The sequence below is a fragment of the Tachypleus tridentatus genome, chromosome 2 (assembly GCF_004210375.1).
Source record: "Tachypleus tridentatus isolate NWPU-2018 chromosome 2, ASM421037v1, whole genome shotgun sequence".
NCBI classification, from domain to species: Eukaryota; Metazoa; Arthropoda; class Merostomata; order Xiphosura; family Limulidae; genus Tachypleus; species Tachypleus tridentatus.
The window spans coordinates 106,176,220-106,320,398 of NC_134826.1; the positions used below are offsets into that span (position 1 = coordinate 106,176,220).

Here is a 144,179-nt window from a genome sequence, read left to right on the forward strand (position 1 = left end):
GATCGAAATCTGTATTGCACAAATGGTACAAAAACGCTGTGCGCGATTTTACACAGAGGTTTAGACAGAGCCGAGGAACTATGTCGTGACTATCTTCAGACTCTTTTTCTCTCGAGATTCGTTCCCCGATAGGACAGTGGTAAGTCACAGACTTACAACACAAACATCTAGAGGTCGATTTTCTGCGATGGACACACCAGGTAGTCCAATGTGGCTTTGCTTTGAAAGAAACATACGAATCTCTCGAGATTCATTGCTATATTGAAAGAAACATTTCAGCTTCCAAAAAAGTAACTCGACTCAAATGTTTGAGTTTCGGACACAAATCTCGTCACAGATCATACTTGCCCTTTCAGCCGTGGAAGCATTATTATGTGACATAAAACCACTATTCATTGGTAAAAGACAAGTAGTCAACGAGTTGGTAGAGGGCTTGTAGTCTATCACTTCTACATTAGAGAAGTGTAGCTGTTGAATAGCTTTTCGCGAAATTCCAAACACATAAACTAAAAAAATAAGTCCCCATCATCGGGGAACTAAGGAGGCTCCTCGAACCTAACATATAAACTTGCTTTCCTTTCATTGTGGCCCGGCATGGCCAGGTGGGTTAAGGCGTTCGACTCGTAATCTGAGGTTCGCGGGTTCGAATCCCGGTTTCACAAACATGCTCGCCCTTTCAGCCATGTGGGTGTTATAATGTTACGGTCAATCCCCAAGTTGGGAAGCCCAAGAGTTGGCGGTGGGTGGTGATGACTAGCTGCCTTTCCTCTAGTCTTACACTCCTAAATTAGGAACGGCTAGCATAGCTATCCCTTGAGTAGCTTTGTGCGAAATTAAAAACAAGCAAACAATACTCCTTTCATTGTCCAGTGGATGATGTCACTTTGTGAGCTTTGTTACCTAACAGCATTTGTCATCTTTCCACATTCAATCAGTATCAATAATCTTTCAGCAAAAAATATCCCAGTGCCAAGTCATTTAAATTGTTAGATTTTTAAAATACTGAAATATCCTAGAGAGAAGAGAATACATCACCTACTAAAGAGGAGAAATAAATTAAACTAGAGCAAGATAGTGTTAACTTTTGGACCATGTGATGCCACAATGGCATTGTAGAAATAACTAATCAAAAATTTTGAAAATTTTTACATTTCATCGTGCAGAAAGTAGTAATCAACATTAACTTTTTCTAGTTGTATAAAAAATAACACCATATGGTATGCTGACATACCACACTTTGCTCCCGTCTCAAGGGCCTTTCTACAGCCCAGCAATTAAACTTATCTCTAAATTCAATACACAGCAATTCATGGGATGTTAACTATATTTCTAATTATATTTAAAAGTCACTTGGTGAGTACAAACTCTTTAACAAAGAATGACACATAATAAAAATAAGATAAAACCTTTTAACTACAAGTTAATACAATAAAATAATTCGCATTTTAAAAAAGGAAACTCTTGAACTATGATTTCAAAAAATACGATATATACAAAATTAAAACCGTTTAACTAAGAAAAATCGTTCATATATCATAAAATAGTAAACCCTCGAATTAACATGTGTAATGGAAACAGGCCGGTTGGCTCGGCTTAGCCATTGGAGCCTCGACTAATACTATTAGTTACACTGTTATTTATTTTAATTAAGGAATGCACTGGACGAGTGGAGCACACAAGCACTAACTCGAGGGGTTTACAGTTAAAGTAAAGAATCCAATTTTGAGACTAAGATTCCAAAAATAAGCATTTTTAATATGCTTTTCAAATGTCATAAGTTTACAAACAATATTGCATACTTCGATTAATCTAACAAAACTCTTTTATTTCAAAACAGCAAAACATTCTTTTAAGCAAATACTTTCCATGCATCAACTTAACTGTATTTTAGTATGTTAACTGATGTTAAGAATAACGGCAATAAGTTTCTCACAAAGAGTTTAGGCGAGAAACGTTTGGAAAACTCATCATTGTGGTAGTCGTGGCTAGCTTCAAAACTTTCAGGAGAACTAGCTTGGAATTCAGATGACTTTCTTCTGAGTTCGGGAGAACTGATTTTTCCATTCGGAACACGAGTTTTTATTCATTTTTTCCTAATATTCTTACAATCATCCAAATAGTATACTCAACTTCCCGCAAGTAGTTCTGACATTTAATTAGTTATTTTGTCTCGATCGTTGTACAATATTCAACAATAAAAACAAAACTGCTTATTCATTGGTTGCAGATAAAGTCAGTAAATTGGCCATCTCTTGTCTTGTATCTTGTATTCTTGTTAGTAATACTTCTTAAAAACACCAACACACTTCATTTCGTGGCAGTTTTGTGCATAATAATCATCAACTTTCCGTAGTCTTAGCCCATACTGTGGCGTCTCCAAACTGTCATGGAACATTTGCAGTTCCGTCTTGTTAATGAAGCTTTCGTAACCCTTTTCTGACCTTGATAGCGTCAGCTTGTAGCAGTACAAACATACAAGCAGAAAGTTTCTAAACACGTTTTTCCTTTTAGGCAATCGTCGTTATATAATCATTTTTATACTTCTGTGAATATACATCACACTTCTGCTTAATATAAATAAACATCCAATAACATTTGAAGCATTAAAAATGCCCAGAATGTCTCAAAAACACTTCACCTGAAAAAGCAATGTTTAAAGCTTCTCTTCAATAGGTATATAAGACGTTTTCATTTTACGAAGATTAATTACATAAATTCTTATCTTTTTGTTCTTTTGTTTTTTAATAAAACCATTAAAAAGTGGTAATATACAAACATGCATACAAAAAATATCCGTGCTCTTCGACCTGTTCACATTAGTGCTAAAAAAACCAAGATTCATCCTTAATGGCTTAGTACAACCAGAAAAAAAAAAGAATCAAAACACATATTGAAATCCAATCATGTACAGTCTTAGCCAAAATATCTCCATACTGTTCTACACTGATGTTATTGTTTATATGCAAGGAGTAGTTATTGAGCAAATGCCCAAGTAATAACACATTAGGTGATGTGTGATCGGGGAAACACATAAGAATTCTTATACTGGTCTGTATAAAGAGTATTTTTTCGTCAAAACACAGATACACACGTGTTTTGTATAGAAAGGAGTGCTTTCGGTAAAAATCTTTTTCGGAACAAATCAGCGTTTTGTTCAATCAATTTCTCTGTACTTGCCTGGTCAAGTACCATAAGTTATAAAACATCAAACTGTTCGACATTCCAGAAAAGGTATGAAGCAAATAGACATTGCAGATACAATAGGATGCTCTCACTGTACTGTTCCAGAACCCTGAAACATTATTGGAATACAGGAACTACAATGAGCAAGAATCTGACACTTTCATCTCTGCAAGAACTTCACATCCCTTGCTATAAATGAATTCATGGTTGTCTTGAAGTGGCTGTGAAGTTTTGAAGCTGATAGTTTCCTTATTGCCTTATATAAAGAAAACTTAATATGACAGGAATAGGTCTGGCTTACTGGAACACTAATTTTAATCTTGAACCTGAATGGTTCGAAGAGAGATGAAAATTCGCTGAGGTCAAAACATGATGTTAAATACCATAAGATTGAGTTCAGTTGCAAACATGATCAAAGGTTCAGCAAAGTGTGTATGTTAGGGGAGATTTAACACCTATTTATAAGTCTGAACTAAATACCAGTAAAATGATATGTTAACTGACTTAACATTTGCTCATTTTTTCTCATCTGCATAATAGTTGTCCAAGGATTCATAGGACTTCCTGACATCATAACTTTACCTTTCTACTTGACGACCTACCAATTGTCACGCAGCTAACTTTTTTCCTATTGGTCAAATAGAACAAACAAATTTTCTTAGTTTTGATTAATTTTTTTTCGGATTACTATTGAGTTGACTCAAGTTAGGTACACTAATCTCAGTTTTGACTGTTAGCCATTGCCAATGCTTTTCTTATGTTGTAACAGTTATGGTGCAAGTTGCAAGATTTTACAGCACAGATTATACATTATGACTCACCTTATTACTCTTACAAACAACATTTTAAAACTTCAAATTTGTATTTTGTAAAAAGAATAATATTAGAAACTATTCAGTAAAATGGTTCACTTATTAACAATTACATAAATCTATCTGACTGAGAATATTTCTATTACAACCAAATAAAACATTGGATCCACCAATGATATGTAAGTGATGATTTGTTACTTTCATGTAAAATGGAGAATTTTATTCAGGGAAATTTTCATTTGATCAAGTTAAATTTTCTAAATTTTAACCCCTCGTCCACGTCTTGGGAGATAGTAACAGTATATAGTAGAAGTCTGCTGGGTTCTGGCAAAATATGACGTGGCTTTATGCCCTGAGCTACTACAGTAGCCATGAAGGTCGACTTGGCCACTCTGAAACGTTACTGGCTAATGGAGCTCTGGTGAAACCGTTACAGGCTTAGGAAGTCTGCAGTGTAGTTTTCTCGCTATAAAAAATTAAAGAAAATGCATACAGATTGACTTAAATGGAAAACAGCAGGACTGTCTGAATTGATTGGACATCAAATGCAAATAAGATTATATGAAAATAAGAACAAAAAAGACAAATGTAGTGTTTATGGAAAGTTTGTTTGTAATTAAACACAAAGCTAAATAACTGGTTATGTGTGCTATGCCCACCATGGGAATTGAAACACAGTTTCTAGTGTAGTAAATTCGCAGACATACTACTGTAACACTGGGATGTGTCTATTGGAAAACAAAGAGAATAAGTAAAACTTCGAGTGAATAATACTGACATCAAACAGACAGAATAATTTAAGTGTTTGGGAAGTATATTTATGGAAGAGGGTAAAATGGGCAGAAATATGGATACAAGACAAGGGATATGCCAAGAAATGTATATACATATATATACATATACATACATACACACATACATACACTGTATTGATCACTCTACTAGTTCATATGCTTAACTCACGTTAGGACCACGGACCCCATGGACAACTTCGGTAACTGATGTGTTACCTGTTGAAACTACACTTGGTAGCAATGATAATACTATCCAAAGGCCGTCAAACTAAACTAAGCTTTGTTTCAAGCTTCGATAAATAAATAATTACTGGAAATAATCGTGACTTTTGGACTACAAGTCTATTTACCTTTACCAAGACCAAAATTCATGCTGTCCCTGTTGTTCCTCAAAACACACTCAGAAAAAATGTATTTCCTTATTGAACACTGATCCAGCTTATCTGTTGTAAAAATTAATGCAAGTCCAACAAGTACTAGATGAGATATTCTACAGACTCCTCACCACCCACCATACAACTTGATTCTCTGGCTAAGCTTCTCAAAACATTGGACAATGTTTTGCAACAAAGGACTACTCAACGTCTTGGAACGTAATGAATCACAATGTTTATTCGATCATTGATTTTGAAATGCTATGCTAATCTTAATTGACAATAGTAGCCACCAGCTGTAATGCATACATGGTATTTTGCATTACTTTTGCAGCTCAGGAAGCAAGGGACCATTATGCCATTTTGGACAATAGCTTTCCATCTCACAATCCTTCGTTTGAGGTTCGAGTAGTAGTGGTTAAAATTTTATCCTTACATACTGTCAAACCTTCCTACATAATTGCTCAGAAAGCAGGGAATGGTATTTCTTTTCAATCATTGGTTGCCCAAATCTAAAACTGATTTAGCTGTGATGATCATTAATATCCATGTCAACTGACTGGCATTGGTATCTTGACTGTTGTTTGGAGTTAGCAGCATTTATCTCATCGTAAACTGCCAGGCATATATCGGGCATTTTTACTTCATTGACTGACATTTAAATAACCCGTTACAGTCTTCATTCTCCCTGACTCATTAATTTCTACTCCAGGCTCTTGACCAAATCGGTGTACCAAGGGCCTTATCTGTGAGATATGGATTCAGCCTATTATTGTATATGCCTTGTAGCCATCACACCTCCTATATTAAAGGACTAAGTTGTCATAATACTGGGCATGAACCAACCAAATCAAATTTAAGTTGCTTATGGGTGCATAGTACACACCAAAACTACACTTAGTCACTACGCTGGAACATTAACAGCTTCAATAAAGATGCTTTAATTGACCACTAAAGTATAGATATTTTCATTATACAAGGTTTTAGTTGACACAGGGAATTGTGTCATTCCTGTTTGCAGAACTGTCTGCTTCTCTATATCTTACTTACACCTTTATAAATGTGTACCTTAGCTATCATAATAATTTAACATATAAATATAATTTTTCTAATGTGTTGCCATTGACATAGGTAAAGCCTAATATTATTCACAAAATTTATAAAAAAATACTATAAAGGTGAAAAGTGTCACAGTGTACAACATTAAATGTGATTTGTTATTTGTATAATGTTCAATGTAGTCTTAATGAAGATCGTAGTACAAGAAATGCTATCTTCATGGTAGGAATGCTTTTGGAGAGCGAGATAGCAATAAAGAAGTACCTTTCATTGTGTTTTACTGATTATAACAAAGTCTTTGGTAGAGTTAAGTGTATCTATTTAATTAAAATTCTAAAATAACTGGATATTGGCAATAAAGACTTGAGAAATTTTAGAACAAGCTATTGTAAAACTGCTTGAGAAAGATTCCTGTATGTGGTTAGGGGACCTCCCAGGGAAAATTCTGTATCTCCAGTTTACGTCCTCTGGGATACAAACATTAACCCATGTGTTTTACGTACGTGGCATCTAATGAAAGAGAGAAGAGGATCCTGATAGTTGAGGGGTATCATTGAATGGTCAGTTTTGTCAGTGGCAATTTGACACATCACTTTCTTCTTGAATTCCTGCAGATAGGTAGCCTCAGAGTGGCTCCCCCTGGGTCATTCGACTGGATTTGTTGGGTTAGGGTCAGTTAAGTACCAGTGTTGAACGTTCTCAACAGGTGCTATGGACATTGTTTATCAATGGCTGTGTTTGGATATAGTTACTAAAAACCCTGATGTAGATACATTGTCAATGTATGACATTGTAGTATGGCCCGTCATAATAACCTGTGATGGGTGGGATCAATGGGCACTGAATAACGTTTTTTCTTATGGATCCATCAAATCCATAAAAAATAGTAAAAACCAATTAATAGGTAAGTCAACATGTATGGAGGACTCTGTTCCAAAGTAACCACCCAAGATGATTCACGTTCCTTGTTTTCTCCTTCTTCATTTTTTAAATAAGAAGTAAATTAGGCAAATGCCTCTCTTTTCATTCAGGAGGGGTTACAGGGTCTTTATAGGTCTCTAAAGTCAATCAAAAATCTACATGCCAGAAGCATTATGGTAGAAACATCTGCACCACACCATAGATAACTATTCCTGTAATGAAAGGCCATTGGGGAAAGGCCTATTGATGTTATTCCCTATGCTAATTTTAATTTTAATTCCTTACGAAGTAGTACATGGAGGTGGATTTAAAGAACATTCCCAAGTCAGAGATACTGACTTCTTTCTCCAGCGAAGAAGTTTCAGATGTGTGACACATCTCAACTCAAGAAGATAGAATAGTGCAATTTACTATCGTTATGATTTTTACATTCACATCACCACGTTTGCCTGCCACTGTTAAGGCACGTTATCTGAACTATAAAATATAACCTTATCCTTCTAACCTTCTCACGCGTTTCCAGTGTCATTGGTTCAAAAACTCTAAGGTACCTTTTGTGGTTATTGAACGCATATCTATTTTGGCAGCAAACGCCATGATACTTAACAGTAAACCCTTACTCTGTCAGCTTTCGTTCTTGCCGTAAATGAATGGAGGAAAAGAGATACTGTTCGTGAAAACTGTAAATAACATATCTTACATGTAGGCTCGGAAAGTGTTGTCCTTTCTCAGTGTCAGTCATATGCTGTTTCACTCTATTCTACTGCTACAGTGGGAATACAGACAGATCTTTCTGTGTCTCCATCAAAATCTTTCTCACATCATATATAGAGTCTTTGCCCTCTCTGGATGCAAGAGTTGACAAGTGTATACCCACTCTTGTATCTGTCTCCATCATATTTTCCCGTGACTGCTTGGGTCCCTCTACTTTGGCTCCGAGGTGCAAAACTTATTTGGTTACGTCCTCAATCAGTGGAAACTTCGTCTTCTGACAAATATCTACCAATTCATTCAAAGGTAGTAGGTTCAATGGAGGTTAATATACCCACCTATTCCCACCTATGTCCTTTCTTTGAGTCGCCTGGATAGATGGGCACTTCGGATTGGAAGCATCATTTTTTCTTTCCTAAACATCTTTTGAACCATTTTTCTGTTCCCGTTTCTATGAATGGTTCGAAATCAGGTTGCTCTGTGGTCTCTGCCATAGTTTGTTGTGGCTCGATGGACAAGATTTCCACTACAGTTTCTGTATTCACTGCTGAATTGTACAGTTAGGACAGAACGTGTTCGTACCCCTGCGTCCCGAGTGGTTTTTTGCTCATAACTTAAAAAGTATCACGAGTAGGTTAATAGAAATATGATATATTATAAATATTATACTAACACACATCTACATGGATTTCTATGTAAATTAACGACAAATAAACTGTTTATAAACAAATAACCCTACAGCAAAAGAAGAGCCATTAGTCTTGTTCCGTCACAAAGGTACGTTTCTCTTGCCCATTAGTATAACTTAATATTGTTGTTAGTTTACAAAAGTATAAAATTAAAATGTATAGACAACAATACTAAAAAAATGTTGGTTTGTTAATTTAGATTCCCCTTGATTAAAGAAACGATTTGAGTTTAAAAATTCTGAGTGTAATTTTTGTATCACAAATTATTATGTATATTTCCTCGCAATGATTTAATGCTTAGACGGTATGGCGGAAACCAACTAAATGTCCCTGCGTCATCGTGAATATCAGATAAATTGTTATTGCTTTCAGTTCTGGAAAGTATTATTTCCACTAGCAAGTGTGTTAGCTCGGCATATTAAATACCCTTTTCTCGAAGGAACACCTTCGCTTTCTCTAGACAGGTAGCAAACTGAGGGAAGACAAGAGGGAAGGCAGCTAGTCATCACCATCCACCGACAACTTTTGGGCTACTCTTTTACCAACGAATAGTGGAATTGACCGTCACATTAGGGACGGCTCAGGTTTCTCCTCCTGGTTGGGGGTTGTGCAGTAGGCTAACAATTTACTCACTTAAAAAACCAGCCTGTTAATGAATCCGCAAGCGATTGCGGCCCTATGTTCCTTCATGGAATCGAGAGGCATTAATAATAATAATAAGTTCAAATATTGATCATCTGTACACGTTATGACCTCTATAACCATCGAACCTTTATGAAAAATGAAAGTGCAAAGCAATTTTATTTGGACATATATATATACACACATATATACAGCGCGAGAGAGAGAGAGACTGTGAACAAATAATTTGTATGTTATCTCTTAGTTTACTACTAGCTCAGAATGGCCAGGTGATTATGGCACTGAACTCGTACTCTTATGGTCACGGGTTTGAATCCCTGTCACATTAAACGTACTCGGTTTTTTAACCGTGGAAATATTATAATGTGATGGTCAATCCCACTATTCGTTGGTAAAAGAGTAGCCCAAGAGTTGTTGGTGGATGGTGATGACTAGCTGCCTTCCCTGCTGTCTTAAACTATTAAACTAGGGACGGCTAACGCGGATAGCCCTCGTGTAGCTTTGCGTGAAATTCAAAACAAACAAACAAACAAACTAGTTTACTGCTATTACTGAATTAAACAGCTGTTAAGCAACGTCGTAAAAACTTTACGTATGAAGTTACACAACCCCCTTCAAACATGTGGTCAGCTATCGGTCAGTTACCTCTTTATTTCTTTGTGAACCTAATGATAACCGAAGAAGAACGAAACGTTGTTCGCTCCTCTACATAAAAATTTTCTCAACGCAAACGAGCCGTTTTTACATATATATTTTTTCTTGAATTAATTTAATGCGTTTTACTGTAGGTGGCGCGAGTAAGTCTGATTTTCTTTAGTAATTAAAGGTAGATTACGTTAACAATATAATTTTATTTGGTTTTATTGTTGATTGATATATTTGATAGCAACAGAAATGGGGAAGAAGCAACATCAGAAAGACAAAATGTAAGTCAAGTATTAATTATTATTGCGATTTAACTAACTGAAACATGAGGGTTATAGATATATAGGGACTCAAAGTTACTTATTTTGATTGTATAACGTTTGATTCTTCAACGTTGTCCCTGCATACCCATCCTCGAAAAAAAGAAATGTAAAGCTCACTCTTTATTTATAATGAAATCATCGGTACTTATGTTAATCACTTTCATCTTTAAAAGAATAAAGTGCTAAACTTCACTAATGCTAATAAGAACTCATTCTGCTGATCACTGAACCAGTTACCGTGATAGCAAAATAAAATTATATTAAAAAACAAACAAACTCGTAATTAGTACCTAATACTGTCTCTTTCTCCAAATCATAAATTTATGTTCTCTCTCCATTTTTGTCTTTTCAAAATACAGTACAAATAAATCAAAGACTTTTTTCATGTTAATAACATGGATAATCCTGTAAGCTTCAATATGAGAACCTTTTATCATTCTTTTCTTGAAAGAAAATAAGAGATATTAACCTATCTATGAAAAATAACTTATTCATAACTAAAATTATCTTAATGGTTCATTCTAAAACTTTTTCAAGTCATTTTTTAGATAAGGAGGCCAAAACTGAACACAATATTATGAGGCATGCCTAACTGGCAATATATATATAAAGATAATTACGTTTTGACTGGTTAATGAGTATGGTGATAAATATACAAAAGTATGCCAACTTTACTAAAAGTAGCAAAGCTGCTGTGCTAAGCTACTTCTTAACACTTTCAAGCTTAATTTTTTTCAGTCATGTTATTGAATGGGTACTCAGAGGATGAAAATATTAGGAACATTTGATGATATCTTGTTGAAATAATACTGCCCGCACTACTTAACCTGATGATATTATTACCCTGCTAAATGATGTAATGAAGGGAGTGCAACTTAATATTTTAAAATACAATTTACATTTATGAAATTAATGTTCATTGAGTTTAGAAGAAACCTAGGTAATGATAAAATCATTAAATGATTAATTAGACAAATGCATATAGGTCTACAATATATTTGAAAAATGAAAAAAAAAGTGTGGATTTTGTTTTTGTCCCCAAACAAAATTTTACATGTATGAAATGTGTGTTAAACATGTTTACAATTTTTTTATGCATTAAGACTTCTTGTCATCTCCATGTAGACAGTCAGTATAAAAATGAAAGGGATACTTTTTATGATCTTCATAATGTGTGTTTTTCATACTGGTACTACTTGTCACATGTAGCAAATGATAGCAGTAACTAAAGTTTATATTAGATTTAGATGCTTTACAGTGTTGATAATTTTATACAAGAAATTGACACACACTACTTTCTATGAAAATTTGATTATGTGCATACAAATAATGTGAAATTTATTGAGAGAGATATGAATGAAACAAACATGAAGCTTGCTATACCTGTAGCATAGGAAAATACCAGGTGACAGTATGTCACTTAGCCTTTTAAGGTTACTTAACATATAAGTCAGCCCAACTTGTATATAATCATCCAACTCAATAATGATTATTCAACAGAAGCTTTACTGAATTCAGACTTCTACTACTAGTTTTAGCCTTTCACATCATGGAAAACTATTCCAGAAGTTATAACTGTAACAGGGAAAAACATTTGCCCAATAATGAGCTTAGACTTGGGATTTTATAGTTTATGCATCTGTCTTGAATATTTTGGATTTATTGGAAAAAATATTGTTCTAGTCCAACAAACCTCTCATAGACAGATTAAGTCTATAATGTTTTTAAAGACTTAAATCAGGTGGCACACACATGCATACATATATATATGTATGTATGTATGTATGTATGAGTCACCTAGACACCTAATTATTCTATTCCTGGGAGAAAACAAGTTCAGATCTTTGGGTCTCTTTAGTTTAAGTGTTTCAAATTAGAAATCATTTTAGTAGCATATCTCTGAAGTTTTTCAAGTAAGTCAGTATCTTTTTTGTTATAAGAAAACCAGCATTAACCACACAACTTCAAATCTGAAAATCTGAATTTTTCACTTTACCACTAACAAGTAGTCAACTGATCAGTCATCTAATCCAAATCCTTATAACACGGCACAGATAGCCTAGTTGCTTTGAGCCATAAAACCCCAAACAGCCAAAACAACCAATCTTTATCACTCTCCAAAACTCTTAACATTTCTCCCACACAACAAATATATTTTCAAATATCCCCACTTTAAATGGACCACTGCACATTTTTAAATGTTGAAGCTAATTTTCAATAGATTAACCTACCCACCAAGACTGACTTTTTTTCCTTAACTCTTTTGCAGTGGGTCAAGGGTGAAAGGCCATGTCATTGCAATTGTTGATTTGCATTAAAAATTTTATTGAACTACTATTTTATAAATCTATTTCAATACATTTGGAATCAAATTGTAGATTATAATTCAAACTTTAATATGATGTATGATCTAGTTTCTTAATTTAAAAGTAAATATTAAAATAACACCAAAATATAATGTTAGTGAGTCATGTGAATGTTAAATACGGCACTGTTTAAAGTTAGATGTTTGTGATGTGAAAATACTAATTATATAATTTCTTGCAAATTAGGATCTCAAATTACTAATATTGATAAACTAGAATATAAAAGTTCCCCAGTGGCACAGTGGTATATCTGTGGACTCACATTGCTAAAAACCAGGTATGATGGTATCAATACCTGTGGTGGGCAGAGAACAAATAGCCCATTAGGTAGCTTTATGCTTAATTTCAAATAATCAGCTAGAGTATAAAATAAGAACCTTGTATCTTTTTATTTTGCTCAGATGTGGCTTATGTATTGTTCCAATTTTTAATGATTTTATTTATTTTATTGCTTTGCTTACATACCCAAAATCCATATTTTCCAGACCCAATTCTGTTTGATGTTTATGGTATTTGAATTTCTAGTTCAGTGAAACAAGCATACAACATTCTTCTAAATTGTAATGAATGGGATAAATGTTATGTTTTATAGAAAGGGAGAGAAGATAGTAAAACCAAACACTGTATTGTGTCTGGGACTTGTGATGTAGAAAGTTGTTTGGGAAGGTGACTGGGGAACAATTATTTTGAAATCCAAAGTACAATTTTCCATCCTTAAAGTGAAATATGGCAGTCTCTCATTATAAGTACCTGTGTGTGCAGGTTTGGTTTAAAGTGTATGAAATTTGGTGTAAAAAGATCAGAACTACTGGGGCTTTTGAACCTCTTCTGAAACTTGTAAATTAAAATATTGTACAATGGATATCTTGAATTAGTCAGCATAATTATACAAACTTCCTCAAAATGCATTTGAGTGGTTTTCAAGCTGCAAAGTGTAAATACTTTTATGCTTTCACTATATTAAAAAAAAAAATTTGCTCAAAAAATTTTGACAAAAACTGAAAAACTTGCTTACAACCTCATCATTTTTTGTCAAAAAAAACCTATGTATCAAGAATTTTATTGGTTATGGCTCATGTATTTTAGACAAACAAAAATATTTGACAGTTGTTCAGATTCTTAAACTGATTTTTATGTTTTCTTGTTAAACTCTTCCATAAAGTTTGTATCTTATGACACTGTAAATGTAGTCTTTCTTTTGATTCAATACACAATTACACTGTGTCTGTGGTCACTGACATAAAATAAGTTTTCTTCTTACCAAACCAAAATTATAACAAGCATACTTGTTTACTCAAATTTTTAACCAGAAGGTTTCATTGAGTGTATGGTTGTAACTTTAAATCCATTTTATAAATATTTGTGTATGTATACTGTTTATTGTATTTTATTGATTCAAAAAAGTTATTGCTGTAATAAATAACTATAAAAAAACAAAAAAACTATACATGATAATTATCTGTATGTTTAACTAAACAGAGTAACTAGTATATATATATATATACAACCAGGGCATTTTTATTTTAAATAACTTGGTACTGGGAGTTAACCAATCATCTAAAGGTATTTTATTTATAATTATCAAGGAAAATAATAAGAATAATTGGAGCACAAAGCAGAACTACCTCATGAACATGCATGTGCTCCTTTTCTCAAAAATGAATATAAACCTTCAGGTAGTTAACAAATTCAAATCAGGATTAAATATTGTAATTTCTTCTACAATATAAAGAATTAGTAAACACAGGAGTAATAAACTATTAAAACTACATTTTCTTTAAATATGCTGGCTTCAGGTGATTTTTATGGAAGACCAATCATTGGTCTTACAACTTTTTTTTTTGTTGTTGTTGTAATAACCAGATTGGTCTTAATGTATTGGAATTTGTATCCCATACATTTATATAATAATTCATTCGGCTTACTCAATTTGATAAAGTTCTCATTTTTGTTATTTGAAGTTATCCCATTTAAGGTTGTTTCAAATAACTCAAAAAATCCTAATTGAATCAATTCTGGATTTTGAATTTCTGTTCACTTTGAAATTAGCATTAATTTATTTCTTTAAAATAGTCATATATTGTAACTTATATATATTTAAAACTAGACAATTTTCAATAAGTCAAGTGGCAAAAGATAGTAGTTCATCAGTTGCTGTTTTGTGACACTTAGCAAGAGAATATGCTTCTATAAAAAGTCATATTGTCAGCATGAAAATAGTAATTATCTTTGAACATATAGATATTAAATTGTTAACATAAATAATATATAAGAGATGGCTAATGTTTGAACCTATAGGAACTCCACAATAAATATTACTGAAATTAAACTTTGTATCATTGACTGAAGTAAAGCATGGCCTATTTTTTAAATAAGGCTTTTAAGATGTCAGACATTTTTCCTTCTACACCACAGTGATAGCATTTAAAAAGTAAAACTGTGTGATTAATGCTATCAAATGTCTTGACAGTGCCAAGGGCACAAACTAAAACAGGTTTCTTGTCTTCATAAGCCTTGATAATCTTTGTTGTAATTGCCAATTGATTTGTATTTACTGAAACCAAATTATGGATTACTTAAAAAATAATTATTTTGTAAGAAAACAATAATTCTATTATAAAGTATTTGTTCAACAGCATGTGCAGATAAAATAGATATTGGCCAATACCTTTCCACTTTGTCTGGATCATCATCCCTGTAAATGGGTATGATTTTGGTAACTTAAATTATCTTTGAAAAATTTTCTGTACTACATGATTTATCTACAAATACAGTTAAAGGTACAGTTGCTGGTTTACTAGTAGATTTCATCTCCTAAGGTAGAACATCATCCCAGTCAGATGAAGTAGAATTTGAAAGTTCTCCAAATGCTGTACAAATTTCAGTTACTGTTGTAGGTCCAAGATACGTGGATTGAACTACTAATTTATCTTAAACTTAATGCCAGTTGGAATGACAACCTACATAGATAAATAATAAAGCTGTCAGCAATACTTTTAGGACCTATAACAAGATAATGAGCTTTATTGCAAATTCGTGAGATTTTGTGTTTAATTCCTTTACCTTTACCTTGTTCTTTATCAAGAAATAACCATATGCCACAAGATTCCTCACTTTGGAAACATCTATTAAAATATTTGGCATTACAGTCAGATATTAAATTCTGAATAAGCATATCAAGTTTCAAGTGTTTATTTTTACTTGATATATTACCTGTTTTGTTTTTTTAAATGATAATAAAGTATTTGCTTTCATTTTATGTAAGAATGTCATCATCATTCAAGTTAAATACTTGCATTATTAAATTTTACAACTTGAACAAATGGAAATGGTAAATTATACATGTTGAGATAATGTTTTCCAAATGAGGAGAAAGCTGAATTGACATTAGGTTCTTCATTTATAAGATAGTTCCAGTTAACAGAACTTAAATAATTTTATTTTTACTTTATTAGAGTGCCATCATTTAATTTTTTTTTTTTTTGAATGGCTATAAATTTAAGCTAATTTGACAAAGTAGTAAAAGATAAAGATAATGCATAGTGATCACAAATATCACAACAGATTACATCTGGAACTACATTGAAACAAGTTGTAAAAATATTATTGAGTGTTGATACTGCAGTCCCAAGAACTCTAGTAGGTTGGTGAATACAAGAGTGGGCATTAATTACAGACATTAAATTATTGAATTTCAAATTTTGGTTTGGGTATACTAAAATAAGTTCAAGTTAGTCATCCAAAAAATATACAGAATTGTTCAAATTAATAACATCAATGAGCAAACCAATGTATCTATAAATTTGCTCCATCTTTCAGAAGTTGGATGATAAATACAGTAAAAAGTGTGACATTTGTTAATAGTGAACCCACATAGTTCAATTTAGTTTGTAATAATAACTAAATAAAAAATAAATTTATATCTTAGTCCAGGGTGAGCATACACAACAATTCCACCACCATGCTCCAGGGCCTACTTTATAATTCAGTAAAGGGGAGGAGGCTTCTCTGTGCAACACCATGACTCAAGAAATATCATGTTTCAAATCACAGTAAACAAAATTGGGTTAAAATATCATCTGTCTTATGATTAATACTTGTAACATCTAAACAGATTGATCTTGGTACTTGGTATAGATTGTATTAGTTGACTCCTCTTTCTCATGGTTTGGGTTGAATCTGGGTTGAAAAAAATGCAACTTTTAGTTTTTCTGCCCAAATTTCAGGAGAAAAACTTCACATCTATTTCAGTTGAACTTTTTCAACAAAGAGTGAAGTTGATCTTATCACTCTTTTTGAAGCTAGCTGTTCATGAGTTTTTATACAGAAACCATTACTTTGAACAAAAGACTTTATATCTTTTGTTGTAATACTTGTATGTATATTTTTTTACATTATTGTTCTTGGTGATTTTCTTTACTTATTCAAACAGTTACTTAGGCCAACACCTAATGTAAACATGGATGAACAAACAGTGGTCTTGTTGGAAAACCAAAATTTGGTACAGCGATTATCCAGCTAACCCCCATCTCATCTTCTTCATTTTTTCCACAAAAAACATTTTTTGAACATACTGCAACATCATCATTAAAATGAAATAGGAAGAGAAAAGAAAAAAAATTGCTTTATTTAAACAAGAGGGAATCTTCAGTAGCCATGGTACTTGACAATCTTATATGCAGGATTAAAGTAAAATGATCTATGAGACCTTTTTTTTTCTTATTATTAGCTATGTTTTTGTGTGCCAGAAGCACCAAGTATGGGGTGCATATATACACACACTTCATTATATTTTATTTCTCATGAGGACCTCAATCAATTTTTTTTCAAATTGAAATTTTTGTAGGCAGGACTACAGTGAATTAATTTGTGAGAACTTGGGCGTGATCAAATACATAAATTGAAAGGGTTTGACTTCCTGAGTTCAAAATTGTAATTATATCTGAAATTAGTGATGAAATGATAAAACTATGAGATAATAGTTTGTACTCGAAAAAAAAAACAAAAACAAACTTGGAGCCATGGCTAAAAATTAAGACAAAAATTGTTGTGGCAGTTATTTAAACATTTCTTTTACCAACAGTGAACTTTCATCACTTTTTCAATTCCTACACCATTCTCCACTGAACTGAAAGCCATGTTACTTTGTACAGCTGAAAAAATAGAGAGCTTTCATTATATGTTTAGATTACTAGCCTATGACTTTTTAAATTTGACATGTTGACAATTGCACCACATCATGACAATGTAGGTTTAGTGAAAGTGATGGCCAAGAACTCAATAAAACTATATTTGTACTAAAAATTACGGGGTTACAATTGGTACTGTGTTATTCAAAACTATTTTCACTTTTCTCTAAGGGGGCTATGTATGAATGTCATTATGAACAAAAAGTTCAGGAAATTTGCAAATACTAATGTATTCACTTGGATTGTACTAAAATCAACTTTAAATAAAATGATAGTTTTAAATTTTGTTATTTATGAAATTAAATTAATTTTTTTTTTCATTGAATAAATTTTGATCCTAAAGTATTTGGTCTAAGAGAGATGTGTCAAAGATTGGTTAAAAGTTTATTTTCTGTAGTTTTATGATATAGTGTGCACTTTTTACCTTAAGTGTGGATATGCCCATCAAAATGACATAGAGTTAAGGAAGCATTTGTCAAAGAATCAGCTTCATTAAGCTTTGTACTATTAATAATGTCATTACACCACAATAAATAATATTAAATATTTTGCATCAAAAACTGATAAGTAAAAAGTGAATGTGTGATCCCTGGCTAATTGAGACCTGTACCTTACTACAATAATTACGATCATCATACTTTGCTGTGATAGTTACAAAGGTAAAATGATACAAGACTATCACAGACTTAATTAATTTCATTAGGAACCAGAACACCTTCATGAAAATTTGAATATATTTTCCAGAGGGATATTTAAAATGTTTCTGAAAGTGTAGAAATCATGATTATTTTGATTATTAAAACCTGTCCCACTCCCTTTTCTTGTTTCACATCTGAATAAAAGATATGTTCTAAACTAGTTATAAGAGGAGAAATTAATAACTATCATAGAAGGTTTCTGGTTAAATCCCACATCTTAATAACAATGTTTCTGCAGCAATTTCACTCTTATTATTTTCTGTTTGTTGTTAAAACCAGAAAACTCCTGATTGCTAGGCAATTCTTTAACACTTGAGCTAAAATTATTAAGCCCTTAACACTTCTAGTAACACAATTTTTATCAAACTGTTACAGGTCCCCACACAAAGCATTATCCTATTATTTAACCTAACCTGGACTACAGTCGTGTTTGTTAGATCCGCACACAAAGCAACATCCTTTTTGTTTAACCTAACCATGCCATGAATGCTTTTGTGTGTGTGTGTGTGTTGGTAAAAATATAAAAGTTTATCAATGTAATGAAATGTATAAGATAGTTTAGGATTGTACATTATCTTTTATAGGGACTCAATCACAATTTTGTGTAATAAAACATGGGAAATTACTGAAACTGATTCATAAGAAAGATTTAGAACTTGAAAGAACAGGTAATTAACATAACTGTGTTTTATCATATAAGTACTGTCATAAAAATATTTTACTGATCTACACATATTTCACTTCATAATGAGCTTGAAATATTAGCTTTTACAGTCACTGAGATTTATCACTGAAAGTGCATATTTAGTGTGTTTAATTAATATTAATTAACATGAAATCTTTCTGGCAACAGTTATCTACTTGTATTCCAAATGAATATATTTCCAAACCTTCACTCATGGTACTTTAAACACAGGATAAATGGCTTAACCTATTCAATTAAGAGGGAATATGACAGGGTTGACCATGATTTGTAGACCTTGACCAACACAGTTGGAGAACAGATTGATCTGCATCAGTGAACCATATTTAAAGGTCTTTAAATAAACCTTAAATTAATACTAACATCCCCCATGTTGATTATTTCTCTAACAGAGAACAAGCATTTTCACAATGTTCAAGAGTTTGTTAAAAATAGATAATTTTTCAACATTCAAGAGATGTATATTAAGCAGTTGTCCTGTATGTGCATATTTGCTAAATGGAACAGTTTTCTTGCATGCAATTTATCTTTCATTAATTCCTCACTATAAAGTGGAGGAGGAAGTTAAATTTTTGTTTTTCTGATTTCAAAAGTTACATTGAATGATAAGCCAAAGTGTCAGATTTGAAATATAGTTGTATAACAGTTGTTCTCTCAGTTTTGAGTTGCATCTGTACAGCTAATAAAGTTAGGATTTGACTCTGCCTCACTTTAAACATGTATGTCAGGTTAAAACCCATGGTCTCTTGAAAACTGTTACAACTAGATATTTGAACTTTTTAATTTATATGTGGTTTATCTGTTGGGCATTATCAATAATTTTGTTTATTATATTCTAAAGTATTTGAGTCACCATTTCTCAGATTTTTGGTCTACTTGAGCTAGAATCACTTCAGGTACTTGCCTTAATTTATTACTTAATTACATATTATATCTGGCTGAAAGGATTATTTAATTTCTATCTTTTTAACTTGATTTATTACTTTTTAACATGTTATATCTTACTGAAGAGATTATTGAATTTCCATCTGGTTGAGCTGGAATAACTCTAGATATTCAGTTTTGATTTATTAGTTTTATATATATACATACATACATGTATTACTGAAGAGATTTAACTTCCATTTTTACAGGTATCTCACATGTACAGAGTGGAGTACATTCTATGGAGGGAAAAAATCAGGTTGTACATATGTTTAATATTCTGCAGTATCTATATGTATAGTTATATAGGTGTATTCTTTTTGTTTAAAGTACATTTGAGATAAAGAGATTGTATGGAAACCATACTTGTTGTTTCTACTTTTTGTTTAGATTTATATTGTACAGAAAGAAGTGATGAGACTTTACATAGGTATGAAAATAATTGTGGTAACTTATGTTGAGAATAAAATAATTTTGACAACCAGAGGGTCACAATAAAATAATGGTGACAGAAAAATCATTGTGCTAACTAGTGGTAACAGTAAAGTCACTTTAACAAGTAGATGTAGTATTAGCAATCATTATGACAACAAGATGGTTAAAATAATTTCTTTCACTACTAGTAGTGACAGTAAAATCATTATGACAGTTAGAGGTCATAGTAAAACTTCCAAAACATACTTATCTGCTTACACTATAGCTATTTTTGATCTGTCCAGGGTTTCCACTTTTTGTTCCTCTGAGCATTGAGAACACTTGCTCCAGTTTTTTATACCCCAATCAAATGTCTTATGCAGAATCTAATTTGCAAATTTCTCCACCACCTTCAATGTGCTTTTTATCTTGGTATTGTACATAAGCATCTCATCCAGATAATGTAATCATTTTTTCTCAAGAAAGAATTTGGCCTATTTAGATTCTCAGCTAATAGATCCACTTTTGGACCTGTGAGGTCTGTATTGGTACCTTTGATCACTTTAACCAGATTACAGTTTTCTCATATTCATCTTACTCTTAAGACTGTCCTGAGGTATTTATCTTCATTCTAACTTTTGTCTGAAGCATATAAACATTCACCCTCAGCAATTTTAGAATGAGTTGGGGATTTTGTTGATGTCTTCTTCAGTCAGGTTGTCTTCTTCCATTCTTTCTTTGGTTTCCTGGCTGGTTTGTTGTTGGGATTGATTTGGTAGAGACACTTTGTTGTAAGGGGTTCATTTACCAACTTATGGTCACAGGGAATTGTGGAAAGCTCCTTTTCTGTGTTCCATGTTATTTCCTGGAGTTACAGAGATGTTATAATCCTAAATTGATACCTATCATTTTTATTCTTTTTATCATCCTTGACTTCTCTTCTTTCTGACTCTAATTTGAGAGTATTGGCCCTTGGTGTTTCTCAACCCTTTCTTCAGTGGTCAGGTCTATGGGTTCCCATAATAGGATCCATCCATATTCTTAAGGATGTTCAGTTCTGACAGATTGCCCCTTGATGTGGATTCCTGTACATGGTGAAGGACCTTCCAGATAAGGTTCTGTACTCTGGGATCTAAACATCCACTTGTGTGTTTGCCATGCATGGAGACCCATGAAGTGAAGAAAAGGATCTTGGTGGTTGATGGGTCCAACTCCAACACACCACTTTGGCCTTGAATTTCTGTAGGTGGGTGGTCTTGGTGGGCCCCATCAAGATCAATCAGCTAGTTTATTTGGGCCAGGGTCAACTGAGTGCCAGCATAAGACATCCTCAACAAGTGTAGTGGACATTGTCTGATACTTGTGTTCGGCTGTAGTACTCACAAAACCCTGGCATTACTGTAGTGCATCCCCTCATAGGGCTCCATGGTGGGTTGGATCAGTGGGCACCAAAATATTTTTTTTTTAATTATGGATACTTCTCAAATAAAAAAATGACAGCATAGAGAAAAATCTGACTACTGGCAAACGACCTCACATTGATGACTGTGTATGGTCAAATTCACAACTTGAATCTGTCCTGCGATTTTTAATTATACATTCTTTAACTGAAAAACCCTTAGCGCAGATGTCTCCATTTTTTTATTCAGAAGTGTCTAGAAGGGCTTGCTGGCTTACCTAAATTGGTAAAAAAATTACAGATTTTTAATTATACATTCTTTAACTGAAAAACCCTTAGGGCAGATGTCTCCATTTTTTATTCAGATGTGTCTAGAAGGGTTTGCTGGCTTACCTAAATTTGTAAATAATTACAGTCTGGGAACATTTTAGTGGAAATAGCTTCATCAGAACATTCCAAACTCTACTTGAAGTCGAAGGCCATTGGGGATATACCAATTGAGTTTACTCCTCATTCTACTTTGAATTCTTCCAGAGTAGTTATAGTTGAGAGGGATTTAAAGACCATTCCAGAGTCAGAAATCCTCGCAGGTTTTCTCAGCCAAGGTGTTACAACCGTATGCTGAATTTTTACTCATAGAGTCAGGATTATGAAGTTGACAAATGTTCTAATATTAACATTTATAACATTGCATCCTCCTACCACAATCAAGGCAGGATATCTGAATTGTAAGGTACTGCCTTATATTCCTAACCCTGTTAGATGTTTTCATTGTCAACGATTTGGTCACTTGAAAATATCTTGCCGTGGTTCCTTAACATGTGCCTATTGTGTTGGTAAAGACCATGATGCTTTTGAATGCCAATGAGAACTGCATTGTATTAACTGTAATGGTTCACATCCTTCCTGTTTTACTTCTTGTCCTAAACGGGTAGAAGAGAAAGAAGTACAACTTCTCAAGACAGTTCATAATATTACTTATTCAGAGGCTTGGAAATTACTATTCCCAATTTCATCTTGGACTCATGCTGCTGTAATCCATTCCACTACTACAGTAGGAGTCCAGACAGACTTTTCTGTGCCTCCTACAGAATCCTTAACAATGCATCTTAATTTAGTACCCTTCAAAATCAACAAAGTTAATGAATCAGTATCTTCTTCTATCTCTGTTCTTACCATATCTTCCAGTCATTGCCAAACTTCACCTTGTTCCAGCCCAGGTGCTTTCATGGGGTCTCCCTCTCTTGACACCCCAAAAATTAATCCATTTGTTCACATCCTCAGTCACAAGAATGTATGTTTACAAACTCTGACCTGCCTACTCGACCCAAAGCAGGATCACTAGAGAGTGACCGACCCACATCCAGTAAAGAAAAAAATTGTGGTCGCAAGCAGAAGGTCTGTGTGCCAATTTTTCCTCCAAAATAAATAAAAATGGCCATACTAATCCAATGGAACTGTCCAGGTTCTCAATCAAATGTGAATGACATCAAGGATTTGATTGACTTTTATCATCCCAAATGTCTTTCTTTACAGGAAACATTTTTAAAGCCTATTAATACAGTCAAAATTCAACAATACTCCTTATACTGAAATGGCAGGTTATGTGTAGGACAAGGACATGGGGGAGTGACACTGCTGGATAATCAACATGTGCCCATCTGGTTCTTGTCATTGAATATGCCCTTGGAGGCTGTAGCCATTCATATTTCCTTGGGTCGTACCATCACTGTTTGCTCTCTGTGCCTTATTCCTGAAAAAAATATCATGTGTTAGACTTTGATGCCCTCATTGAACAACTGCCATCCCCTTTTTAATTTTAGGGGTTCTTAATTGGCATAATCCCCTCTGGGGTGGTTCTCGTATTGATGTGAGGGGTTGTGCTAGAGAGCATATACATCTGAATCACAACCTGTCTCTCTTCAATACTGGTTCTTACACTTATTTTCATGTACTCAATCACTCATTTACTGCTATAGATCTTTCTATCTGCTCCCCTTTACTTTTCACTTGCTTTTCTTGGGAGGTTGACATCAATCCAAGAGGTAGTGATCATTTTCCTATCATGTTAAGAGAGATTGACAGTGGTCAGTGCCACCTTACCTGTGTGCCTCAATGGAAGCTGGACCAGGCCAACTGGCCCTTTTTCACTGCTTTCTTAGAACTTGATCCTGTCATCTTATGAAAATCATTGATATATGATTGTGTAGCAGCAGTAACTAACTGTATTGTCCAAGCAGCTGCTCAGTACATCCCTAAAGCCTCAACATCTTTCCCACGGCATCCTTGCCATTGGTGGAATTCTGCTTGTTCAATAACACGAAAAGCTCAGAAATGTGCTTGGGATAAATTTTGTAGATATCCCACGCTTACAAACCTCATTGCATTTCAGCAAGCCTGTGCACAGACTTGGTGAGTTAGATGTCAAAGCCAGAAGGAATCTTGGATTAAATATACCTCCAGCATTTCTTCAACCACCAGTTCAAAAGTCATGGGGGACAAGATCCAGAAGGTTAGTGGATGATAAACCTTTGCCCTCCTCTCTATCTTAATATTCAATGGCCATGAAGTTGCTGATGCTCAGAGCATTGCCAATACTTTTGGTGAATGTTTCTCACATGTATCTAGCTCTTCAAACTCATCCCCTTCCTTAGCTGTTACAATGCAAGTTGAACATCTGCCTCTTTCCTTTTTGCCTGATCATCCCTATGACTGCAATCACCCTCTTACACTGATGGAACTCAAACTTGCACTTCATTAGTCTGGCAATACATCAGTTGGACCTAAAGATATACATTATGAGATGCCACTCCACCTTTCTCTTGCCTCTCTCACTATTCTCCTGGCTGTCTTTAAACGGATATGGCAGGAGAACATCTTTCCTGATGCTTGGTACCAAGCTATTGTACTCCTTATTTTTAAACCTGGGAAGGATCCAAAGATTCCTTCAAATTACCATCTCATCGCTTTAACGAGTTATCTCAGTGAGACCTCATAGAGGATGATTAATGCTTGTCTTGTTTGGTCCCTTGAATCAAACAACCTTCTCTAACCCACTCAACGTGGGTTCCAAAGTTAATGCTCCACAATAGACCACTTGATTTGCTTTGAAACATCAGTCAGAGAAGCCTTTTTGAAGCAACAACATCTTGCTTCTATTTTTTTTATTTAGAGGAAGCTTATGATACAACATGGAGATCATGGCATTTTGTGAGACAGTTGCTTATATAGATTGCATGGCAATTTGCCACTTTTCATTAAGCATTTTCCACCAGTGTGGATTCCTGTACGTGGTGAGGGGACCTCCAAGGGAAGGTTCTGTTCTGTCTGGTGACCTTCTCTAGGATCTAAATATCCACCCACGTGTTTGCCGTGCATGGCGACCCGTGAAGGTGAGGAGAGGATCCTGGTGGTTGAGGGGTCCAACCCTAACACACCACTTTGGTCTGGAATTCCTGTAGATGGGCATCCTTTAGGTGGCTCCCCTTGTGCCAATTGGCTTGTCCACTTGGGCTAGAGTCAACCAAGTACCAGTGTTGGAAGTTCTCAACGGGTGTTGTGAACATTGTGCCTGATGCTGGTGTTTGGGTATAGTGCTCATGAAACCCTGGCATTGCTGCATTGTCCTTGCATGACATTGTAGTGCATCCCCTCATAGGGCTCCATGGTGGGTGGGGTCAGTGAGTACCAACATTTTTCTTTTTTCCTATGGATCCTTCAAAAAATTTAAATAAACTAGTGAAAAAACAGTCAATAGGTAAATGACCACGTCTTGAAGACTCTGAGCAGCAATCTTCGACATCTGTTACACACATACCTCATTTTCTTATATTACATTTTCTTTCAGAAAAACCTTTAGGGCAAATGTCCCCTTTTTTATTCAGAAGGGACTAGAGGGTCTTGTTGGCTCTCCAAAGTCAGTAAAGAAGCTTCGATCTGGAGACATAGTTGAAGCATCCACAACCCACCACAGTGAACTCCTCTTGAATTCAACGGCACTTGGAGATATACCTATTGAGGTTACTCCTCATGCTACCTTGAATTCATCACAAGGAGTTATTGTTGAGAGGGATTTGAAGAATGTCCTCGAGTCAGAGATTCTTGCTGGTCTCTCTGCTCAAGGAGTTTCTGCAGTGAGGCGCATCTCCACTCGCAAAGATGGAGTTACACTGCCAACAAATACCCTTGTTTTGACATTTACATCATCACGTGCACCTGCCACCATCAAGGCATGTTATCCTTTTTCAGAACAGATGATCTGCCATTGTTCCATTTGGCCTTTGCATCCAGGCCCAAATGGATGACTTGGGTCTGTCCTGGATAACATTGCAGATTCTACAGGTCAGCCCATCCCACCATGGCTTATTACAGCCCCCAAATGTGTCCTTTCTTTCAGTCATCTGAAAAAGGCAGATACCCCAGATTGGAAGTACCGTCATTTATTTAATGAACATCTTTCAAACAATCATTCCGTTCCCATTTATACAGATGGTTCCAAATCAGATAATTCAGTGGGCTCTGCTATGGTTTGCTGCGGTTCAGTGGTTGCGCGCAGAATCCCCTCTACAGCTTCTGTGTTCACTGCTGAACTGTATGCCATATCTCTTGCCCTGGATCATATTGAAGCAGTACTCCAACTGCACTATTTATACTGACTCGCTTAGTTCTATACTGGCCTTGGAATCGCTACACATTGGCTCACATCCTGTTCTCTCTGATATTCAAAACCGACTGGCCCATTTCTCATTAACTGCTACTTCTATCCAGTTTTTCTGGATACCAGACCATGTTGGTATTCGCAGGAACGAGCTTGCAGACACGGCAGCTAAATCTATCTGCTCCGGCACTATCACCACTGTGCCTATTCTGTACATGGATTATGGTCTTGTATTCAAGACTTGGCTCCGTGCCAGCTGGCAGTCCACTTGGAGTGAGCAACGCGACAACAAGCTTTTTCAAATAAAACCCTATATTGGGCTTTGGCCATCTAGCTTCCGTAAGGCCTGGAAGGAAGAAGTTGTTCTAACTAGACTATGCATTGGTCACAGTTTTTAACTCATTGTTTTCTTTTATCTGGAACTGATGCACCAGTGTGTAGTTTGTGTAACACTCAAATCACTATCAGCCACATTTTACTTTCTTGCCATCGTTACGATTCCCAACGACGGCAATATTTTGAACATGTTTTTTCCCAGGGTTTATCTGTAACATTGGACAGTGTTATTGGTGATGGTGACTCTGTCCACCTTGATAAGGTTTTAGTTTTATAATGGCCATTAATCTTTTTAACCTCATTTAAGTGTTAGATATTTATTCATTACACCTTTTTAATTGTGATTCCCTTTTCACAGTTTCATTCTCTCTAATTCAATTTGACATTGAAAAATGGCCAGAACATTAAATAACTTGACACCAGGACTGGAAAGGCCAACTTCATGTGACTAACGGTGGTTCTTGAACTTACCTGTTGCTAGAGTAAGTACTTTACAACTTCTTTTACTCTGCTTTCTCTCTCACCATTGTAAACTAGGTTTCAACATTGGTCTTATGCTTTTTCTGTTTTTCAATGATGTTTTGTTTTACCTTCATTTCCTGTTCTGTATCTTACTACATTTAATTTATTTTTACCTTTTTACCGGACGTTTGGTGCAGATATCCTAGCTGCTTTGTGCCATAAAACACTCAATCAATCAATTAAGCATTTTTTAACAAATTGCCAATTCCATGTCAGTGTGGACTTAACACTTTCCTGTTTTTCCCACAGGAACTTGAAGTCCCTCAGGGTTGTGTTCTGAGGGTTGCACTTTTCATTATAAAAATTAATGCCATCAGTGAACAGCTACCTCATACAGTTGCAAATGGCCTTTTCGTTGATGATTTTCACATCTCATGTCAGTCATCAAGTATGAGGTTCATTGAGTGGCAGCAACAAACTGCAATCAATCATATACTTAAGTGGACCACAGCAAATGGTTTTCAACTTTCCCTAAAACTGTTTGTGTACATTTCTGCTGCCGACAGGGTATTCATCCAAATCCAGAACTTTGTATTGATGATGATGTACTTCCTGTTGTCCCTGAGGCAAAGTTCTTAGGTCTTACCTTTGACTGTAGATTAAACTTTATTTCCCATATCAAGCACCTTCACGTCAAATGTGTAAGAGCACTGATCATCCTCCATGTCCTCTCTTCCCCCTCTTGGGGAGCAGATCAATACTCCATGCTTAAAATTTATCGTGCCCTTATTCAATCCAAACTTGACTATGGGTCTATGGTTTATGGTTCTGCCATAACCTCAGCACTGAAAATGCTGGATTCTATCCACCATCAGGGGCTTCAGCTTTGCACTGGGGCCTTTTGTACTTCTCCAGTCCAAAGTTTGTACGTAGAGTCCCATGAACCCCCTCTGTATATTTACCATTTGCAACTGTCTCTTATGTATGCTTCCAAAGTTCACTCTTTACCACAGCATCCTACTTTGGGTTGTGTGGGTCACACTTTTCAATAATAGAAAATCTGCCATTGTTTCTTTTAGCCTTTTTATTCAGGCACAATCAAAAGAATTGAATATATCTTTGAATAGCATAGCAGTATCAACAGTTCGGCCTCTTCCACCATAGCTAATTACTATCTCCAACTGTGATCTATCTTTGAATCATCTGAGGAAGGTCAGTACTCCTGATTGGAAATATTACTCTTTATTTGCTGAACATTTTCAAATGATCCATCCATTCCCAAATATAGAGATGGTTCAAAATCAGGTGACTCTGTAGGTTCTTCCATGGTTTGTTACAGTTATGTTGTAGCACAAAGAATCTCCTCTATAGTTTGTGTTCACTGCCAAATTGTATGCCATTTCTTTTGCTCTGAGTCATATTGAAACTGTGCAATATATAAATTGTATGATCTGTGCTAATTCACTCGGCTGTCTATTGGCCCTAACATCATTCCATGTTAGTTACCTTCCTATTCTTATTGATATCCAAAAAAAAACTGGACAGAGATAGATGATAGAGTGAGATAGAACAATTTGTTTTGGATATCAATAAGAATAGGATGGTAACTAACATGGAATGATGTCAGGGCCAATAGACAGCTGAGTGAATCAGTGAATGTTGGGATTTGTGGGAATGAGCTAGCTGACAGAGCGACAAAGTCCATCTGTTCTGGCTCTATCACCATCATTCCTTTCCATACATGGACTATGGTCCAGTTATCAAAACCTGACTATACACCAGTTGGCAGTTGATCTGGAGTAAGCAACGAAATAATAAGCTTTTCAAATCAAGCCTTCTTTGGCTCTTTGACCATCTTGTTTCTGTAAAGATCAAAGGGAAGAAGTTGTTTTGGCTAGTTTATGCATTGGTCACAGTTTTTTAGCTCACCACTTCCTTTATCTGGTACTGATGCACCAGTGTGTGGTCTGTGTGGCACTCAGGTCACAATCATACATATTTTATTATCATGCTGTCGTTACAACCAAGAACGACAACACCATTTTAAACATTTTAAAGGTAGGTTTTGCCCTTGACATTAGCTAATGTCATAGGTGATACTGGCCACCTCACTCATGTTTTTACATTTTTAAGAGCCATTAGTCTTTTTAACTTAATTTAAGGTTTTTATTGAACTATATACTGTTTTAGCATGATTTCTTTTACACATTTTAATTTTATTTTGACCTGAACCCAGGACTGGAAAGGCCAACTTCAGGTGACTGACAGCAAGTTTGAACTGAATGCTTCAGTCTTCCTGGCAAGTCTTAATTTTGCATATTTTATGTATTTTTACCTTTTTTTCTTTATACCATTATAGTCTTACTACATCTTGTTTGGTGTAGATAGCCTAGTAGCTCTGTGCCAATAAACATGAAATATTTACCTACCTGGCAGACTGACAACAACATCAACAGTGAGTATTCTGGGGGTAGGAGAAGCAGTGTGAGTATGATCACATCATTTTCTGGATACTTGGAGCTCTTTCACCATGGTTCCTTGTGTACTCCAGGTTCTGGCTTCAAGATTGGTGATTCATTTTATATCATATCCACTGTTGTCTTCTGAACCTGTTGCTTTTTCACCTCCAATAGATTGACAGAGAATAGAGCCCCATTCCCAGGCTATAAGAGAGTTGTTAGTTAAAAAGACAGTAAAGAGGGTAGATCCCATTCTTCCAGGATTTTATTTCTGTTTATTTGTGGTACCCAAGAAGACAGGAGATTGGTATCCAGTCATCAATCTATCTCAACTCAACCAATTTTTTGATCCTCCTTGCTTCACAATGGAATTTTTTCTCACCCTATGATGGCAATTTTTACCAGGACTCTGGGTGGCCAATGCTTATCTCTATATTCCAATAGCTGAATCTTCCCAGGGATTTCTTAGGTTTGTGTACAAGGGTCAGGTGCTACAGGTTCAGGCTCTTTTTTTTTTCAGCACCTTATGTCTTCTGCAGAGTTGTTAGAGTTTTTTCCTGTCATCTGTATTCCTTTGGCATTTGCATACATTATTATATGAACAACTGGCTCCATTCTGTCAATTAGCAGAACAACTCTCAGATTCTCTTTTCAGAAACTGCAAAAATAAGCCTCCTTTTCAGATTGAAGAAATCTATATTGCCACTGACACAAAATCTTGTCCATTTGGGTGTATTTTATAATATTCACTTAACTCATGCTCAGGCTTTAAGCTATGGAAAGAGCTGTAAGGTTATTTTTGTCTCCTTCTCTTTCTGTACAGATGGTTCTCTCATTTGGGGATATGAACATTTCTCAAGCCTCTCATTCCTTTGAGATGTGTACATATGGAGGTCCCTTCGGTGTTTAATGCACCACCAGTGGATCATGGTTTCTGATCCTTTGGATCATTGTCTCATTATTCAGAAGTAATGATGTCAATTGTGAATGGTGATTGGAGCAACAACACTATTGGTGACACATTTCACCACCTCATTCTGAGATCCATCTGTTCAGGTAAGGGGAGCTTATCTTAAAGGCCAGGAGTTTAAGGGAGCTTGGAAAGAAGACAAGCTTACCCTCCATATCAGTATTCTTGAATATACTGGAGTACATTAGGCAATGGTTCAAAATCTGTCTTATTTGAAGGGAAAAACTGTCTGGATACATCTTCACAATTTCACAGTTGTATCTCAGATTTCTCATCAAGGAGGCACATTTTTGAGACCTTTGTTTTTGTACCTAGAATCTTCTCTGCTAATCTCATTCCCAATGTATTAATTTTTTAATATGACATGATTCAAGAGTGATGAATTTAATTGCAGATCACTCATCTTAATCCAACCTGTTCTTCCAACAGAATGGATGCTACCACACAAGGTGTTTCAGTGGATTTTCTCTGAGTTCAGGCCTCCGATGATTGATGGCTTTGTAACGCATTGGAATTCCCAACTGCAGTTGTTTTGATCCCCAATACCTCCTCTTCAAGTACTGGAAGTTAATGCATTCAGTCAGGATTGGAGAGGTATACATGTATGTCTTTCCCCTGATTTGGTTTCTGCTCATGTTCTGACTGAACTGTTTTACTCCCTGTCGAGTTTTCTTGGTAGCACTTTATTGGCCAGCTCAAGCATGGTTCCTATTTCTTCAGTATTTTCAGGAATGTTTGCCTCTTCCAAATTGAAATTCTCTGTTGAGCCAACCTTGATCAGGCATTCTTCACCTAGATACTTGGAAAAACTCAGTCTTCATGCTTGGGAGTTATGTGGTCTTTTTCCCAACATAAGGATTTAACTTTTAAGGTTTCTCTGTACTTAACTAAATCTATATATAGGCTAAACATGATTGTTTATCAACAGAAGTGGAATATTTATCATCAGTGGTATATTATAAGGAAGTTAAACCCTCTTCACCCAAAAGTATCTATCATATCCAATTTTATAAGTTGGGTATTTCAGAGGGAGCTTGTTTTGGGGTGACTTTATATAAAGCATTCTTATTCACTATTTTTAGACATTCTGAATATGAGAAGGATTTTGAATCCCCAGTTCTATTGGGTTTGCTAAAATAATTTATTTTTTTTATCCAAATGACCTTTTCAGTCACCAAATTGGGATTTTACGGTCGTTTTACATGTGTCACTTCATTTTCATTTTGAGCCCTTAACTTTGTGTTCATTGTTTAATCTTTCTCTTAAGTTATGTTTTTTTTTATTATTGGCCTGTGGGCATCATCAATCAGAGTTGTTTGCAGTCCATGAGTATAGGACACTGTAATTCCATAAATGCCCTATTTTACCCCAATAGATCTTTTCTTCTCCAGAATCTGGCAACTGCAGAAGAGGAAATATTCTTTTCACTAATACATTTGCCAGCCATTTCTCACCTGTGTAACCACTCCAATCCCAATCATTTGATGTGTCTTGTCTGAGCCTTCACGTGTTATGTGGTTCATACTAACTCATTTTGAGGTACTAGGAACCAATTGTTCATTCATTGGGATCCTTCTATTTTCCATGACTTATCTCCCATTACCCTTACAAGGTAGCTGCAAAAATGAATTCACACAGTTTATAAAGGATTATCATTACAGAAGAGGAATCTTTTGCATGTCACATCTCACCAGATTCATCATATCTCTATGTCATTATCTGCCTGGTTTGAATTGTCCTCTGGAAGACATTGTATGAGCACTACTACTGGTACTTTCATATCTTATTACGTACATGATCTGGCAATTTCCTCTTCTGAGGGCTTTCAACTACCTTGCCCAAGCAGTAGCAACTTCTTTTACTATAATTACTACCAATTGTAACAGTTTCTGTCAAAATGGAGAATTCATACCATAAAACTGTCTAGGTGACCTTATTACCTTGTTATGGACACCACTCATGGATAATCACTAGTAAAGCTTAAGAAGATCCTTTCCATCCCTGCCAATCTCCAGGTTGAATAAATTAGGATCAGTTTACTTTTAAAAAATGAAAAGAACTTGGTTCATCTGTTGCACAGTTTCTAGAGCACTGCTCCCCAGGACTTCCAACATCTTTTACTCCTCCAGACTCTTCTAGTGTAGCTAAAAAGTCCTTATCACCTCTAGTTTTAAGTTGCCAGGGTGGTGGACAGAGGCTTTTCCTCCAGTGTGTTCAAGTATGTTCTTCCACTCTTAGAGAAGTGGGCAAAGTTGGGTGTTTTCCCAAATGCCAGTTTTAGTGGCACCACCTTCTGTGAGAGCCTACTCATAATTCTGGTTCAGATTTCACATGACACTATTTAGTTAGGGAGTGCATGGCTCATTTCTTTGATTAGTATTGGGTGTAGTACATTGTTCATGAAAGGTGGTCGACCATCTCTTCAAGTTTCAAATGTGAAGTGGTCCCATCTTAATTCCTTGGTTTAGCACAGGTTTCATGCTCTCTTCATAATTCCAGGGGCAAGCAGAATACTCCTTCTCCACTTGGTTGAGCAGTAAGGATGAATGCTGCACTATTTTAATATTTTTACCTTAACTTATAGATATATAGATGGTTTAATTACTATAAATAATCCTGAAATAATGTTATTAACACTATTTATCTAGCAAAATTGTAAATTGAAAGTACTTCAATATCTAATACAGAAATACATTATTTATATTTAGAAATTAAAATAATTGATAAGGATATCAATGTAAATATTTTTGATAAAAGAAAATACTTTGTCTTACCAATTTATGGTTTACCCTCTTTTGATAGTATCTTTGATACCCTCTTCTGTTATAAGCATTATAATTTCACAATTATTAAGATATTGTAAAATTTGTAATAAATTGTATTTTTTCAGTAATATTGAAATACTGATACAAAAATGGATTTAATAAAGAAACTTTAAATAAAATTATTAAAGTATTTTGTAACAAATATAAGAATGTATTAAATAAATATAAAAAAATAAAAATTAGAGAAATATTCCCTATAATTTCTTAGCTATTTTTAGTTATGAATAAGGTCATTTAACAACTTGCCACTACTTTATGTGGATGTATACCTTGCCACATATAAAGGCTCGTTTAGAACATGATAGTAACTGTAGACTTGGTGAATGGATGGTGGTTGGGAACCATACAAGTTTATTTAGATAGCTGGATGGGACGCTTCATGCTGGTATTGTTTGTGTGCTGTGTGGCTTTTTACCATATGGTTTTCAACTTATTTACCCCCAAATGGTAGTACCTTATTTCCTTTTCTTTTTCTTATTTTTATTTCAGTGAATTTTTTTTCTTCTTTACTTGAGAGAGTAGTCACCTTCCCACAACAGTCTGTAGGCAGTGAAGGGTGATATAAATGTGGGACATTGTGGGCTTTTGCACCCACATCTCATTCTCCTAATTTCTATATCTATTGCTACTCATTTCTTTCTTATGTGAGTTTGATGAATGGAGGTTAAAACTGGTAGGCAGTGTGGGTCCTATTTCCACAGTCACTTCCAAAACCTAGGGTAAATTTTATAATCCCACATTATAGCTTGTATCCTGGAATATTTTCAATTAGTGTAGTGTTTTTTGTTTAATTTATTCATATTTATGCTTGTTTTTTAAGTTATGACTGATATAATTAGTAAGAGGTTTGGATTTGCTGTTTTTAACACAGTCCTTTTTGTGAATTTGCTTATTTAACTTCATTAAAATGTATTAATTTTCACTAATATATATATTATATATATAACACAGCATTTCAGTAGCCTTAACCACCAAAATGGGGTGTTGGTACCATGACCTATTAATTTGACCTCCAAGTTGTGGAACCTTGGCTGTCTGGTTGGGGCTGGCCTATACTGATGATTAGTTATATTCCATACATCTTTGATATAGGAACAAATTCCTGGTTAAGAGCATACCTTTTCTATATGTATGGCAGTTCCCCAACTATTATACCATTTTTCTCTTGGTACATTCCTGTTCCATGAAGATGCTTTCTGTATCAGTCTTGCATGCATTAGTCCATCAACCTTTTCAATATGGGATTCTGTTAGTAGGTGGTGTGTTTTGGAAGTTAACATATTCATAAATTGAAAATATGTTTTCAATACTACATGCCTGTACTAATACTTTCTCACTTTACATACCACCTAAAACCAGTTTGTCTCAAAAAAGTGATTATGTTATTGGGACGAGGTGCTTATATATATAATAATGAAGTAGAAGGTGCATTGAAGTTGGTGGAGAAATTTGCAAGTTATAATTTGCCTAAAGCATTCAAATGGGGTATGAAAGAATGGAGCATATTTTTTCAATGCTTAGATGGGCAAAGAGTGGAAACCCTGGATATCAAGAAACAGCTTTAGTGTCAGCAGAGGTAAGTGTTATTGGAAATATATTTTAAGTTTAGGAAAATGTTAGTTTTTGTGAAATTTAGTTGGTGGGAAACATACAATACAGGATGTAAGAGAGAGATTTCAAATCTAAGGCTTATTTTCTTGAGCCTGCAGTTTATGATTCTGTGGCCTAGGTCCATTACTACACTCTAAGCAGTCCATTGAAGCATTAAATCTTATAAGACTGTATTCTTACCTGAACTAAGGGTGAATGGCAAATGATATTATTATTAACATGTATGTACACTTAAATCCCAGTTTCTGATGGGTAAGATCAAAAAATATTTTTGTAGTATTTGTTTCACAATTCTATGGTACTAAGAACTACATATTGTACATTATAAAATACTTTTTGCAAATAAGTATTTAGTATTTTGATGAAGTATAATAATGAGGTGGCATTATAAAATCCAGTTAAATGGAAGAAGCTTGTTGTGATTAAATGAAATGTTGTTCAAAACAGTGTATTTTGTGCTGTGATCATTACAAAGTACAATGAGAAAAACTCAAAAGTCTCAAGGTTTATAGTAGTGAAAATTGGGTTTTGATGCTCTTAGTGGGCAAAGCACAGATAGCTTATTATGTAACTATATGCTAAACAAAAAATACACTTAAGAATTTCATTGAACTATTTTGATGTTAAAAATATCAGAAGAAAAGTGAAACCCTAACTATCATTCAGTTTACTTCCCATTGAGTAACTTTGCACGAGGATGAATTGAAAGAATGAGACAAGGCTTTATGTAGTGAAGTTTTGTGTATGTAGTTTTGTAGTGTTTTTATTCATATAGTAACAAACAGTTTTTATGTTCCTTTGACACTTATTTTCAAGTTATTCAATTACAAGACAGTTAATTAAAAGAACTTATGGTTCAGTTATTAGGGTAATTGCTATCAAAGTACAAGATTAACAAACTTATGGATTTAGGTCAATTTAAAAATATGTAATTAAAATATAATTTTCTTTGTGACTATTTTGCTAACTCCCTTTTATTTTTCATCTTTATATTTTTGTAGGTCCAGACCTTGGTGAGAAAGCAGAATTTCGTAGACTTCCTTTTGACCATTGTGCTCTGTCTTTTCAACCTTTTGAACACCCACTTTGTACACCTGAAGGAATCATCTATGACTTGATGTAAGTGAACAGTTTTTATTAAATTGAAGTCCATGTCTTTGAGGGTTTATTTTAATAAGTTAAACTGTGTGTCCAAGCCATTTATATTTGGAATATTTTAAATCCCACATGTGTGTTGAGTCTGGAAATTTAATGCACTTATTTATGGAGGACATTAAAAAAGAATGAAAGAATTGCATAAAGTGTGAGACATTTTTTCCTGTACTAAATTTTCCTACACTCTTATTACAAAATACTACATTAGTCTTGTGCATTTTCTGTCTTATGCATCTATGTAAATACTAATGTGATCTGATGTACTCCTTAGATCTGATGGACAGAAGTAATGCATTGAGTTTGTTTTTAGTAAGTCCGTAATAATAGTATACAGGTATTATAAACACAGGAGTTATAAACAATGAGTGATTGCAACTAAGTAGTCAATTTGTTACTGGCATGATTCATTATTTAAAAAAAGACAGAAGGAAATCAAATAAGTTAGACAATGTACTAGTATTTTGTATTTTGCTTTAAACAGAACAGTACTAGTCATTTTGTGCTCTCATAGGTTTATTAATTTATGATGGTGAAATATTGTTACAAATGTCATTTATTACTCTCTATAGTTCATCCAATTTGTTTCATTGCTGTTTAACCCTCTCACTTTCTCTACCACAACATAATTTTATGTAGGCCAAGCCATGATTGTGAGTGTTCCATTCTTCTAGGAATCATTTTACCATGTTTGCTACATGCTGGGGATCACTGTTTATCTGGAAAATGAATACTTGTTCCTGAGGGCTAGACATGATACTTTTTGGTCACCAGTTACATTGTAATTGGGTGAAATGGAATGTAAAATTACATTGGTCCCCAAGCATGCTTCATTGTAGATGTTGTGCACTGACTACTGTAATACCATTCTTCTGTATTCCAAATAAAAAACTGTTGTTGATAAACAATCTTAGTTTGGATCTGTACTGTAAAGATAACTCTCCTCTAGCTTTACTGATCCCTTTGTTTGTTCTTTGGTACCCATTTCAACCTTTGGGTTTGTTACTCTCTTCTAAGTAGTAAATTTTAAGCAGCTACACATCATATGAGTGTTAATGTGTGTTTTACTGTTCAGACATTACACATATACTCATAGCCAAGTAATTAGATTTTATACACTGGTATGACATACTAAACTACTAACACACAACTTTACTCTGGTGCAGTTTATAAATACAGTTGTAGGTGGGAGCTGTTTCTTAACATTTGCATTTCTACTAATTTTATTCACTGTTTCCTTACTTATTTCAAGTGCTGTATATTAATGTTGTTTTGGAACATGAAATTAATAATGTCAGTGTCTGATACTGAATTTGTAATAAAATTGGGAAATATATCTGTTTGAAGTACAGAACAGTATTGAAACTTTGTAGAATGGACAAAATGCGAGATTTTCGAAACGTCATCCTCTACACTTGCGTCTCCACAACAGGCAGTTGCCATCCATTCTACAAAGTTTCATCATGAATACTCTGCCTTAACAATCTATCAAAGAATACAGTACAGTATTACTGAATTCATACAATTATTATGAAAAAATTTCAATTTTGAATGAAGTCACAGATTATAATCACTTTTTGTCTGTATGGTCCTTCCTCATCTCCATTGTCTCAGTGGTAAATCTGAAGGCTTTTAACACTAAAGTCTGGTTTAAGTACTCATTGTAGACCCAGACATATAGCTCATTTGATAATAAACAAGCATACTTCTTTACATTTATAGGATTTCTTGGCTTAAATATGTTTGCTTAAGGAAGCCATATGAAATCACATTTTAATTATTGATTTTGAATTTAGTAATTTTTTTAATTCATTTAGCTCATACAACTTTAGATCATTGGCTCCCAGACTTGTCTGCAAAAACCCAAAATTTGCATATTGTAAATGAAGAGTTTTTTTTTTGGTTTTTTATATTGAAGTCCATATCTCTCAGGGTTTCTTTTACTAAGTTAAAAATTTGCACATCCAAGCTATTTATCTTTGGGATATTTTAAATCTTAAGCAACTAAATATGAGCCTTGTGACCAAAATAGTATCTGTACATATTCAACACCCTATGAAACTGCTGCAGGTGTGAAAGAAAACATTTGGGAAAAAATGTAGACACAATTATTCAACTTCTTCCAATTTTATTTTTTTCTGAATAAAGTTCAATTTTTGAACAAAGGAAGCTGCAAGCACTAATTTACTTAAAACTAATAAAAATATAAACATCACTATTTGGTCAATTGGTTCTTAATGCTTAATGCAAGCCCTCTGTTTTCAGTGGCTTCCATGATACTGTTGCATCTTGATCCAATCTTGGTTTAATCCTGATAAGGTGCAGCACAGATTATTTTGAGGATTAAGTCTGTTTTTTACCAAGGTCTTGATGGCCATGAAGCTTGAAAATCCTGAAAAATATTTTCCAGATTGATCAATGATATTTAAGAAGAGTCTTCCAATAAGGCATTTAACTCTGGGAATGCTATTACAATCTTCCCCTTGGTCATTTTTTTTTTCTCCAAAGACTAAGATTTTTCTTGAAAAATAAAATTTTTTCACAAGTGTATAATGTGGTTTTGTTACAACCCTGGATATCTGTGTTCAGGTTAGTTGGGTCAAGGAGGATGTCTTAAATAGGCCAATTTTGCCAGTCAAGTGGATCTTTGAAGCAGTCAGCCAAGACTTGCTTTTTCTCATGAAGATATATTTCAATTTCAGTTCTAATTTCTAAAACTCTTGCAAATCGTTCCTCAAGATAATCAGTGGAGTTCAGAGCAGTTCTTAATGCTCAAATTGCATTTCCTCACACATCTTTCAAAACATCCTTAAGTCCAAGCCTGTTGCTTTGATAAAGTTCACAATTTTGATTACATCATTGAGAATTGAATGAAGCTCCAGATGCATTTCTTTGCTTTCTTGATGCAGAAGGTCGTGAATCATGACAATGCTGAGATTGATCTTCTTAACCTGGGTGCAAAATCCTACTTGGCTTCCTATCTTGGATGAAGCTCCATCAGCATAGTCAGCCAAGCAATTTATCCACTATAAGGCATGATTTTCAAAGAAATTATCAGCCAGTTTGTCCCTTATTGTGATTCATAGTGAATTGCAGGAGAGGAATTCTTCAATGAAGTCTTTTTTTTTAGTCCCTTGTACCATAAAAAAATCAAATGATTCATGAGAAGGGGAACTTTCCTATTTTTGTCAATGTTGTTAGAACTTGATCCAAAATATTCTTAAAGATGAGGTCAATTTGTTTGGTGCTGTTGTTGGGAAGTGGCACTATTTCAAGTTTTTTTCACCACTTCCTCTCCACAAACAGTCCTTGCCACTGTGATGTGGCAGCTGGCTCGACAAATTCTTCATCAATGTTGTGAGGCTTCTTGCATTGTTCTGTTTTCCATGTGACCTCAAAAGAATTCAACATGGCTTTCTCCAAAGAAAATGTATAAGACTTTGAGGACATGTTGAGCCTAATTCATTTGACACCATTCTCTTTATCTCAAAAGGTCAGTGGTTTGTTAACCAGTGTTGGGTGTGCTGAAGTCAAATGCTGCTTTAGTTTGTTTTCTTTCAAAGACAAGTTTCCTAAGACATCCAAATACTTTACACATTGTACACAAGATAAGCCAGATTGTTCCTTGAGCTCAGTAAAGCCAAACTTAAAAAGTTCTGGCTTATAAGTGTATTGATACAAATCATTATTTTTGTCAGCAATTTTTCAAAAAGAGGGATCATGAAATATTGAAACCAAAATAAGTGTTGTGAAATAACACCAAATTGTGAATTTTTTCCAGTCATTCTGACTGGCACACAATCAGCAAATAAATCGTTACAAAACTAAGGAACATTAAAAATCACAGTTTAGTTGTTATTGTAACACATGAAAAAAAAGTACTGATTAAAAATAAATTTATATACAAATTTCACTGAACAAAAGTAAAATGGTAGTTTCTATTGGCAAAAATAAATTTTGTAAAATAAATCCATATATTTCCTTTAAACACAAAGTAAGACCAAGACTAAAATAAAAATCTTGAAGTATAGTTTAGCAATACAAAGAAAAATATGTAAACTTGCATGTCAAAGAAAAGAACAGATACGTTAGCAGTTAAACACATTGTATAATATTAATGAACATTTATAGCATGATACAAATGACAGCAGTTAATTTCATAACACTACTAACTTTGTATGAACTATGATACTAAGATTGTCAATGAATAATCATCTTTTGGCCACACCCACCTATCATGTCCTCTCTTTTTGAGGGTTTGTTAACAGTTCTCTTTTACGTTTAATTATCTATCATCCATAACCAGTAGAAAGTTGGTGTTTGTATCTATCAAATGACATGTAATATTACATTATGGCCTGAACAAATAGATGTCAGTTTCACTTATGATACATTGTTTATCCCCATGGGAAAATTAATGACTGGCTTGGATAAATTTGTAACAGCTCTTGTAGAATAATTAGAAAGCCAAAAGATTTTATACTGAGATTGTAAATACTCTCTACGTGCATACTAACAATGATTATTTTGAGAGTTTGTGACCCATCAGAAAGCCCTTGCAGCCCTGTGTTAAGGAACTACTGCTTTAAATGATGATTTTGTTCTTGTGATTTTTATTATCATTTTTATCCAAAACACAATGAGGCTACATATCTGATTATTAATTTTTTATTTTAGGAATATCATTCCTTTTTTAAAGAAGTTTGGAGTTGATCCTGCAACAGGAAAAGTGAGTTTCACTTTTTTTTATGTGTGTTTGGTATTAATAGGTTCCAAATCAGTTTTTTATTCTTGAAAGTATTGTGTAGTATTAAAAATTATAATTAAATATATTTCAGTTTATATTTATCCTTACTATTAGATAACAATATATGTAGATTAAAGCTTGTGTTGGATTGTTTAAAAAAATTGAATAATTAAGATAATAAAAGGCAGCTCTAAGGCAGTAAATTACATAAATGTCAGTTTAGTACCTCTCAGTTTTTATAGAGTTAGGTTTTGGTTTCTGTTTGTATCATGGAGGCTTGGTACATTTTGTTTCATGGAAATATAATATTAATATCTGTTTTTCTAACCAGAGGGTACAATGATAAAATTTATTTGAAAAATAATAAATACTTCATCCATGTATCCATGTTTTTAATGACTGGATTGGCCTTTTTCAAAGTACAAATCAAAATATCTAAATATAATATCAACAAAAAAAGTTTTGGAAAAATTTTACAAAGGTTCTTAATGACATAAAGATCAATATAGTTATTCTAGTATTTCTGTAAAATGCAATCAAATGTGCCAATTTTGAAACAGCTGAAGGAACAAAAAGATACCATGGACTAAAAGTCTACTATTGGAATAACTTTAATGAAAATGTGTTCTATATGTCTACTAATCTATGATTTGCTCTGATTGATCTCACCAGTTTCAGGTTTAGGTAAGGCCATTAAATGTACCATATCTATTCATACTTTAATCAGTTAGAGGATTTATTAATTATCCCACTTATAAGATTCGCATAGACCTAAAACTTAAAAATGCAGATTTAACTAACATTTACTGTTGTTGACTGTTAGGGGCTTATATTAGGCTTAATTTCATTAAGGGTTTGAATTAGGCTATATTTGAAAGGTGCAGCTAAGCCTGACTTGATCTTAAAGAGATGTAAGAAAGATTCAGCAAAATAAACATAAACATACATTATCATTTATAAAAAGTCATTATGTATGGTAGTAATAAATTATAAGTTTATGTGTAAATTATAACAGTTTTTGAACCAAACAGCCTTGTCTGATATTTGAGATATTCTTCCTGAGAGTTGATTGGCTCACCAGTTAATAATACTGTCTTTGACTGAACGTAATATAGGTTTTATTCTCATATGTAAATATTATTTCAGTGCAGACAGTAGCATTACTTGAACAAACCAGACAGCCTAAAATAAGGGTAGATATTTAACCCATGTGTGAGAAGGTCAAAGGGTGCATTTCTAGATCTTTTCATAGAGTTACATTGAAACTTGAATTAAACAACTATGTTATCAGTGTATGTAAATAAGCCTGAAGTCAAAACATAGCTTATAATTCAAAATCTTATACAGGTTTTATTTTTTAAATTTCAAGAGAAAATATATAGATAATTTCTAAGGCTCTGTTTATTTGTATAATGTGATATTTGCATTTCAGTTGTTCATTTTAGATTTTCTTATATGATCTACTGAGTGTTACACCAATTACACAGTTATGCTATAGATATTGGCCATCCAGAGAATAAATTTCTAGCTTCTGTGTGTTATGATTCACTGAGATAATGTATAATGAAAGAGACAACTTCATAACTATTGTCATATTAATTACATTAATTTTTAACAGATGATTAAGCCTTAAAATTATTCTGTAAAGTTCATTGTGATTTCTAGTCATAATCTTGAATTCATAATAGAAATTGTCTGTGGTGATAGCATCCAAAACCATTGGGTATATCTCATCTATCAGACAAAATCCAAACACACAAAAAATTAGTTAGCAATCATGAAAAGTCAATTAAGGGTGCAGAGTTGAATTTTGATACTTGCAACATTTCAACTCCTACTGCCTTTACTATCTGCAGCCAGTTGTGTAAAGTTTTGGTAATATCAAAAGCAGCAATAAAATAAAATAAAACCACCTTAAAATATTTTTCTACTAAAATTCCTCCCAACCTCCACCCTTAAAATTTCTAATAGTTCCTAAAGTAGAAAAATAAAAAAATCACCATAATAATGCTACTATCCCAACCTCCAACCTAACTCCATATCCTACTTCAAGCTTGTTATAGGTACCTAGGGTACATTTCATATTCCACTCCATAGCTTGTACTGTGGGAATCCTTTTTATTTTTTCAGTGTCTTTGGTTTGATTTTTGTTTGGGCTTGTTGTTGTTTTTTAACACACACACAAACTAGCAGAAACAATGTCCTGTTGGCAGCTGTGTTCACAGAATCTTAGTGAACTGAATGGTGTGTTTCTATACAATGAAATTTGATGTGCTTGTGTATTTCAGGTTTGTTACTAGCTTCTTCTCACTGGATCTTACCATTGGTGAACAAGCCAATTTCTTTTTGCTTTTTCTTTCTATGAGTTGCATTCTGATGTTTTGTTTTTTCTCTCAAAGTTTCATACTTTTTCTGTAATAAGCCACTTTTTCATTTGGCAATTTTTGGCATTTTCAACTTTTTGATGATTTTATATTCATACTTACTTATTTAAAATCCTGCACATAAACTTGCTTTACCACAATTAGCAGTTTTATTTAAAAATGAATTTCATTGATAACAATAAATGTACACAATTAACATATATTATTAAGATGGAAAGAAGTGTACCACTTCATTAAGGAAATGATTTAGGAAAGAATGTAATAAAATAATGTTTTATTAATTTTTTATTTTAATTTTAGTAAAGGTCTGTTTTATAAATGTTTTTAATTTAGTGCAATGTAAAGCTGTTATTGACTTATTTTAAAAAAAATAGTAGATACATGCAATAAATAAACTTTTTTATGAGAGACCCAATTGTAATAAAACTTTGTTAGTAATTTCCTCTTATGATGTTAAAACATCATGCCAAGTTTCAATTAAATTGGACTTAAACTGTTGAAGAAGTTTTGAAAACAGATGGACTTAGCACCTTATGTATATAAATATAAAAGTCAAACTCACATTCCAGGCCTGTTATCTCATTGCATCTTTTAAAAAGATGTCAGTAATTCTTTAATATCTGCTGTTGGATTATTTTTAACCATTACAAAGAGCAGATTGTTTGTTACAAATTTTGTCAGGGGACTAGTTCATGTAGTTTCTCATATTTTGATATTTGGGTCAGTTTCATTTTTTGTTAAATTGTTTTTATGCCTCAAGTAGAAAGGTAATTTTTTTAATCTATTTATTGTGTAGTTAGAAAAGCAAGCTAAATTATGGTTGTTTTAGGATATGTTATTGCTTTATATATATCTTGTGCTCAAAAATATATATTTAAAAACTTCAGTTACTTCAGTTAGTTGAACAAGTGAAGATTAACTATGGATTGCTTATTGTTTTTGATGGAAGAATTACTGCACTAGTATCTATTAAATATAGCAATAAAAGCATAATTTTGCAGAAAATAGATGTGAAAAGCTTAACAGTTTAAACTTTAAAGATAAGAACTGCATAAAATAAAGGAAATTGTGAGTCAAATAAAAAAGCATTGTTCATTGTTTTTCATATTTTTCAATTTTTTTATTTCACTGTGAGCTGGTCATGATTGATTATTTTGCTACGGTTTCTGTTTGGTAAACAAAATAATAGATAAAATATAAAGTTTTATCCTCCTCCCCCCAAAAAACTTGTTAAATTAGGAGTTTCTAGAGGTTTTGCAAATGAAATATGAAAACAGTAAGTTTAAATTTTTTTTGTGTGAAAATCACCTTACTCTCAAGCTTTTCAGTCAAACTGACTTAGTAAATTTAGTGAAAATACTATTAAAAATTTGAATTATTTTGTATATGACAGCTCTTCATGTTTACTAACTGTTTGTCAAATTTCATGAACATAGACTTAGTAAATTTAGAATTATAGTAGATGTAAATGAATGATTCCTGAGGTTACTGTCTTATGTGAGCCAATGAGAACTGATATAAACATTGACTATATGTAAATATTAATGCATTTTTTTCTATATGACAAAAAATGGTCCTTTGTGTTTTTAGCTACAGATTGATCCTAATTATCATTGTGGTGTGTGTCATGCTTTTATCCTGAATTCAGGGTGCTAACCCTTCACTATGAAGCATATCACATACTGTATAACTATAACTATGAAATATATGTTGATGAAATAAGGATAATTATACATTGAAATAAGAACTGAAAAGTTATATATTTGAATTAAATGCCTGATATTTGAATGTGTTTTAACAACTTGAAATTTGAAAACAAATTGCTTGGGCTTCCAAATATTTCAGATACTTTTTAACATTAAAAGGGGTCTAAACTGTTGTTCCTGAGCCAGACCATTAGAAAAGAAAACCTTTAGCTTAACTTGAATTTGATTTTCTTCTGTAGCCTTTGGATATTAAGTCTCTAGTGAAACTCAATTTCCATAAAAATTCTGAAGGGAAGTATCATTGCCCAGTTTTGTACAAGGTATTCAATCAAAACAGTCACATTGTAGCCATCAAGCCAACAGGAAATGTCTTCTCTTATGAGGTAAGCAATAGTTTTTGTATTTGTTACTTGCCACTGCACACTAAGAGTGCCATAAGTTGTCAGGACAATTTTTTTTTTTTTTTTTTACTTTACTATGTGATGAGATGTAAAGTTTGTAAAATTATTTCAGTTTCAAAAATATTTTCTTTCAATAAAATTGGTAAAGAAATATGAACAAAACTTTGATAAGTTTATCATAACATTACTAGTATCTTATTCTTATGTTTTGTTTGTCTTTGAATTTATCATAATGTTACTATTATCATAGCCCTAATTCTTTGTTGATTATCTTATCATAATGCTATTTTCTTACCCCTATTTCTTTCTTACCATAACATTACCATCTTCTTAACAGATCTGGGCATTTAATATCATTTACTAATTGATTAACCAGTGAGCTCATTCATAGGTTACATTCAATTAATTGATTTGTACACTATGCTTCCTATAATCCATACAAAGAAAAAATGGAAAAGAAAAATTGTATGTGCTACTGTCTCAATTGTTTCTGAAAGATATATGAACATTTTCTACTTTCCAGATAAATTGTTGATGTTCATTAAATACTGTCACAGGATTAATCCTTATTTATTTTTCATATATACAGTAATCCCACACTGATATTCTGTAAATCATATATATTGATGATTAAATAATAAAATACCATATTGGCCTGATTATAAGGAGATGTTTCTTGAATAATAATTAGGCTGTAAAATTCATTGTTGCCTTATAATTGTGACTGATGACTGTCACCTTCCCCCATACTCTAGCCTGTCACATTCCTCAATGTCCAGAAGGCATTTGTGTATGGCACATATGCCAGATGTTCACTCAAAGTCTTTGCTAATTTTTGGAACTAATCCACCTTCAGGCTGTTCAATTATAGTATTGATTTTGCTAATGCATTACTGCTTTGACTGTACTTGTTTTAAATTTTGTAATAATTGTTGTCTTTGAGTCTTATTTTAGTGATTGACCCTTGTGCAAGAATGAGTGACCACACTGAAAGACAGGGAACAAGAAAGTATCAAATTGAAAAGGTTTATGATGAAGTTATGATGCAAATGTTAAAATTATGGAGATGTGTAAGGCAGAATAAATGAACAATTGTACTGCTACTAGAAAGTGTGAAGTAACTGAAAATAATATGGAGGAAACAAAAAACTGAATTTCTTAATGCACATTCCACAAGAAGGACATTTCACAGACCTAAAAAAAAAAAAAAAAAAGGAGATTGTGACAGTTCCTTTCTTTCCTGTTGTTTCTGAAAATTGGGTTGTCTTATATTGAAGGTCACCCTATAATCAAGCCAGTACAGTATGTTTTACTTTCATGATAAGGGTAATAATGTTTTTATTTAAGACATACCAGGGTTACAGTTACAAATTATTAAGTTGCCAGACTAATATTTATACAAAAGTATGGGGTGAATTTCTTTAAAATTTCATGAAGGAATTGTAAGCCTGTGCATATATCATATGACTTACTTAACAAAAAATAATAAAAAAAATATATATATGTATGTATATGTATATTTTTATATTGCAACTTGCTCTGAAAATGGCATTGCATTGTTAAAATCTGTAGTCAACTTTTTATTGGTTACATATTGACCTTAATTAAAATTTTTTAACATTGTTCACAAGTTCTAAGAAATAATGCTTACCATGGTGAGTCTGTCACAAAAGTAAAGTATTTAAATGAAGATTCAAGCATCAACAAAGTACCTTTATTAGGCCCTAATTAATCTCCATTTAGATGGCTTCCTTCTTTTTATATATTCCATTATCTAAGCAAATTACTTGTACGTGATGATGACAAAATCTTCTCCATCAATCTCCATTTATGTGACTTCCTTCTGTTTATACATTCCTTTATGTAAGCAAATTACTTATACCTGGTAAGGATAAAATCTTCTCGAAACAATGTACATTTGTTACTGTGTTAAATTTTTAACGTTTTCTTTGTTACCCATACAAGCTGTCTATAAACTGTAGGAGTTTATCTACCTTATCTCAAGTTATCCGAGTCCCCTTATTGAGGACAGTTTTGTAGCGTTCAGACAGACATAATTTAACACACACATAGTTTCATAATTCACAAGGAAAGTAATGTTTACAGAAACTACATATATACACTCTATTAATATGTGATAGTTTAATTCTATTCAGTCATATTTAAACTTTTTATAGTAGTTTTCAAAGTTGCCTTGTATTAGTAAATTATTAAACTGCCTGATGCAGCACCATAGAAAGGTTTACAACCAAGAACTGTGCAAAAACTAAGGGAAACACTTGAAAATCGAGAAATGGATAATACATTTTCCAAATGGAGAGTGTACAAAATTAAATAATGGTTCTTAATTTCTGAAACAGTTAGGTGGAATGGGTGATGTTTCAACCACATTGGATCCCTCTCCTAAGTCTGCACCTGGATATACAACATCAAACAAAATAGTTAATCATTTCTGAAAAATGTAAGGGTTTGCTAACCTTGACCCCTCTGCTAAAATGTTGTCTGCGTATACAACATTAAAGTATGCATTTAGTAATTTCTGGAACAAAAACCTCTTTATACAATATCAAAGAATACAGTTATGCAATAATGAACATAACACACTATAAAAAAAAAGTAGGCAAATTCACACCTTATTTAATACTTAAGTAGCCAGAGAATTGGCAGTGGATGTTACAAGCTAGTTATTTCTCTTTAGCCAACAGTTACAAATTGGTTATTGTGGCAGATAGCCTCAATAGTTTTGTAATAACTAGAACAGGAATAATAAATTTAGTGGCAATAGGAATCATTACCAATTGTTTTACTGCAAATAGAACTGAATCAAAGTTGCTAGATCTTTCAGAGTGGATGTGGATTAAATATTCTAATGGGTCTGGATCATAGCTGTTAGATATTCTAGTTTGAATTTGGATTTTAGCTGTTAGATCTTTTAAAAAAGAATGGATCTGTAAAACATTTAGTAGGGAGAAATGTGGCTGGAAATAGTTTTACTTTATCAGAGAGTTCTTTAGCTAGATGACTATTTAAATAACATCTGATGTTTATTAACCATATTTTCCATAAAACTTGGTAAGATTTGTATTTATTTTTAGAATAAGACAGTATAATATGTAATTATCTAGAAAGAAATTTTCTTGCTCATGAAAGTAAATACCATGCTTAGTTCCACATTAAATAAACCAGTGCTTGACTTAGTTACCAAAATACATCAGTTTTTATGTTTCAGGCTTTAGAAGAACTAAATATTAAAACCAAGAACTTTAAGGATTTGTTGACAGATGAAACATTTCAAAGAAAGGATATCATTACCTTGCAGGTAAAGCTTTCTTTGTTACAATATAAACTGTGTAAAAATAATAGTTGGTATGGCAGGGAAGAAATGATTTTGGATAGTGGTAGTTATCTTTATGATTTGATTCTTTCAGGAGTGGTTGTCTAAGTATTAGATTGCTTTGCAAGAATTATGTAGCAAGTGACAAGACTTATAAAAAATTTCTGTTAGCTCATAAGCTACATACTTTAGAATACAGAGCTCGTGAGCTTGCTCATGCCATGTGTGCAGTGTTATTAGACTTACCCAAGTACAAATATGCATACTGGATAACTGTATGCATGGAGTATTGATATATTAGTTTCTAATCTTTTAGCTGTGGTGTCTACAGTTATGCCAAAACAATTTGTTTTATGTTTGGCTAAATATGATTGTGCATAAACTGTGATGTTTCTGTTGCATGTTTTTAAGGCCTATAACTTTTAATTAAAGTTAGATTATTTGTTTTTGTTACTCTCTACCAGAACTTATAATTGTAGATTTATAAAGATGTAATAGTAAGTCCATTTGACAACATCTTTCAAAATAAAGTTGCTTATCATTGTATCATATTTTATTTTGAAGTTAGCTGCACAAATAATAGACTATAACATCCATTACAGTGGGAAAATTTTAAACCAGGAGAAAGACAAAGCTATATTTTTTTCATATTCACCTTACTTTTTATAACTTTAAAATGACAAATGACAGTTTATTTGAATGTTTAATACATAAACCCAAGTTAAAAGTAATGGACTGTTACAAACTTTCAGTCATAGGTTGCTACATGGCTGTATGATAGGGAAAATGGGCTTCTCACCAAGCTGTTCTTTTGTGCATTTGCTTGCTGTATGGTTAATTGTGGTAATTCTGGTAGTGGCATAGAAGCAGATTTTTAAACTTGTGTCTATTTACACCTTTATATACACATTTGTGAGTGTATTAATTATAGTGCATTTTTTTGTATATTGATATGCTAAATGTTTTCTATTAATAAGAAACTAAGCTGCAGTATAAATAATTACAGGTTTAACCATAAAAACTTGTATATTTATTCATTTCTTGAGAAGTTAAAACTGTAAAATACTGGCACAATTTTATATAACATATTTCTCAGATGAATCAGAGTTGATATAAGTTGGTTACTATAGTTTAGTTTAGAAGATCATTAACTAGAAATTACAAGTTTTGTTGAACAAGTATGACAACAAGAGAAATGTTACATCAAGTAAAAAGAAATCTCATTTAATATTAATAAAACTAATGTACTTTATTTATGTATATAAAAAGTGTAAACAAAAAAGCAGCTTGGTGTTTATGATATAGGTTTATCAAGAGGCACGGAATCCTTGAAACTTGAATGACATTTTAGCACTCTTTTTGTTTACCTTCATTGGGTAAAGTGCATTTTATATTTTGGTTGTGGAAATGATTGACTTAAGTCTTGAAAGTTGTCTTATTGACAGATGAACATGGATTTATGACTATGTCTTAATCAGAGAAGCTGAAAAATGGTTGGTATTTAATACTAAATCCTTGATAAATATTATATTTCCATTTGGTATATAAAGCGATTCTCTTATTTTTATCATTTTCTTGTTTTCTGCTTTGTCAGTGAGTTTTCAGTTTTTCACATAATGAGGTAATCAGCAATAATGTATAAAGGATACAAGAATAGGGAACTTCATAGATAATTTCTCTGCAAACATCTTAACTTTGAAATGCTTACTCAGATATTTATACACTGGAGGAACTAGCTAAGATTATGTCAATATAAAAATGCAGTCTGACTAATGAAGACTAAATAGTCCTCATAGAAAAACATATGGTTGCTGCTGATTACCTAATTAACTGAAAAAATTGGAAGCCCATTGATAAGTCAAAAACTGGAAAATCATAAGAAGCAAAAATCCAATAATTAATGAAGACTTACAATTAAATACAAACAATCTGTTTGCTTCTTTGGTTAGTAATTCTATAAAGCCCTGTCATATGACAGTGCTCAGTAACCAATCAACTGACCCTCAGTAGTCAAGTCATTCCTGTTCACAACTATAAATACCATTAAGAAACAAACATGTTTTATCTGTTGAAAGTAAATGCAGTAGTGCCAAAAGACTAATAATTGCCAATAAAATTCTCTAAAGAAATCACTATTTATATTAAGCATTATATTTTACTAACAGACAGTCACATTGTCTTGTGTATACAATTTTTTTTCTCCAAAGGACCCTTCCAATTTAGAGAAGTTTAATTTTTCAAACTTCTACCACCTAAAGAAAAACCTGAAAATTATTGATGAAGGTGAGTAAATAAAAACTTCATAAAATGGAGTTTTGCTCTTTATATTGGAAATATCACATAATAATACTGAGAATAGTAGAGGTAGTAACCTAAAGCTATATTTCTAGATGCATGGCTCTAGTTAATAATCTCTAAAGTTATGTTTCCAGATGTACAACATCATTAAACAATATCAAATAATTTCTAAATGTATGATTCTAATTAGTAATCTGTAACCTGAGTTATGAATCTAAAATTCTAGTTAATAATTTAATGTTGTTTCTAGATCTGATTTCACTTAGTAAAATAAAAATATTTTTTAGTTAATATCCTAAAGCTGAGTTTATAAATTTACAACTGCAATTAGTAACATAAAGCTGTATTTATTATATATATATAGTGTATCAGTGTGTTACTCCAGTTTGTAACTTGAAGTTGTGTTTGTAGGTGTACATATCTTCATTTAGTAACTTGAAGTTATGTTTACAGGGAACTACAAATTATGTGACCCCAAGAGATATTATAAAGTTGAAACTGTACTTCAACTGTGTGTGTATTTATCATGCCAACAGATAAATATTTAATTATTTAAAAACATTCTTGAGGCCACAACCTAAGAATGGCCATGTAGAAATCTTGTTCTGTGGTTCATTTTGAGATATAAGCCTGTATCCTTGTTGCATAATAATAATAGTGGGACTTCTGAAGTATTTTTACCTGTTCTTGTAAGGGTATTTGAAACAGTTTTTTTCTGTGTTCAGTGACAACTTAAATCAAGGTCACATAGATAACTTGTAAAATTTGTAACTAAGTTAACAAGTTCATAAGAATAATTTCTTTGCCAATAGTCTGCTTTTCTCAGTCTTAATCTCTTGGGAAATTATACCAAACTTGTCATTTTAGTTTACATATTATATATTTTAAAACACTTTCTTGTGACAAGATAATTTTAGCTTGGAAGTTTTGCATCTGATGTGAAATTACAATATCATTTTGACAGAGGAAGAAAAAGCCAAGGCCAGTGGGACATACACTTTGAAAGCCATTGGTTCAACAGCTAAGAACATTCTAGATGAACTAAATAAGGAGTACAAACCTCCAGTAAGTTCCTGTCTACTTTGATTATGATGAACTCCTCTTAATTATTAAATAATACATTGAAACTCTTGTTATATCTATAAAACCAATACATTGTAGTTTCAAGCTGTATTTATTCTGTTCATTTTATACTCAGTATGCATTTATTAGTTGAATTTCTTTTGCGGTTTATCAGTTTTTTTTTTTTTTTCATTTATTCTCCACGTAGTTTCACAGAATTTAAAATGAAAAATTAATTTAAAGACCAGTTATATATTGGTGTTTGCTGTTTTTTTAAATGGTTAACTTTTTTGTGTATTTGCAGGAAAAAAAAGAAAAAGCAAAGATTGTATCTGATAAGTTTAATGCAGCACATTTTTCTACTGGTGCTGTTGCTGCTGGTTTTACTTCCACAGTGTGTGAACCAACTACCAAGCTTGAATCTGGTGGGTTTGTTTAGATGGTCCATGTTTTACATGGTTTTGGTTTTGCTTCCACAACTTTTGAATTGGTTATACAACATAAATCTGATGGCTTTGTTTAGATATTTTATGTTTTACATGGTTTTGGTTCCACAACTTTAGGACCCAACTACACATGAATTTGGTGAGTTTAGTCAAATAGTTTGTTTTATACAGTCTTGATTTCACCCATTGGTAAAAGAAGTAGCCCAAAAGTTGGTGATGGGTGGTGTTGGCTACATGCTAAATGCTAAATAAGGATAACTAATGTAGATATCTCTTTCTTAGTTTTGTGAAAAATAAAAACAAACCAAATCTTGATTTTACTTCCACAGTTTTAGAACCAACTATATGGCATTGAGTTTAGTCATATAGCTTGTTTTACATGATAAGATTTCCATGCATAACATCAAATGCTTGTATATGTTTTTTTTGGGTTTTGTTTGTTGAACATATTTTCCTTTCAATGAACATTCTTTGTTGTATCATAACTTGGTTATATTTGTTGTACTTTCAAATGTCAAATGTATTATAAAATAGTTTCATAATTTCTAACTTTGTATTAATTCCTTATTCTTGGAGTTCTTCATTAGGCTGGTGTGTAGTTGTTCAACTCAAATCTTATTTTTGGTACTTTGGTAAAAGGAATTATTCAAATAAACTAAGTGTAGTTACTTAACTCGTACCTTATTCTAGCATTCTTTTAAAAGTTATTCTTGAAATAGACTTGTACTTATAATCATAGCTTTTTTTCACAACTATTGTAAAATCTAGAATTGGCAAACTACATGTATAGTAACAGTGTTTTCGAAAATTATGTCTTATCAGAATTTTATGATTTACTTTGTTGTTAACATTATATTTTTAGTTCTCTCCCTGCTGGTAAAATATGTAAAAACAGCAGAAAATCTTCATTTTTAATAAAATGTTTTTATAATATCTCACTGTTTATTATCTTTTTAAAAGCAATTTTCATAATTTCTGTCAAATGGAAGAGAAAGGATTAAAAGGATTTAATGGATTAAAAGAATTGACATTTCTGTCATTTTCTTTTGTTTATATTTTATGAAATCTTGTTTCATATATTTATAAAGTTGAGAAAATTATGATTTAAAAACAATGTTTTTTTTTTTTTGTAAGCATCAGTTAACTTTATCATAATAACGTGAAATTGGACAAGATAACCACTGTACATCAGTGTGGGTGTTAACTATAATTACTTGTTTTGTGTGAGCAGTAATAGAATATAATGTTCACACTGGATCATTTAAAATGCAGGAGGAAGAAAAAAGCCATTAATATTGAGGATGGATGTGTACTGTAGTTGTAAAACAATCCTGGATAAAAACCCTCTAAGAAAAGATTGTAATTTGTATCATCTCCTGAACAATATTTAACTTACTGATTTATTTTGCTAAGTTCATATTTCTACTTCAGCCATTCTTGAAGATGATGTTGTCCGGTACACCAGAGTAAAGAAGAAAGGGTATGTGCAACTATTGACCAACTGTGGCCCCTTGAACCTAGAGTTGCATTGTGATCTTACACCAAAAACCTGTGAAAACTTCATCAAGTTGTGCCAGAACAACTATTATAATGACACCATTTTTCACCGCTCAATTCGTAACTTTATGGTAAGCTACACATTTTTATCTTGAAATTCTATAGAACCGTGTTTCATAATCATCTGGCCAGGGCTTGGGATTTTGCAAACACAAAAAAAACTGTATATTTGCAACTTAGGGTTCTGCAACAGTTTGGGATTGAATAAGTTTGTACCTGATTATCAGAAAGATTGAGAAATGTTATACTAGAAAACTAGTTGTGCCCATGTATATTAACCTCTATTTTTTCTCATACAATTGAGCATATATATATACAAGTCCCTGGAGAAATGTTTGTGAAATGTAATTTTTTTCACTCCTAAAATTCTACCTCATCAAATTATTTAGGTCAACTACTGTTTAGTTTTTACATAACTTCAAGTCTTAAATTTTTTGGTACTACTTTTTTAGCTAATTGTTGATACTTTCAGAACCTCAATTCCCACTCTATAATTTGGTGGCATTGCCAGGAAGACATTTAACTTGAACTGCTGTCAAATGTAATTTATTAACTTAATTTTTTTTTTTCTGTTATTCTTTCAGATCCAAGGAGGTGACCCAACAGGTACTGGAAAAGGTGGGAAGTCAATTTGGGGGCAATCTTTCAAGGATGAATTCAGACCTAATCTCTCTCACCAGGGGCGTGGGATACTCAGCATGGCTAATTCTGGAAAAGATACTAACAAATCACAGTTGTAAGTGACTTTCATTTATTAGTTTGTTCAAAGATATCTTTCATAAATTAATAGATATTACGTGTATTTTACTATTATTATTTTTTTTAATTTGACAAGATAAGTTTTCTATTACTTGAGATTAGAAAAATTGCATTCTCTAGAATATGTTTAGAAATATTGAATTTAAGAATAGTCAATACAAAATTAAAAATCTTCTAGATTACAATCCAGCTATTGATGAGATTTGGGTGATTTTCATGACGTGTTAGTAAAAATAAGAAAATTGTAAACAGACTACTATTAATATTTTTTTAAATTGTAAAACATGAATTTTGGAAGGTGGACTTTGATGTCTTTACTATAACTATTCATTTACAGTTATTTTCGTAATAGCCACGAAAATGTTTTGAGTTTCCATTATTTAACAAATTTAGATTTAACTTAAGATAAAATGATATTTTTACAGCTTCATCACATTTCGTTCCTGTCAACATTTAGATGGAAAGCACACTATCTTTGGAAGGTAAGTTTATTTAACATTATCATATTTTACTAACAATCACATTGTCTTTTATATACAAAGCTAAATGAAATGCTTGAAACTTTGATTTTTGAATTCTGCCTGGGGAAATTAAAAGTTTACCAATTGTATATCTTAAAATAAAATAAAAAAAAAAAAAATGCTGAGCTAAATTTTACCAGTGTTCTTTCTTTTTCTCAAGGGTTGTGGGTGGTCTTGATACACTAAATAACATCGAAAGAATTGAAACAGATGACAAGGATAAGCCTATTGTAAGCCTCTTTTCTTTTTAGATTGAGTTTTTGGACTTTAAACTAAGCAATAGCTTTAAACTTTTCTAAGGAGATAAGATTTACTTATTTATTAGTAGTTGTTGAGTGTTTAAGCATCAAATATATGATTGGTAACATACTTACAATAATCTAATATTAAGTATAGCACACTAAACATGTTTTCTTGACAGTGAGGAGCTAATAAACACTGATTTTTGTTAGATTTATGTGTACTTGTGAAAGTTGTTTGAAGTTCAACAAACCAGAAATCTCGAATCTGTGTTTATGTTACTCTCAGAATTCAAGGTTTTGCATCCAAGACACTTTACATAATACTTTGTTTTACACACACACACACACACACACCTAGCATAAAATATTTCATAAAGTTGAACTAGCCACTAAAGAAAATCAGAATTGTCAACAGAGTAAGTAGCAAAATACTGATGTTTGCATGTTTTGTTATTAAGCTATATTAAACTTCAATATTAATTTTTATAACATTATTACTTAAATGTGTAATATCTGAATATATACAATTACTGTGCTAGCCTAGTTTATAATTTTAGGAAAAATCTCGTGAGATGAGAATGATGGTATCATAGTGATGAATCAGTGTATTATAATTATTTCAACTTGTTCTGTTATATATTTGCTTACTGATTATAGGTGTCACTGTATTGCAAGTTACAGCTTTTACAGCAAAAACTTGTAATTTTAAAAGAGGTGTAGCTTTTCATTCACTGGCACAACCATTTTTAAGTTTACAAGTTTTAATAGTTGAAAAAAATATTTAAGTTAACATTTAGCAACCTAACAATGTATATAAGTTTTAGGAATAATAGTGGTTACTTATGGACATAAGTTCACATGAATTGACAGGTTATTTGTGAATAAACAGATAGACAAACAAAATAAATAAATGTGGAATGTTATGCAAAATATTTGTATATGATTAGGAACATCTGGGGAAATAAAGGTCAAATACATACATATATATATTGGGTATTTGTTTGATTTGTTACTAAGGCTTTTTCTGATTTTTCTTCTATGAATATTAGGTTGATGTTTAAGTACTGTGACATTCTGTTTAAAAAACAAACAAACTTTGTATGTTCATACACTTAACCTTATCTTTACCTATGTAAGACTGTTAAATGAATTTCTTGTGTTTAATTTTCATTCTGAATCTGGGCATTATGTTGTATATATGTGTTAGCCTTTTCCAAGTTTCTCAAACATGTACACTAATTAAAATTTTTAAATTTTTTAAGTGTTTCATGTCTATTTTTTCAAATTCATTAATAGTTTCCACAACTACTTTAGTATAAAATTGGTATATGTTTTCAAACCATTGAGTTAAGTGTGTAACTTCACCACCTGTGTTTTCTGTGGTGCATATATTGTATGCTAAACTTAGAAGCTTTTTAGTATCTAGCTTCTAGTGGATTACATGACTACAAAAGTAGTTTATGTATTTTCTACTGTTTTGTTTTGTTTTCCATGAATGGTAGTGGAGATGTCTTGAGAGGTTCTTGTAAAACATGTACCAAATAGTTATTTCCATTTTAAATTGTGTTTTTGTATAGGTTTTTTGCATGTTGAAAAGTTTTTTGTTCATCTTGACAAGTAAATCCACAAAAAACATCATTTATGTAGCCATAGGAAATGGTAAGGCCTGTCTATTTTGTCATGGCATGTATAGGTACAACTTGCTTCTCCTAATTCAATGCATTATATTGTGTTTATGCAGTATTTATAGTTAAGTGTAACAACATTCAATCTCGAAGATTTACATTTTCTGAGGAGTTATCCCTCAGATCATCCCCTCCAAAATTGCTCCCTAAGGCAATGACCTACATATTTAAGCCAAAATGCAGGCTTTGTAAGGAAGTGACTATAGCATGTTTTTCTATGTGATGCAAGAAAAGAGTGGTCAAAGTGCCTGATAATGGATTTATCATTGGAAGTGTACTTAGCTGAAGTATGAATCTCTGTACTGAAAGAAAATAAATGCTGTTAACTGTAAGTTCAGTTAGGTGCATTTTGTGTTATGTTTATTTTCTTTTTTAGAGTCTTGTGAACTAAATTCTAATTTCTGCTCTGAGTTGTACTGTGTCATGACAGGCAGTTTGGGGGAATATGTTTGCAACATCAGAGTTAGACATAATGACATTAATGTATGAAGATTTTGGGAAGATAAGGTTAAAAAATCCAGTTAAAGTATTTACGAAAGTTCTAGTTTGAGGAGTTATGAGAATGCAAAATTTAGTGTAATGCTTGGTTTTTAAGAACTTTCAGTAAACCATAGATTTTTGATATTCTTTTGATGGTTTGTGTGCAAAAAATCGTAAAGTTTGAAAATATTTTTTTCGTAACATTTTGAATATTTTGCTCAGTTGTTTGTTGTATGTTAAGGTAAGGTCAGTATTTCATTTCTTGAATTTAAAAATATAATTTATTTACCTTTAAGGAATCATATTGTTAGGTTGGTAAAATCCCGATATAGTTTTCTTTATCAGCTCTTTGGATGACAAAATCTTCATTCTTTCTAAAATGTTTTGGGATTTTTCTTTCTGCTAATGGTCAGATTTTGTTTCTTTTTATCTGCTTTTGGGAAGGAAATTGCTCATTAAAATGGTCTTGTGTTTTGGAAGGTTGAATATTTCTCATGATTCTTTGTTGTACTAAGATGAACTATGTGTGGATTATTCTGGTAATCTTTGACTTAGGATTAGTTGCTGTTCATTGTATTTGTAATTTGATATCATTATTTCTTTCCTGCAGAGGTCTTAAGTGCTGTTGAGAGGAATAACAGCATAGTTAAGACCTTTATTTAGGGCTGTGGTTTACTGAGTTAAATTTGCAAGGTTGATCATATTGTTCTTTGTACCATCTTGTTTCTTTAGAATGTGCTGATAGGCAAAGTTTTTCTAGTTTTCTGTCAATTTCTTTTGATAGTTAATCCTTTAAAGTATGTTCTTTTCTATATTAATGGTGAAAGTAAGTTATAGTTGAAACATGCAAGGTTGCTATGGACGAATGTCAGTTCTCTGTGTTTCCTTTATAGTCTGTTTTAAGTTTTATTTGTGCTTTTTATATGGTAATGTTGATTTCTTTTGTATGTTGAACAGAATGCTCAGTTTTAATGTTAGAAGTTTGGTTTCAACTTTTTTCCATTTTTTTAAACAAGTTGAATATAAAACCATGTTATTCAGTTTCAGTTGTATTTTGTAATGAAATAAATCTTTTCTTTCCTATCTTGCCATAGCAAAGACAAATTCTTTCAGTGTGAATTAACTGATTTTGTAGAATTCATGATGTGGAAAGTATATTATAACTTTGGTTGAAGGAGATTAAATGTGTACATAATTTCTCTCTTCTTTACAGATTTGAAACTATTTACAATTTTAGTGCTTTATTCAAGGTGGGCCTTCTTGGAAGTGAGAAATTAGGTTAGATCTATAAATGTAGTGATCTAAGGCTAAATGGATGTTAGGCACAAAAACATAAAATTATACAAACATAAAACAATTAAAACCCTACGACTTTTCAAAAGTCCTCAGATTGTATGGTTTTTATCATTTCATATTAAGAGTTTTGAACCAACATGTGTTTCTGACAACATGAAATTCTGAAACAAAAACTCAGTTGCTGCTATAGTTTGAACTAATAGTTTCATTGTGAGTTTGCTTACTGATTATAAGTATTTTATTATGAGTTACATCTTCTACAGTGAGAGGGAATACGATCATTCTAAAGTACTCGAGTTTTAGTGGTAAAGAAGTCTTTAGTACTTGAATCATTATTCCCCAATCTCACAATATATTTAAATTTTTAGAATAAATGTGGTTACTTATGCATGTGTATATTAATCCATCTGAATTGACACCATTTATGGGTGAATAGAAAACACAAAGTAAATAAATATGAAAATGTGGAACATGTTATACAAAATACTTACATAAGATACCAGGAATATCTGGAGAAATAACAATCAGACATACAAGAGGTGCTTCTGGGTATTGGTTATAATTATGAGGCTGTTTGATTTTATTAGTATAAAGGTTTTAACTATGCAGTAACTCCTCCCACCATCTCAGAGAGAGATTTAAAATCTAGCTCTGAAGACTTTTGCAGGAAAGGAATAATGGAATCAAGTTGCAAATCCAATTAACAGCAACCAGTCATAAGCCCAAGACCACAAGAAGAATCCCCATCTAATTCATTACAGGACAGTGAAAAATTACTGGAAATATTTAACATTTCAAAGAATAATAACTTGATGAGAAAATTTTCCTATTAAACCAAAAGCAGTTATATTAAAAAAATCTTCAAAAATACTAAACAGAAAGAAAAGGCTTAAAACATCTTAGAAACCATGTCATCCAAAGAGCCAATAAAGGAAACTATCACAATTTTAATAACCAAATCATAATGGTAAATAAATGATACATATAAATTTACTTAATCAAATATTGACCTTAACTTACCATACAAGAAAAAATTGAGCAAACTACTCAAAATATTAACACTTTACACACAGATCACTGGTTAAAAGCCATATCATTGTTTGTTGACTTGTGTTCAAAATTTTATTGAACTATTATTTTATGAATTTATGTCAGTATGTTTAGTATCAAATTGTAGGTTATAATGCAAATTTTAGAATTATACATTATTTAAATTCTTATTGTAAAAGCAGCTATTAAAAACAACACACCTAAACAATAATTTTTGTGTATTATATGGTATATTGAATGCAGCACTAATTCAAATTAGATACTTGTGATGTCCAATTACAAAGTCAGTAGTTTCAGATAAATTAGGAACTCAAATTATTGATACTGACAAGATAGAATATAAAGTAATAACCTCCTATCTTTATTTTCTGAGATATCACTCATGTACTGAATCAAATATTATAGCCCCACCCACATTTTTCCATTTTTGGAAACACTTCCTCATATACAATTACTTTTGTCTGTGACAAATGAATAACCAATTAAAAGCTTAATATGTCCCCCTAGTGGCTTTCTCAGCCATTGTCAAGTATTATGACATCAGTATGTTCTTTCTATACAAGACTTCAAGTAGACAAGTTGAGTATTTAGTCTGCTTGAAATTGTAGTGGAATTCTGTAGTATCAGTATAGTAATTTGTTATTTTTTGGTTATTTCAAGTATATTTATAAAACCTATAAAAACTTATTTCACTTCACATTCTCCATGTAAAAAAATTTTATAGGGCTTTTCAACCTACAGCAACAAGTGCAAAGTTCGTAACCAGAAGATATAATTGTTTGCTATATTTCTTTATTTACTGTTCCGTGTTTTAAAAAAATATGTAAGAATTTTATTGTAAATACTAATAATATATATATGTATATAATGTATTATAACTGAAATATGACTGTATTTTGTATCTCAAGACAGCTGGTGTAGGAATTATAACTTTTATTAAAGTAAAGTAGAGAATAACATTACGACCTCCTTAGGTTATCTTCAAGTTAACAAAGAGAGAGTTTGCACATGTCTTAGGTACAAGAGTATAAACGTTTATGAGAGTGTAGGTAGTGTTACAGTTAGATGTTAGGTTATTAATTAATATAGGTATAAAGGCATTCCTTTATTTTGGTTTTAATTGTTGTATAAGTAAGGCTTCTTTAATTTTGCATTTGTTTATATTTATTTCCTTACTTAGTATCTGGGTATTTTCTATCATTACGTTGTGTTTATTTGATTTGTAGTGTTCAAAAATATGTGAAGATGTTTTTTATGTTCTTTGAATCTGGTTTCCATTTTTCTACTTGTTTCTCCAATATAGAAGTCAAGGTGGTTGTTGCATTGTATTTTATAAATTATGTTGGTGTTGAATTTCTCAGTGTAGTTTTTACATAGTATGGACTTAAGTTTTGTACCTGGTGTTTACTGGAATGTTGTGTTTTTTTGTTACAAGTTTATTCCAGTCTCCAACATGTTTACACTCTGGTCCCTAAGGTATGTTCCCAGCAATGGTCAGTTGCAAACTCTCTGTTAACCTGAAGATGACCTAAGAAGGTTGAAACATTGTTCTCTATTTTATTTCAATAAAAGTTTTAATTCCCATACCAGCTGTCTTGAGATGCATTTTTACTTCAAGTGGGTTTCTCGTCATCATGAATGACTATATTTTATAAAATACTAGTCCACTAAAGCCCAGACAAGACAGGTCAGTTTTATATTATTGGATATGATGATCTGAGTGCACATGTACTGCATCATTTTATTTTCTGTGATGTTAGACAGGCATGACTAAAAGGTCAACATAATAAAAAATAAATGTAAAAAACCTTTATAATAAAAAATCCTTATAATCTTCAGGTAATTATCAAATATTTAAAAAAACTATTTTTTTATCTGTTATTTTATCTGTTATGTGAAATTTTAAAATTTTTTGATGCATAAAAGTACTTTTAATCTTAAAATAAAAATCATTTTTCATGTTGGACAGGCAACATGAGAAAAATATGACTTTAAAAAAATTTATATTCTGTGTAAGAAAATCCTGTAATGTTTACTGATAACCTGCCAATTTTTGTGAACACACAATTACTAATTTAAAAGTTATAGCATGAAAACTATAACAAGCACAAAATGTTTGAGATCAGTCCTACAGACTGGTTCTGTGCTGAAACATTTACAAAATATATCATTTTTATACTTTATAATTTTTGCATACAAACCAACAAAGAACACTAAAAATACAAACAAGATAAAATAATCTCACACCAATTTATGTCTTCTTGTAACTCTTCAAAATACAATCTTAGTAGATATTTTAACTGGATTTTTGAACTTTGTTTTCAAAATAAGAACCCAATTAAACACACTTCACATCATTTAGACAATAGCATCATTATGTCTAGCTTTTATCTTGTAAATTTATTTCTCCAAACTCCTGCAGAAATTATTTCCCAAGACTTTAAACAGAGAATCATCATATAAACAAGATTACTTAACTGAACTATTACAAATAGCAACGTTTATTTGCTCTCAATACAGAAATGCATCTTTGCATCATTTACATAGACTTGCTAAGGGAAATTTATTATTAGGCACTTTAGCCACCCTTTTCTTGCATCACATAAAGCATCATGCCATATTAGCCTATAATTTGGTTTTGATAAGTAGGTGACTTTTTTTTTGCAGCCTTATTTGTCAAGGTGAGCTAACAAAATTCCTTCAGTATATAAACAACTTGCATAAAAACATACAATTCACAGTTTACAAAAACGACTTATTAATTTTTGAAATGTTAACATCATACAAATTCCTCAAGGCTTCCATATTAATATTAATGGAAAAAACATACACAGCAGAAATTACATAAACTGATTTCCTAATCATGTAATCCACCAAAAAATAGCTACTCTGAAATTTAGTATACACTGTGTACCACAGAAAACACAGATGAAGAAGTTACACATTTCAATGTTTTGGTAACAGAAACTATTACTAGCTTTAAACAATACAGTCAAGAGAAGTTTAACACAAACTCAAAAACTTTCCATAAAACAAAAGAAACCTAATGATTTGCTTTATCCCATGTATAGAAGATATCATATCTCCATCAGAAATTTGGAAAAGGTGAGCACGTAAAATAAACATTTTTAAAAAATTATATTATTAACCCACATCACCAGGAAGCACTTGCAACACAAAGCATAACAGTTGCCCAACCTTTTACATTGCTGAAACAGAACATAACCTGAAAATAAGATTTAAAGAACAAAAACTCCTTCATAAGTCCATGAATAGGATGTCATAATACTAAAGCTTGAATCACTGAAGACTTGTTAATAAAATCAAACAATCTTCCCCTCAGTGTGGATTTCTGTACATAGTGAGGGGACCTCCTAGAGAAGGTTCTATTCTTTCAGTTTACCTCCTAGGATCTAAATATCTACACACATGTTTACCATGAGTGGTGACTAGTGAAGGGGAGGAGAGGATCCTGATTGTTGAGGGGTCCAACTCTAACATACCATTTTGGCCTTGAATTCCTGTAGACAGACAGCCTTGATGTGTCCTCCCCAGTCAATCAGCTGGTCCACTTGGGCTAGAATCAGCCAAGTACCAGTGTTGGACGTTTTCAATTAACGGGTGTTGTGGACATCGTATCTGATGCTGGTATTTAGGTACAGTGCTCACGAAACACTGGCATTGCTGCAGTGTCCTTGTTTGGCATAATAGTGGGTTCTCTCATAGGGCTCTTTGGTGGATGGAGTCAGTGGGCACAGAAATATTCTTTTTTATTATAGATTCCCTGAATAAAAATCAAAATAAAATAGTAAAAAAAAACAGTCCATAGGTAAATGACCACATCTTGAAGATTCTGAGCAGCAATCTTCAACCTCTTCAACACCTGTACCTCATTTTCAACCCCCTCTCACCCACCCAGTGTGGGTAACTTTGTGGGCTCTGTCATGGTTTTTGTGGTTTGGAGGTTGTGCACTGCTGAACTGTATGCCTTTTCTCTTGCCGTGGATGACATTGAAGCTACACAGTACTATAATTGTATGATTCATAATGAATCGGTTCTCTACTGGCCCTGGAATTGCTTCATATTAGTTCTCACCCTGTTCTTGTCAATATTCAAAGCTGACTGGCCCATTTCTCATTAACATCTACTTCTATCCGGTTCTTCTGGATACCAGGCCATGTTGGTATTCACGGGAACAAGTTTGCTGACACTGCAGATAAGTCTGTCTGCTCTTGTGCTATCACTGCTGTGCCTGTTCTGTAGGTATGTGGACTATGGTCCGGTATTCAAGGCTCAGCCCCATGCCAGTTGGCAGTCAACGTAAGCGAGCAATGTGAAAGTAAGCTTTTCCAGATAAAACCCTCTATTGCACTTTGGTCATCTTGTTTCTGTAAGGATCGGAAAGAAAAAATTGTCTTAACTAGACTACAGTTTTTAACTCATCTTTTTCTTTTATCTGGGGCTAATGCACCAATATGTGGTCTGTGTGACACTCAGGTCACAGTAGTCCACATTTTAATGTCCTGCCATCCTTATGACTCTCAACAACAGCACCATTTTAGACATGTTTTGTCCCAAGATTTACCCATGATGCTGGACAGTGTCATTGGTGATAGTGACACTGTCCACCAAACAAATGTTTTTAGTTTTTTAAGGGCCATTTACTGTTTTATCGATATTTATTTTTTTAATTAAAATTGGACATTGTTTTGTTTTAATGTGATTCCTTTTTACAAATTATAATAATTTTACTTTACTTTCAAATTTTTTTTTATTAGTTGTTTGACACAAGTAGTCTAGTTGCTTTGCACCATAAAATGCCAACCAATCAAACAATCTCATGCTTAATAAATACCCAGGTACATGTCTGTTTATTTCTCCAAACATTCCTAATCTTACGGAAATATTTTGCATAACATATTCACATTTATTCACTATTTTTTGCTGTACACATTTAAGTAACCATTATCATTACTAAAATCTAAATATATTGTTAGATTGTTTACTGTTGATTTTACTGGTAAAACTTGTACTTAAGAATGATTTCACCTGTGATTAAAAAACGTTTTTCTTACTGTAAAGAAATAATAATTACAAGTTTCATGAAATAGAGTATTCCTGGTTCAACTACTAATATATATCTGGTACATTACTTACTGTGTTAATTTTTTTTAGTTGTATCTATGTAGGTAGCTTCATTTTACCATAAGTAACTCAGGATTCTGATAAAGTGAATCAAAACAGTGGATAAATGTAAGACTTCATTTTTTTGTTTTATTTTTATAACAAAGGAAGACATCAAGATTCTGAAGACTACTGTCTTTGTTAACCCTTATGAAGAAGTTGATGAACAGGTAAGAGGCAGTCAGAAGTTTACTGTTGCACTATTGTAGTGGTATACAATATAGTTGGTCCATTATTAAAGTTTGCTGACTGATTATTCTTGCATTAGATGGCTAAAAACATCAGGTTTTGATAACATGTTGTGCTTAACATAAAAATAATGACAATATTTAATTTACTGGATAGTTTATTATTCTCATGCAATTAACCTAGTTAATTGCTAAATTCTAGTGACTAATATCTTTCTTTTTAACATGTCTACAAAAACCTTTCCAGATGTGTTACATTAATTTTGAAAAACAATTCAAACCAATAACACATTGAATTGTAAATTGAATGATCATAGTTAGCTAAGGAAAGAGCAGAAGAATATGAGAAAAAAGAGGAAGAGAAAAAATCCATGGCTTTAAATAAACAAACAACTGAAGAGAAAAGTATCAAATTGAAGGTTTTCAGAAAAGGTGTTGGGAAGTACTTAGATTTAGAAAATAGGCAAGTATAAAATATTACCATCTGCTAGAATACTTCTAATTATTTTTATACTAAAGTTTAATTTTGAAATTTTATGCTACACCTGTAATTACTGATATTTTATCTTTTGTTAACTGTGCCCAGAATCTAGTTGTAAATATAGGAAACCATCGATTCAAAGTAGATGCTTAGCCTTTAGGGGGGGGGGGGAGAAAAAATTACTTTTGATTTTCCCTTTCATTGCTTTGAGGAATAGGACCAACATTCCTTCATACAGTCTCTTGCACAACCAAAAAGATTTTCTAACAGTTTTCTTTTTCTCTGCATCACTCTTTTTATTATTTCTGCAAAATAAATTAATTAAATGCAGAATTTTTAGGAAACCTTTAAATTACTTTTGATTTTCCCTTTCATTGCTTTGAGGAATAGGACCAACATTCATTCATACAGTCTCTTGCACAACCAAAAAGATTTTCTAACAGCTTTCTTTCTCTCTGCATCACTCTTTTTATTATTTCTGCAAAATAAATTAATTAAATGCAGAATTTTTAGGAAACCTTTAAAAGTGCACAATAAACATAAACATAAAAATTACTTTTGATTTTCCCTTTCATTGCTTTGAGGAATAGGACCAACATTCCTTCATACAGTCTCTTGCACAACCAAAAAGATTTTCTAACAGCTTTCTTTCTCTCGGCATCACTCTTTTTATTATTTTTGCAAAATAAATTAATTTAATGCAGAATTTTTAGGAAACCTTTAAAAGTGCACAATAAACATAAACGCATTGATTTGTCAAAACAACTCAAAGCCGATGGTTATCCTTAAATTCCCAAACCTGTGGAGAATTTAGAATGTGTGGTATTTTTCCCCTGGCTATTGAATGTTTTGAAGCAGAGAGAAAGGGTAGTCAGAAATGTTTGGAATAAATCAGCAAAACTGTATTTTTGTAATAAGTTTTGGCTGTGCATCTTCAATTAAACATTAATCTTGAGAGTTACAGTATTGAGATTTAGTAACTTAAAGGTTTAAAGCACTTAAATTACCCTATATTTTGGTATTGACTAGTCTTTCTAAAGACTTCTTCCATGCCAAGTTAAAGTTTAACTCCCACTCACCCACTCAAGTCATTTTAAGATTGATAGGTTAAAAATAATTAAAGATTTACACAGTTAGAAATAAAAGGCTTATAAAGTAACTACATACATAGCCAGTTTGTTGTTGTTTTTTCACAACCCTAATGTTAAAAAGCAAAACACAATTTCTGTTATAATATTATAAACAGGGAGATAGTTCACCAAATACTTGTTTTTATAATCCTTTTTGAAATATCAGAAAGTTAGATTTTTTAGATATACACGTTATTATCACAAAAGGTTATTGAAAATTTCACCTTATTTTAAAAATGTAGATTGAACAGTATATAATTCAATGGTTTGAATTTCACAGCAAAGAAACAGATGTGCCTACTCCATCACTAAAGAAGAAAAAGAAAGCTGTGACTGAAGGCTTTGGGGATTTTAGCTCATGGTGATCAATGTATAGCCAAATATCTGTTAACAAAGATAATTCTAACATAATTATAGTTGAAGCCTCAAGAAATATGAATACTTCTTGATCATAAGATTCTACATCAGCTGTTGTGATCTTTATATTCACTTCATGTTATTCCTAAGGACAGTGGTTAGTCTTCGAATTTCAATGCAATAATCAGGGGTTTGATTACCCTTGTTGGACAGAGCAGATAGCCAGATGTAGCCTTACTATAAGAAAACTAAGCTTACTGACTTGTAGTTGCATAGGAAAGAAAGTGCTGACAAAGAACTAAACATATGGTATTATGGAAGTTTAAGAAACAAAATTGGGTCAATGGCAATACAAGATGCTTTTTTTCAACCATTACATCAAAAGTAGTACAGTCTTTAGAAAGTAATCATTTTTCTTAGTTTTATTTCAGTTACAATGATCCTTTGTTACTCAAATTAAATTATGTATTAGACATGTCTAAAATCCACTTTTCTATATGAAGATTGTTTCTCAATGCTCCTACCACACACTATACTTTTAGCTGTAGTTCATAAAATCCTTTGCCAGGGAAATGTCATCATTAGTGTCACCAGGAGATTAAATCTGAACTGTAATAATATGACTTAGAGACAACAAAACACCCAAATATACAGATATAATATTGTTATCTTCTTTGTTCAGAGAAATTAAGGTATTTTCGTTTGATATGCTGTCACTAATTTAATTTTTAATAATTTTTATAATGCCAGTGTACTTAAAGTAGCTATCCATAGAGGAGGCGTTATAGAACCATTGGAAATTTGAAACAACATGCAACAGTTTGGTGTTTCAAATCTCTCCAAAGAAGCTATGTCCATTCAAGCAGTCTCACATTGAACTTTTTAATAAAATCCTAATGTAACCAGATGTAGAAATAAACTCAATTAGCATGCTATAACAGTTGTGGAATCCTTTGTTCTCATTTTCTAAGAACATATGTGTAACCCAGTAAATTGAGAAAAATTGTGAATTTTATTGTTGTTCCTTAGAAACTAGATAAAAATGCAGCCTCTTCAAGCAAACATCATCAGACCTCCTTTTTAGCACTCACTTTATTTATTGAAAGGTGTACCCCAAAACAATGACATTTTCCTTAACAATAGTGTCCATGTTACTAGCTACTGCTTATTGAAACATGTAGATTTGACTGATAGTTGACATTGTATCCTCTCACACTTACAGCTATTACTTGAGTGCCAAGGTTTCTTCCTTTGCCCATATAAGCATTGTTCTGATTTTTTGCTCCAGTCTTTTTTACCTTATTTAATTGCCCTTGGTGATATTTGTCTTATGACACTCCCCACCTATGTCAATGTGGACTGGTACTGTATATAAAACACCTCATTCAGATAATGTTATAACTTTTACAAGACTGAATCCATCCAAGTCTCTAAAACCAGCTCTAATGAGGAGGAAAGACAGGAAAATAGGAGAAGAGGTAAATATTATTGGAAATATATATTCAGGTTAGGAAAATGTTAACTCCCAATACATACATTTATACCTCCTCTCCAACTTTTAGCAAGAATCCCAAGTTGAGTAGCTGAAGGACATTGTCCATACAGAAAATACTTACATAGGTCATGGGTGTGTCAATACAAGATTGGCACCTTAGTGGGGGAACTGCACTACATTCAGAACAGGTATGCTCTTCACTCTTAACTGAATTTTTGGATTGTGGGTGGAATTGTATACAAGAAGTCATCACAGTAGGCCAGCTCCAACCAAATAGCTGGGGTTATACTACTCTGGTTTCTAATTAAAGTGTATTAGTCCCTATATTACACATTAGTGGCCAGAGTCATTGGACCACAATGTTATGTCTGTGCATATCTGCAGCCATAGAGTGATGCATTCTGAGCCACTGGAATCATGAAAAGAAGGTAAGCAACACCAAAGTGGACAAAGTTTCTCCACCTGAAGAAGTCCAAAAGGCAACACCCCAGGTTCAGAATGATGGGATCATGTATACCTTACTCAACCAAAGAAAATAGAACTCATACTGTCTGGAATTTTGAACATTCATCTCGTAATTACAGGGAGGACATAAAACAAATATGCTCAATTAAAAATCCAGGATGGGACCACTCTGTGTTCAGAATTATGAAGAGATAGTGAATGCTTTTCCAAGAACAATGTACTGAATCAAACAGAAGGGCCATGCACATCCAAACAAGCTAGCATGGAGTCAAATCTAAATCAGTATTACAAGTAGGCTGCTGTATAGGATGGTGCCACTTCTACCAACATCTGGGGAAACATCCAGGGACCCAAGTATAACACTTCACCCTCTTCTACAAGAGAGAAGGAATTCAGTCTAACACTCTGGAGCAAAAGTCTCTGCCCACCACCTGAATGACCTGGAAATGAGTGTGGTTAGGATTCCCTAACTCCACTAGTAAACTCTGAGGGTTTTGTGCACTGGGAAGTCCTGATACAGTCTTGAAAACAGTGCAATAGGTGTACCATATTCCCTACATTTTAAAAAGCAAATTGACCCCAATTTATTTTATCCGATGATCCCCTTATGCCTTACTCATGATTGTCCATAAGTAGTGGTCTAGCATAGTATGGTAATTTCACGTGGTAAACTTTTAGGTGGTCATAGGAAATACCTCATTTCTAGTGTCTGTTGCAACCTGTACAAAGTATATAGAATTCGTGTGATTGCTAGTGCAGAACTGATTTCATAAAAAAATTAGTAAAAACAAGGGAATGGGTCCTAAAAGGTATCAAAGAATATACCCAACCTTCTGTATAATTTAGCTGAAATGGTTAAGATAGCTACAGGGGGTAGACAAAATCCCTTGGGAAAAAATACTTCCAGGTCAGGCAAATAAATGATAAAAGTGACTGTCTCCACAGAGAGAACTGAAAAAGAAGTAGAAGAGGTTGAGACTCTGGAAGGTACTGCTGAATTACAAACAAGGATGTAGCAGCCAATATGGGGCTATCAACAAAATCCAACAATTGGTTGGAATAAATCATACTGAGTACTTTGCATAACATATGAAGAGAAGAAGGGCTAGATTTCTAAACCAGTCCTGTTCTGATAGCATGCATCCATTGCTAAAGCTCAAAACCAGGTACCGGAAACCAAATATTCAGTTGTTGTGTGAGCTAATGAAAGGCCAACCCACCAATCAGAGTTGCAAAATTAGGGCCAATCTGACAAGACCTTGCAATGCAGCATCTATTCTGTTGGTAGAATCAGTGAAAATTGAGACAATTGACCTGCTACCATAGGCATCACTCTTGAAACATGGCAAGCTACTAGGGTAATAATACAGGAATGATCCCAAGAAAGATGGTCCAAAAATAAAAAACAAGGAGCCCTCAACCAAATGTCTCATCAATTGGAAACATAAGACACTACTACAGAAGATTTTCCCCTTAATAAGCCCAGACCATGAGGCATTCATTACCTGATTAAGAGCAAGAAGGACATTGTATAAAGACATCTCTTTGTCTGCGTAATGACCCTTGAATTCCTGATTGTTGGTAGATGCAACCCATCTGTGAAGGAAGGTATTTGTGAAAATATTGAGTTCAGAAAAAAGTGGTGGTGGAAGATTGTTTTGTTTTTTTAAATTTACACAAAGCTACACGAGGGCTATCTGTGCTAGCTGTCCCTAATTTAGTAGTGTAAGACTAGAGGGAAGGCAGCTAGTCATAACTACCCACTGTCAACTCTTTTACCAACAAACCGTGAGATTGACCGTCACATTATAATGCCCCCACAGCTGAAAGGGCAAGCATGTTTGGTGCGATGGTGATTCAAACCTGCAACCCCCAGATTATGAGTTAAATGCATTAACCCACCTGGCCATGCTGGGTCATGGTGGTGGAAAAACCAATATCATAGCATTGTCCCAATTTATCAATCTCTCAAGATAGAAAAAAGTTTCCTGGCTAAGGAAATTGGAGAAACTGATGAAATGATATTTATGATCACTTGGTCATATAAAGACCATTAAAAGGATCTCTTGTGCTATGTTTCAAAAGCATAAGGAATTCAAGTGATGCCAACATTTCTAGAAGAGAAAGAACCATTCACGTCATGGGACAAGTATAGGTGAATAAGAATCTGATGTCGTATTCCGTATTGTTGAGCAGAATGAGAGTCAACTGAGCCCAACTGAGAGATGGGATGAAAAGTATAAAATATTCAGACTGATGACATGTGAAATTGGAGTAGGGATAGATGCCCCAGCCCTAAAAATGAAGCCCATCTTGTTTGTTTCTGAAAGTATAATCAAGATGCAATTTTCTGACAACTGACAAGATAGTGCCAGCAGAAACCAGTTGTCCATGGAATGCTGTAAGTACTGTGTAATGTAAGAGAAGTGATGAGAAAATTTGCACAATATAGCAGTACCCATGTAAAGCAGATACGAGTCTGAGGGCAAAAATCTGGAACAGCAGTACTTGACATTTGTGCACAACAAGCCACTCCACCACTATGATAGTGTGCAGATAGGAGCATAGTACAGTAAATGTGATCATCTACAATCTCAGTAAAAAGAGTCAACTCAGATTAACAGATAAGTAACTTGTGAACCTTCAATAATCTAGATATAAATATGAACAAGAAAATTCAATAACTGGACCTCAATCTACTGTCTGCATAGAATCTGCAACCAACAAGAATGAAACTTGGGAAGAAGTAGCACGGCTTGCTCACTATCCCCAGACCAATGAAATTCTAATAGTCCTAGAATTGAGTTCCAAATTCTGATTTTCTGTAAGAGACAGAAACCCCACTGGTTAGGTGGATAATACAGGTGAAAATGCAAACTGAATGACAAATCCTGACTCAAAAATCTGCAATGCTTCTGGAACTATGGTCAAGGTTACCATATGTGGAAAATTCTTGGAGCTGAGCCCCCACAGACCCATAAGATATATGATAATAACAGACACCACCAGTGATCTGACCAAGCAGCAGACCCTTAGATATAGAAGGAATCAATTCCAGGTACCAATGTATTAGGAGACTGATGTTGGAGGTCAGGAAACATGAGCAGCAGTGAAAATATGACCTTCTATAGGAGCCAATGAAATTCGAGACTCCAACAACAAAAGCAAAGGATGTAGAAACCAAAAATTGAACTAACAGGCATGCTAATAAGGAATTCAGATCGTCATCAGTGAAGTTGGTGATCCTAAGAGTCTTCCAATGAAGTGAGGTGAAAAGAAAAACAAAATGGTAGATGGAAAGAAAAACTTAAAACAATCACTCCCAAACTTCTCAGCCATCAAGAAAGGAGTAGACTCAAAAACATCTGGGAAAAAGCCCAAAACATAACACTCTTAAAGAATGAACAGAAGAAAGCAAGTGAAAGGCAGCTTATCCCAAAGTGGCTGCTTTTTTGTTGTTTTTTTTCATTTTCTTTTTCCTTTAAAGACTGTTGATTACCATTGATTGGTTGGGCTTTGTGCCATAAAACACTAAATCAACCAACCAACCAAAACCATTGATTGGATCAACCTTTCATGAAATACATTTGTTTGGTAGAGCAAAGCAATGCTGAGCCAGCTACAATATCGATCCAAGAGAATCAAACTCTTGACCCAAGCACTACGAGTCTACAAATGCCCCATTGTCACATAGGAGAACTAAAAAGCCAACAAATTAAAAGGCACAGAAAAACAAATTGAAATTTTTTCCAGAATGTCAATGACTACCCTCATTTATGGCTTTAAATCCCCCTGGAGGGCCATCACAGATCCAAATCTATGGTTTCATCTTACTATGAATAAAATCACTGATAGTCTCAACCTAAAGTGCCCTCCCCCAAATGTTGTGTGATGCAAGGTTTTAGAGATGGGATAGGATAGGCCCGACTGCCTCCATTGTACCAGAAATAATAATCCAAGAATTCATGTCATAAATTGGCTTACCAATTGTTATAATTGGTGATGGTTTAAGTATCTTCAAACTGAAATAATGGAAAGCCCATTAGTGGCACTTTATCAAGAAAAAGTGATAGCATTATCTGTATGAGGTGCTTATATACAGCACAAGTATAGAGGATTCATTGACACAGGTGGAGAGTATCATGAGACAAATATCACCAAGTTCAGTTAAGTGGGGTATAAGAAACTATAGCAACACATTAAAATCAGATCAATGCTTAGATGGGTAAAGTTGGGGGGGAGTATGTATGTATTGGAAACTAAAGCATTTTTATTATTAAATACATATTCAAATATAAGATTCATGCTTTTAAAGCAATTATCAAGGTGGCCTGTTCATATGTTTCTGTAATACACTTGTACTAGTACTTCTCATAGTGTATAATTTATACAATATGATTTTTATCAAACAGTGTTAAATCATTTTCAAATTCTAATCCTTTAAGACTTAACACAAAGACAGTGTAAATTTAAACTTGGTTGCAGATGCAGTGAACATAGTTTTCTGTAATATTTAACACTTTTTCATAATATACTTTAACTCATTAAATGGTATCAGTTCTATTTTGTGGCTTCAGGGAATAAATCTAGAGCTGTGATTTGTGTAGGTTATGATTTGGCTCAATTAAGGCCAGCTTGTTTGATCATTCTAGACTATAAACAACAATGCTGGTACTATCTACACAACTATATTTACAAACATTCATCATGTTGATTCAACTAGTCTTTTCCTATTACTGCCAAGGCATGGTTGAATATTGTGAAAAAAATACAGCTGTATATTGTAAAACGTTTGAAACATTGTCAAAGTTTTACATCACATGCATTGCTATAAGCAAAAAATTCAGGATATTTAAATCTAAAGCCTGACTTTGGCTTTTAAGGTTATGATTATAGCATCATTGTGCTCTGATAATCTGGTAAAGTAACAATATTTACTGACTATAAGGAAAATAATCAGTTACTTTATTCTACTTTCTGCTTCTTTGTCTTCTTTTTATACTTTGACATAAGAGTATTCTTTTTTTCCTTAGATAGTTCATTTGACTTTTCCTGAAGCTCCTTTTGTTCATGCCGTAGAAAAACATTTAGGTTGCTACATGATGAATATTTCTTCACATAACCATTATAAGAAATCTGTTTGTGTTTGTTTGGTTTGCTGACACAAACCTTTGTTTGTTTAGAATTAAGCACAAAGCAACACAACAGGCTACTTGTGATCTGTACACTACAGGTATCAAAACCCAGTTTCTAGCAGTTTGAGTCCATTTGTAGACATGCTGCTGTGTCACTGGGAATCTGACACAAACTGCTGATGAGCTTTGAATAGTGTAGAGAATATGACAATTCAAACTAGGCTTCTACATCACAGATTAATATTTTAATTTCTTTTGATTAACTGAAGATAAATCTGTAATATAATTGTTTAACTGTTCATGTGCTGTACAATATCAAATAATAATAATCTAGCCACAATGCAACAAAGTTAACTTAGGTTGCTGTATAATGAATTAAATAGGACTTAAAAACTTGATAAATAACTTCTGCAGTGCCTAAGAATAGTTATATCAGTTTTATTTATTTTTTTACTGAATGGTAGTAAAGTCTTTGATATGTTGCATGAAATACTGAGAGCAATAAGTGAACTGTAAATATGACTAATTAAAATTTATGAAAAACGTTTAACTGCTTTTAACTGGTTTTTTTTTTTTTTTTGTCTGGGAGAAGTAACCAAATAAATAAGAATCATTATATCTACAAATTATCTAAATCTGTTGAAAATGTAGCTTTATTGCTTTGATTTATTTTTTTGAAGTTTTTATCTTTAGTGTAATATTCATTCTACTGGAGAATTTGGGATAATAAGATCGCATCTGAACTACTTTCACATGTTGAAATTAGGTATTTTTTATTTGTTTTTTTATTTTATTTTAATACTAAGTACTCTATGTGATTGTACTGTGTAGTTACAAAAACCACTACTTGAATAGATGGTTCACTTCTGTAGAAATGTCACTACTATAATTAATAGCATTTAATTTGACTGTAAAATCTTTAAGAGCATTTAAAAATAAAAGAAATATGGCCTTTAATTGATTGATGATAACCTTTAATTTTATAAACCTGACTTTGTTGACTTCCTAAGACTGATACTTTTTTTCCAGAGAAGCATAAATGAGGAAAGAATCTATAGCTCTCCTTTGACTTTACACCAATAATTTAAATTTTCCACTTGTAGCTTACCATGACATTCATATTTGAAATATTTTGCAATATAAATGTGTATGTAATTGACTTAATGAAACTTTTGACATATCAAAATATTAGCTATTCCACACATTATGTTTCCGATTGTTTACATATGATAATATTACATGATTTAAAAATGACTTTTCAGAAACAGGCTTTACCAATGGTGGTGTAAGATTAACTCTGTATTACTATGCTTTGCAGTAATTTCTCCAACATCTTTTAATGAATTTTGGGGAATGGAATTTATTTTCTGAGAAATGTAAATATATATATATATATACACACACACACACCAACAGAACAGTTCTCTTTATTTTAGATAGCAAGTTTGTTTCAAAATGAGTCACTCAAAGACAAAATGTCCAGGCATACTGGCTAGGAAAACAGGCAAAAATGAACACCAAATTAATCTTTGGTTTCAAGAAAATCGACTTCACATAACACTATAAGCTGTGTATTGTAGATGTAAATGTAAAAAGCTATCAGAATTTAAACACTTTCACAACACAGCTTTGGAAAGAAGCATACAAAAATGGTTAATTTGAGGTTTTGCAGGGTTATAAAGGAGGAAAAACACTTTAACAACCTTAAGTATATAATGCCTATGGTATCTACGGACAATCTTGTGTCTGGTGACAGTCCATTAGCAGCCTCATCGAAGTACAGAAGTCTATAAACATTCAATCAGAAACCTAATCTGAGGCAGAGAGTTTTCAAGATGATGTCTTTCCTGTACTTGCACAAAATCCTACTAAGGGAACCCTAAGTACACACTTCATGAAAGCAGATTCAAGGAGCACAAGTCAATTTGAGAAAAAATTAAGGACAGTTTAGCTTGTTACTGCTATACTTTCCAGAATCCAAACAAGAGCTTCTTATGGCACACACACATACATAAAGGCTGTGAATATATCAAAGGTGATTATGAAGATGCTCAATGCAGGTTAACTAAATGTGAACAAATACATAAAATCCTAAATTAATGGTGAAATCATTTGGCAAGGTGGACACGGCTAAATGTATACCACAATGCATTTGGCAAGTGTCTTGTAGTATTGAAAGGCCTTGTGGAGAGCCTCATCATTGATGTACACTACATTTAAAAAAAAAAAACAGCTTTGCAGATGGTAGGATTTCTTAAACAAGCTGAATGGGCTGGGTATGAAAGTACCCTCTTTCCTGATACACAGCCAGGCCCGTTGGTTTACTCTGATACCAGCAATCTAGAGATTTAAGAAAATGTCACTAGGATTGAATGAATACTTAAAATGACTGTAAAAAGAGGACAAGGCAGTTGTTATAAACAAGTTCAACTCCATCATGAGCAGGATCAATATAAATATAGCACAGGTACTACTGGTGGAGATACCATTCTTGGGGAGTGTGAAAGGTCCACTAGATATATATCTAATGGTCAGGCAACATTCACCTTCTATGGTGCATGTCCAGCATGAGTACCTGAATGAACTGCTCTCCATTATACTCATGAAGAAAAAGGTAACTTCTCCCATTGAATGTGATGTCAGTGACTGTGAAGAGTAGAAAAGTGATAACAATTTGGAAATATAAGCAGAAGTAAAATTCAACTTAATGGTGCACTGACCAATGCTTTAAATGCAATTCTGGTCAGTGATACTGTTTGTATACTTGGCCTGCACAGGTACTCGGACAAATGGTTTGTAGCCAGTAAAATTAATTACTTTAACTATACAGGCCAAGTTGTGTTTAGTGAACAAATAAGTATTTTCTACTTTCACATTTTTTCAAGATATATCAGAAAAAAAGGGGAATTTCACCAAACAGAAAGAGTAAATTATGGAAAGCAGAAAAGGTAGTATAAAGTTTCTTATTTTGCCCAGGGTAAAGTTACAAATTAAATTTTATGGTAGATACTGTGGCTGCAGGGTAAGGTGAAGACATACCTTATTCTCTTCACACAATAAGGGTTCAGATAGGGCAGCTAATGTGTTACTTAAACTGGAGGACCGGCAACTGCCTACTCGAGATTGAATCTGAAATCCTACCTACTCGTGGAAAAGGATGGATAATCTTTGGCAGTCACTGGGAAGGAGTCAAAGTCCCTAAAATGGAGCTGGTATTCATGAAATGGATGACTGTTGGGTGTAGGCTGTTCCAAGTCAGTAACATGATGCTTTTCCTTGGCAGCTAGCTGTGTAGGGGGTGGAAGCTCCTAGAGTTTGGGGGGAACTTGGGTATTTATCAGGATTCAAATCTCTCTCAGAGTTATTCTCTCTATGTTTAGCTGTTGAGTTGATAGTTTACTAAGATCTCTAGTAATGGGAGAACAGAGGTAAATTCAGAATTTTCAGATTTGTTTAGGAAGTCAACTCTTCAAGAAAGGAAGACCTCTGGTGCTCACGTCTCTGTTCTTGTCTTTTGTTTTGGCTTAAAAGGCTGGAACACCTAAGAAGTGTATATGATGTCTGTGAGGCCAAGAAATTACTTGTAGTTTGATGACCTTATATGCTAGATAGTCTGTAACAATGATCTGAAATTACTCAGTATAGACAATGTTTTAAATTTTGGATATAAATAGAGACTCATCTGTTACCATGTATTGAAAGTTAAGGTAGCATTTAAAGGTAAAAAGTATTTGTTTTTGGCATAGGTATTAGCTAGTAAAGTTATTTCAGAAATTATTAACATATTTGTAGCATTAGAGAATAATAACAAAGTATTTTGCTGATAAAATATAGAATATATCTACAATAAATAACTTTATTTTAATACAGTAACCAGTTTTTTTTTGGCAATTTAAGTTTTTACCTTCAGTAATTATAGATTTGTTGTTGAGGAAATAAAGTTCTTTATTATTATAAGGAAGAAATGGTGTGATAAATGCAGTTTCATTCATACATCTACTTAGCATGGTGAGGGGGTTAGGGTGCTCCACTCACAAACTGAGGATTGCGGGTTCAAATCCCTGTCTTGCCAAATATATTCATTCTTTCAGTTGTGGGTGTGTTACAATGTCACGGCCAATCCCCCTATTCATTGGTAAAAGAGTAGCCCAAGAGTTGGAATGGGGTGATGATTACTAGGTACCTTCCTTCTAATCTTTCATTGCAAAATTAGGGATGGATAGTGCAAACAGCCCTTGTGTAGCTCTGGTGAAATTCAACAAACAGTTACAAATCTTTGGGTCATTAAGGATTGCATGCTTGCTTGTTTTTATATATGTTCATTTTTAACTGTTGATAAGTGGACATAGAATTACCGCTTCTTGTGATTAGTGTGGTTTACCTTACAACAGTGAAAAATAACTATACCTTTAGTGTGTGTATTTACTGCCAAAATACTTCTAAAGACAACTATACTTTGAAAACAGTAATGAAAATTAAATGCGACAGATATTCAATAAGTGATTCTAGCAGCACATTTTAAAAATTAACATTTGTGGTTATGCTATCTATCAGAAGTTTCTGCTTATACAATAAAAGATTCAATGATAATGGTAAAAAACACTTACACCAAGTATTTCATTATATTATATTTATTTTTTATGTGTTCTATGTTTTGAATATAAAATTATTAACAGGTGAATATCACAGTTAGGAAGTTCTTGCAGGTATTCCCCTCAAACTAGGTGTTAGATAATCCTTTGCTCTTGATTTTATTTCCTGCCACAATAATTGTTGTTCCTTCCTTGCTCCGGCCAACACGGTTTGATTCTCCATTGCTCGACGAGCTAAATATGGTAAAACCTCACCCAACGGTCCATAAGGGATAGACTTGTAAACTGTAAATCCAGCTGATGCTAGAGAACGATATGTTTTACAAACATGATGACTTGTGAGAGGAAATATATATATATATATATATATATAGAGGCTCTAATAAAATTCTAATTATATGTATCTAAAGGGACTTGAGCAATAATCTAATCAAAAATATATTAGTTTAACTTAAATGCTTAATCTCACAACTTTGGATGATTTTCAGATGTTTCTTTTTCTTTTGTCACAAGTCTAGTCTAGTTTTTATCATTTTTACTACATAATTGTAGAAATAAAATACTTTACTATTTTACTACTTAATTCCATTTAAAAATCATGGTTTAAAATATACTTTACTTGTTTTTGTTTAAATAAATGTACATTTGGTATAGTTAATATATTACTGTTCTATTCTTTACTTTTATAAGCATAGACCATAGAATAAAAACCTTTTAACTGTTACTTCTGTTGCAAAAAAACATTCCTACCAAGTGGGAAGGTAATTTGATCACTCATCCCCAGTAACTGTCCAAAGTTGACAGTTCCAAGATGATGTTGTATTCCAAGCTTCTTGATCCTGGATTTAAAAAAACAACAAAAAGCATGCTTACAAAATTTAAATTTTTACAAATATCTAATCACGAAAGTGTAGTTATTATTAGATGAATGCACATCAATAAGTTTGGTAAAAACTACAGATTATAAACCAAATTTTAGTATTATGCATTAGTTAAATTGTTAATTTAAAAATAAATAAAACACGAAAACAACACATAAACTTCAATTTCTGCACGTGTGTCAAGTCGAATGCATTGTTTCAAATTTGATGTTTGTGATGTCAAAAAAAAATTAGTTTTTTACAAAATAGATACTCAAATTATCGATACTGATAAATTAGAATACAAGATAAGAACCTCCTACCTTTTATTCTTTTTAATATGTTAATACATATATATATATATATATATATTGAATCACCCAAGGTGGCCCTGCCCACCTTTTCCATTTTTGAAAATCTTTGCTTGCATACACCTACTTCGTCCAGTTACATGTGCATAACCAATCAAAAACTCACGATATCGCTTTAGTGGTTTTCTTAGGCTCTTTCTTTTCCTGCTAAATTGCAAGCAGTAAAGTAAGGCATTAGTGAGCCTGAAAAGTCATATTTTTTACACCCAAATACAGCTTAGCTACTAAGTTTGATAAACTTCAATGGAAATCTGTTGTATTGATATAGCTTATGATTATTTTATATATATATCGACACGTACATACATAGAACCTATGTCTTTGTTTGTTTCAAATTAAACACAAAGCTACACAATGGGCTATCCGTGTTCTGCCTACCATGGATATTGAAATTCGGTTTCTAGTAGTGTGAGCCCACAGACATACTGATGTGCCACTCGGGGATTATACAGAACCTAATCCGTGATGAGGAGAAAACCCACTTGTAGAGAAAATATATATGTGTAAAAACAGCTGGTATGGGTAGAGAAAACTATGTAGAGGAGCGAACATTTTGACACAGAGCTTTCTTTCTACCCTTTTAGCCATAGGGGCATTATAATGTGACAATCAATCTCACTATTTGTTGGTAAAAGAGTAACCCAAGAGTTGGCGGTGGGTGGTGATGAATAGCTGCCTTCCCTCTAGTCTTACACTGCTAAATTAGGGATGGCTAATGCAGATAGCCCTTATGTAGCTTTGTGCGAAATTCAAAACAAACGCATCCTTTGTTGTATCGTTTCATGCTCTGTATCATGATTGCACCTGCGTACAGTATACCGTTGCCAAAGCAACGTTCTTTGTGTGTGACCAAATCCATTAACTAGCACTGTGTAAAGTTAAGTTTGATGTGCAACTCGACAGCATATAAGCCTTCTCTCGCTCTCATTATTACATTAAATATACTATTAAAACTTTGAAAATGCCAAAATGGAAAGATGATGAGGCTGCAAGAAAGTATCATTCCAACTGAGAAAGAGACTACCCTTGGCTGAGTAGGAGTACTGATAGCAATGAGCAGGTATATTGTAAAATGCATAAGAAAAATCTGCATCCCAGAAAGGCCACATTAAAGACACACAGTGAGAGAAAAGAACATAAGGTTAGAAGTACCATTCTTTCCTCATGCAGAATTATAAATTTTCCAAAGACAACATCAAAAGCTTCTAAGGAACTTAAAAAATGTGAAATTGAACTTGCAGTTGCAGTGTTGTCACTGCTCTGTTAATGGTGTTGTTCACATTGGTGATGTCTTTGTTTTATTTTGGAATTTTGCACAAAGCTACACTAGGGCTATCTGCATTAGCCATCCCTAATTTAGCAGTGTAAGACTAGAGGGAAGGCATCTAGTCATCATTACCCAATGCCAACACTTGGGCTACTCTTTTTACCAATGAATAGCGGGATTGGCCTAACATAATAACTCCCCCACAGCTGAAAGGGTGAGCATGTTTAGTGCAATAGGAATTCGAACCTGTGACCCTCGGATTACGAGCTAGTCATCACCACCCACCGCCAACTCTTGGGCTACTCTTTTACAAACAAATAGTGGGATCAACCATCACATTATAATGCCCCAAGGCTGAAAGGGCAAGCATGTCTGGTGCAACAGGGATTCAAACCCGTGACCTTCAGATTACGAGTTGAACGCCTTAACCCACCTGGCCATTGGTGATGGTATCAAGAAGCACGGTAAGGGAAGTTGCCTCGAAGACCTGCAATTGCACTGAACTAAGTGTTCAATACTTATTCGAAATGATAGGTCCTTGTTTAGAAAATTAAGTAATAAACAAAACGAGAAACAAAAAATACTGTTTGGTTGTTGATGAGTCTACTGACATTTCTAGTGATAAAAACGTGCATTTATGCAAGATATTATGACGAAGAAGATTGAACTGTGAAAACATCATTTTTAGGACTTATTCTTGTCATAGAAACAATTGGAGAAGTTCTTTATGAAGCACTGTTATCTCAGGTTGACAAAAGAGAGTTGATTCTGTCTAATTGTATTGGTTTTCCCAGTGATGGAGCTAGTAATGTGGTAGGGGAAAATAATTCATTGTGGTTGAAATTTTGAGATGCGTCACCAGATTGCGCTAAGATACCATGCAACTGCATTTTTTTGCATTCAGAAGAGCTTTGAAAAACTGGCTTCAAATTTAAGTTTTATTTTGAGTGGAATTCCTGCATGGTTCAGAAATAGTACCCTCAGGCATTCAAATTTTAAATATTTATTTAAAATTATGAATGCAGGCAATGAAAGAGTTGGTGCACCATTACCTTTCCTAAAAATGTCAAATACAAGATGGCTAGTGCGAGGCAAGGTTATATCAAACGTTTTGTTAAACTGGAAAGGATGGAAGGCATACTTTACATCCACAAGCCAGTATGGAACACAGCATATGTGTTACGAAGCATGCTTGATTGTGGACATGCTAGCAGATGATGCCAACTACCTCTATTTTGTTTTTGTGGTACCACTCGTTTCTGAGTGTGAACAAGTAAACGCACTTTCTCAGGCAACAAATGCCAATCCTGAAAAGCTAATAAATAACCTTGATGTTCTCTACAGATCTCTTCAAAGCAGGGTGTATGGTGTGAATGCAATACAGCTGCCTATGCCAAAAGTTCAGTTGATTCTGAGGATGTAAGAAGTAAAAAGAATTCCAAAGACCAGATTTGATTTGTCAAGTAGAGATGCTGTGAAATAATTATCAAACTGGTGGTTCAAGTTGTAAAAAAGACTCCCACAAACCGGCAGCTATTCATTGGACTGAAAGAATTGGCACCAAGCATTGTTCCTTCTCAAATAGACTGACTATCTTTCAGGGAACTTCCATTTCAGAATCTTCTACAAAAAGCAACAGATGTGTGTGACAGCCAATACTGCAAAATTTTGTGTCACCCCTTGAATGAAGAAACTAGTGTGTTTAAAGATGGCATAATTCCCCCATTAAGTTTTGGGGAGGAATTATGAGGTATCAAGATACTTGCAACACGTGTTTATGAAGATCTAGGAACCTGTTTGACCACTCCAGTGAGTAAAGCAGTTGTCAAATGCATATTTTCCTATGTAACCTTTGTAGAAAACAAGGTCTGCAATTGTATGAGAGTGCACATGTTAGAAGCCATTTTGAGAATCAGAAGACACCTTATGATGAGTAGTAACTGTTGCAAAGAATTAAAGCAACAGATAGTATGTTGGAACTATTTAACACAAAAACATACAATAGTAAAAATTATGCATATGTCGATTTTGATGCACTCTTTGATTAATTAGTATAAAGCTAAGATCTCCAATGAGAGATGTTCACAAGAAAATAAAAAAAAGGATGAAAAACGAATCACCAAAGTAACAAACTGTTAAAAAGTCCTTATCAAGTTTCTTTCCTTACAGTTTGAGTATGTAAAAGTTATTCCTCCAGAGTTTGTTAAATATTAAGAAGTAATAAAGAAATTGTCATGTGTTCTTGTATTCAATTTTACTGAGAGGTTGTTTGCAGTGTTGATATTGTGTCTAGTACTTCAGTGCCCCTGTAGAGAACAATAAAGTATCAAGGACGTAAACCAGGCCCCTTAAAGTTTTCAGTTTTTAACTCTATGGCAGAACCTCACCAGTCACCATGCCAACATTTTAGAAAACTGTTGGTAAAGCTCATGTTATTTTGTGTGTTTGTTTGTTTGCTTTCTTTCCATACAGTAATATGCAGATATCATACAGGTTATTTATAAATCATATAGCCTGAAACAAAAGGAAAATTTGCAAAAGATAACAATCCATTTCACACGAATGATATAATATGGCATAAATATACATGAACAATAGATAAAAAAATATATATATTTCAATCCATTTTTCCTGCAAGCTCAGTCTGATGATGGATTTTAAGTTATTTGATTATTTTGGTACTGAAGCTACTTAATTTTGTCCCACAACCATACAAATTTAGTCTTGTGCAGCAAAAGACATCTAGCAACCCTGATTATACTGTGTAGATGTATGTTTTAACTCATTCTCCATGAACAATTTTTTTTATCAGTTTCGACTTTTTGTGTTTCATTTCCACTGTTTCTAGTTATTTATTTTTTAGAAATTTTTCCGTTTTCCAAACTGTACTTTGTTCATATGCATTCGAAATTTAATACGGCGAAAGACGAAATTCCGGCCATAAGAAAAGAACAGCAATGACACTAGTCCAAAGATATCAGGGTCGACGATGTCTGCTAGGAAAGAACAAGCTGTAATTCTCAGGGAGTTTGTGCGTTATATTTGGCCGACAATGTTCCTTTCCAGTTTCTTTTTGTATGTGTGCAGAGGGATTTAAATGTCATGTGAAAGTTTTTTATACAGCACTTTCTGCCCAATACAGCACCTACAAAGAATCTGCTGGGTTAGGTATTGCTCTTTTTCCAAAGAGATTTGTGGTAAGATTTTCAGTGAATATTTATCATTCCCCATACATATTCCAATGTTAAGTGACTTTATGGATCTAATTTATGCACTCAATATTTTAGATCATTCATGTCTTCTCTACTCAATGGTGGGTGAGTTAAATTATACTTCTTTCACAATGTTGGTTACTTTAGTTGAAACTTGCATTTATTTTTGTCTAAGTTTTATTTCTTTTCATTGTTAACATTATTTAGTTTGTAAGTTCCTTTTTCACTACTACTTGTCGCATTTGATTTGAGTCAACTAAATATTTAATCGCTTGAAACTGCCATCTCTGGAGGAAATCATTCAGGCTGGCATGTGGACAACTCCCAATACATTTATTGCTCTTCTGCACAACATAGTAGTGTCTTCCTTGGGTGGGTACTGTCTTCCTCTTGTGGTGATTCTACATGTCTGTTCACCTTTAACCAAGGAATCAATATTGTTTACCTTACTTTGCTGATATACATCATATTTTAGGATCCCACCTAGTGGTGGGTGTTGCATGCTAAGGAACACTGATATTTATATCTTAATACTAAGTGTGTATGCTCCTATAACATCCACATTGAAGGTGGAATGTTTCTGTAAGACTACCAGGTGCTTATCTGATGGTGTGTCTGTTTCTATATATCTGTTGTTGTTTTTTCATTATCACTGTCGTATATATAAAGAACCATCACTCCTACTTCATGAGTAAAGCAGATGGGGATTTTTTGCTCATCCCTACTTACCTGTGATTCTTACAACTGGTCTTTATGCTTTTCAAAACAGGGAACTGCAGACATCAATTGCACTGTCTGCAGTACGTGGTTCTTACGAGCTCCCTAGCATATCTTCTAGTGGATCATGAGAGCCCTTGCCACTTCCAGTACCCAGTCACTGGGGTGGTGGACCATGGAGGTTTCCTCAGGAATTCATAAATAACATGGACCCCTTCAGAGTGAGGTGAGCAATCATTGTTATATTTAATATTATAGAATATCCTAATATGATAAGTCTAAGACATTTCTTCAGAAGGTTTTCTGCAATCATTGTTTATAAATTTTTTTCCATGCAAGGCATTTCCATCGAATGTTTTTTGTTTGGGTACACTGCACTTGTTAATGTCTAAATAGCTTACGTAAGAAATATGAAACAAGCAGTCTTATGCAAGATGCTTCAACTGGATGTTTTCTGTTCATACGTACTACATTGACATTGTATAACCTTCTGATAAGTATTTATCAAATAAATCTAAATTACTTTTTAAGGTGAAACAATATATGCACATATTAAGTGAAATTCAATTTATCAAGAAAACGTTTTTTGTCCAGGCTGACTGCATTTGTTGATCACAATGTTTGTTGTGAACAAAATTTGAAAAGTAAATCTGCTCCCCCCAGATGTTTTGTCCAGGCTGACATACTTGGTTATCATAATGAATATCCAAGGCACTTCCCTTGATTTTTTTGCCTAGGTGAAACAAACATGTTGTTCTTACACACACATACAAAGTGCTTCCACTGTTGTTTTTACCCAGATGAACCAAACTTGGCATAACCCAGCATATCCAAAGGTGCTTCCCCTGGATGTTTCTTGCACAGGCATATTGCACATGGCCTATTCATATATGTTCATTTAGCCTTAGCCACGTATTCTCATGTTTACATACAGACATCTTGAAATCTAAATATTATGTTGAGTGCTCATGCTTGTTACATATATGGACATCTTAAATACTATCTGTTGTTCACTGGAGGAGTATGTCTTACATAATATTGCATGTGTGTGTGTCTATTAAGTTCTGCCCTAATGTTTTTTTATTTTGTTGGTTACTGGATGAAAAGCATAACTATCAAAAAGTAGTGCTGTAATCTACAGATGTGCTTTCTTTCATAATTGTAGCACACTTGTTCATTCACAGCAGTTGTTCTCTGCTTCTTTGATTACTTTTGCACCTTCACTGGCCCCTCCATCTGTACAATGTGGAATTCCAGCTTTATGTGAGAGGAGGTAGTACCATGTTGAAAGTCAACATTTTGCCTGCTTCCCACCCTTCCTCTCCATTGATTTGCTGTGTTTCTGGTTTGTATATGCTAATTCTTGAAAATGAGGTTTGTCCTGCACTAGTATAGATGATGCAGTATCATTGGTGGAAAGTACTCACATGATTAGCAAGTTGCTGCAATGGTGCAAATATAAAGGGGTATATTGACTGTTGTTCCACTAAAAACTTTTAGCAATGCTTAGTCAAGATGGCTTTGGGTAAAAAAAAAAAGGTGAGTACCTGTTGGAAATACATTCTCAGTGCTAAAAAATATTAACATTCCTGTCATGAGCTGTAGTCATTTTAGGGGGTGAAACAAGCATACTTTATATACTCTGCAAAAAAAGAAATGCAAAAGGCAAAATTTGAGACATATTGTTAACACGTTTATTCCGGGTAGTTCTGTATGACATGTGTGAAACTTTGCACATTCACTGCTGAACATCCAAAGTCTGCAAAGGCGAAGTCCACACTCACTAGTTGAAGTTTAATGTCACTCAACGTCAATAACGAGTATGCCCCCCGTGAGCATCAATAACTGCTTGGCATCTCCTGCCCATGGAAGCGATGAGATGACGAATCACATCCTGTGGAATGGCTGTCCACTCAGCCTGCAAAGCTGCTGCAAGTTGAGGTTGTTGCCGTCGCAGACGTTGGTCCAACTCGTCCCAAAGATGTTTGATGGGGTTTAAATCTGGTGATCTGGAGGGCTAGGGAAGAACGTTGATGTTGTGGTGTCTCAAGAAGACAGTGGTGAGTCAGGCTGTGTGAGGACGGGCATTGTCATGTTGAAAAACGTTGTTGACGTTCACCATGATGGGTTGCACATGGGGCCTAAGAATCTCGTCGACGGTTGCATATGGTCTGATCGGAAATCCTACGCAGCCCTGGTATGGTTGAGGCAGTAGACATCGCAGTGGTGGTCCTATCCCGAAGGTGACGTAACCAGATGTAGCAATCTTGTGCGGATGTGGTCACACGAGGTCTGTCCGATCGTGGACGGTCACGAGTTGATCCATGTTGTTGGTGACAATTCCATAGCCTTGTGATGGTGCTTTGGTGGACATTCACAGCTCTGGTAACATCTGATCGAGATTCGCCTGCTTCCAAGCGACCAATGGCGTTGTTGCGTTGTGCTTCAATCAGTCTTGGCGTAACTGTATTGCGTGTCGGTGGCTTAACACTGAGCTATGGAAACCGAGAACCCGTCACTTTTATAGGGATTTTGCACATATTGCACTTGCAGAACATGCAGATCTCTCAAACAAATTTATTGGACACAAATGTGTTTTGGCAAAAAATCCGATGTTTTCCTCCGTTTTCAAAGTGCACAACTTTTATTGTCGTTTTGGTCTGACAATCAGTGCCTTAACACGTGTAACATCACATACTCTGAGCTTGTAACGTTATTACATATATTTCTCTTTAAAATAACAAAAATATCCCTTTTGCGTTTCTTTTTTTTGAAGAGTATATTTATTTTCTAATTTTTTACTGTGGTTACGAGGTTGATCAAATCAGCCAAACCTGTACAGAGATACAATACTGAAAGTAAGAGATAAAACAAATTGTTACTTAAAAAACTCTTACAACTTTATTCAAAAATCTAATATTTTGTATATAAAATCTTTGTAATGTTTACTGATAATGTGCAAAATTTTATTAAGATTTGCTTACTGTATTAAAAGTTATAATTTCCATGGTACAACTTTTAAATTAGTGAATGTGTCTTCATGAAATATTTCATATTATCATTAAATATTACAAGGTTTTAGTATGCAAAATATCAGATTTGTGTAACAAGTTTTAAAATTTATTAAATAATGTTTTACCCATGCAGTTTCCTTATCAAATGTTGACTCAAACATGCAAAGAAATTTTGATTTTAAGATTGAAAATACTTTTATGCATCACAAAATTTTCTAATTTCACATGTGAATTTTTTATAACATTCAGTTAATTATAAACATCAGCTAATTTATAAACCTGCAAGCAGGGACTAAAAAGGAAGTAAACAAAGTTGGAGATGCAGTATTCATTACTTACTTGAGTGTTATTTATGTTACAATATACAGATCTGTATGATACTTTTGTTTTTTTGTCTTTTAGTGTAAACCCGTACATGACTGCCTATGCATTTCTCACACACACAGATGAACCCCAACTTTCATCATTATGAGCCCTTAAGTCTAGTACTAAACCAATGGGGTGTGATACTTTTGCTACAAACTATAGATGCGATGTTTCAGCTACAGTTAAACATTTGCATTGCATCTTATACAAGTTGTAGTCTTGTTTTTTCCAATACAAATTATAAGCTTGTTTCTTCACATAAGACTGGTATACGTGATGTAGGTTTGTGTTTCTCCAAATATAAACTATAGGTTTGTTTCTTCTAGTACAAACTGTACACAAGATACATGTTTGTATTTCTCTTAATATAAGCTACATTCAAGATACAGATTTGTGTTTCTTCTAGTACAAGCTATAAGATTTTTATTCTAGTTTACCACAATTCATAGGTTTGTGTGTTGATGCTTTAGGCAGCTCTTAGTTTCTGTGTTTAATGTTTTAACATAAAATACAAGTTTTTCATATTGAAAATATATTTCTAAAATTAAGTATGATCTTACCTCCACTACTATTCTGGAATGTTTATGTTATCATAAGGCTATTCAAAATGACATTACAAATTCCTTACTTTTCTGTTCCATCATTTCATTTAGTTTATTGTAATTTTGTGCCTTCTGGTATTTGCTGGTATAAAAATTCTAATACTTGCATCAATAACACAAATGTAACACTTTAAAAAAATCATTTTAACTAGAGAAATGAAGTAAAGACATTTTTTCAACTGTAACTATTTTTACTTTGTGTAACATTTTGACAATTATGCATCAAATAAATCTAAATGTTTTTAAGGTGAATCAATATGTGCACATATCAAGTGAGATTCAGTTTATCAAGAAAATGTTTAAAGTTTAATATTAATAGAGTTGAATGACAGATAAACCTACCTCCTAATGGCTTGTTTCACACTTTCTTCATTATGAGTTGCAATAATGATGTTGCATCTTGACTGAGCAGTTTTAACATGATTTAACATGTACTTTACAACCCTGTAAAATTACAAGCTCTCTTTCAAACCAAACTAACCCACAAACTATGTAATGAAACATTTAAAACATACATAAACTGCCTTTAAACTATACTTTTATTGTAGACAAATGAAGAGAAACAATATGGCAAATAACATCAGGATAAAAAGCTTTCAACTACTGCCCCCTTCAGGATGATAATCAAAATCAATACAAAAGTAAATTTAAAACTGTTATGAAGAGTAATTTTGTACTTACTTAATTTGTTGTTAATATCACTCTTATGAATCTCAAAGAATAAAAGTATGAAAATCATCCTTGTACACTGTTCATGAAATTACATATTTATCTCATATTTAAATTACATATTACAAATTACATATTTAAGTTTTAAATACACATTGCTGGTTTTTATTGTGAAGTTCTTATTCATTTGTGCTAATTACAATATTTATGATAAAAGCAGGTATGAGTATTAAAGAATAATGTATGAACCTGTTAGAGCCCAAAAAAGTGATGAAACTAAATTCCCAGGATTTCACTAGCGTCAACCCCTCGAGGTGGATTCCTGTATGTGGTGAGTGTGAGTCCCAGAGAACATTCTCTACTTTCAATTCACCTTGGGCTAGGATCAACTGAATACCAATGTTGGACACTCAAGAGGTTCGTGATGATGATAAACCCACTTGAAGTAAGAATGTACATCAGGACAGTTGGTATAGGTGTTAAAACTTTTATTACAGTAAAGTAGAGAACAATATTTTAACCTTCTTAGGTCATCTTCAGGTTAAGAACCTTCTTAACCTGAAGATGACCAAAGAAGGTTGAAATGTTCTCTACTTTATTTTAATAAAAGTTTAATGCTCACACCAGCTGTCTTGAGATACATTCTCAACAGGTATTGTGAACACTGTGTCTGATGTTTGAGTATAAAGCTCATGAAACTCTGGAGTTGCTGCAGTGACCTTGCTTAGCATTGTAGTGCATCCCCTCATAGAGTTCCATGGTGGGTGGGGTCAGTGGGCACTGAAATTTCCTCTATTTATTATGGATATCCCAATCCATGAAAATAATAATAAAACCAGAAAAAAGACAACAGATAATTGGAAAACAACCACACATGGACAACTCTGTTGTCTAGTCACCATCACAGTTGATTTTATATCTTGATATCTCATTTTGCACTCCTTAGGGATGATATCTCCCTTTGTCATTCAAAAGCTATTAGAGAGGCTTGCTAGCTTCCCCAAGACAGACAGGAAGTTGTGTTCTGACAACATTTATGTGGAAACATCTACACCACAACACATCAAACTCCTTCTGAATTCAAAGCTCACTGGGATGTTAGTCTCCATGCTACTTTGAATTCCTGAAGAGGAATTATTGTTCTGAGGGATTTAAAGAACATTCCCGAGTCAAGGTTTCTGTTCTAATGTAGATGACATTAAGACTGATTCATTCTTATTTTTCAAAACCTGCTGATACAGTCACCTTTTGGTGGTGGTAGTGGTGTTTTTTGTACCAGAATGACAGGTTGTATGATGGACCAGTGAATGGATGACTGGCACTGCCAGTCAACCAGCATGCTTGCCATTGAATACACCCTTGAAGACCATAGCCAATGTTTCCTTGGGTCATACCATCACTGTTTGAACTCTGTACCAATTTCCTGGAAAGACCTATGATCAATCAAACCTTGATAGTCTCACTGAACAGTTGCTGTCTCCCTTAGTAATCCTGGGAGACTTTAATGAACATAATCCCCCGTTGGGTGGGGCTGATATTAATGGGAGTAATCATTCCATAGAGCATATGTTTTACAATCAAAACCTTCCTCTCTTCAATACCCATTCCTATTACTTACTTTCATGCACCTAGTCAGTCTTTTATTGCTATCGACCCCTCTACCTATTACTATTCACTTTTCTCTCACTTTTTTTGGAGAATTGACAGTGTTCCGCAGGGTAGTGATAATTTCCCTCTAATTTTGAGGGAGACTGGCTGTGATCAATGCCACCCGAACCACATGCCTCAGTGAAAGTTGGACCAGACCAACTGGTCTTCTTTTACTACTCTATCGGAACTTGATCCTGCTGTCATTTGTACACTCTCTATAGACAACTGCATGGTAGCAGTGACTAACTGCATTATCAGACGTGATGACATTCACTATGAGGTGCTGCTCTCCTGTTTCTTTTGCTATTCTTCTGGTTTCTTTTAAGCATGTTTGGTATGAGAATGTTCTTCCTGATGCTTGGTGCCAGGCTATTATCCTCCCTTTATCTTAGTTTGGGAAGGATTCCAAGATTCCTTCTAACTATTGTCCATTATTTTGATGACCTGTTTTTGTAAGATCTTTGAGATGATAGTTAATGCTCATCTTGGTTGGATCTTCAAATCAAACCTCCTCCTTTGCCCACCTAGCATGGGTTCCAATGACAACACTCTGCCATAGACTACCTGATTCAACTTGAAACATCAATAAGGGAAGCCTTTCTCAAGCAATAACATCTTGTTTCCATACTTGTTGGCCTTGAGAAGACTAATGATACTATGTGGATGTACAGAATTTTGTGAGACCTTCACTCATATGGGTTGTGTAGCCATATGCCTACTTTTATCCAGAACTTTTAATGGTCCAGTGATTTGAAGTTTGGGAAGGCACAATGCTTTCCCATTTCTTTTCAAAAAACTTGGAGTCCCAGTGGGTTCTGTCTTGAGTGCCACACTTTTCAGTGTGAGGATTAATGCTATCATTGCAAAACTTCCTCCTATCATTGCAAACAGACTTTATATCAACGATTTCCACACCTCATGTCAGTTTTTTGTTCAAGTGGACCACAGCCAATAGTTTTATCTTTTCCTTCTACAAAACTGTTTGCATACACTTTTTGCCACCATGGGGTATTTCATCTCAATTTCCAGCAGCATCTCATTGATGTTCTTCCCATGCGATGTTTCTTAAGCTTATCTTCATTCTACACATCAAGCAGTTACGTGTAAAGTGTACAAAGGCACTATACATCCTCCATGTCCTCTCTTCTACCTCTTGGGGAATGGATCAATGTTCTATGATCAAATATCATGCACTTATTCAGCCCAAACTGGGCTATGGGTCTCTGGATGGTTCTGCTAGGATCTTGGCCTTCAAGATGTTGGACCCCATTCACTTCTCTAGTCCAGAGTTTCTACAATGAGTCCCATGAGCCTCCTCTTCACCTTCACTACTTACAACTTTCTTTACAGTATGTTTTAAAACTGCAATCATTACCACAGCATCTCACCTGAGGTTGTGTCTTTTCTTCTTCAGTGGGCTATGCTCGTTTGAAATAAATGGTCTGTAATTCTTCCTTTTGGCCTTGATGTTTAGGTGCAGATGGCTGAACTGGTTCTGTCCTTGGGTGATGTTGCCGTCACTCCTGGTCAGCCCATCCCACCATCTGACCCTTCCTTAAATCTGTGGGCTCTGCTGTGGCTAGTTGTGGTTCAGTGGTTGGTTACAAGATCCCCTCTAAAATTTCTGTGGTCACTGTCAAGTTGTATGCCATTTCTTCTGCCTTGGATTACTTAATAGCTATACAGTAGAAACATTGTACTATTTCTACGAATTTTCTTAGCTCTCTTCTGGCCCTGGAATTCCTTCATATTACTTCTCACTCATTCTCATCAATATTCAAAACTGACTGTCCCATGCATGGACTACGATCCTGTATTCAAGGATAGGCTTCATGCTAGTTGGCAGTTGACTTGAGCTAGCAATGTGTCGACAATATTTTACAGATCAAACCTTCTGTTACTCTTTGGCTGTGTTGTTTCTACAACAATCAGAAGGAGGAAGTTGTCTTGGCTAGGCTACACATTGGTAACAGTTTTTAACTCATTTTTTCTTTTATCTGGGACTGATGCACCAATGAGTGGCCTTTGTGGCATTCAAGTCACAATAGTCTACATTTTATTGTTGTGCTGTCGTCACAACTCTGAATAACATCACCATTTTAGACATGTTTCTCTATGGATTTACCCCTGATGCTGGACAGTGTCATTAGTGATAGTGACACTGTCTACCTTACTTGTGTTTTTCAATATTTATAGGTTATTGGCCTTTTAAATCCTATTTAAGTTTTTTATCTGTTTTTCAACTTTCTCTAGTTTTACCACAATTAATTTTTACATTTTAATTCAATTTTACTTTCATGCTTCTCTTACTGGTTGTTTGGTGCAAATAGCCATGTTGCTTTGTTTCAATAAATGCTAACCAACCAACCACTAATATCAGGTTTCCATACCAAACTAGGACTAAGACAAAGTAATAAAAATTTGATTGTCATAAAAAATAAGATAAAAAGTATCATTCATATAGATTAAAAAAGACATAATGCATTTCAAGGGAAAACAAATTAACAGATTGAGTTTACAATAATAAAATGACAAATTTTCTTTCTTGCTGAATGTGTGTGTTTACATACATTATTATTATTTTATATTGTAACTCATCATTCCTCACACTATCCTGAGAGGACAAAGGAAGCAATTTTGATTTCAAATTTGATGAAAGGGAACTCAATTTGAGACAACTGAACATAATAAAAAGCTTGTATTTGCCTATTTCAATTCACAAAAAAGCATAACAGTGTATCTATTAAAAACTGCAGTGCTAAACATCAAAATATCCCTACTCAACACCAGCACACACATGCGTACACAGAAACATGGACACACGTAGATGAAGTACTGTTATAAGTATACATATTTGTCAAACTTTTCACTGATCACTGGAAAACATTCCTAACTATCTGTTACATTGTTGAAGTGTACCTGCTACATACATGTTGTAATTATTGTTTGTTGCTTCATAGTTTTCACAGGTGGGTCTTGGATATCCCAGCCTATCTGCTCGCTGCTGCTCCTGGACCATGTAAGCCCCTCGAACAATCTTAGCACCAAAACAAACCCCAAGTTTTTGGCTCATCTCCACTTCGGTGGTGATTGCCTGCAATGCTTTCTATAAAGCAGTTAAAATGTTAGATATAATAACAACTTCAATTTAATTAAAACATTGATTTTGGTTTGTTTTAAATAAACAAATCTTCAAGAATCTTAACATTAGCTTCTTAACTCTCTTCCTCACTAGTTTTAAAACAGACCTATTTGTTATTATTAATGGGCTATCTGTTTTGTGACTACTGCAGGGACAGAATTATGAATTTTGGCCTACTGGGGACAAATAAATACAGCAAAAGTACTTTGAATAAAACAGAAAAATTGCAAATTAAAATGTGAAATTTAGAGAGTACATTATAAATTAACTTATCAAAGTACTTAAAGGTTTCTTTATTGTTGAAACCTAAAAATTTCATACATTGTTTGGTGTTCATGTTTTGATCTGTTAGAAAAAGTCTTCACTGGATCTGAAAGGTGAATAAAAACATGAAAACCACTATACCTTTTTACATATGTTAAAGTCCTCATAAATCTTCTTCAAAATAAATAAAAAAATTCTAATTACTAAAATAAGAGATGGGGGATACACCTTTTAAACCTAAAACTTCTCTCATATGTTGTTTACTGTTGCCTAAGTCCAGTTACTGTCCAGTGATATCTGATAACTATACAACAAGAGTAGGCTCAAACATCACCTAGGATATTTTGAGAAAAAAAATCTTTCTGGTACAAAAACAAAATGACTTAATTTATTCTACCATTTCACACCTACCTTTAGATAACACTGATACGTATTCCAAATAACAGGGCTGTCTTTATTAAATGTTGCCATGAGTGCCATTGTAAGAAGGTTTATGGCAGGGTTTAGATAAGTATATTCTGCATCAACTAAAACTTTTACTGCTTTAATTTGTGCCATCTATTAAAAAGAAAAAACAAACATATTTTCAAACAATCTTTGAATCAGTAAAGGGTCCAAGATAAGCAGTCTCATATGGAATCTGAGTTATGATCTTATTTGTCATTTTGTGATGCACATAACATTTAGAGTTAATCATAACTACATAAACTTTATTCAAAATTTCATTAAGTTTCTGAAATATTACTCTTAATAACTAAACAGTTATGCGTGATAAAATAGAAAGTATAGTTCTAGGTGTTCAGAAAGACTTTTTTATCATAAAACTCAAATATGTAATTATGAAAGTCAGGTACAAATATCCATTACTTTGTAAAACTAAATCACCTTGAACCCTTAAAACTGTTCTGTATTACACTAGGTCTGGCATGGCCAAGTGGTTAAGGCACTTGACTCATAATCTGAGGGTTGCAGGTTTGAATCCCAGTCATGCCCACACTTTCAGCCATAGGGGTGTTATAATGTCATGGTCAATCCCACTATTAATTGGTAAAAGAGTATCCCAAGAGATGGCAATGGCTGGTGATGACTAGTTGCCTTTTACATTGTCTTACACTGTTAAATTATGGATGACTAGTGCACATAGCCACTCTGTAGCTTTGTACAAAATTTAAAAATTAACAGAACAAACTGTATTATGCCACAGTAACTAACATATCTACTTAAAAGACAAAACACATTCCACTTGACAAGAGGAAGTTAACTTATTAGGTTTCACATGTAACAGAGGATGTTATTGAATTAACAAATAAATACCATATGGCCTATCAAGTAAACATCCTTCCACTTTATAAACTGAAAGATTACTATCAGTTCCTAATAAATGCAATGTTTTCAATGATATTTTTAAAAATTACAGACAGTATGAACATTTACAACTTATTTCAGTTTAATCCTAAATAAAACAAGTATCTAGAATCTCACAAACAATTAATTCCATGTAGAAATGTGAGTTTTGCAGAAATTTTTTATTCATATATGAAAATAAATTAGATATTTGTATGTGATAGATTTTTAAGTTGTTGTATTTTGATTTAATTGTGAGAATAGATAATTAATAACCTGTTTAGCTTCTGTCAGTGTGTATGTTTGTTTAAAATTAAGCACAAAGCTGCAGTGTGTAAGTACATTTTAAAATGCTTTAAAACTGGAACTTAGTTAAGAAGCTAGTCTTTCTCAACAAATTACTCACAATTTACTTCAGAAAATCTCTTTCTTTAGTTAGTTTGTGCCTCCAAAAGTGGGAGGTAAACTTCTAAAGAAATCAAATACAATTTCATATAACTAAATCATTAAGCAGTTGAGCAGCAATGAGTGAAATGAGCAGCAACTGTCTAGTTCAGAGTGACACTTGTAAATAAAACCTTGGAGGACTAACCTACAAAGGATGCTCAAATATTTTGTCTTTGACCTGAAACCCAAAAAAGGGATTATTTGAAACTTCAAAGACTCTTACAACTGTCCCTTTAAACTATGAGGTTGCTGCTCATTTCACCTTTGTTTGCCCAAAACCAATGTTTATTTTTAAAACTGCATATTAAACAAGAATTAATGACAAATTCATCAAAAAACATAAACAGTTTGAAAAGTAAGTAAGAAAGGTGCTGATTAAGCTTATAATTAACCCAAATGAATATCAAGAAAAATAAACAATCACAGTAGAAAACTTATACTTTATTATGTTATTGGAAATAAAAGTTCTTTTAAATTTCACAAATCTTTGTTTGATGGGGTTGTAGTTAATGCGTTCTTTATCTGGTAAAAATGTCAAAAATGTTTTACCTGAATAAGGTTTATTTAAACATATGGACCATAAACTTTCTGTTTATGAAAGTATAGAAGAAAACTATCATGAAAATAACAAAATCCTTCAGATGCTGATAATTTTATTTCATGACCTTATCTGAAGACTTGTATAGATATTAGCTATCTTCAAATGTCTTACCATGCCAATTTTATGGAATCTTCTCACAGCATGTTCCAAGCACTGTCCTTCTTTTCTGGTCAGGCCACAAAATATTTCACTAGTCTACAACCAAACAGTTCACTACACTTAGAAAAGATCAACAGTGAAAAAGCACAACAAAATAAGCAGAAGACCTCAATAAACATTTTTGTAGAAGAAATATAAGTTATACATACAGAGTTAAAATAAGGTGTGAAATATTAAAAGTAAAAAAGGATTATAGATATAATAAACAACAGTATAAGTGTGAAAATTTAGAACAATTTTAGATATAGAGTTTTGTGACTTAAGAAGCAGGTAGTATTTAGCTATAAAAAACTTTTTTTAATAGAGAGTTGAAGGTCTGAAAATCCTGTAGTAATGACAAAAAACTTATTATATGAAATAATGTGCAACCCACTGTTTCAGAACTTGAATGAATGGATGAGTGGTTGGGTTTAAGTAGTGAACTGTAGATTCTGTTAAATGCTCCTCTAACTGTTCACAGACTAGTTTTTAAGTGGCATACACATATTTATATATGAAACATGAATTTTCAAGTTCAGGTAGCTGAACTTTGTACTGAAACAAGTTTTTAATAAGTGTCACAAAGCACTTTAGATCTAAAATTGTTCTAAATTTTCACACTTGAATTGTTGTGCAGTATGTCTATAATCCTTTGTTTTATCCTTTTCTTTTAGTTAGTAATCATCTATATAACACAACTTTCAGATTTTTTTTAAGGTGGAACAATAGTATTCTGAAACATTTGAATCTTATAAATAAAATGTTTTGTGTTTTATCAACCATTATGAATCCATTGGTAAGGTATGAAATACTTGGGAAAAACAAAGGGAGAAAACTTTTTGTTAGAAAAATGAGATTAATTTAAAGGTCATATAAATTCAAACAATTAACATATGAATGCTGTTTACATTCTAAAATTTTGTTAAAATTTACTTTATTAACAAAATGTTTGGGACATACAAAACCATAAGGAAAGAATGGACTTCACCTGATGAAGTGAAATTTAGTAAAAAACATGTTGCAAAAAATCAAGTTTTCAGCTAAAAATATTAAACCTAAAATTCTAGTTTTAAAAATGTAATTTATTTTACCTGATTCAGATATTTAACACTAATATGTGCCTTTTTTGTAAGCTTAGAAGAATTCACTATTTAAATCATACTGAAACATTTTTCCTTACCTTTAACTGCCCATTAATCATTCCATTGGCAATATTTTCTACCATGCTCAGAGCTTTAGTGCTTGTAGCATAAATATTTGCCATATGGGTCTGAAAAACAAATTTTCAATTTGTTTCAAAAATTTCCTACCCTTTCCTAACTTTGAACTCATACTCTATAAAGAAGCCAGCTAGTCAACACCCACCACCAAATCTTGAACTACTCTTAAGTAATTACTAAGAAATGTCTGTCATTCTTATACCATAACTATTGTCCCAAAGTGTGGAGCATGATTTTATGGCAGTGAGATACAAACCATGAACCCTCAGATCCACAATCTGATATGACAACTACAAAGTCATGCCTGGCCTATATTCTAGGAATAATGCTTAAAGTTTGAAGACTAAATAAGCATCATTTCAAGAGAATAAGTACCCACTCAGCACCAGATAGTGGGCCACAATAAATGTTACCAGTAGGCATCAAAACATAAGTAATATAATAGCTGCTTAAATTTATACAAAAAGATAAATACTGTCAACAAATGCCAGAAGTTTCATAATAGCAGCAAACATCAATTTAAAAGTACCAGAATATCAGTACATATTAGTCCAAGAGAAGTATAATAACAGTAGCCAGTAGCAGACATCTGTTTGAGAAAATAACTACCACAACACCAACAGATTTTATTTCAAGACAGCAAATACTACATCAGCAGAAGATATCAGATCAAGAAAATAAATACAATTGCAGCAAGCAATAGTTCAAGAGAAGTACACAGAAGAAATCATTTCAAGAGAATATACACAAAAGTTCAACAAATATTAGAGAAAAAGAAATATACTCACTAATATATCAGCTGATAAGAGCCCTGTGACCTTCAATTGCATTAATGGGGCTTTTGTGGTGAGTGAGCTTGAAAATTCCAAACAATCTAAAATTTTCTGAGCATTTTTATCAAAGAGGTCCTCCCTACATGAAGAAAATGTTAAAAGTTTGACATTTTCATTATTTAAGTTTAATATCAGCATAGTTTTACACACCATAAACTTCTACAAACACAACTACTTTTAAAAAAAATAAGTATAGGTTATTGGAGTGATACAGTAGTGAAAGCTAACTCTTTTTTTATTTCTTTGCTCATGTTACTGCCAGCAAGTACTTTGAATGTGAAAGACATGTAAAAGCATCAAGAGAGGTTCTAAACTCAAGAATTCAAACTTGTATAGCTGTACAATTTCCAGTTCAAGTTTCAACCATACTTTATCATAGAAGCCTGAATTATCTCACACTGTTAACATAAGAGAAAATAACATAGGTTTCATGTTAAATTTTGTTTGTTGTAATAAAATAAAAGTGCAGAACTATGCAATACTACATAAAGTAAGTACACTAGAACTATAAGTTATGAGCTACACTAATGGGTATAACCATACAAAAAAGTACATTAATTAAAACTTGAATTAAGTCAGTAAAGCCTTGTGATACAAGTAGTAATGGATAGCCAGAAAGAGAAGTTTAAAGAGTCTAAGATAACACTATGTACCAAAATTTTTACTTCTTGTTCCTAGGCAGAAAATGTTATTTTCCAATTCCTTCTGCATAAAGTAAATGGAAAAAGACCTATTTTGTCTTCAAACTTTGCTTTTGAAAATTTTCAAATTTACCCATTTTCCTGAACATTCCAGGTAGATTGAATGCTGAGTAGCTGATAGAGAATGTTCTCAAACTTACAAGAATTTTCAAAAACTTTCTAGAATGTTGTAGAACTTACAAGAATTTTCAAGAACCTTTTAAAATTTCTAGAACTTTCCATAGTAATATATATATATACAGGGGCTCACCACTTCAGTTTAGTTCTAGCTGCCTAAGTGAACACACAGGCCTATCTGATTTTATCAGAGATGGCATCAGAAGCTCTAAGCATTCTCCAAATGCATTCTGCTATATATGTGGCCAATTTAGAGTAGAAAAAGTACTCTGTAACAGTATCTGCTAAAATGTGTGAAGCTTACAAGGCATATTTAGGCATGCCTTTGGGGATCAAGACAAACCCTGGGCACCTCATTTTATCATTTCGTTCCTACCACTACTGATAAAATTTGGTCTTGATAAGTAGTCTGCAGCCTTCAAGTACCTTCGAGACATCTTCTATAAGCTGTCTGAGGCAATGGTCAAAGCTGGTGTCTTTGTTGGACCACAAATAAAGAAGACCCTGGAGTGCACAAAATTTCCCAAAAAAGCTCAGTAGGAAGGAAAAAAAAAAGCTTGGAGCAACTTTGTCACAGTGGTTCTGGGCTTCTTGGGCAATCACAAAGCCAAACATTATGTGGAACTTGTTGAGGCTGTGGTGAAGAACTACAGCAAAATGGGTTGCAGGATGTGCCTGAAAGTCTATATCCTTGATGCTCATCTTGATAAATTGAAGGAGAACATGAGATCATACTCAGAGGAGCAAGGCCAGTGCTTCTACCAAGATATACTGCACTTTGAATACCACTACCAAGGAGCATATAATGAAAACACGATAGCAGACTATATTTGGGAGCTGATACGTGAAAGTGATTTACATTACAGTTTCAAATTTTGAAAAACTACTCACTTCTAAACATTTTTGTTCATTTTTGTATAACTTTAGTATAAATACATGTAAATTTTGATTCATATGTTGTTTTATTCAGACCTTATGTAAATGCTTGGTTGGTTGGTTGATTTGGTGTTTTATGGCACAAAGCAGCTAGGCTATCTCCACCAAACATCCAGTAAAAAGTTCAAATTAAAGTAAATTTAGTAAAATTCATAAAAGGAAATTAAAGTAAAACAAAGTTTAAAAACACAAATAGCATAATACCAATGTTTACATCTAGTCTACAACATTAAGAGAAAAACTACAGTAATACGAGTCGTAAAGGGCTTTCTGTAACACAATTGTAATTATCATAACTCGCCAGAAAGACTTAACAAGTACGTACAAAAACCACCGTCAGTCACCTGAAGTTGGCCTTTCCAGTCCTGGTTCTGAGTTGTTTGACATTATGGCCATTTTAAAAAAGTAAAGTTTTAAAAGACTTGTGGCAAAATTTTAATAATAACTCACCAGGATGACTAACGGATACTTCAAACACATAGTTCAAACAGCAGCTTTAGTCACCCGAAGAGGGCCTTTCCAGTCCTGGTTATGAGTTATTTAATGTTATGGCCATTTTCTAATTTCAAATCGAACTAGATGGACTTTGATTCTTAAAAGGAAATCACATTAAAATGGACTAATGTATAAATTAACACTCTTAAATGGCATTAAAAAGATTAATTGCCTTTAAAAAACTAAAAACATTACCAAGGTGGACAGTGTTATTGGTGATGGTGACACTCAACGACGGCAAGAAAGTAAAACGTGGCTTTTTGTGATCTGAGTATTACACAGACTACAGACTGGTGCATCAGTTCCAGATAAAAGAAAATGATGAGTTAAAAAATTGTGACCAATGTGTAGTCTAGTTAGAACAACTTCCTCTCTCCCAAGAACTTTGTCTCAAGGACCACAGGCAGCACAACTTCACCAATACGGAGTTCATGATCATAGTGAATACCTCATTGGCGGCAAAAGTGCATACAAATGGTTTTAGAGAGAGAGAGAAGTTAAAGTTGTTTGCTGTGGTCCACTTTGGTAAGCGATTAAGGGCAGTCTGTAGCTGCCCATTCAATATACCTCACGTTCAATGACTGACAGTAGATGTGAAAGTCGTCGACATAGTGCCCATTTGCAACAGTGAGAGGGAGTTGTTGATTTCTCCAAGCCCATTCTCTTGGCTGTGGTTTCGCTAGATAGTAGATAGGGACAGTGGGAATCTCATTAATCCTTTCATGCGCGTCACTAATTAGATGACGAGGCATTTGGCCACCTTTAAAGCATTAATCTTTATGATGAAAAGTGTGACAATGAAAACACAGCCCTGAGGGACGCCAAGTTCCTGTAGAAAAGAACGGAAAAGTGTCAAACCCACATGACCTTGGAATCTCCTGTCCATTAAAAAGTTTTTTTATAGAAATTGACAAATGGCCACGTAACTCATATATATGGAGGTCTCGCAAAATGCCATACCTCCATGTTGTATTATAAGCCTTCTCAGTGTCAAAGAATATTGATACAAGATGTTGTCATTTAAGAAAGGCTTCTCTGATTGACGTTTCAAGTCGAATCAGGTGGTCCACGGTGAAGCACTGTCATCAGAACCCACATTGGGTGAGTGAGAGGAGGTTCTTTGATTCGAGGAATAAAAAAAGACGAGCATTAACCATCCTCTCTAAGGCCTTACAGAGACAGCTCGTCAAAGCAATTGGATGGTAGTTTAAAGGAATCTTGGTATCCTTCCCTGGCGTAGAGAAAGGTAGGACAATAGCTTGGTGCCAGGCATCAGGAAAAACATTCTCCTGCAAGATCTGGTTAAAAACAATCAGAATAATAGCAAGAGATAGATCGCACAGCATTTCATACTATATATCATCAGGTCCAACTGATGTACTGCCAGACCAATGAAGAGCCAGTTTGAGTTTCACCAGTGTAAAGGGACAATTATAGTTGTACAGACAATCAGCTCTAAGGTTTGTTTGTTTGTTTGTTTTTGAATTTCGCACAAAGCTACTCAAGAGCTATCTGTGCTAGCCATCCCTAATTTAGCAGTGTAAGACCAAAGGGAAGGCAGCTAGTCATGACCACCCACTGCCAACTCTTGGGCTACTCTTTTACCAATGAATAGTGGGATTAACCGTCACAATTCAACGCTCTCACGGCTGGGAGGGCGAACATGTTTGGCGTGACGGGGATGCGAACCCGCGACCCTCAGATTACGAGTCGCACGCCTTAACACGCTTGGCCATACCAGGTCTCAGCTCCAAAGGAAAGAGGTGATTGCTCTGCCTGAGTCTTGATGGCTAAGAAGATGGAGGAAGAACCTGAAGTGCTAGATACCCAGCAAAAGCATTCACCTAGAGTATCAGTGATGTTCCGGGTATCATCTACTTCCTAGCCATCACAGAGCATAATAGAGAATGTGACAGAATTATATTGCCCACTGACCTTTCGAATCTTGCCCACATGACTTTGGAACTGGTGGTAGACGATATGCTGGTTGTGAATTGAATCCAAGATTTCTTCTGGTTTTGATGTCTTATCCACAGAGCATGTGCACGGGCCTGCTGAAAAGCGATGTAGTTCGAGAGTGTGGGATATACACGGAATATATCCCAGGCCCGTTTTTGAGTCTTCCATGCCATGTGGCAAGCAGCATTCCACCACAGACAAGTATATTGTGAAAAATGTGTCGAGGTTTTAGGAATTAATTGAGCAGCTGCTTGTATAATACAGTCAGTTACTGCTGCCACACAGTCGTCTGTTGATGGCTTACAGACGATGGCAGGATCAAGTTCTGTCAAAGCAGTAAAAGAGGGCCAATTTGATTGATCCAACTTCCACCAGGGCACATGGGTCGGGTGGCATTGACCACGGCCAGTCTCTCTCAAAATTATCAGAAAATTATCATTGCACATGGATTATTGTCAACCCTTCATGAAAAATGGGAGAATAGTGAAAGGGAGAACACTGAGAGATCAATAGCAGTAAAGGACTGAACTGACTAGGTACATGAAAATAAGTAGAAGAACCAGTACTGAAAAGAGAAAGGTTGTGATCAGAGAGCATACGCTCTACAGAGCGACCCCTCCTATCAATGTCACTACTTTCCAAGAGGGGATGATGTCCATTAAAGTCCCCCAGGATTAGAAAGTGAGATGGCAACTGTTCAATGAGAGCATCAAGGTCTGACTGATCATAAGTCTCTCCAGGCAAGAGGTAGAGAGAACAAACAGTTATGGTATGACCCAAGAAAGCATGGATGACCATGGCCTCCAAGGGTGTGTCAAGTGGCAAAGACAGGGTGGGCACATGCTGATCAATCAATAATGCCACCCCTGAATGCACTTGTCCATCACACAGTCTGTCATTTCTGTACAAAGTAAACCATCAAAAGGTGACTGTAATGGCAGGTTTCAGAAATGTTTCATGTAAGGAGAGACATACAGGATGATAAGAAGCAATCACTGTTTTGATGTCATCCAGATTAGAACATAAACCTCGACATAAACATAAACCATTGTATGAATATAGCCATTTTAACTTATGTGTAGGCGAACTGGGTGGAGCACCCTTCTCTTTACAACCACATCTTTTTTGTTTACTGTCTCTACTCAACAGATGTTTATCGACCTCTATGGATCCTGCCCTGGGTCGACTGGGCAGGTCTTTGCTGTGGGAAGAGGATTCCAGTGACTGAGGATGTGAACAAATGATAAATTTGCATCTTGGGGTGAGAGAAAAAGGTGTATCCAAGGAAATGCCTGTACCCAGAACCAAAGGAAGTAGATTTTGGGATTTGTTGGAATGTATGTAAGGGACAGATATGGGTGTTGAAGTTAATTCATCAACTTTTTTAACTATGGAGGTCATCCGTTTTGAATAAAAAAGGGAGACATTTGCCCTAAAGGTTTGTGTGGAAGAGAATGTAGGATAGGAAAATGAGGTACAACAGGTGTTAAAGATTGCTGCTCAGAATCTTCAAGGCATGGTAGTTTACCTATGGACTGTTTTTCACTATTTTATTAAGATTTTTATATGGAGGATCCATAATAAAAAAAGGAAAATTTGGTGCCCACTGACCCCACCCACCATGGAGCATTACGAGTGAATGCACTACAATGTCAAACAAGAATACTGCAGCAATGCCAGGGTTTCATGAGCACTATACCCAAACACCAGCATCAGATACAATGTCCACAACATCTGTTGAGAACATCCATCACTGGTACTTGGCTGATCCTAGCCCAATTGGATTAGCTGATTGACCAGGGAGAGCACCCTAAGGCTGCATGTCTAGAGAAATTCAAGGCCAGAGTGGTGTGTTAGGGTTTGACTCCTCAACCACCAGGATCCTCTCCTCCCCTTCACGGGTTGCCACACACGGCAAACACGTGGGTGGATGTTTAGATCCCAGAGGAGGTAAACTGAAAGAACAGAACTTTCTCTGGGAGGTCCTCTCACCACATACAGGAATCCACACCAAGGGGTTATGTAAATGAAAATGTGCAAATCTGCCCGTTTTTACATAGAAAATAGGTTAATTTCTATATTTCATTATCCAGGTTACAAAAGCAAAGTTTGAAGGGAATAAGGGCCATTTTCTGTACTTTTACAACATAAATAATTAAGAAATAACAGAAACAAAATTTGTGTTACATAGTGTAATTCATTCTTTTATCAAATATAAGAAATGTGTGTTACTTTTCCTTTTGTAATCAGTTATATTAATACAGAAAAGATACGACTGAATGAACAATTCATATACAGAAAGATTTTATGAATTTATTAAACCAAGTAAAATCTAAGTGATTTTATGTTAATTAACAAAGTCCATAAATTATACCCTTCATTTTAATGTGATAAAAAACTTTATCCTTCAAACCAGTTTACATATTGAACAAAAAACAAAAGTTAATTACACTTATGATATATACAGAGTTGTCAGGAAACTAAAGTTATCTCTAAATATGACTATTTACAAAGTAAATACCATTCTTTTATTTTTTAGTGTTCATAACATGGGACCTCAAGATAGGAAAATCTTGAGTTTTATTATTAGGGTAATAAGTAAGTTCAGAACCATCTTTATAATGATGACTTCTTTAAATTCAAAATAAGTAACCTAAAACATCATTTTATTGTAAAAGAGTACACAGTTATACATAAAAAATAATACCCTCAATGAATCATATCCCACACCTAAATACATCCAATAATTCTATGCAGTAACATTCTTTGTTAGCAACTTAGCTGGGCTGATGAGAACTGAATAAATTTAAAAGTAAAGTTCTCCCATTGGTCAAAATGTAAAATTTGTATCACAATAAATAAATTACTTATGAATAATTATTGGGATTTTAAACAGATACTGTCCACCAGCTTATACTTTTGGTGATGAAATGTTGTACAAAACACTTACTGGTCCATTCCTTCACCGACATCCGTTTCCATTGTACAGGCTAACATTGGTCTGATGTTTACTCTTTCAAGCTGTTGAATGCAGTCTGCAAGCTCTTCCTTGTTCTCTCCTCCAACAAACTGCTTGTAGAATGTTGGTTTCACCAAAGTTTTCAGAAACCAATGCCCAAATGTTCTTTCTATGAAAGTCATTATCTAGAAGTCCAATACCAAATTTATTTCATATTCTACTGTTGAAGTCAAATCAAATCTGTTTTAGAATTATTACAAAATTAATAATTAAGAAACGGAAAGGTCTGAAATTATATTCACACACAATGTTATCAATTACTCAGTTCATGACAGTGTCAACCACAATCAAGTCTTTTTTACTTTAATCGAACCAACATTATAACAAAACTAAAAACCTCAAAGGCTTTAACACTTTATGTGTTGTGTTTTAATCAGCTTATAACAATAAGAAATACAGTAAAGTCTTTCATACAGTTAACATTGTTTTAGTTTTACTCAACTTAAAATAGCATAATGTTTTGGGACCTACTGATCAACCTCAGCTGTCCCATCTTCTAAATTAAATTATAAAATCTTAAAGCCAGCCCTCATAATTCATATACTCAACAAGCTTTTTCTTAACCCCACTTAAATTTACTGACTCCACAACATCAGAAAGCAACCCATTCCAAAATCCAACTACCCTGTTATAAAATAAAACTGTCTTAGCTACAGATGACTGCTGTCCTGCCAAACTTGATATTTTTGCCTCCTAGTCCTGCTGTTCTAACTGTTAAGAATGAAAAAAGATGATGCATCAACACTAACAATTCCCTTTACAATCTTAAGCATCTCAATCTTTTTTCAAAAGGAAAAAATTCAGAGATTTCAACCTCACTTTGAATGACAGCCTCACTGACTCAAGAATCATTCTACTGACCTTTCTCTGAACCCCTTTCCAACAACTCAATGTCCTTTCTAAAGTAAGGAGCCCAAGACTGAACACAATACTCCAAATGTGGCCTAACCAGTAACATATACAATTAAAATATAATGTCTTCACACTTGTTTTCAATATTTCTATAGATATGACCTAAAATCCTACTTGCCCTTCTAACAACAGCACACTCTTGGATGGCTTACAAGATTGACCAACCATTAACCAAAATCTCTTTATTTCATGACACTGTTATAGTTATTCCCATCCAAACTATACTTGTAATGCAGATTATGAAAACCAACATGCTTAACTTTACATTTATTATAATTAAAATCCATATGCCATTTATTTGCCCAACTCACTAAATAATGTAAATCCTTTTGTAAATCAGCAGCATCCCTTTCACAACTAGTAACACCTAATATCATCTGGAAGTAATTTATTGATCATTTCCTTCATTTGCATCACTAATGTAAATCAAAAAAAGCAAAGGTACTATGACTGGGCTTTAAGGCACCCTAGTTGTAACATTAATCCAGTTTGTTTGGTAACTTATAACCCCATACTTACAGAGATAACATTTTTAAAAGCCCCCCTTTTTTTTTTTGGCGCTTTGTCAAATGCTGTCTGAAAGTTCCAATACATAAAATTTACACACTTACCCTCATCTACATAAGCATTAACCTTTTCAATGAATGTTAAAAGATTTGTAAAGTGATATTTTCCTTCAGTGGAATAATGTTGACTAAACTTTGTTAAATGGCTTTGCATAGTATCTTTTATCAGACTTTCCACTACATTTACCACAACTGTTGTAAGACTAATGGGCCTATAATTACTGGAACAATTTTGATCACTTCCTTGAAAAGAGGAGTGAAATTAGTTATTTTCCAATCCTTCGATACCTGCCCACTATTAAAGAATTTGCAAAAAATAGTAGCAAGTGACCGGCATACCCAATGCTTAACCTCCTTCAAAACCCTTGGGGAAATATTATCTGTTGTTATACTGCAAACTTTATATACTATAACACAAACTTAATGCTCAACAGTTAACTTTATATTCTATTACAGTAAACGTTAAGATACTACAAAATTCTTAAAAAAGTGGAAACTTATCTCTCAATCACGTCCAGAACCAAATTAATTAAGGCTATGGTGTACTAAATTACACTGTAATTACAAGTTAAGATGTTTCATTTTATACCACTATAGATTAAAATGTACTAGTAAATATAGGCACTAAATTAAAGGTTAATATTTGCCTCTTTACACATGCAATATGAATTTTCACCCTTATTAATAAGCTAGTAATCAAAACCACAACCAGAGAGGGGCCCGGCATGGCCAAGTGTATTAAGGCGTTCGACTCGTAATCCGAAAGTCGCAGATTCGAATCCCGGTCGCGCCAAACATGCTCGCCCTTTCAGCCGTGGGGGCTTTATAATGTGACGGTCAATCCCACTATTCGTTGGTAAAAGAGTAGTTCAAGAGTTGGCGGTGGGTAATGATGACTAGCTGCCTTCCCTCTAGTCTTACACTGCTAAATTAGGGACGGCTAGCGCAGATAGCCCTCGAGTAGCTTTGCGCGAAATTCAAAACAAAACAACAAGAAATGCTACATACTCCATATAATATAGATAAGGTTTGCAACATTCATATGCAAAATATTATACACGCAAAAACTCAATGTTGATTTTTCCTCAATGGCCAAAAACGAGAAAATTTCCATATTTTAAAGTATTCAAATTACTTCCATTTTCACTATAAAACACACACATATATACAGGAAGAAAGAGATTGATATTAAAATGTGTTTAAGTGTTATTCACCAAACATACTCGCCTTTTCAGTCGTATAATGTGACAGTCAATCCCATTATTCGTTAGTAAAAGAATAAATAAGCCCAGAATTGGGGGTGGATGTTGTTGACTTGGTGCCTTTCCTTTAGTTTACGACTTCTAAATTAGAGACGGCTACATCAGACAGTCCTCATGCAGCTTTGCATAAAATTCTTAAAAAAACAAGGCTTGGTATGGCCGAGTGGGTTAACGTGTTCGACTAATAATCTGAGGGTCGCGGGTTCGAATCCCGGTCGCACCAAACACGCTCGCTCTTTCAGCCGTGGTGGCGTTAAAATGTTACGATCAATCCCACTATTCGTTGGTCAAAGAGTAGCCCAAGAGTTGGCGGTGGGTGGTGATGACTAGCTGCCTTCCCTCTAGTCTTACCCTGCTAAATTAGGGACGGCTAGCATGGATAGCCCTCGAGTAGCTTTGTGCGAAATTTAAAAAAAAAAAAACCTTAACAAAACTTATCTAGTAGATTTGATATTTAAATTACATTTCTAAAAGTCTAGATCGATGGTTAATTAAAGTGAAATTTATTTGGAAGACGCTTACAAAGAGAATCTGCAACTAAAGGCACGTTTAGTACAAATGTAAGTTTGAAAAATGAAGGTACACGGTAGTGTCCAGCGGTCAAAATAAACTGCATTAATAAGAGTTAATAAGTTTAGTGATTTTTCACATTCTGTATTTCAGACTGGGGTAATCCAAACTATTACATATTTTCAGATTACTCTATTAGACCCTTACGTCACATACTAAATTTCAAGGCAATCCATTACGAATTACACGAAATACAAAGTTTGATTGAATTTATTCCTACTTCTTCACACCGAAAGTTCAGAAATTTCATTTGATAAAAAAAAAACTTAAGTAACTTCATCGATTTTTTTAAACTTTGACACAAGGATACAACTTTATAACGTGCATGTAGGTGTCAAATTTGGTTTACATATAAGCCACATGTTCAAAAGTAGTCAACAATCAAGGTCGACGTCGAACAGAGCCGACGTGCAGTCAGCAGCTGCGAGAGACGTAGTGTAAACCAGCGATATTTTGATTGTGCATTAACCTCAGTTTTACTAAAAAAGGCAAACCCTTAGTCCTTTTCAGGACTAATAAAACGATGAAAAGCAGATCGAAGAACAAGATTCAACGGTGAAACCATGTCAAATGAAGAGATCATCGAAATGCTTAACAAAGCAATTGAGGGACCAGCCTCAGAAATTTCGAGCTCATTTACAGACGGATCGGACAGTGACATCTCGGATTTAGGTCTAGAAGAAACAAACAGGCAGACAAGAAAAGAAGGAGAACCAACTCCAGAGAAAAAAAGACTGAAGAAGAAAAGGCTATTGTAAGTATAGTTTTAAATAACTCCTCTAACTCTAATACTAATAGCTCTAAGAAACACGGAATTAAAAACACAAACAATTACACTGATAACACTAAAAACACCCCCACTGTTTCAAACACTCAAACACATGTTGATCCTCAATACAGAATCCCAACTCTGTTTATTGTAGGAATAAACAACACAACACGCATCCCTCAGATTGTAAAACAACTGAGGGCTTATTTCCTAGGCATCCAATTTAAAGACATTAAACGACTTCCCAACGGAAGAATCATGATAAAATGTACAGAACCACACGAATTTGCACACATTTTGGCTCACAAGCCCAAGAATGCCTGCGGAGTTAAAGCCACGATCAACACACCCAAACACAACACTACTCAACCAACAGTAGATATCAGAGGTGTCGATTTCGACATCGAAGATAATGAGATCACGGAGGAACTCAAAACACAAGGTTGTGACATATCAAAAACAGACCGTATAATTTCTTTAAGAACAAAACAAAAAAATTCCACTCGTCAAAGTAACCGTGAACACTAAAAACGTTCAAACAAACTACTAAAAGACGGTTGCTTTTTATTTTTCAAAAAACACAGACCGAACCGGAGAAACCACAACAGAAACCAATTTTGCAATCTTATAAATGTCAAAGGTTCGGACACACCAAAGTTAACTGCATGGCCAAAGACAGATGCGTGAGATGTAGTGGACTTCACGAGGTTGCTCATTGCCCCAATGAGCGGAACCAAGTGAAATGCGCCAACTGTCAAGGCCCACATGCAGCCAGTTACAAAGGCTGCTCTAAATATACACAAATACGTAATAGAATCCTATTCAAAACCACGAACACCACATCGTAATCCAAAACCAATTATCATAGGGGACTTCAATTCCCCACACACAGAATTAAGAGGAAACAGAAACACACATAGAGGGTCAATTATAAAAAACTTTCTTTCTATAAACAGCATGCACCTAATAAACAACCAAGCACCTACACATTTTTCAGCTGCTAACGGCTCACACGACATACTCGATTTCATCACAGCTCCCAAGGACACAGTAAACAGAATCTCTAACTTTAGTATAAATGATGAAATCACCAGTGACCTGATTCACCCGCGCCACCCTGCTGCGAGGTATGTGACTCCCTCAGTGTACACGTACACCAAAACAGATTGGCTCACTTTTAACGCTTCACTAGATTTCTATCTACCATACTCAATTGAACATGCTAACAACAAAGCAGAATTAGGCATATATGTTAATCAAGTTACAGAAGCCATACATAAAGCCATCAAAAACAATCCTTAAAACAGAGAAAAGACACTCACATAATCAATGGACTCTGACACCGGAAATTCATGCACTAATAATCAAACGCAAGCAATTAAGACGAAGCACTTTATAATACGTTATCCGACCATCAAAACACAGATTAACAGAACAAATGCAAAAATTAAACAACAAATTAAAATAGAAAAAGAAATAAATTGGCATAACTGTTGTAAAAACTTGGAAAAAACCAAAAACAATCCAAAAGAATTTTGGAAAAATTATTTACTACAACACATCACACACAACAACATAATCGCAAGGACGAACTCGGAGAAAGCCAACTACTACGAATCCTCCTTCAGCGACCTAAATTCAGTCGACTTTAACACACAACATGTCAACAACTACGTAAACACAAATCAATCCAGGCCCGCCATGGCCAAGCGTGTTAACTTAGCGCCTTTCCTTTAGTTTACGACTTCTAAATTAGAGAGGCTACATCAGACAGTCCTCATGCAGCTTTGCATAAAATTCTTAACAAAACAAGGCCCGGCATGGCCGAGTGGGTTAAGGTGTTCGACTAATAATCTGAGGGTCGCGGGTTCAAATCCCGGTCGCACCAAACATGCTTGCCCTCCCAGTCGTGGGGGTGTAATAATGTGACGAATGGAAGAATGGGAAGATGGTTTGTAAGATGTCCAAGAAACAGATGATACTTCCAACCTGGAGTATCCGCCTTCTTCAGATAACTCAAAGAAAGTTCACATTTGGGAATGGTAATAGGACATGGTGGGATGGGCTGACCAGTGGATAAAGCAATGTTATCCAAGGACAGACCCAATTAATCCAACTGCACCTGTATACAAAGGCATAAAGGAACAATGGCAGACCATCTATTCTGAAAAAGCATGGCTCACTGAGAAAGGAAAACGCAACCCCAGGTGGGAAACTGTGGTAAGGATCGACGTTTTGAAGCATACAGTAGAGACATAGCAAATGGCAGAAGTATAGCGGAGGTTCATGAGGCTCTGTGTACAAGTTGTGGATTGGGGAAGTGCAGATAGCCCACATGCAGAACAGAAGCCCCTGATGATGAACAGAATCCAGCCTCTTCATGGTCCTAAACACTGATTCACTTTTTAAGAGGTGGAAAAGAGGATATGGAGGTTGTTCAGTGCCTTTGACACGTAGCTCCTTGATGTGTGGAATAAAGGTCAGCTTATAGTCAAGGATAAGCTCCAAGAACTTTGCCATAATGATCACAGGAAGCACAATTTCTCCAAGAAGAAGCTCGGGATCAGGGTGAATACTCTGTTGGTGGCAGCAATGCATACAAACGACTTTAGAGTGAGAAAAAATAAAGCAATTTGCTGTATTCCACTTCAGTAGATGACTGAGGGCAGCCTGTAGCTGCTGTTCAATAAACGTCATGCTTGACGATTAACACTAGATGTGGAAGTTGTCGACATAGAGACCGTTTGCAACTGTCGGGGATAGATGTCCATTGATGGAATTAATTTTTACAATAAATAGTGTGACACTCAAGACACAGCACTGAAGGACTCCAAGTTCTTGTGAGAAAGAACAGGAAAGTTTAGAACCCACATAGACGTGGAATTGTTGGCCCATTAAAATATGTTTAATAAAAAAGAAGAAATGAAAATTTCACAGGATGCCATACCTTCCCATAGTATCATAAGTTTTCTCAAGGTAAAAATACAGAAATAAGATGTTGCTGCTTGAGAAAAGCTTCTCTGATTGACGTATCAAGTCCAATCTCGTAGTCCATGGTGGATCACTGTTGCCAGAACCCACACTGGGTAGGCAAGAGGAGATCAAAACAAGACGAACATTGACCACCCTCTCTAAGATCTTACAGAAGCAGCTCGTCAAAGCAACTGGATGAGAGTTTGAAGGAATCTTGGGATCCTTTTCAGGCTTATAAAAAGGAAAGACTATCATGGAGCCAAACATAACAAGAAACAGTCTCCTGCCAGATTCAGTTAAAACAATCAGAAGAATAGCAAGAGAGGTAGGAGAAAGGTAACACAGCATTTCATAGTGAATTTCATCAGGTCCAAGTGATGTACTGCCAGACCAATGAAGAGCTAGTTTAAGTTTCACCAGCATAAAGGGGTGATTATTGTCATTGAAATGATCAGCTCAAAAGAAAAGATGCAATCTCTCTGCCCGTGTCTTGATGGCTAAGAAGGTGGAGGATGCAGCAGAAGTGCTAGATAGAGGAGAAAAGCATTCGCTGAGAGTATCAAAGATGCCTTGGCCATCAAAGAGCAAGATCAAAAGAAGGCAGAAGTATTCTGTCCATTAACCTTTCGAATCTTGTCTCATGTGACTTTGGAACTGGTGATAGAAGAGATGCTAGATGTGTATTTAATCAAAGATTTCTTCTGGCTTTAACGTCTGACCGACCGAGCACGTACACAGGCCCACTGAAAAGCAATGCAATTTAAAAGCATGGGATACCTACGAAAGATATTTGAGCCTTCCATGCCATGTAGCAGGCAGAATTCCACCATAGAGGAAGATACCGTGGAACACGTGTCAAGGTTTTAGTAATACACCAAGTAGCTGCCTGGATAATGGTTTACAGATAACAGCAGGATCAAGTTCTGATTGTGCAGTGAAAGAGGGTTAGTTAGCTTGGTCCAACTTCCATCAAGAAAAGATGGTCGGGTGGCATCGACCACATCCAGTTTCTCTCAAAATAATAGGAAAATGGAGACTGCCCTGTAGGTTACTGTCAAACCTTCAAAAATGTAAGAGAAAAGTGAAAGGGAGCAGATAGAGAGATCAAGAGCAGTAAAAGACTGATTAGGTGGATGAAAATGAGTATTGAAGAGAGAAAGTTTGTGACCCTAGAGCATATTCTCTATGGAACAACCCTTCCTATCAGTATCCGCACCACCCCAGAGGGGATTTTGTCCATTAAAATCCCTCAGGATTAAAAAGTTAGATGGTAACTGTTTAATGAGGGCATCAACATAGGTATGTTCAGGAGCCATGCAGAGAGAACAAATAGTGATGGCATAACCCAAGGAAACATGGATGGCTACATCTTTCAAGGGTGTATCAAGTAGCAAAGAGCTGATCGACCAGCAGTGCCTCCCCTCCAGACACTCATTCATCACACAACCTGTCATTTCTGTACACAGGGTGACTGCATCAGCAGGTTTCAGAAACATTTCCTGTAAGGAGAGACGCATAAAATAGTAATTGTCAATCAAATCCTTCATGTCATTTATATTCGAACAAAACCCCCAACAGTTCCACTGTATCGAAGTGGCCATTTTTATTTATGTGGAGAAGAATGAGCGGGATTACTTTCTGTTTTCAATCACATCTTTTTTCTTTGCTGGACGTAGGTCGATATACCTCCGTTGATCCTGCATTGGGTCGATTAAGCAGGTCTTTGTCTGTCGACGAAGATTCCAGTGGCTGGGGGCATGAGGGAATAATCTTTTTGCATCTCTGGGCTACAGAAGTCAAAGGAAGTGGATCTGGGCAGTCACTGTAAGGATTGGCGGGAACACAGATGTAAGTAGACGTAGGTTCGCCAACTCTTTTAACGATGGAGGGCAAAAGATTCTTCAGATATTTTAGAAACGACTACTGTAGGCACTTCCATTGTAGTAGAAGAACAGTATATGTCTAAGGTGGAGTGGAATACAATAACTTCCGAGCCTCTGGGTAGGAAATATTGTTTATAGCCTTCAAGCACTGCACCTCTTTCTACTACATTCACTTAGTGCAAGAAAGAGAGAAAGAGGGGTGTGCACAACTACAGTTAGTACACTGTGGTTCCAATTCATAATCGTAGGCGTCGTGGTCTTTGCTACCACAATAAGCACATGTTAAAGAGCCACGACATGATATCTTCGAGTGACCGAACCTCTGATACTGGAAACAGGAGTTTGGTGTGTTGTGGTGAAAATGTCTCCAACTTCTTTACTGACGTGGGGAACCAACAAGTCCCTCTAATCCCTTTTGAATAAAAAAGGAAGACATCTACCATAAGGATTTCTTGAACAAGGAATGCATAATTAGAAATCAAGGTACAAAATCTGATTGTGACGGTAACTGTAAACAGAGTCATTCATGCGTGGTCATTTTACGATCGTTTTTTCAATTTTATCATTTTTATTTACTTTTTTCTTGAATGGGTGTATCCATAATAAAGGCAATGCATCTCAGTGCCCACTGACCCCACTCATCATGTAGCCCTACGAGGAGATACACTACAATGTCAAACAAGGACACTGAAGTGACACCAGGGTTTCGTGAGAACCATACTCAAACACCAGCATCAGATACGTCTACAACGCCCGTTGATAACATCCAACGCTGGTACTCAGTTGACCCTAGCCCAAGTGGATCAGCCAATTGTGCCTGGGGAGACCCTCCAAGTCCTCCCGTCTACAGTAATTAAAGGCCAAAGTGGTGTGGTTAGGATTGGATCCCTCAACCACGAGAATCCTCTCCTCCCTTTCACGGGTCACCACCCACGTGTTTGCTGTGAGATTAAGTTGAGATACATATACATTGAAATGCTCTGAAGCTAATACTGAAGCCAATGTTTCTTTTTTCACAGTTGAATACTTCTTTGAGTGACGTGGCAAGGGGACCTCCCAGAAAAAGTTCTCTACTTCCAATTTACCTCCTCTGGAAGGTCCCCTTACCACGTCACCAAAAGAAGTATTCAACTGTGGTAAAAAGAAACATTGGCTTCAGTATTAACTTTAGGCCGTTACAATGTATATATATCTCAACAAGCTATTGTTATTTTCACTGATCACAACACACTGACGTTTTTGAACCACATGAATGGCAAGAACAGAAGGCTGTTAAATTGGAGTTGAGCATTAAAAGAATATGATTTGAAGATAGTCCATATCAAAGGAGTTAATAACACTTGTGCTAATGCACTTTCAATGCTACGAAATTTTATTATCACCATGTTATTTGTGCTGTTTTATATATTTTCATGATTTTTGAAATTGTACAATTTTTTGACAGTGTATTGTATTTAATAAATTGCTATCAGAGATAGATAGATGTAATATCTTAGTTCAAAATTGTCTAACGTCAATTTTTATTTCTCTACGGATGGAGGTGTAACATATTTGCTGTTGTACGTTTATCTTAGTGTCTACGCTTGTTCCTCTATAGTTTTCTTCCTTTGCAAATGATCTACAGTCATGTGAAAAAGTTAGGACACCCTATGAAAGCTTGTATATTTTTGTAACATTTTTGGATACATAGATATTTAATCTTAATTTCAACAATACTGAGAGATTATAGGAATATAACTAAACAATTAAAACTGAAGAAAATACTTTTCAAGATCTTCTGTAAATGTAATTCTACAAAAACTGAGGAAAAAGTCAGGACACCCTACCCCCTAATAGCTAGTGTTACCCCCTTTGGCTGAAATAACTGCAGTGAGACGCTTCTTGTAGCCATCTACCAGTCTGTGACATCGGTCTGAAGAAAGTTTGCCCCACTCCTCACTGTAGAATTCTTTCAGCTGTGAGATGTTTGAGGAGTTTCTTGCATGTAAAGCCTGTTTCAAGTCACTCCACATTATCTCAATGGAATTAAGATCTGGGCTTTGACTCGGCCATTCCAGGACTCTCCATTTCATAGTTTTTAGCCAGTCCTTGGTGGATTTACTGGTATGTTTTGGGTCATTGCCGTGTTGCAGGGTCCAGTTCCGCCTCAGGTTTAATTTTCTTACAGATGGTCTCACATGATCCTCAAGCACCCTCTGATACACAGTAGAATTCATGGTGGATTCTGTGATTGTGATCTGTCCAGGTCCTGCTGCAGCAAAGCAGCCCCAAACTATGACACTTCCACCTCCATGCTTCACAGTTGGTATGAGGTTCTTTTTCTGGAATGCTGTATTTGGTTTATCCCAAACATGTCCTCTGTTCTGGTGTCCAAATAATTCAATTTTGGACTCATCTGTTCAAAGAACATTATTTCAGAAGTCCTGGTCTTTGTCTACATTCTCTCTGGCAAACTTCAGTCTGGCCTTGATGTTTCTCTTAGAGAGCAAAGGTTTCCTCCTTGCACACCTTCCATGCAAGTTAAACTTGTGCAGTCTCTTTCTGATTGTAGAGGCATGCACTTTCATATCAACAGTAGCCAGAGTCTGATGTAGATCCCGTGATAACATTTTAGGGTGTTTGGAGACCTCTTTTAGCATCTTTCGGCCTGCTCTCGAGGTGAACTTGCTTGGACGACCAGACCTGGGCATGTTGGCAGTTGTTTTGAAAACCCTCCACTTGTTGACTATTTCCGGACAGTGGAATGGCTGATTTCAAAATCTTTTGGGATCTTTTTAAATCCCTTACCAGACTCATAAGCTGCTCCAATTTTCTCTCTGAAGGCCTCAGACAGCTCTTTTGCTCTCATCATGGTGTTCACTCTCACTTCAACAGTCAGGAGCACACCAAACTAAATGTCTGAGGTTTAAATAGGGCAAACCTCATTTAGAACGCTGAGTAACGATCTTATAATCATGTGCACCTGGTGTGATACACCTGTGTGTGAGTTGAGCCATTTTAAGTGAGAATAAATGTGGGGGTGTCATAACTTTCTCCTCAGTTAGAATATGCATTTTTGTAGAAGTACATTTACAGAAGATCTTAAAGTCTTTTCTTCAGTTTTAATTGTTCAGTTATATTCCTATAATCTCTCAGTATTGTTAAAATTGAGATTAAATATCTATATATCCAAAAATGTTACAAAAATACACAGGCTTTCATAGGGTGTCCTAACTTTTTCACATGACTGTATATTCTTAACTGTGTATTGCACAAGTCCTACATATTTTCGGAATTTGTAGGTTCTTGAATATAAAAATTAATATTGTACTAAGTGTGTATGTAATACTAATTATTGAGAGTTATTGTTGCCAAGCGAGCTTTGGTGAATATTCTTGCGTGATTGGTATCTTAAAAACCGACGCGGTGGGAGACAATTAGTATTATTATTATTCGACAACTACTGTCAGTGTGTTATAGGCCTTGAAAGCTGTAACTATTATTAATGCCTATTAATTTGAAAACTACAGACGTTGGCCACGAATGTGCACTCCAGTAGCTCAGCGATATGTCTGCGGACTCACAACCCTAAAAATCGAGTTTTGATACCCGTGATGGGCAGAGCACAGACAGCCCATTGAGTAGCTTTGTACTTAATTCAAAACAACAACAACAGCCACGAATGTTTATAGGTTTCAAATATCACAAACCTTTCAACTTCAGTGAATTATGTCAGACGTTAGAATTTCTTTGGGGGCATTAAATATCTTCATCGGTGAAAAGTGAACTTGTAAGCGTAACAAGAGTTGATAACAATCCATTAACTATAACGGTAAGTAGACTGTAGGCATGATTCACAGCCAAAATTATTCCGATGGCTTTGACGAAATGTGTAGGATATGGTCTGCAAACCATTAGAAAGCAGTTTTGGAAAAAAGTTGTGGTAGCACAACTACGTGTTACACCACGAAATAGACATGGGTGAAAATGGTTGGAATATAGTGTGTAACCCGAACATTCACGACAGAAGAGTCAGTAGCAAATGAAATAGCTAAACTTACAACAGACCAATGCAGAAAGCCAAAGTGTGCTTTTAGGCAGTGCAAATGTGTGAAGGTGGCTTTACTCTGCAAACTTATCTCCTTGTTTAAAGGTCATGTGAATATATCAAGTAATCGTATGACGATGGAGATGTAAATACTGATTTCTTGAACAGTAATAAAATTAACTCTTCACCTTTACATGCAGGTAAACTGAATATGCACTGTGTATGTAACGTAAAATTGCTGCGATAAATATTGTGATTTTCTTAAATATCGTAAATGTTAGTAAAAACTTGGAAGAAGAATCCTAAATCACTCAGAGCTATCCATACATATAAAGTCTTGGCCAAACTGTTCATATTCTGTTCTATATCTATGTTATTGTTTACATGCATGAATTAGTTAGTGAATAAATGCCTGAGCAGTAAGAGCGAAAGAAACGTATGATTGAACAAACATGTAAGAGTTTTCATTCTGATCTGTACGAATTGTCTTGAGCATTTGTTCATCACAGCACACATACATATCTATATAAGGGTATACTTTGGTGTATCATATTTCAAAACAGATCAAAGTTTTGTTTTGACAGTTTCTCTGTATTTGGTGTAGAGTCTAGAAATGAACAATCAACGATGTATCCATTAGAGTAATTATACTATGATTTTGGATAATATTTGCATATATTTAAAAAACTTAGCATGTTATTGGTAAATATTATAAAGCTTTCGTACACATAGTAATGGATGTTCGAACTAGGTATTTACGTTTTAATTAATATTTTTCGTACATTTTTTTCTTTCAGAATGTTGGCTGTCCAACATGCAGAGTAATTTTCATTTTGAGATTAAAAATACTTTTATTCACCAGAAAAATTTCCACTTTCACGTGTGAACTCTTTATAACCTCCAGATAATTATAAAATGTTTTCAAGAAAAACTTGTTATACTCTATCTGTTATTTTCATGACTCATTTGGAATCTCTGTATGTGTTCGGTAGATTAGATTAATCTCGTAACCACCAAAAAATTAGAAAATAAATTGTTTTTGGTTCTAGAATGACTACACATTATTACTCGAAAATATAAATGTTTAGTCTAAGTAGCTTAAATATCATAATATTATGCAGAAGTTACAATCACACAGCAAATGTGCACTCACGTTAATGTTACTGCATCCAAAAATATAAAACTGATCTTTACGAAGTGAAACCTCTTGATGGTTTTTTAGTGGACTAGTAATAGTATTTTGTGAAATATACTTATATTTTAGTTATAATACAATATACATATATATACGTTATTGCTATTTGCAAATAAGTTCTTAAAATTCTTAACTTATTTTTGTTAAAACATAGAACAGTAAACAAATAAATAAGTTCAAAATTCAAAATATATGTATACATGTTACTAAAGCATTAAGTAACTGAGTATCCTATATATATGCAGGAAAACTTGCAGATTGTTAAATCTCATGTATTTAACAGCAATTGATATAATTGCAAGTTACAAAATGTAAATTATAATACTAATTTATATAACAATAAGTCGGAGTCTCGTCCGAGATAAATCGTAATACGTAACAATTTAAAATAACCAAACAATCATAAATAACTGTCTCTCGCTGATACAGCGGTAAATCTATGGATTTACAACGCTCAAATCAGTGTTCGATTTCCCTCGGTAGACACAGCAGATAGCCCGATGTGGCTTTGCTATAACAAAACACACACACATAAATAACTCTATCGATATCATAGCATTCAACTCTAATTTAGTAACTAAACTGAATTTGAGTCTAAAAGACATGAAATTTCGAGCAGACATGACATTTCAAAATGGTTGAGAAAAACCACTAATGGGGCATTTTGAGCTTTGGATTGGTTATTAAAACTTCATACACAGAGTGAGAGTATATAAGAAAGGGTTTCCAAAAGTGAAAAGTGGGGCTATTGTGTTTGATTCATTACATAAGCGATATCTCAGCAAATAAAAATGACTGGAGGTTATTATTTTACATTCTAACTTGTCATTGTCGCTAGTATGAGTTCTTAATTAGTACGAAACTATAGACTTTAGATTTTGACATTACCAACATCTAATTTGAACTGCTGCTACTTTCAGCATACCACGTGACACAAAAATCAATGTTCAGATGTGTTTTTTTTATTTACTTTGAATTAAGAAATTAGTTAATACCTTTTACTAAATTTTGAATTATAATATATGATTTGATATCAAATTTATAAACATTATTATTATCAACGAAATTAATATTTTTAATGAGACTTCTAAAATTGTGGTAAAGTGAGTTTAATGCAAAATTTCAATACAAGTCTTTCTAGTGAAGATTTATTGCGATATTTCAGAAGAAATATAACTTTTTCTGCTGAAGGATCCATAAGCGATGAATTAAATTGTTTTGTGACCGAAGATATTCGCAAGTCCTTCGTACAGAGTATATTGCACACAAATTTGCAGGAATTTTTAGTAACTCAATCTTCGTTAGTTACATAAGTATTTTGTACTTCAGTATGAAGTAAGATGTTAAAAAACAGTAAACATCACGATACCAAAGAGAAAAGTGGTTTATCACAGAGAAAGTTTTAAATTTTGAGAAAGAAAATGAAACGTTAGGATGTAAGTTACAGAACGAAAAAAAAAAAAAAACCAACAAGAGATAGGCTTGCTCATCAAGTTATAAAGCAAGATTCAGTGACAAAATGGCAGGAAAAAACCCCGAGATACAGAAATTCAACAAACTGCTCGCCAAGATGCAGTTAGAAGTCAATTTCGTGACAGAAAAGCACACCACTCAGCAAGCCAAGATCTTGACTGAACAGTTGCCTGTAGGAAATCGTTTCTGCTAGTGTTTAATATGAAGTGTTATAAGGCTACAGTCTATAATAATTTGATGTTATATATTCTCATTATTTACACTTTTGTAAAGTTTTGTTGTGATAGGTGAAATGCTGACATACACATATTTCTACAGGTGTCTGATAAAATTGTTTCCTGTTCGAATATATTAATCTTTTATGATGTTCGTATAACTTGTCTCATTACACAAATTACATATGCAGATATTTAATATAACATACATTTCTCAGTTTGAAAGTGCTAAGCTTATTTGTATTCCATCTTAATAATAATAATCTTACTTGTTACAAAACATAAAAAATATTTTGACTAAGACTGTATTACCATATGTTAATGAAGCATTCATATCAAACTGTTGATATGTTTATTCATTTAGTACACATGTACAAAAAAAAATTGTGTTTTCACAATACTTCCTGTTCCTGTCATAAATAATGTTTTCCTTGAGTTATTCATAACCACAGGTGGCAGCACTTATCTCAATATTCTCACCACTCCCACTTAATTTTAAGTTTTACACAAACTTACAATTACTGTCAATAATCTTACAGTTATTTTAAATGTTTTACAATTACTTTCAATCTGTTATTATAATCGTCACTTTATCTGGTTTATTTATTCATTGGTGCCAGTCCAACATTATCTCTGAACCTTTCAAATGCATTTCTAGCAAGTGGCTTTGTAAGAATGTCAGCAGTCATACTGTTTGTGGGACAACTCTGTACTATATACTCTATACTCTGCCTCTGGGGTGGACAGGGCCACCGTGGATTGCTTTTTGCTAATCCAACTAACAGCTGCTCCTACTTGAATGAAGATATTTCCTGACGTGGACTCCCTATCATCCAGGTCTCCAGCAAAATCTGCATCTGAGCAACCAGTAATGACGTCTCCTGGTAACTTTTCAAACTTAAGACTAAGATCAGATGTTCCTTTCAAGTAACGTAGGATTCTCTTTGCTGCTGTTAAATGTGCTGTGTTGGGCTGAGCACAATATTTCGATATTGCTCCCACTGCATATGCAATATCTGGTCTTGTTCCCATTACAGCACACAGAAGACTGCCTACCAACGACTGGTACAAACTGCGGTCAACCTGAGTGCTAACACCATCATCCTTTTGCAGTTTCACGTTTACATCTGATGGAGTTGCAACTGCCTTACACTCAGTCATTCCAAATTTCACCAGCATAGTTTGGATATACTGTCTTTGATTTAACCATACACAGCCATTCTTTTCATCCTGAACAACACTGAGTCCAAGGATGTAATGGAGCTTTCCAAGGTCTATCATGCAAAATTTTTCCTTCAGTGCTTCCTGTATAGTGATTATTTTATCATCACTATCAGCAACCAAAATAATATCATCTACATATACTGCAACTATTGCTAGATTTTTACCCTTCTGTATGTAAACACATGGATCTGCTGAACTCCGAACAAATTCCAGTTCTATCATCTGTTCATGAAATGATTTGTTCCAACAGCGTGGTGACTGTTTTAATCCATACAGTGATTTTTTTCAGTTTACACACAAGGTTTTCCTTTCCTGGAACAGCGTAGCCTTCCGGTTGTTCCATGTATATCTCTTCATCCAGATTTCCATTCAGAAATGCAGTTATGACATCCGTCTGGTGAATTTTCAAATTGTTCTGCACAGCAAATGCAATCAAGGAGCGAATTGATGCACAGCGCACCACTGGGGAGAAGGTTTCCTCGTAATCCAGACCGTAATTCTCCGAGTAACTTTTGGCCACCAGCCTACTCTTGGACCTCTCTACATTTCCAGTATTTCCATACTTAACTTTGAATACCCACTTACAACCTATAGGTTTTCTTCCAACTGGTAATTCCACCAGATCCCAAGTATCATTTTCTTGTAAAGACTCAAATTCCAGATCTGTGGCTGACTTCCACTCCTTTGCATTGTCACTTGGCATTGCTTTACTTAATGTGCTTGGCTCTAACATACTACATAAGTTTGCAGTGTGACAAACTGATTCATTTGCTGCAGCCATATCAGCATAGTCATCATATCCATAGTGGATGGGGGGTTTCCTGTTTCTTGCTGGTCGTTCAGCTTTATCTTTAGCTTTAACTTCTGTTTCTTGGTCCACTATCTGTTCACTTGATGAGATATACTCATTTGTCACAGGCTCTTGACCAAATTCTGTTTCATTAAAGATAACATCTCGCCGTATGAAAATCTTCCTGGATTTTTCATCATACAGTCGATATCCCTTGGTGCAGTTATCATATCCAACGAAACGTACCTTCATAGACTTCATGTCTAATTTCTGTCTTGACGCATCTGGCACATGTGCATATGCAAGACATCCGAACACATCTCTCATATGGCATACTACCATCTTTTATTGCAGATGTGGATACTCTGTTACCCACATACGCTGCAGTAGCTACATCTTCCGCCCAGTACATTCTTGGTAACTTAGCATGTGACAGCATGCTTCTTGCTGATTCCACAAGAGTTCTGTTCCTTCTCTCAGCAACACCATTTTGTTCTGGACAATATGCAACTGACATCTCATGATGAATGCTTCTTGACTTCAAATATTGCTGTAACTCAGTTGACGTATATTCTCCGCCATTATCTGTGTGCAGGGTTTTTATGCGCTCTCCAGATTCATTTGAGTACAACTTCTTAAATTCCTTGAATTTCTCAAAGACTTCTGACTTCTGTTTCAAGAAATACACTCTGCAGCATCTTAAGTAATCATCAATAAATGTAACAAAGTACTTGGTACCTCCAATAGATGGAGTTTGCATAGGACCACAGACTGTGTACTTGTTGTAGTCTTCCCTTTGATCTGATTTATCCCACTGACTTAAATGGCTTCCTGTGCATTTTACCTTCAGTGCATCCCTCACAGAAACTGGCTTCATCAGACTTCTGGAATTTGATTCCTCCTACATTTCCACTCCTGACAAGCTTCTGTAACTGTGAAACACTGACATGCCCTAGTCGTTGATGCCATATATCCAATCCATTCATGCTGCTGTTTGAGGCTACTGAGGTATTCTCAATAACACTGGTCTTACAGTCCAGTTGGTATAGACCATCATTCTTTCTTGTACCCATGCCATGGAGTTGTCCTGATTTACCTCGGATGTAACAGCAATTAACTCCAAACTGCACAATATTTCCTTTTTCAGTAGCAGTTCATACTGAAAATAGATTGCTAGCTAATTTTGGTATATGAAGGACACTCTGCATTGTGACATGCTTTGAATTACTGACTTTAAATGTCATTTCTAGTTTACAGTTTCCAACTCCAAAAGCTTCAACAGTTCTTCCATCACCAATCCTAACTTGCTGAGGTGTGCTAAACTTGTGATAATTTGATAATATGTTCCTCTGGTGTGTCATATGCCTAGACGCACCAGAATCCACCAACCATTCCCCATTTCCTATTCCTTTATCCTGGTTTGTTACAAAGGCAACACCATTGTTTCCATCAGTATAATCTTCTGCCACATTAATATCCACATTCTTAGCTTTGTGGGCCATTTGATTCAATGTTGGACAATTGCGTTTTATATTTCTCTCTCTGTCACACTTGTAACACTTGAAACTGTTACCACTTTTCTTTGTTTCTTGTGTTCCATGTGGTTTGAAGTTGCTGCGAGTGGCTAATGTAGTTGATGATGTTTCATTTGATGTGGTCTTTTTCTTCTTTTGTTCTTCATTAATCAGTGTATGTTGCACAAATTCTAATGAGATATCATCAATTTTGGTTTTCAGGGCTGTTACAATTGTATCATAGCTAGCTGGCAGACTACCAAGTTAGGTAACAACCTGATCTTCTTATGCTATTTCCACCCCAACTGCAACAAGTTGATCCGTTAATTCCTTCATTTATTTCAAATGTTCCTGGACCGTCATGCTTTCTTTCATCTCACATCGAAAATACTTCTTTTTCTGGAATAGTTTATTGGCTAGTGTGTTCCTATCAAAGTGAGCACGCAGTACATTCCATGCTTCCTTAGGAGTTGTGCATGAGGTGACAAGATAAGAGTTGTGCACCTTGAATATTCAGAAAAATTGTTGAAAATGTTCTTTCCCTTTTCCTGTTGAAATCTGCCCTTGTTTGATCATTGACTGTCTCTGCCAATACCTCTGTTTCAGTCACATGGTCCCATAGGCCTTTTCCTCTCAATAAATATTCCATTTGAAATTTCCATGTGGCCCAATTATTTTCTCCCAACTTATCAATTGATATTTTATCTTCCATTGTCAAACTATTTCAACCACAACTGTAATATTCCTTTCTCTGATTTAGATCTATTTCTCCCTTTATATGACTTGAGAAAATAGAGTGTCAATCAATATTTTACTTACAGTTTATCTTGGTATATCACAATGGCTTCCAGACAAAGGAAATGAATCACCCAGCGCTTGTGATAAAGTATCCATGTAAATCCTGTCCCATCCAACAAAAATTGTCATCTAAAACTGTTCTACAATAATCCTCAGTATCTCCTGGATTACTTGTACTAACAATTTTAAAACAGTTTCATCTGTTTAAGCACTATTAGAACATTCCTGGGCCCATAACCTGTTGTTTGTTTGTTTGTTTTGGAATTTCGCACAAAGCTACTCGAGGGCTATCTGTGCTAGCCGTCCCTAATTTAGCAGTGTAAGACTAGAGGGAAGGCAGCTAGTCATCACCACCCACCGCCAACTCTTGGGCTACTCTTTTACCAACGAATAGTGGGATTGACCGTCACATTATACACCCCCACGGCTGGGAGGGCGAGCATGTTTAGCGCGACGGGGGCGCGAACCCGCGACCCTCGGATTACGAGTCGCACGCCTTACGCGCTAGGCCATGCCGGGCCCATAACCTGTTGATATGTGTTTATTCATTGATTACACATGTACAAAAAAAAAAAAAAAGTGTGACATCACAATACTTCCTGTTTCTGCCATGAATAATGTTCTCCTTGAGTTATTCCTAACTACAGGTAACAGCACTTATCTCAATATTCTTAACGCAAACATCAACAATACAATATTCCATTCTTTAAGGCTTAAATTACTTCACTCAGTCCTCCGCTGGTACAGCGGCAGGTCTACGATTTACAACGCTAAAATCAGGGATTCAATTCCTCTCGTTGGACTCAGCAGATAGCCCGATGTGGCTTTGCTATAAGAACAATATACATACATAATGCATTCAGCTCTGTATAAAACTTGTGCTGTTATTTGACTATTATGCTATACATGTATTTGATTTGCATACATGTAATTTTATTTTCTTTGTTTTATAAAAAACTAGGAAATTTACAAGTCACATACTCATATCAGACTGTTGTTATAGTCTCGTTTTTTGTTTGTTTGTTTTTGTTTTCTTTTTACATTTATGTAGAAGCATAAAGGTAATAATACATCTAGGGATTTTTTATCTTATTTTTCTTCATAACAGACTCAGAGAAAATCTTATAATTTATTGTATACACAATATTCATTTCCTCATTGGACACCTAATTATCTTTCATCTGGACCCATTAATCATCATTTAATACAGCATGTAACAAAAATGTTTTTAAAGAAATTATAAACATGAGGGAACCCTCAATAGTCACGACATTGGAACTGTTTTAAGCAGAATTAAAACAAGTTAATCTATGAGACCTTTCATACCTTCTATTAGCTATAATTTTATGCGCCAGCACTACCAAGCGTGGGACTCGCGTATATCCAATTCGATTTTAATAATCATCAGTATCTCTATCAGCCTATCCTAACACTGAATTCTTTTAAGCAGGATTAAAGTAAATCGATCTATGAAACCTTGGGCGTGGTCAAATACACCAAGCGAAAGGGGTTGACCTCCTAAATCCAAAACTATAATTATATCTCATATCAGTAAGCATCACAGAGCTATGAGCTAAAAGATTGCACTTTAAAAAAAATACTAAGTCATTCTATGAGCTGCTAAACCACAGTTAAAAATGGCCTTTAACGTATGAGGGTAAGTTTGTGCCAATTTACACCTTCACTACGAGTTATTAATGTATTTCACTTTACATCCTCCTTACGGATTACGGTGTGCCATTTTTACACTTTCACTATAGGTTAATGTATAACCCTTTTAAACACATAATCTATAATAGTGTGCCATTGTACACCTTCACTAGTGGTTAAAAAATGCTGGTCTACACCCTCTTTGTGAATTATTATGTGCCATTTTACACTACTACTGGTTTAAAATGCCATTTTATGCCTTTAGTTAAGCTACTGTGTCCCACTTTAGTTCTTTAACATGTTAATCCCAAAACAAATTTTACAGATCATAACAAATAAACATATGTGTTTGTCTTTAACTGTTCTATTGTCAAGATATTGGTTCATGCTTACAAATGAAGTGGATAGAAATTTATTGCATTTAATGGTATAAAACTCGTAACCATGAAATAAAATAATATTGGAGCAGTCATAACCTCAAGTTAACATGTTTGGCCTGTGAATCCCGAAGTTTATGCTTCGAGCTGTACAAATGCGCGTTTCAGTTTGGATCACAACTGCCTATAACTTATAAGAGTAACAGTTAAATACCACTAGTCAGCCATATAAGAGCAACGGACATTCTTTTAGTCTGTCAGAATCCGTTTAACACTAGCAGATAGACCTAGTAATAACGGACAAAAAACACATACATACCTGTAAACTATTAGTGACTAAAAAATCAATACTGCATAACCTTAAGATGCCCAACGCGCGGATTATCTCCCAAGTTTTCTTGTTTCGAAATCCTTGAATATGATCTTCAAAATTTAGCAATTCTTTTAGGACCACTCCTGAATCATTAGAGGACTTAATTTTTACTAAATCTACATCTAACGGTGCTCGTATTTCGTTCGAATCAATAGTACTCGTGGAATTTGTTGTAAGAAATAAACGTTTTCTTTCACACTGGCCTAGTGGTAAGCTCTTTAATTTGAAGTTTTGAGATGATCTAGAAACTGTCGTTTGTCGTTTTTGCATTACAAACCTTTTCTCTATACTTATACACTTAAACTTTGTAAACATGCCTTGTAAAAACGGCTTCATTGCTGGGCTAGCGCCAGAATACAAGACCGTAAAAGTTATGCGAAGTTTGCTAAAGTGACATGTGTATCGTTTACTAGAAGTTTTATACCTTGGAACCGAAATCCAGTTACAACCAGTTCAGAAGCACTACAGCTACGTTTGAATTACGTCGTTTTTTTTAACGCCCAACTGAATAGCGAGTATCGAATCATGCCGTTTCTTAACTATGAATTATAAATAGAAGAAAACAAATAGCTAACTAAATAGTTTTAAAATTAAATAAAGGTTAAAGTCTTTTGAAATCCAAAGTAATTACGAAATTTTTGAACAATTAAGGACTGAAATGGCCTTCGTCTAATCGTTTGAAAATATTAACTCGAGCTCTTGGGAATTTGTCATGGCTGGAAAGTAGGGTGCTTGACTCAAAATCTGTGAGGTGCGGAATCAAAACCAATCGCCGAATATGCTAGTCCTTTCAGCCGTGGAGGCGTTATAGGCCACGATCACTTCCATTATTCGTTGGTAAAGAGCAGCTCAAGAGTTGGCAATAGGTGGTGTTTTCTAGCTATTTTCTCTCTAATCTGAAACTTCAAAATTAGGAACAGCTAGCACACAGCTCTCAAGAAGCATTGCGCGAAGTTCAAACAAAACAGCTTCTCTATCGTCTATCAGATAAATTCTCCATATATATGTATGCTCCTAAATATTTGAACAAATATATTTGTTATCTGAAAAGTGTGGTTATATATTTGTTTTATTCCAAATCAATTATAAAGTTTCATCAAACTGTCTCGGTGTTCAAATTAATTAGAATTTTTATGGTCTTGTGCAGTTTTGACTCATAATATGTACAAACATGAGTAAAAAATATCTTTATTGTCTTTTACTGTGCAACGTGATCCTGGTAGTAACACAAACTTCAACTAGTCTAGGTCCTTATGAGGTGAATAAATCACTTTATAAAACAAAAAATATCGCCCTGAGACGTAGTTTACAAAAGTCGAGGATCAAACTCATGGTATCCTTTGTAGTTATTCAGGCAAAAGAATAATAAATTCATCATTTGTTCCTTCTACTAGTTCATATCAAATTGGGTAAACAGCACCGAACTAACATGTTTCGAAGTTTTAACAGCTATGAAATGACACACTTCTCACCACCTTTCGTTCCCGCTAAAATCACTTATTTACACAACATACCACGCTAATGTTCTACTATCAAGGATTAGCGTATCTAGCATATTAATCAATTCATCTTAGCTAGAAACGATAGCCTAATTTAAATAAACTACGTTTGAAGTCTTATTTGAATGAATTATGGTTAATAGCTCCATCTGAAGGTATTACGTTTATTTTTCATTTGAAAAGATTATGTTTTCTTCATTTGAATGAGTGTGTTTGTGCGTGTGTGTTTTCTTACAGCAAAGCTACAAAGGGCTATCTACTCAGCCCACCGAGGGGAATCGCACGCCTGAGTTTAGCGTTGTAAATCCGGAGACATACCGCTGTACTAGCGGGGGACTCATTTAAATGAATATTATTCTTTTTGTATACTTGTTATTTCGGTATATTATGTTTGTTATCTCAATTTGAAAATATTGTATTCACGTTGTGAAAGGTTTGAGTGTGTTGTTCATTACCGATTATTATTCCGTTGGTTGGTTGGCGTTTTATGGCGCAAAGCAACTGGGCTATCTGCGACTTATTATTCGGTTTTAAAATATATTTGTCCAATTCTTTATACCTAAAACTTAAGTAGAACAGAATTTTTGTTTTGACCACGTGAGTACGTAGCTTTCTCTCTCCAAAAAACAAATAACTTAGAAATATTATGTTTAACATTCGAGCTGTATAATCTGTTTGAACCGGTTCAGTTCATTTGACCTTATTTCTAGTTGACCTTGGTTTTATGTATATGTTTAATAACAGCAAGCTTTATCGAAAACAACACACTACGTATCGAGAATTTGTCATATCTATCAAAATAAGATAATGTAAGATATATACGCAGATAGCTATAGGAATAGTGAAAAGGAGGATATTTTACTATCTGACGCGTATAATTTTAATTTCTACAAAGCTTCTAACAGACTATCAGAAGTAGATAATGAAACTTGAAAAATACAACGACAACATACATAGTAGCTACAAGAAAAAATGAGATTGAGTAGCTAATCACATTTATGTCTGTAACTGAACAGTAGGAAAGGGTTATATAACTAGTCAAATGTGTTCGCTTGTCTGTAATTACAAAAGTAGAAAGAGTTAAGTAACTCGTCACTTTTGTTCATTTATCTTTAATTAAGGTCTGGCATGGCCAAGCGCGTAAGGCGTGCGACTCGTAATCCAAGGGTCGCGGGTTCGCGCCCGCGTCGCGCTAAACATGCTCGCCCTCCCAGCCGTGGGGGTGTATAATGTTACGATCAATCCCACTATTCGTTGGTAAAAGAGTAGCCCAAGAGTTGGCAGTGGGTGGTGATGACTAGTTGCCTTCCCTCTAGTCTTACACTGCTAAATTAGGGACGGCTAGCACAGATAGCCCTCGAGTAGCTTTGTGCGAAATTCCAAAAACAAACAATCTTTAATTACAAGACTAGAAAGGGTTAAGTAGTTAGTCATATTTGTTTTCTTTAACTACAAGAGTAGAAGGGATTAAATAATTAGTCACATTCGTTTGTTTGTAACTACAATAGTAGAAAGGGTTAAGTAGTCACATTTGTTTTCTGTAACTATATAGAGTACAAAGTGCTCAGTAACTAGTCACGTTTCTTCGTCTATCTGTAACTACAAAAATAAAAAGGATTAATTAGTTAGTAACAGTTGTTCGCTTGTCTGTAACTACAAGGGTGAAAGGGGTTAAGCAGTTAGTTTGTTTGTCTGTAACGAGAAAAATACAAGGAATTACATAAGTAGCCATATATACTAGTAACTACAAAAGTAAGATAAGTAATTGGTCATGCTGGTCAGTAATTGCAAATGTAAAAGTTAGTTATGTTCGTGTGTTATTAACTGCAAGTGTAAAATAAGGAATTAAATAAGCTTGTCATTAATTACTCGAGTAGAAGTTGAAGAGTTTTGTTTTGAATTTCGCCCAAAGCTACATGAGGGCTACCTGCGCTAGCCATCCATAATTTAGCAGTGTGAGACTAGAGGGAAGGCAACTAGTCACCACCACCCACTGCCAACTCTTGGGCTACCCTTCTACCAACGAATAGTGGGATTGACCGTCACATTGTTACGCCTCCACGACTGAAAAGGTAAGCATATTTGGTGTCACGAGGATTCAAACCCGCGACCCTCAGATTACGAGTCGACTGCCTTATTCACCTGGCCATGCCGAGCCGTTGAACTTTTAGTCACGTTTGGTTGTTAATAACAACAGGAGAGGAGAGTTTATTTGCTGCTAGAAGACGCCCATGAATCCAATGTTTCAAGTAATCGGCACAAGAGGGATTGAAGCTAGTTATAAACACCTACCGCCAACGCTTGGGCTATTCTAATTGAACAGAGGGATTTGACTGCCGCTTTTATAACGCAGATATGGCTCAAAAAATTTTGTTGTTTATTTATAGTAATCATTGAACCTCACATCCACAGTCTGGTACGCTATAGTTATTAGCCATATTCGATCTCACACATTAAGAGTTTTCAATTATTTCGTAGCTGTATTTTATTACTAAGTCTCGAGAATGAATGGGCTCTAGGCCTATCTTTCTCGTAGCTTTACTTAAAGTTACCTCTGAACATTTTCTGGCTTTTGCTTGAATTTTTGCTAAAGCTTTTCTTCCATCTAGTCAAGGTAGCAGCATTTTTATTTTTATTTTTTGGCTGGATTAATGAATAACATTCGTTTCGCATATTCGGCATTACTGTTTCTAATCTTATCTTTATTCTTGCAGTAATAGGTTCTCAACATAATAGTTTCTCCTTTTTTCTCATTTTGTTTCTTTAAAAGGCATATTCTAAAATTCGCATTTTATTCAAGTACAATCTTAAATTTAAATAGGCTACACTTAGTTTGAAAACAAAACAATGCAAGTTAAGTTATACAACTGATTGCTTTGATTTTCAGCCCAGACCATTTGAAGAAAGCTGTGTCAAGCTTCAGCAATGCTAGTGATCGACCTCACTGACTACTATGATAGAACCTTCGAGGTAGATGTATAGAACTTTAAACGTTGTTTTATAGGTCAGCTCATAGTTAGAACTTATATCTGGAGAATCTACGTAATCCACGTTTTTTTATTTGCTGATACAGCTGCAGACTGTTACTTGGCAACTCACAGTACGTACTCGTAACCATAGAATATAGCTACTAGTGTACTGTTAGGTAGTGCTGCAAAATATTTATTGTTATTACTAAGGCTGTAGGCCTGGCATGGCCTAGCGCGTAAGACGTGTGACTCGTAATCCGAGGGTCGCGTGTTCGCACCCGCGTCGCGCCAAACATGCTCGCCCTCCCAGCCGTGGGGGCGTTATAATGTTACGGTCAATCCCACTATTCGTTGATTATAGAGTAGCCCAAGAGTTGGCGGTGGGTGGTGATGACTAGCTGCCTTCCCTCTAGTCTTACACTGCTAAATTAGGGACAACTCGGTGCAGTGGGCTAACAACCTACTCACTTAAATACTTGTTGAAGAATCCGCAAGCGATTGCGTCCCTATGTTTTAGATGGAATCTAATGGTGATAACTAACTAACTAACTAAGGCTGTAGAAAAACGCTTTAAGACAAGGTAGCGTAATTCAATCATGTGGATTTAGATTTGCGTAAGGTGAAGGCAGAAGAGAACTTTGACTTTCCAACAACATAAGTCAGTCAGATTGGCAAATCTGTGGTTTTGTGAAATATATGTTTTTACTCTACTGACTGTCTTAAGTGCTTTGGTGGCTTGTTACTCCGCAGTTGGTTTGTTTACTACTCAACAATCCTAAAAAGTTTTGTTTAGATTCTGTTTGCAGAGTGTTTGAGATCTTAATTTGTATTGCACATATTGTACATTTGGCCCATTTTTACTATACGAGGGCTGTTAAAAAAAACGCGGACTGACGTCATAAAACAAAATGTACTTTATTTAGAAGTTACAGGTTTGGGATCCCTTCAAAGTACTCTCTTCCCCAACGCACACACTTATCCCAACGGTGTTTCCACTTGTTGAAACAGTCCTGGTACGCTTCTTTTGTAATGTCCTCCAGCTCCTTCGTCGCATTTGCCTTAATCTCGGGAATCGTCTCAAATCTTCTTTCTTTCAAGGGTCTTTTGAGTTTGGGGAACAAGAAAAAATCGCAAGGAGCAAGGTCAGGTGAGTAGGGGGGTGGGGAAGAACAGTGATCGAATGTTTGGCCAAAAACTCACGAGTTCTGAGGGCTGAATTTCGCAGCAACGCGGTGCATCTTCAATTTTTCGGTCAAAATCTCGTAACAAGATCCAACTGATATCCCACACTCTTCAGCAAGCTCCCTGACAGTCAGACGTCGATTTGCCCGCACCAGGGTGTTGATTTTGTCGACGTGTGGGTCGTCAGTTGATGTGGAAGGACGTCCAGGACGCTCATCATCTTTAATGGACTGTCGACCATCCTTAAAACGTTCATGCCACTTGAAACATGCCGTACGCTTCATAGCAACATCACCATAAGCCGTGTTAAGCATAGCAAAAGTTTCAGTCGCAGATTTTCCAAGTTTAACACAAAATTTCACAGCTAGTCGTTGCTCCTTCAGGTCATTCATTCTGAAATCCGCCAAACGAAAAAATCGCACTTCACTTAAAATCGCATAGCTAATACACAAATGAAGATATCTGAAATGGCGTCGTAATCAGCTGATCTGTGCGAACCTAGCGACATCAAGCAAAAGTCCGCGTATGTTTCGAACAGCCCTCGTATGTACAACCATGCTTATGATACTGTAAAATCCAGCATTGCTCTTCAACAGACTAACGCTTACTGTATCATTAACATACTATATAGTTCAATATCATTGTCGAACAATTTGATAATTATCATATCATTGATATACCATGTAATCTAGCATCATTCTTCAATGAGATTACTGCAGTTAATGCTTAATGAACCAATGCATTCTGATAATTTTTATTTATTATTATTATTTGGGAGATTGCATACTCCGAACTAGATCAGTCTTTTAAATTAGCTATATTTAATTAATGTGTTATTTATTAATTCCGATCTGTGAAGATAGCTTGTTGTGATCAGATATTATGTCCATTTAATTAAAAACAATAATTCAAATGGAAAACAGCATTCTTTAAGACTAACTGCAATAAAAGTTATCCACTGAGGGAAGAGCCACTAAGTTAAGGAAGCGAACCCCTGATTTTAGCGCTGTAAATCCGTAGACTTACCCATGTACAAACGGGAAGCTTGAAAACATATCCCACTTAAGGAACAAAATGATCATCCAGTTACAGCCAGCAGCTTCCTCGATTACACGACTGTTTCATTAGGATAGATAACGGATACTTCTTGAAATTGCTGTTTTGATAACATGGATTTAAAACAGATAACGGATACTTCTTGAAACTGCTGTTTTGATAATATGGATTTGAAACAGATAACGGATACTTCTTGAAACTGCTGTTTTGATAATATGGATTTAAAACAGATAACGGATACTTCTTGAAACTGCTGTTTTGATAATATGGATTTAAAACAGATAACGGATACTTCTTGAAACTGCTGTTTTGATAATATGGATTTAAAACAGATAACGGATACTTCTTGAAACTGCTGTTTTGATAATATGGATTTGAAACAGATAACGGATACTTCTTGAAACTGCTGTTTTGATAATATGGATTTAAAACAGATAACGGATACTTCTTGACACTGCTGTTTTGATAATATGGATTTAAAACAGATAACGGATACTTCTTGAAACTGCTGTTTTGATAATATGGATTTAAAACAGATAACGGATACTTCTTGGAAGTTATTGTTCTCGGCTGAAACTTGTAAGACAATATCAGTTTACAACTGATAATGGAACGGATAGAGCTTAAAACTCTTGTTCTCAGCTGGATTTGTGAACGAACGTAAGCTGATATCAATTTATATCAAAACATTTTACTTGGTTTTATGAAGTTTGTTTTTTATTCAGCAGATAGCTTGATGTTGCTTTGCTATAAGAAATCACACATATTACTATATCAAGCTAAAGACTAAACAATCAAATCAATTTTTGTGTCATTTAAACTGTTGAGCTTACATTACACTATCCAACTATTTAATACTACTAAACATGTATGTTTAAGTAAACTGTAATGTCATTGAGAACATTAACTTTGAATATTTCAAAGTAATACAAAGTTTCTGGTATTATAAACTGGCATTAAAATTTGACATTGCTATATATTATACTTTGGTTGACACTCAGCTTTATCCTAGCAACAAGCTACGAATCACGCTTTTAATTCAATACTAATACATTAGCCTCTGCACCTCTTAGCTGAACCTAGCAATAACTTATTAGTATGCTATTTTAAATCACATTGCAATAAGCTTACTGACATATCGTTAATATTACTACCTTAACTTCTACGCCACCCAGCTGTTGTTAGTATTATTACATTAATATCTGCATCATATTGCAATAACCTCAGTGTCAGATCGTTAATACTATTGCATTAACCTTTACGATAATCAGTTGTTGTATAATTGTTATATTAACCTGTATATCATATAGTAATAAGCTTAAAGTCGGGTCTTTAATACTATTACATTAACCTTTATGCTACCCAGCTATTGTTACATTAACCTTCACACCACTCAATTGTTGTTTCTAATTTTAGATTAACCTGTACATCACCACATCAAACCACTTAAAGGCCCAAAACTGTTCACAACATCCATTATAACAGCTGAGTGGTGTAAAGTTTAATGTAGTAGTATGAAAGACTTCATTCTATGGTTATTGATATACTAACTGCAGTTGTATTGTGTTAAAGCTCCTGACTTCATTCCGTTTGTATATTCTCTGTTTATTTTCAGATAAACCTCTGACATATAAGACATTTTTGTAATTTTTTCCCCTATTTATTGTTGGTGCATGTCTTTATTTTTGCTTTATCAAGTGTTTCCGAGTGTCTTTCTTAAGGAGGCGTTGTAGTAATGTGTTTTTCTTCCATCTGCTCAACTTCTTCGGTATTATAAATCTTGTTTATTTTAGAAATAATACAATTTATTGTTGGGATGGTTTAATCTATAGTCGAGGTATTTACCCGTATATGTATCTGTCGTTTACTGTAAACTTCTGCGATATATGAGTTATGCGTCTTTGTAACTATGACGTCAAGAAAAGAGTTTGTTTTCTCCCATTTCCATTGTGGTCTGTATTTATGAATGTTGTTTCTTTAGTTAGTTCATGAATATTGCCTACAGTGTATGGCCACATTGCAAATGTATCAGCAACATGTTTGAGCCAAATCTTGGATATTAGAACGGTTGTTTTGAGAGTGTCGTTTTCAGATTGTCTCGTATAGATATAATTAAAGGAGGACCAAGCTTGAGCCTTGTTGTTGTTAGTTTTTATTTTCTTTTGAAAAAACGTTATGTTTACATAGAATGCTCTGAGTTTTGTTATTGTGGAGGGAGTTTCTTAATAATTCTATATTTTCAGTGGTAAAGTACTTAAGGTGGGTGAGGAGTTAGATACTTAATGGGAAAGTAGGATATGTCAAAGCTGATCATCATGTCTTGTAATATTACAGAGGTTTTCTCACAAGTTCTGTAAAGTGAGCTGAGTTATTAACACGTAAGAATGTTTTACCTGTTATTGGAGATACTACATCTGTTAAATATCTAGAGGCAGCGTGATAAATCACTGTAGTGAACCTGAGAAGGTAGACTTGTTTGTGGATGTTTGGTAAACCACACATTATTTATTCTTTGTTTCTATTGTAAGTTTTTCTGATATTTTTGAGGAATTAGTTAACGTCTGCTTTGTCTTAGTGGTTGAGTTAAACTCGATTTTCGTTTAGTGGCTATCTTCAACTAGAATTTGAAATTTGAGGGACTATTCCTCTTCATCCATCCTAGGTTGCTTACAAAGATATTCACTTTGTTTGGTGATAGATTAGATTGTAACATATCATACAAGTTGGTCCTGCTCATGGTGCATCTTTCTTAGATATATAGGTGATACACCTAAATCTGCAAATGTTGTGAAGAGAACTCGATGATAAACAAATTGTGTTGAAGTAACTAACTATTCATGTAGGTTTTTAAAATAAACTTAATATTATATACTCATTACTTAGTTGTAATTTATAAGCACATCATATATATAAATATGTGAACACCTTTTGATAATTGTTATGCATTTTATTATATAAGTGTAACGGATTTACCGTTCTACATATATTTCTTTGCCTACTTTTGTTACTGTATAGTTTTCCTTTTTACATATGACGTATATGTTGGTTCATGTAAATTCCTTTCCATTTATCTTGATGTTTGTTTGTTTTTTAATTTCGCACAAAGCTACTCGAGGGCTATTTGTGCTAGCCGTCCCTAATTTAGCAGTGTAAGACTAGAGGGAAGCCAGCTAGTCATCACCACCCACCGCCAACTCTTGGGCCACTCTTTTACCAACGAATAATGGGATTGTCCGTCACATTATAATGCTCCCACGGCTGAAAGGGCGAGCATGTTTGGCGCGACGGAGATGCGAACCCGCAACCCTCAGATTACAAGTCGCACGCCTTAACACGCTTGGCTATGCCGGGCCTATCTTGATGTTACATCACTAGCTAGGCTAGCCATTATTGCTCGATTTTGTATGGGTGATGAAATCCATGAAGAACTGATTAACTTGGTAACATACCACAGATGCCGAAATATGTAAGGCTGTAGTCAACAAATTAACCAATCAATAGGTTGACCTTTCACAAATAGTTTTCATGACAACTGATAGTGCATGCAGCATGATTAGTAGAGAAGCAGGTTTTGTAAATATGTTTACAAATTATGTTGGACATACTCTGGTTGGTTTTCACTGTATAATACACGAGAAGGCTTTGTGTACAAAAGCTGGCCTTAAGGAGCTTGAAAAAGTGATGGAAATTGTAACCAAGGTAGTTAGTTTTATTTCTGTGCATGCTTTGAAAAACGACAATTTCAGAATTTACTGAAAGAGACGAATTCAGTGTGCACAGGAATATTTATGTACGACAATGTTCGTTAGCTAAGCAGAGATTCTGTTCTTAAACGATTTGTTGAGTGTTTGGATGAAATTCGTCTGTTTTTGTCAAATGAAAAATGTTCTTGTCAAGAATTATCTGATGTTGTGTGGATTTGTAGATTGATGTTTTTTACATATTTCTCCTCACATTTAAATGATTTGAACACCAGATTGTATGAATCTGGCAAAACAATTAATGTTATGTTTTATAACATAAAAGCTTTGAAAATCAAGCTGAATTTTTAAAACGTGATGTTTACAATGGCACTTTTAAATATTTTCTAAACCTAAAATAACACATAACAGATCTTGAAATTCATGAGAAAATACACTTTTAGAACTTGAAAATGCAATTATCAAGCATCATTAATTCAACTTTTGAACAACTTTTTTAAGGTTTAATAAGTTCAGGTTTTTTCAAGAAACTCCAAAATAAATAAAATATACAGACAATGTAACGTTAAACAAACTGGATTTGGAAATGTTGCAGTGGATTGACTTAAAAAAATTTGAGATGCAACTGATTGATTTACAAAGCAGCTCAATTTGGTGGCAAAAATTTGTCGACTTAAGGGCTGAACTAGAAAATATTAAAAGAAAACAGTTAGTGGCTGGAATAATACAGAAAATGAGCTTCTGAAACTCTGGAATTATATTCCTGAAACTTTTAACAGTTTAAAAAATGTCGCGATGGCAGTATTAACAGTATTTTCATCAAAATATTTGTGCAAGTCATTATTTTCAATGATGAACTTTGTAAAGTGTAATTATAGGAATAGACTTCCTGATGAAACTAGTGCTGCATGCACAGCTCTCAAAACAACTAAGTACAAGCTTGATATAAAATATCTGTCATCGTTGGTGCAGCAGCAAAAGTCTCACTAAAGTAAAATATACTTATTTTCCTTTCCAAAGCTTATCATTTCACAAAATGCTTTCTGTTAATAGTAAATAATAATAATAAAAAAATGAATGCACGTAAATAAGTAAGAGGACTCCTTCTTTTTCCTTAAAGAAAGACCATTATCATTGTTAGTAATTCATTAATTTCATTTCTTGTGAATTACTATAGTTATTAATAACGTAACTCCTAAAGCTGTTTCACTTAAAATAATTCAGAATAATAATAAATTATAATCTGCTGCTAAAATTTACCACGAGCACGCAAGAGAATTTTTTAGAAGATTATTCCCAATTTGGGCACATACCCTAAAAAAAAATGCCATCCCTGTTCTAGAGTCTCGCGTGATTTGTATAAAAATAGTCAGCCGAGAGACAGTGGAAAAGAATATTATTGGATAGTTATAATTAAGTCTGAGAAGCCTCGTCGTCTTCTTGCAATTTGAACTGTGGTTTAAAGTAATCTGAGGAGATTCACCATGTTCTAGAGATCTAAAGTTCGTTTAATCCATCCTGAGAAGATTGACTTTGTTCTGAAACTTCATCAAGATAACTGAATAAACAGCAACTGGTTTTCTTTTGTGACGTGCAAACAAGGTCTGGTTCTAAGATTTGGATCCTAGATAAATTTTAGATAAAATAGAGGGTGGGGCGTTTATTAACTACAAACACACGTAATAGGTGAGTAATTTTAAAATATTAATTATAATATTTATTACAAAGTAATAGCTATGATTTTTTTGGACGAATAAATATTTATAAAAGAGCAAGTTCTAGGAAGATGTTAATAAAAATATAGTGTAACAGGATTATATGAAACAACAAAAATATGTTATAATAATGATACAGTTGCAAACGTTTTTCACAGGGACATCTAGTTTTTGGTTAATGTTTATTTATCTTCGTTGGGGTGGAGGGGAGAAGGAAATCTTCGATCCGAAAATAAGAACTCTTTAAGCAACAAAGAAATCACTCAGTTCTTCGCACTTTGCCTCAAGAACAGAGAAGATAAAATAAACCCAAAACTTAAACTTATATATACGTATTATAATTTATCTCGCACATATTACAATTTAAAATAACCTGAAACTGAGTTAAATTTTAATTTCAAGTTAAAACTTAATTGAATGTTGAAATGTATCACATTTATGATATTTACCAACAAGACTGATACATATAGTTTTTTTTCTTAATACAAATATATTTTAATATATAAACAATAATATAATTTGCAATAATGGTTATAATTTTTTTTTACAAATTACAAACAATATTGAGTCTTCTGTTTGGTCTGGAACTGAATATTTTATTGACAGTTCATAATAAGCAAATAAATTCTGAGTTCATATAGATATGCAACGTCATGTTTCAGCCGAAGTTAAACGATTTGTGATGTTCGGAATCTATAAATGTACGTGGTCAATAACTAAAGTTCCCAATTAATAAACGTTAACAGTTAGGTGTCATTTGGAGCTAGCTAGCTCTTCGGTTATCACGCGTAGGAACTAAAGATTAATATCAAAAACTTTTCACAGCTGGTTCCACTCTCTTACTACAACACCTCACAAACATCATGTTATGCAACGTCTTCGTAAAAATACTAACGCCCAATGTTAATCAGCCGAAGTTAAACGATTTGTGATGTTCGGAATCTATAAATGTACGTGGTCAATAACTAAAGTTCCCAATTAATAAACGTTAATCACAGTTAGGTGTCATTTGGATTTATCAGCCCGTCTAACTAACTTTTATTTCATGTAGCCCCCCAAAAATAGTTAACATATAAACAACACATTTAAACAATAGTTTGAGTTATAAAGAAATCTCATAAGTGTAGATAAGTACGAGAAATATAACAGACTGACCAACTTTCGTGATGGATAAGTATATAGATGGATTGAAAGATAAATGTATGTGTGTGTGTATACATATATATTTGAGCACCCACATCTCGCTCTCCCAATTTCTATTTCTATTATTTTTATTTCTGTTGCAATTTATTTATTTTATTTCTGTATGTGAGAATGGCGAACGGAGGATAAAACTGATAGATGGTGTATCCCCACTGCAATGTGGGTCCTACTTTTTCAGTCACCTCCAAAACCTAGAGAACATTTTATATCCCATATTATAGCCTGTATCCTGGGAATAATTCAATTGGTGCAGCGCTTTTTATTTTTCATTTTTGTTTCGGCTTGTTTTTGGTTATAATAGACTAACATTAATCACAGGTTTGGGTTTGCTGTTTTTAACACAGTCTTTCGTTTTGAGTTTGTTTTATTTCACTTAACCCTGCAGTATTAATATTCTCTTTACATATATATATATTGATAGATAACTGGTGGACGGACAGAAAGAGAAAAATCGTAGTTTTTAGGGTTTTGGTTTACAAAATACCATCTTTAAACTAATTTAACCTTTTATAAAGCTAGCATATTTTAATAATGTAACAATAAGAGGTTGTGGTGTTCTTATAACGAGCTTCTAATAATTTTGAAACTTCTACAATCGTTATGCCACGAAAATGACGAAGCGTCAACACCGTTGTGAAATTGACACTTTTCAATCATTAATTGGAGAATCTTTAAGAAGACCTTTGTTCCCCCTTTCCGTCGCTCAGTGGCAAGTCTCTTGACATGTAACATTAATAAATAAATAATTGAATATCAATATATATGTAAAAATGGCTGGTAGGGGTTAGGAATACTTTTTTTATGTAGAGGAGTGAACAACGTTTCGACCTTCTTCGGTCATCGTCAGATTCACAAAGAAAGAAAGAGGAAACTAACCAATAGCTGACCACATGTTTGAAGGAAGTTGTGTAACTGAGTGTAGGAATGTAGAGGATGTGCTCAGATGTTTGATTATATTTATTAATACAGGAACAAAAGTGTTCCTTTGTATTGGTTGTGTAACTGAGTGTAGGAATGTAGAGGAT

General features: G+C 34.2%; 2 protein-coding genes and 1 long non-coding RNA gene across 12 annotated transcripts in view; 2 read left to right on the forward strand and 1 right to left on the reverse strand.

Annotated features, from left to right (window-relative positions):
- Positions 1–9,959: 9,959 nt before the first annotated feature.
- LOC143244779 (RING-type E3 ubiquitin-protein ligase PPIL2) lies at positions 9,960–68,562 on the forward strand. 5 transcript variants are annotated; one of them, XM_076490086.1, is made up of 18 exons: positions 9,994–10,111; positions 18,991–19,074; positions 20,243–20,292; positions 35,077–35,131; positions 36,168–36,285; positions 40,996–41,047; positions 45,395–45,538; positions 48,786–48,875; positions 51,098–51,173; positions 52,153–52,253; positions 52,555–52,675; positions 54,128–54,324; positions 54,838–54,989; positions 55,438–55,494; positions 55,694–55,763; positions 65,579–65,641; positions 65,977–66,122; positions 67,551–68,562. In XM_076490086.1, the coding sequence occupies exons 3-18, from the start codon at positions 20,275–20,277 to the stop codon at positions 67,633–67,635; spliced, it is 1,545 nt and encodes a 514-aa protein (XP_076346201.1). In that variant the 5' UTR covers positions 9,994–10,111; positions 18,991–19,074; positions 20,243–20,274; the 3' UTR covers positions 67,636–68,562. The 5 variants fall into 5 exon arrangements, 4 of the variants coding, with proteins under 4 accessions (XP_076346199.1, XP_076346200.1, XP_076346201.1 ...); XM_076490085.1 differs by lacking the exon at positions 18,991–19,074 and having other exon boundaries at positions 9,966–10,111; XM_076490087.1 differs by lacking the exon at positions 35,077–35,131 and having other exon boundaries at positions 9,996–10,111.
- A 10,775-nt stretch (positions 68,563–79,337) lies between these two features.
- Positions 79,338–130,234, reverse strand: LOC143244780 (hydroxyproline dehydrogenase-like). 5 transcript variants are annotated; one of them, XM_076490088.1, is made up of 10 exons: positions 129,776–130,229; positions 107,190–107,383; positions 99,987–100,110; positions 99,159–99,248; positions 97,952–98,035; positions 95,860–96,006; positions 94,973–95,148; positions 90,066–90,167; positions 80,065–80,153; positions 79,338–79,617 (listed from the first exon to the last, which is right to left on the reverse strand). In XM_076490088.1, exons 1-10 carry the CDS (start codon positions 130,163–130,165, stop codon positions 79,412–79,414), a joined length of 1,602 nt encoding a protein of 533 aa, XP_076346203.1. In that variant the 5' UTR covers positions 130,166–130,229; the 3' UTR covers positions 79,338–79,411. The 5 variants fall into 5 exon arrangements, 3 of the variants coding, with proteins under 3 accessions (XP_076346203.1, XP_076346204.1, XP_076346205.1); XM_076490089.1 differs by lacking the exon at positions 129,776–130,229 and adding an exon at positions 112,324–112,371; XM_076490090.1 differs by lacking the exon at positions 129,776–130,229 and adding an exon at positions 108,782–109,060.
- The window catches only part of LOC143244782 (uncharacterized), a 49,882-nt gene continuing 16,656 nt past the window's right edge, over positions 110,954–144,179 (forward strand). For both annotated transcript variants that reach the window (XR_013025321.1, XR_013025320.1), the window contains exon 1: positions 110,954–111,322. This is a non-coding gene — a long non-coding RNA (uncharacterized LOC143244782). The remainder of the gene's footprint in view (positions 111,323–144,179) is intronic.

Coding starts and splice junctions, on each gene's coding strand:
- LOC143244779 (XM_076490084.1), top strand. CDS start 10,080: ATGGGGAAGAAGCAACATCAGAAAGACAAAAT. Junction 48,876..51,097: donor AGGATATCATTACCTTGCAG/GTAAAGCTTTCT, acceptor TTTTCTCCAAAG/GACCCTTCCAATTTAGAGAA. Junction 65,642..65,976: donor ATGAAGAAGTTGATGAACAG/GTAAGAGGCAGT, acceptor GAATGATCATAG/TTAGCTAAGGAAAGAGCAGA.
- LOC143244780 (XM_076490088.1), bottom strand. CDS start 130,165: ATGAAGCCGTTTTTACAAGGCATGTTTACAAAGTTTAAGTGTATAAGT. Junction 100,111..107,189: donor GTCGGTGAAGGAATGGACCA/GTAAGTGTTTTG, acceptor TTCTTCATGTAG/GGAGGACCTCTTTGATAAAA. Junction 99,249..99,986: donor TCTTATCAGCTGATATATTA/GTGAGTATATTT, acceptor TTTGTTTTTCAG/ACCCATATGGCAAATATTTA.